We start from the raw sequence: 140,774 nt of genomic DNA on the forward strand, positions 1-140,774 counted from the left end.
TTGTTAAGATCCAACCATGCAAAATATGATTTTTTGCCATTTTTCAAGTGCTCTTAAACTTTTGATCCCGACTGTACATAGAAAAGTTCACACAAATTATCACTACTTCAAATTCAAGGTTTAAATGGAAGGGGCACTAGGTGATATTCATGTCTAAACATACTGATGTCTTGGTCTGAAAAAAAATTAAAAGTTATACATTATTTTTTACCACCATTTTTTACTGAAACAATAGCGACAACCAACCCTATGATGGGATTGGTTGTCACAAAATGTCAAAGCATCTTTAATTGTTGTTAGAATTAATTGCAAAAATGAAAAGTGTAGCCATTTTGAGCTGGCACCTTCAGTTCAATGGTTAGTGAAGGATTTTCACTAATGAACAATTCATGCAAGAGTAAAAGGTGTGGCCCTACACAGTGCCCTTGGTTTTGGTGCCTTGTAATGTTACACAATAATAGGATAATAATGTATATTGAATTGTTTCAAATACAACAGGGCAGCACGGTGGCACGGTGGTTAGCACTGTTGCCGCACAGCAAGAAGGTCCTGAGTTCAATTCCACCATCAGGCCGGGGTCTTTCTGTGTGGAGTTTGCATGTTCTCCCCGTGTTTGCGTGAGTTCCCTCCGGGTACTCCGGCTTCCTCCCACTGTCCAAAGACATGCAGCTTGTGGGGATAGGTTAATTGGATAATCCAAATTACCACTAGATGTGAGTGTGAATGGTTGTCTGTCTCTGTATGTTGGCCCTGCGACAGACTGGCGACCTGTCCAGGGTGTACCCCGCCTCTCGCCCTATGACAGCTGGGATAGCTCCAGCGCCCCCTGTGACCCTGACAAGGATAAGCGGAAGTGAATGGATGGATGAATGAATTGTTTCAAATACAACTTCAAACATAGCCCAAGATTATAACTGAAGTGACAAAGGAAAAAGTAGTTGAATTGAAGCATATTCCACAGAGCCACACAACAGCCTGCTCAGTCAGCTCATGTGATAGCGCTGATAGGACGTGAGTAAGCCAAACACACTCAAATTGAGTTTTGTTTGCTCTCCAGTAATGCCTGTGAGACACACTGACAAAAACACAAGGAAACAGAAAGAGATGTGGATAAGCAGGAGACGGGAGAGAGTCAGGAACAGACCGACTGACTGAGCGTTGTGCAGTTTTGGCAGGATGGATCGAATGCTTTAAACACATGTTTAGCTACACCGAACAGAAGCTCACACTTTGTGTCCACGTAAGGATTTTATTGCCCAGCCGTGCAGCCAGGTTTCTTCGTGGTGTGCATTAATCAGAGTACACAGTGGTAAGCCATTAAGCTACATTACACTGCCATGAGTTCACAGAGCTTAAATGAGGTGTCACACTAAGCTGGAAATTAAATATTATAATAAACAATAAAAAGTCACTTAAGACGTTTTGTTTGACAGGAAATTCACAGGTGCAGTGACAGACGGCTTCATCCAATGTCAGTGTGTCCTAAAGCTCCCTCACACAAATGCGGCCCAGATTAAAAACCTAAATCAAATCAATACCTGCTGTTCACCTGTGAGCAAGCACAGGCTCTCACACAAAAGGTGAGAATCACCATGGCAACTTACAGTAGAGAAAGCATACACTGTCTGTAATAAGGATGGTATCATCATCCAGAGACACATCATCTGTATCAGAATGAATGGAGCTGGGACTGATCAAACATCTGGAGGTTAGCATGTCAGGCACCTGAAACATTTTCCCATAACTGTAGCATACAGGTTTGATATACACATGTGGGCATTCCTCTTTACATGTATTTGAATATGACAATATATTAAAAGCACATAGACAACATGCAGTATGTGCACGAACCTTTTGGACGACATCACTGTAAGAGGGCGTTATTGCATATGTCAGCTGAAGTATTCTACACTTCATGACTATACTGTCTACTATATTTTATACTTCATATCCTAAACTTTTATATAGTCCTGTCTTTTTGAAAGAGACCAGGGATATCATGATATCTCTGTTCTAACATGTTGTGGCAGCATCATCAGTAACTCACATTATGACATCATCAGAATCTGTTGCAGAACATATAATACTCTAAAAAAGTGAGAACCAGGAGTGATTTATTTGTTACATTACAGGGTTGTATTATTATTCTTACTATTCACTTTTAATGATGTTCAGTTAATTATCTCTCTAGTTGTCTTTTTATCACAGTTAGCTATTCAACTTATTATTCAGCCTAGATTCACTTTAAAGTTAGTGTCACCAAGAGCACTCACGAATAATCGAAATAATAATCATAAAAAATAATCATAAGAATAAATAAATATAATAATAATTATGATAATTACTGCAATCCACTCCAATTTTATTTATAAAGCACTTTAAAATACCCAGCACAGGACCAAAGTGCTGTACAGAAAGTAAGTTAAAAACTATAGAATAAAAGAAAACAGCAAAAATAAATGAATAAAACACATAATACATAAAAAATTAAAACAGCCCTATAATAAAAAATGAGATAAAATAGCACAGAATCAACTAAAAACAACTAAAATAAAACTACAACTAAAACCAACATCTCACGTGGTGTCAAAGGCAGGGTAAAGAGCTGGGCTTTCAACAGTGATTTAAAAACCAGGCAGAGAAGAGGCCGGTCTAATCTCTAAAGGCAGATCGTTCCACAGTTTTGGAGCTGCTACAGCAAAACCACCATCTCCTTGAAGTTTACGCTCAGTCCTGGGTGCAATCAGGAGCAGCTGATCAGCTGACCTGAGAGAGCGGGTGGGTGTATAAGGCTGTAGCAGCTCAGAGAGATAAGATGGGGCTAGGCCATGGAGGGCTTTAAAAGCAAATACAAGAATTTGATAATGAATCCTAAAAGTACTGCAGTACCATTATATTTAAAGCATTACATTCAGTCCCAGCAGAAGACATTTCCTGCACTAGGTCACAGCTATTTCCTCTACTCCAAGCTGTAATTTGAGATGTCATCGGGCCTGAACTCTTCATTAAAATTCCTCCCATGCTTGGTGATTTCGATTTTCCTAAACCAAACTTCAGAAGTCACAGGAAGCTGACCTGATCATTTATGGACTCATCTCCAAATCAGAGCGCTGCTGCGTGGTCCGTTGTGCATTTGGCGGGTTCACCAACAGAGAGCTGTACCTACAGTTGCATGCTGTTTTGAGGTCAAACCAGTATGACCTGTGGAGTTTTTATTCTTTGCTCTTTTCACTGTGTGCCACTGGCAGAAGCAGCTGCCTATTATTTGCTGTCCTTCCCTTCTTGAGTAGAAATAAAGAGCCACTTTATGCCGTTTGACCTTTCCTGCTCTTGTTTTCTCGCTGTGCTTTGTCTGAGAAATTCTTTCCCTGCTAGAATCAGCGTGCCACGAGTGCCCCTGTCCTCCTCCTGCCGACGATCCTTTCCTCTCATGTCCCTTCATTTATCACACGCCAACAACCTGCTATTACCAGACTGAGGTATTAAAAACATCCTGTGTTTGTGAACAGGTTTGACCTCTGACCTCCGCTGCAGTACTGCACACTCATGCTGAGTCAGTTAAGGAGTGGGAGAAAAGAATGCTTCTACTTCCACTGTTGCTCCGGGCATTATTTGTATGTGTGCGTGTGTCTGTGTTTTTGCCAGGTATTAAGTATTTGGTTACATTTCATCCTTTAATCAAAGCAAATTAAACTCTGGTGTTGTAACTTTACACCCGTCCTGTTGTTGCAGCTCGTTCAGGGCACTTCTGTCCCTTAGCTACACCCACAGTCAGCATTAAATAGGTGAGTGTCATCAGCCAGATCGTTCAGGTTTGTTACAGAAGAAGAAATAAGGGTGAAGTGAGAGCATGTGAGGGAGGGTGTTTTCTCATGTCTGTCCTAAATCAGGTCCATCAACGATTGTGTTTGTGTGTATGTGGTGATAGGCTGTTCCTCTTGAGAACGATGCTCTGTCCAAAGACCACACCCATTTTAAAGTCCCCCCGCCACCCTCCTCCTTCTTCAGTCCACTTGTCCTTATTTGGTTGTGCTGCCAGCTCGGCTGATGATTGGTGGAGTGAAAACCATTTTGACTGAAACACACTCACGCTCGAACACACCTATGTTGTTCCCAGCATCTCCCACGTGCACACAGGTACAGACATGATGTGTTTTCTCTGTACTGATTGCAGCTAAAAATAAATTACACAATAGCAATAAAATTCAATAAGTAGTAAAGTTGTTTTTGAATTCATGAATGAATCTTTACTCCAAAAGTTTGCCCTTAAAAAGAGCAATGTTGGAATGAGATGGAATGATACATGAATGCATGTCAGACAGACGGCACGTCTTGTCCAAACACGCAGGACAGAAAAGCCTCAGTGTGCATACCTGATTCTGCAGGAACATCACTGTTTGAAACATCTGGAAGTTTCTTCTAATTATGCAGGAGGTCTATGAGGAGACACTGAAGAACAGCCAAAGATCCCAAAATAGGACATTTAAGGAAGCAGCTTATCAGTAAGTTGAGGAAGTTGTTTTGTTATCTCACACTGAATGCATCCCCCCCCCCCCACAGCCTGCACAGCTAATTGCCATGAACTGTAGACCATCCGTCCCTTGGACAGTAAATCTAGTGTTACAATTTATTATTATTATTATTTATTCATTTTGTAGAATCAGAAGAAGCATTTATACATTTCAGATGCTCTTCTTGTACTTTTATAATAGATTCATGCTGGCTCAAAACCTAATTTTCATAAAGGCAGAGCTGAAAACAATCAGGTAAAACAGCACCACCTAGTGACCAAACAAAAAACAAGGTGGGGTTCACATGTATTTATTTTACATCCACAGATAAGCAAAGCAAGTACAGACTCTATATGCATTTAGAAGATGTGAGTGTCACAGCGGGTCACTCGGTGTTGTCCCATTCAGTCAGACGGCTCTCCCACAGTCTCCAGCTCAGATAAAATAGCTCTGCAAGGGTCAGAGAGACGTGATACAGTGTTTAAGCATTAGCAGAATAAATGGGATTAGGAGCTATGATGTCATTGCTGGTGTCTGAAGAAATCATTCACCAAGTGGAAAACAATAGCTCAAAATTCATCCATCTATCCATCCAATACAACAAATGTTTTATGTCTTAAAAACACTTTTTGTAATAAATCTTTTGCAACTTTTAACTCATAATACTGCCCCCAGTGGTCAAAGTTTAACGGTGCCTGAATTTTCTAGCCCCGATTAACCACCTGCGTGTTTGGACAGATGAGATATTTAACCTCAAGAAAACTGTGCCAAGCATGGTGATGCATCACGCTCTGGGGCTGTTTTGTGGTCAGTGGAACTGGTACATCTGAGCAAAGGAAACAGACTTCCTTAGAAGTTTTGAGTATAGTCTCCAGCCACCTTGAACGCTGAACATAACTGAATGTTTCAGCAGCGCAGTGACCCCAACCACGGGTGGAGGGATGATGTAGAACATTTGGATTAGTCAAAACTCTGACCTCAGCCAGGATTATGCCAGGTTTACTGATATCAACCCATAAAATCTGGTAACAGTGTAACTTGATAAGGGCAGTTTAACCAAATATCCAATCTTGAGGTTTTTTTGTAGAAATAAAAAAAAAAAAATAAAATCTATATATCTATGCCGATATCGCTCTCTCTCATGTATCCTGTTTACCGTTGCTCTTCAGTCAGATCAAACTCAGCCAGTGCTCGCTTTGCCAGCCTCCATGTTGTTGGCAGGCAGAAGGCTGCAGACAGCTGCACCAGCTCCACTGCTTTCTGGGGGTCGCCGTCACTGTGGCACACTGACAGGAAGTTGTTCAGGAGCCCCTCGCTGTAGAGTAACACAGCAGGAAACAGAGTTACAGGAAACTCAGCCAACACAAGGGTTCGTCTGTGCAGGTTCTCACAGTAGCTTTGAGAGCTTGAAAAGAATAAACCGGATTTCTTTCAGTTTGTGAAGACATTTGTCTTCTTTTCAAACTCTCTACTAGCAGTTTTAAAATGTCCTCAATAAAGTTACACAGGTGAGGTTTTCTACATAAAAGCCAGCAATTGTTGTCCATGTGTGTCTGATGAAGCAGTGTGGGCTCTGTCATTGTCATCACTCATTATGAGTCTAGTCTGAAGTGAGACTTACGAAGGAACTCTGTTCCTGGCCTTGAAGAGCTGCAACATCTCCCTGCAGAGAAAAGGTGACATTAGATCGCAGTAAAGTCAGAATACAGTAACGTTCTCCTCCTGACACGTGCGGCTGTCGCTCTCACCAGGCCTGTCGGGTCTTGTTGGCTCGCAGCAGCAGTGTGGTGATGTGTGAGAGGGAGGCGGCGCTCCACTCTATACTGGGCCTCAAATCAAATACACTCTTTACATCCAGAGCACATGCTGCAAAGGACTCCTGAACCTGCAGGCAAAAGGCAGGCGAGCTCATAGAAACACACTCAGGTCGGCATTACTAGCTCGCTCGACATCACTCTCCTGATGGCGAAAACTGATAACACAAATGTCGTCAGACTGACCTCAGGACTGTGTTTCTCTCTGGCCATGAGGCCGAGCAGCTCCTCCACCAGATCGGGTTTGTTATCATGCCCGAGAGTCTTGATGTCTGAAAAAACAGCTCAATGTGACAGATCCTGACATGCAGAGGAAGGGGCTTTTTAAACAATCTATACATTGTCTACTCTTTATCAACATATGCACTGAACAATGTATCTTTGAACTCACCTTTCCATATAGAAGGCAGCAAGTCCAGGCGGCTGTCCGTGTCCAGGGCCTGCAGCAGGTCCCTCATTCCCTGAGGGTTGGGGTAGTAGAGCTACAAACACAGGATATAAGGAAAGGTAGTTAAAGCAAGGCTGAAGGTGAAATCTATTATTTTTTTATTTTTTGCTTTATAAGACAGAGACAGCCAAAGAATCTTCCCAAACAAATCAGTGTTTTTCCCTTTTTTCTCGACTTAGTGCACATGTGACCCGGATCAGCATTTATTAAATACTCTGATGGGAAACTGTTTCACCACCAGAGCTCTTACTGCAAAGATGACAGATTATAACTAACTGAGACATTACGTTCATATATTTAAATAGCATTTACATATATGCATATAATATAAGCATATGGAGCAGACAGAGAGAAGCAGACATGCACTGACCGAGGGAATGATCTGCTTGTACCATTTCAGCACCACATCAATGTGCTCCATCATGCACAGCAGGTTGAAGAAGCGACCACTGCAGAGGAGGGAGAATGGTTGTTTACCCCACATTTACTGCTTATAACGGGATCAAATACAGACTTCAGAGTGATTATACAGCATTACACGATCATATCGTTAGAAGCTAGCTGAGGGTTCCTACTTACTAGTAAATGCTCTGCTGGAAGGAGTCTCCCAGCAGCCTCCAGTTCTCCCCGACATCTACCAAACTCTGGATTTTATATCCCAGCTCCAGATCTTTACTGTCCAAACACTGCAAGGACAAAAAGCATGCACGCAGAAACAGGTCACGCTGTATAAGCATAGCCTCCTTTAATTATAATGTATGACTGATAATTGTGTCACCACTGATCTGGGAGAATCAAACACTGCCATGAGACTCAGTCGAGGCTCTAAAGCAGGACTCACTATTCTCATCGCGCTGGAGAAGAACAGAACTGGAGAGACAGAGAACACAGCATCAGTTTTACCATCCACATGTCCGCACGTTTGTTCTACCCAGACAAAAGGAAACATTTGCTAAATCTGTCGTGCACCGTGACATACCATCGTCGGGGTCCTGGCAGGTGAAGATGCGTCCCTCCAGCTCAGCTATCACCTCCTGAAGAATGTCAGTGTTGTTTTGTGCAGAGGAGGCTGGAGAGGAAACACATGGGGTGAATGCACATTTAAAGCATGCAGCCAACAAACAGTGCAGATGCCTGTGAGGGTCACGTGTAAGAGAGACTCCAGGGCTACCTGATTTGTAAAAGACTGCCAGGATGTGGTCGTAGGAGGCCAGGCTGGGAGCTGCACGCACACACAGTCAGAGGAAAAAATAAGACTTGCCTGTAAAACACCAGGTAATAAAACACACGAATGGCAGCGTTACCTATCCCCAGCGCCTTCATCTCATTCAGAGTGTGCAGAGCTTGTGTTTTGGCCAAGAAGCCGCAGCGTCTCAGAGATTTGAGGACGCTGTTGAAGGTCAGCAGGTTAGGACGAACTTTCTGCTGATTCATCTGGTTCAACAGCTCCTGCAGACAGACAAGGAGACGCCACTGTGAATATTAACTAGGAGACCATTCAGAAAGGGTCCGATGGAGAAGAGAGCAGGAAGACTGATGAACTATTAGCTTTGAAAGGTTGGAAACGACCAAACTACCAGTGCAAAGATGGCAGAGGATCCGTCGGTTATAATTCACACAGCAGACAATATGACAACATGACATCAACACGACACAGAGGGAAACATCGCCTTTTGCAAAGGAACACCAGCTTTAAAGCTCCCAAACACAGACTGTGTGTAACGATCTAATTTAATGTAAACATATTAAATGTTGTATGTAAATGTGAAACCTCTTTAACACAGTGTGTGTGTTTGTTTGTTTTAAATACAAAAGCGTTGTGCAGCAGCGATCATACATCAGTGTGAAAGGTCTTACAGCAATGAGGTCCCATCGCTCGTTAAATTTGTCTCGGACGTCTGGAGCTGCTGAGATCAGAGCACTGAAGATGTGGACATCAGCTGAAGGTAAAAGATTGGGTTATTAGTTAACAGATTACAAAAATATATAATGTATAATCTATACAAAAATACATAGTATATGGACAAAAGTACTTGGCCACCTCATTACACCCACAGAGCTGCTCAGCCATGGAGCTGCTGGTGTTGTGTTGAATTCAAAGATTAAGAGTTGTGGCCCAATACTTGTGTCCACAGTGTATACAGCGTGTCATCACAGGTCAAGAACAACACCCACAGTGAAACCGTGAGTCAGGCTATAAGAGTCCTTCAGTTTTTCCATCTTTGATGAAACAACATAGTTCCTTATCACCATTAGAAGAAACAAAATTCATTCAATTTAAGTTCAAGATTCATTTAAATGATGAGAAGAATAACTACACGAAAGGCCACATGATTACTAGAAACAATGACGTGACCTTTACACAGTATTTAACCAAAGCAGTGACATTAACCAAAGCAAAGCAGCTCACCTGTCAGCCTGTTGTTAAGCATATCTGTGTACATGCTGAAGGCCTTTGCATAGGCTCCATGCTGTGGAGACACACACACAAATGCATATTAGGTAGGATACAATAAAATGACCCTTTCACTGCTGTTACAATGCTGCAGGCCTGCTTTTAGCCCATGACTCTGATGCACGCCTACCTTGACCATGCCTCTGATGAGAGCAGAGTAACAGCGTGTATCCCGCTCTGGCAGCAGGTTAAAGATTCTCTCTGCATTGTTGTTTTCTTTCCAGGTGAACTTCAGGAAGTCTGAAGCTCGGCGGACCCGTGCTTTCCTTTTCTTCAGCTCCTCTCCGAATTCCTACGGAGCAAAAACGCAGAAGTATCCTGCAGTGTTAATGTGCATCCTTTTCATTGGAGCAGCTACTTTAATGTTACGTCAGGCGGGAACTCACTGCGTCGTCCGTCTGTGGCTCCCCGTCCTGGACGGGGTCCCTGTCGCTGTAGAGACAGATGAGGTCCAGCAGGCTATGGGTTGTTTCCATGGAGACAGTAGTGCCTGAAAGAAAATATGCAATAAAACATTTTTAAATGTGAAGCTTTGAGCTCCAAAGAACTTCTGCGGACAACACACCTATACTACTGATGCACACAATAGCAGAGTTAATAAGTATTTGGAGTACAGCTTTACGATATTCATGGTGTGTGTGTGTGTGTGTGTGTGTGTGTGTGTGTGTGTGTGTGTGTGTGTACGCGCGCTTACCAGCTTGCAGTAACTGATCATACATGTCAACAGCTGCTGTAACTTTTCTCAGGGTGATCCTTTCCTTCAGTGCCTCCTCACTCACCTCCTCAAGACGCAGTGATACAGTCTCTGGCATTAGACACTACGCGCGCGCACACACACACACACACACACACACACACACACACACAACTGCTGAATGAAAAGGAACCGCACAATATGAGAACAGCACTACACTACATATCCACACCTCCACACACTGTTGTGCATTTCTTACGGGTATATGAGGTTCTGCAAAGTCTTTGGTGAAGAGTTTGGGGTTGTTGTTGATGATGAATTTGGCTGCAGATCTGCCCGACTCCTGAGAGAGAGAGAACAGCTTCTGCAGAGACACAGAGAGATGCAGCAAAATGCACTTAGAGGTGTTTATAAAATAAAGCTGGTTTGTTAGGTCACTCACAGAGTAATGAGCAATACAGGCAAAAAACTCATCTGTCTGCATTACCTGATCTAAGACTCTTGAAATGAATGAAATAAAAGGAGAAACTCTCTGATGTAACTAACATTGTCCCCAAATATAGCTACAAGCATAAAGATACGTTTTAACATACAAACTCAGTAGAAGTCCTGGGAGAGAGGTAAGGATCATCCTGGAATTGGTAGGGATATGCTGTGGGATCCTGCAGGGGGAAAGAAAAGAAAAGGCAGTCAGCAAAGAATCCAAGCTAAAATCCAGCTTCATGAATACAGTGAAAAATGTGAAGGTGCTCTCACCCTGCTGACAGTTGAAGCCAGCGCCTCCAGCACTGCCTCTTTGCTCCTGTTTGATAAGGAAAAACATGATTTTAATGCCTCATTTAAACAACACTTTTAACAAAAGCTGTGTCATTTGCTGTGAGCATGACGTTTCCTTAAGGCTATAATACTCCACTTCACGGTCAGATCAGCTCATACCATGTTTTCTTCCTGGGGATGATAACGGACTCTGTCGATTCTGCACGAGACGTGAAGATTAAAAATGAAAAATCAAAGCTTTGATGTAATAAATACTGCTTTCAGTTCGATATTTTCCTGCTCAACTAAACTCATCAATGAAATCCTCCCAAACGCTTCCTGACTAATAAGCACTGAATTTATATCATTTACCTTTATTGGCTTCTGCAGCTTGCTGTCGTAGAGCTGAGGTCCAACCGAAGCCCCTAGAAGATAATTTGTCAGTTTATTTTTTCCCATCATTGTTACACTTCAATCTAAAAACACAGCCAGCGCTACACCTGCTTTAACTGGACGATGTATCCTCACAGGTCTGTCGGCTGAACTTAAGCTCTCCTCTATCGACCCCAAAATATGTTTCACTTAACAGCGGTCTACTTTATTTTCCACTAACATCAACACGACAAATCTCCCTAGAATTAAACTGTTAAGTGTTTGGGTTGCTTTGCTCAAGTCTTAATATTTATCTGTTGTGTCACGTCATTTTTGTGCTGGCTAAATGTTCAAAAAAAGATCAGTTATGTACAAAATAAACAACAATTACATAAATTGTAATTGGCTAATAGTTATTTGGTAAAGCTAGATCAGTATCGACCCAGAATATCAGTCGGTGTGTCCTTACTAGTTAGACATTTAACATAGAGCCACCATCTGCTGTATATATGGTAAATACTACAGTCTTGTAAATAGTTGTGTCAGAGCCAAATCTCTGGATAAAATATGTTTTTTCGGCATTCTTCTTCTGGCTGTTTCCTTTAGATCAGCGGTCCCCAACCTTTTTTGCGCCACGGACCGGTTTATGCCCGACAATATTTTCACGGACCGGCCTTTAAGGTGTCGTGGATAAATACAACAAAATAAAACTAGTACCGGTACCGAAAAAAAGAAGATTTATTCATAACACACGTGAAAAGACCCAGGAAAACCGAGTTAACGATAAAAACGATAACAAAATGACGCTGAAAACCGATAAAAACCCTGAAAACCATACATTTCACACCTGAGCCTCAACTCTCGCAGCCCGGTACCAAACGACTCACGGACCGGTACCGGTCCGAGGCCCGGGGGTTGGGGACCGCTGCTTTAGATGCAGATAATCCATCACAGCATCTCACTCCATCTCTAGTATCCTTTTCTGTCACACCAACCCTCTGCATTTCTCTGTGGACTCCATCTCTTCCTGCTCCCTGGCAGCTCTATCTTCGACATCCTTTGCCCAGTATATCCACTATCCCTCCTCTGCACATGTCCAAACCATCTCAACCTTGTCTCCCTATTTTGTCTCCAAACTGCTCTACCGCTCTAAAAAAGATGTCAGTTCTGCCTCCTGTCACCATCCATCGCAGCAGGTCTCACTATACCATCTTTGAACCTTCCCTTCCATTCTTCTGTCACAAATCACCCCGACACTTGTCTCCACCCGCTCCACCATGCCTGTACTCTCTTCTTAGCCTCTCGTCCTCTATCCATTATTCTGGGTGGTTGACCCCAGGTATTTAAATTTGCCCATCACTACCTCTACACCTTACATCTTCACTGTTACACCTGCCTTGCTCTCATTCCCACACTTCCTGTCTAACCTCAGCTGACTTTTGTGAAAAAGGAAACAAAAACGCTTTCACGGTGGTGTGTATCAGTCACATACTGTACATCTGGTATCGTCCAAGAGTATTGGCGAGACAGCACATCAGTAAGGCTCTGCCACGGTTTCATCTGTGACCTGCTTGTTTGCAGAAGGTCCTCCAAGCAAACTCGGACATTTCAGCTGTTACATTCATAAGTCATAGCTAACATCTCAGCAGTTTATTCAGCACTTCTAGCTCCTTGTGTCAGATATAGTCATATGTGCCGAGGATTACAAAAGGCAGTTTACTGGTTGAGGGAAATGCAGGTGTGACGTTTTAGTTACTATTTTCCTCACTAATGTAGACATTTAAGAATCCGTGCTGGTAGCTGGTTAGTTGGGGCTTCACACGTCTAGCAGCTCTCTGATGTAAACGACTTGATGACATGACCTCCTGTCAGACGGCGCTAGCTGCTGAAGCTGTCGCACTAATGTCGCAACCAATAAATAACACAACATAGGAGACGAATGAATAACACCCGTGTTTAAAATAACCATTTATCAACTCGTCCTACCTGTGGCCCAACAGCTGCTCGAGGTTATATAAAAGAAATCGTCCGTTTCTCTGCATAGAGTGCCCTATGTGCCTACCGGGCGCCGCCATATTGCTACAAACTGAAGGATTCTGGGAGGGACGAAACTATCTGTGCTAAGACGAGGGGGGTGTTAAATAACAAGTAGTGACATTTTGGAGGATATAGTGCACTTTTCCCTTTCACATAGAACGAAAACGAATATTTATCCTTAAGTGTGCTAATTTAAACTTTAAACATCCAGCAAGTGTTGTGGAAAGTTTAGTCATACCTATTCGTGTCTCCCCTGTCGTGGAAACTTACGTGTTACGGCCCCACGTGTGATACAGGAGGAATAGCTTCTCACTGAGCGCCATGAAGTAATCTCTGTAAACGGGCAAAAAGTGCTAATATTTCCCCGTCAAAGAAGATGTTGTTCGGAAAAGAAGTGCCATGGCGGCGTTTGGAAGGCATGTCGTTTGGCATTTACTCCGCCGAAGAGATAAGGTGAGAGAGATGGTCGTTAGGTTTTTAGCTACGCGCTAAGTGTTAGTTCAAAACAACACGCAAGCGACAGCATGATGATAAGTTCTGGCTTTTCACAAAGTGCATAATATAATCTTCTAGTTGTTGTTATTATTGTGTGTTCATCTGTGAAACGTGTAAATGACAGTCAGGACCTCCTGTTATAAGGCTATTACTGTGCTGTTCTACTTTACAGTCCAGCCTCACATTATGCTGTGATAAAGAACGTGTCATCGAGTAAACACAGATATGCATCTATTCGGAACAGACCCAAGAGCTGCTAGAAATTCAGTATAACTGTAATAAAGACATAATGCCAAAAATGTCCGATCTGAACTTTCTTTATGAACCATGACTCAAAAATAGCCAGTGAAACCTTGATGTGCCTGTTGTTGGAAAGCTGAGGTTTGGCTTACAAATTGGTGCATTTCTAGTAATCTATCTGTTTTGCGAATTTCCCTCATGCAGGAAGTTGAGTGTGAAGGCCATCACTAACTTCAGGTTCCTGGATGGTGTTGGGAATGTGGCCCCAAACGGCTTGTATGATCTGGCTCTGGGACCAGCAGACACCAAAGAGGTACATCTCTAAGATCTTCAGACATGACGACGCATTTGTCACAGATTAGTCTGTACCATTTTGTTTCCCATTTAGGTTTTATGCCTGTACAGCTAAAGTTTCAGGAAGGAATCCACCAAAAAGGGCCCATAGTGTCCTGGAATCCGTAGATTTTGGAATAAATAACGATCAGTTGAACGTGTTGTTTTCATGTTTTCATGGTGCTGTGTTGCTGCTTTTACCCAGGTGTGTTCAACCTGCTGTCAGGATTTCAACAACTGCCCAGGCCACCTTGGACACATAGAGTTACCTCTACCTGTGTACAATCCATTGTTCTTTGATGTAAGCAGTTCGCATGCTGAAACTTACAAAGAGTAGTAGTGTTAAGCATCTGCTTTTCCTTCCTCACCTTAATGTCTGCACTGACCTCTCTCCTCCTTCAGAAACTCTACCTGCTGATCCGTGGCTCGTGTCTGGCGTGTCACATGCTAACATGTCCTCGAGCTGCCATGCACCTGCTGCTGAACCAGCTCAAGTTATTGGACCACGGAGCCATGCAGGAGGTCTACCAGATCGAACAAGTTCTCGGCCAGGTGGGTTCTGCACTCACAATGGCATGATGTGCACCGACACAGGGCCAGGTGTAGTAAACAGAGCGAACTAGTGCTGATAAGTGAGGTTAGTTTTGCAAGGGATTTAAAAAGAAGTTGACTGAGTTTGCACTCCTACGATGGGGTCTTTCACTGTTTTGTTTTTTCACTTCTGCCTCTCTGTGCTTTGTAATTATCACAGGTTTCTCTCTTTATGTTTGATTCATTCATTTGACTCTGTGTGTGTGTTTGTGTTAGTACATGGAGGAGAATGTCAAAGCGACTGTCGATGAGGTCGTGCAGGTGCTGCAGGAGTTTACAGACGCCACAGTTGGAATGAACGGCGCGAGTTCAGAGGACACCAAACCTGTGAGTACGCACTAAGAGACGTATGAAGAAATGCATGGAGATGTTTGTGAATGAAATAAAACCGCACTTAAATCAGATTGCGATGTGCATTTGTGTCAGCTGTGCAGTTTTTCTGTTTATTTGGTATGTGTGTGTTTCAGATTAAGCACTTGGTTGAGAAGAAAGGCAGTATGATAAACGACTTCTGGAAGATCCATATGAAAACCAGGAAGTGTCCTCACTGCGGGTAACTCGATGCACACATCTATCAGCTGATATTCATCCTGTTTATGATTTCAGCAAATAAAGTGACTTTACTGGATGTCAGTGTTGAAAAGTGTTGGTCTAAAGTCGTGTTCAAGTCGAAGTTTAATTATCCCTCACTGTAATGTAATAGATGATAATGGGGAGGTTTATACTTACATATAGACAGTATATTGTCCCTTACTGTGACGTTCATGCTGTAATCATGCACCGTGTGTGTGTTTGTGTAGTTGTGGCAGGTCTACAGTGCGTCATGAACACAACAGTAAGCTGATTGTCACGATGCCATCAGGAGCTCAAACCAGTGACAAAACTGAAGGTGAGCAGTGTTTTCTGAAAATGCAGATAAACGGACCAAACACAGCACAGTCCCGACGCGTGCCGCAAAACCAAGCTGACTCTGTTAGCTCGACGGCTGCTGCGTAACTCGCCTTTTCTTTCATGCAGTGTAACTGCTGAACAAACGTCTGGTTAATTGTGCTTTGTGGTGGACTTGATATACATCTGTTTTAATGGTGGCTGCGTGCACCTCCTCTGACTCTGACCCGTAACGATGTCTCCCTGCAGACGATCTGCTGCGTGGAAAGAGAGTCTACATGACTGCCAGTACTGCTCGAGAGCACGTCAACAAAGTGTGGGAAAAGGAAGGTAGGCCAGAAATAAAGGCTCCAGGTTACATGTTTAAAGCTCTTCTAAGCCCCTCCCTCCAGACGAACACAGACATTTACCTACATGTCTCTTGTGGGCTTAAAAGTCAACCCTGACTTTCAGCTGCATGTGAGATTTAAAGTCTATTCTCCCAGATCAGCGTGTACTGTTTAACCTGTGATCTAGTAGGAAAACACCTGTGATTGGCCAAAGTCTCCCATTAAGACAAGAGAGAACTTCAGCTGCCTTTCAGCTCCGTCAAGCCTCATTGTGCTGAAAGGTTGTTGTGTATTGAAATATGATGCTTACTCCAGTTTCAGTGAGGAGATTACAGCATTGCTGAGTATTTAAAGCTAAATGTTTGGCTTTGGTGTGTGTTAGAGAGGCTACATGAAAGAAGGTGCTCGTTACATATGTGTAAAATACAATGTAACAAGCTTTTAAAAAATAGAGTATTAGAGATCCCTTTGGCTTTTGCTGTTGTCTATTTTTGCTCTGAACTTATTAAGAATGTGTTCATGCTCTCATACAAATACACATGCGATGTGTGGACGCCTCACAGCCATGAAACTTTAGTTTGTGCGTGCGTGCAGAATTCAAAGCATTACTAGTGTTATTTCTTCAGGTTTCTTCCTCAAGTGTCTGTTCTCTGGGCTGGAGGAGAGCATGTGGTCCAAAGAAGGGGGAAGCAGTTTCTACCCTGACCTCTTCTTCCTGGAGCTGCTTGTGGTCCCGCCATGCAGGTACAACATTATGCAGCTGGCAGAGTAGCACCTGTTTCTTTTACACTGAAACACCTACCACTCCGACCTGTAATCTGTTACTGCTGTACGAGCAGCTTTTTTCTATTCAAACACTACACTCCTCATCCCCTCCCTGTCAGGTATCGTCCAATCAATCGCCTGGGTGACCAGATGTTTACTAACGGTCAGACAGTGAACATGCAGGCTGTCATGAAGGACTGTGACATCATAAGAAAACTCCTGGCCCTCATAGCTGGCGAGAAAATTATCCCAGAGACAGAGGTGAGTCAGAGACGATGAAACATGAAGAGTGTAAGAAGCTGAGCAGTTTCTTCCATCCAGATTGTGATGGCAGAGTGGATGTGGTTCTTTTCAGGCTCTCGAGCAGACGGACCAGTCGTTTCTGTCCGGGATCCAGGGAGCGACTCTAACAGATAAACTGTACAACGTGTGGGTCCGCCTCCAGAGCCACGTCAACATCGTCTTTGACAGCGACATGGACAAACTGATGACGGAGAAATACCCTGGGATCAGACAGGTACCTCGCTGCACACCAGCACGAGCACAGCTGACCAGGGTTTAGGCAGGTAAACCTTACAGTTTCTCACATTACGTTACAGATCCTTGAGAAGAAAGACGGATTATTTCGGAAACACATGATGGGCAAACGAGTGGACTACGCCGCAAGATCTGTCATCTGCCCAGACATGTACATAGGCACCAACGAGATAGGAATACCTATGGTACGTCCCTAACTTTGTCAAAGAAGAGGAGATCAAAATGGTATCAGGACTGGAGCTCAAAGTTTTCTGGCTGTTTTGTGTATCCGTGCAGGTTTTCGCCACCAAGCTGACCTACCCTCAGCCAGTCACTCCCTGGAATGTGAAGGAGCTCCGGCAGGCCGTTCTCAACGGGCCCAACGTTCACCCCGGTGCCTCCATGGTGATAAACGAGGACGGCAGGAAAACCATCCTCTCCCCCACCTGCCTCGCACAGAGGGAGGCTGTGGCCAAGGAGCTGCTGACGCCCTCTCCGGGTCCACACAAGATGCCCATGAAGATCGTAAGTCAGCTGCGTGGATTGAAATGGCAGTCAGTCACAGATTTAACCCTCTGCGTGAGCGCTCACTAGCTGCGTTTCGTCTGCTCAGGTGAATCGACACATAAAGAACGGAGATGTTTTGTTGCTCAACAGACAGCCGACTCTGCACAGACCCTCCATCCAAGCCCACTGTGCACGCATCTTACCAGGAGAGAAGGTAGCTCCGAGCTCCTCAGCCGCCGTGCTTTGTGGATTACTTTGATCTGTACTTGATCTCAACTCGATCTTCCAGGTGCTGAGGCTCCATTACGCCAACTGTAAAGCTTACAATGCTGACTTTGATGGGGATGAAATGAACGCTCACTTCCCTCAAAGTGAGCTGGGCCGAGCCGAGGCCTACACATTAGTCAGCACTGACCAGCAGTACCTCGTCCCCAAGGTATGTGTGTGTATGCAGAACATTCACAGGATTCACAGTTAACACTGCAGCCCGACACTCTCGGGGATTATAGCTGCAAAATGTTAGAAACAGACTGGACATGTAAGATGACCATGAATAAAAACCCTTTAAACTTCTATTATTTCTAATGGCCAGCAGGGGGAGACTGCTGTTTATGGACATACAGCCTCTGGCTCTAATGAGCTTAGCAACAACCTTCACTTTTACTAGAAGACGGACTGATTTAATATTAGTTGCACAACCCTGAATGACTATTGGATCTAAGCACATCAGGTGACCTGTTATGTGGAGTGAGGGAAGTTGTGGCCGTAAGAGATCAAAAGTCTTTATTTATGTGTGCATGAATTATTAGGCAGCTTCTTTGGGGCCAAAACAATAAATTTAATGGATGTGTGTTGATGTTAAAAAGACACAAATTAACCAGTGAGGTGCAGGTGGGGTTCTGGTCTGAGCTGCTGTTATTAAAGATGTGCTGGTTGGACCTTTTGGGGTTAAAGATGGACTAAAACTCAACTCCCAAACCTGCTTTGATTTTTATGCAAGTCAACGCTGCATCGCGTGCATCGAAGTACTCCACTGTGAAGCTGGAGTAAGGACCTCCTTCCTCTCTTGAACTGCAGGTTTTACCTTCTCATTCTTCCCTCCTCAGGATGGTAAACCTTTAGCAGGCCTGATCCAGGACCACATGGTATCAGGAACAAAGATGACAATACGAGGCTGCTTCTTCACCAAAGACCAGTACACAGAGCTGGTGTACAGAGGGCTGACAGACAAGCCGGGCAGGGTGAAGTTACTTCCTCCAGCCATAATCAAACCGCAGCCGCTATGGACGGGAAAACAGGTGAGCGAACCTACATTTGATTTTTGGTTTTAATAGAAGCTTTTCAGCTTTCAGCGTGACGCTGGAAGCTGAATGAAAGCGATACTGAGTTTAGTCAAAGGTCAGCGTGTTAATTATCCATCGTCTTGAACTCTAATACTAAAAATAAGGAATTCATGGCTTCTACATCTCTTGTGTGATGATTTCGGTGCTCCTCATAGGTGGTGTCGACCCTCCTGCTGAATGTGATCCCAGAGAAAGCTGTGCCTCTCAACCTGGCTGGCAAATCAAAAATTCCTAGTAAGGCGTGGATCCAGGTCCCGCCACGAGCCACTCCAGGGTACCAACCCGAGAGCATGTGTGACTCTCAGGTATGTACACTCTTCGACCCAAAAATACTCGAATTACTCAGTTACTAAAGGAGGCCGAGGATCGTGTATTTGCTTTGGTTCGGGGCGTTGACGCTTGCTCCTCCTCTTCTTTCTTTGTGTTCAGGTGGTGATTCGTCAGGGGGAGCTGTTAGTTGGGGTTCTGGACAAAGCTCATTATGGCTCCTCGGCTTACGGTTTGGTGCACTGCTGCTATGAGCTCTATGGAGGGGAAACCAGCGGCAAACTGCTCAGCTGTCTGGCTCGACTCTTCACTGCATACCTGCAGCTCTACAGAGGCTTCACGCTGGGTAAGAACCTGGATACTGACCCAAAGTTACTCGTCCCTCCCCTGAACCCTGTTAGTATTACTGCAATCACACAAACGTGTCAGGTACACCGAGGGCAGGGGTGTCCAAACTTTTTTCACTGAGGGCCACATGCCTAAAAATATAGGAGGGGCGGGGCCACTTACTAGAAATTAGGTATATAACCTTAACTGTAGTGTATTAAAGTTAGAAGAATCACTTAAAAGTGGTCAAATGTCTTATATTGTTGAATATAGCTAAAGACAAAACTGCCTTCATCACAGCTTTCCATAAATGGATCTTTATTGACTTATTCAGAGAAAGCTTTGGTAGCTCATTCTCAGAACAGCAGCAGATTTCTTCTTGGACAGAAGATTTACAGCACAGAGAAAAAACAATAAAGGGGAAATTTCAAGCTTGTTATTTAAGTTCTTAGGCTTAGAAACACACCTAACGTTCGTTTGAAACGGTTATCAACATTAACAGACTGAACTGGACTTAATAACAGGAGTGCATATAGTTTTAGTGAATTATTCTGGTGAGTATCAGCTGCGCTGGGTATGTAAATCGGGCCATCCAGCCGCGGTGCTCATCGTACGCCACTCGTGCCAAAAATCCAGACAAATGTCACCTGACCAAGGAGCAGATCTGCATCAGATGAGATCAGCTGACTTTGTGTGTGCGTGCGCTGTGCACAGCGGTGTGTACTCTGTGTGTTAACAAGAAAAACGCATATAAGAAAGTGGTGCGCAAAAAGCAGGGTAGTGACAGAATTGATGCGCATTATTGATATTTGAAGCGTGTGTACCTGCACATGCATGCTTATTAACACACGGGTACTGTGGAATATATTTTTACTCACCTAAAGTACTCGTGCTCTCGTCCACTCCCCGCAAAACAATTAGCAGCTGTGCGGCGTCTGTGGCATCCAAGCTTTATAATCCTCAGCTCTCATGTTGTCTTTCTAGGAAGTGTTAAAGGGGCATGTGAGTGTGTGTGGTGTTTGCTTTCCACTGTCCCATCAGCTCAAACAGCTGGGATTTAAGAGGGTAATTTAAAGTGTGCAGAACAACACTGAAGGCCAGATAAACCATGTGAATCCTGTTCTCTATTTCATAACTGCCACAGTTTCAGTGCAGATCAAACAGACACACGTCCCCTTGAATTCTTTGAAGAAATATTCACTCTCCCACCGTGTCTGAAGTTTTCTGCACTCACTTTCTACCTTTCGCTTCTTTGGTTCTGCCATGTTTGGTAACTTGGGGGTAAATTTCTTCTGTGATTGTCCTTTTTGGTGGAGCAGCTGCCTTGATCAACAGTAGCTCCCCCTGGTGTTAAAACTAAGAAGTGCAATACACTCCAGCAAAAGTTGAAGTGCGGGGCCATACTCTATTCTGCCCCTGACCGAGGGCAACCGGGAGAAAGATTCTGCACACTCGAGCTGTCCTTTGGTCAGATGAGGCTAAACTAAGAAGCGCTGCTGATGTTTGGAGAGAGCAGGTGGTGGGAGTATTATTTATGCTGTGGGGACGCTTCAGTGTGTCTGGAACTGGGAATCTCATCAAGGTAGAAGGAACCATGAAGGATGTGTGAAGAACACTTTAACCCTCTGGGGTCGACTGACACGCGTCAAAATCACATGACCAATTTAAGACGACACAGCAACGAGATGCAGCGACACAGAGTCTCCATTTCAACTTAGGTCGAAAGTGTGGACTTCAAACTATATACCAGTTTTTAAATTGCGTTGATAGGCCACGTAAAACCAGAGTTATGATAGCAATGTTTTTTTCTGAATAAACCGACGTTGTTTATAGCGGGAAGAAACGGTACAAGCGGCGTTTTCTACGGACAGCGCCAGCAAACACTCTCCGCTTGTGAGTGGAAAAAAGAAAAAACAGCCCTTCCCTGTTGGTGGAAAAATGTACCATGTCGTCCAATCAAAAAATGATATGGCAACATGTGGCATTTGGTGTAGGAGTGACGGCGGCGAGAGAAAGAAAGAGAGAGAGCGAGTTTTGATACGTGAGAGATTTGTGACGGGTAGCGTGTTTGGAGGCTATAGTTAGTGTGTAGTTAGTGTGTAGTGTAGTCGTTGTTTTGTTTGTGTGTCAGTTGTACTGCTGAACGTCACAGTTGCTCCAAAAAGCCACCAAAGGCAGATTCCAGTGTAAACGCTGTCTCCAGGTGGAAAACTGGGCTGATCCACCTCCTGCTGTCAGACCTGCAGGTTTATCCCTGTGCTGCTCTCCTCTGTCTTAGAGCAGACACAAACGATTCTTTGGAGTTGCATAAATCATTTGTTTGCCTTCTTATTTGATGCAGAACACCTGATTGTTCTGGAAATAGTTTTAAATGGTTATATAAAAAACGCCTTGGCTGCATTTTTACATAAATAGTACCATATAACTTTGTTGTTTGCAAAACTTGTGCACAATTTTTAGAAATGTACAATTTCTATTTGCATTTCAAGTTATGAAAATGATTCGTTAAACATGTTTGTGGTTTTCACAGTAAAAAATATCCCTTTTTTCTGTTTGGATTTTCAATTTTTTGTCTGAATTTAGATCAGTTGTGCTACTTCAGTATGTCAAAATGAAAAAATAACTCCAATTTAAGATATTTGAGGTTGTGCTGAAAAGAATGATACCACACAATGCAAGATGAACAGTTTTTAAAGGTGAAATATAGAGGTCAAACCAAAAGTAGTCAAAAATGGCCAATTATACCCTGGACCCCAGAGTGCGTCGTCCCACATGACAGCGACCCAAACACACGTCCTGGTGAAGACCAAAGTGAGCGTTGCTGCACAACGTCCTGACTTTAAAATCTGTCGGGCGAGGCAAAGACCAGGGTCCTGCTAGAAGACGATCAAATCTGGAGGATCTGCAGAGGTTGAAGGAGAGGCTGGGGTTGCTCAGGAGACGTGTGTGAAACAACTGCAGGCAGCAAAAAGGACGCACAACTGCGTAATCATTTTCACCCTGGTAGTTTTTAGTTTTATGGGGAAAAATAATGTAACCATCGAGCATAAAGTACAACGAACAGAAACAGTAATTTTTTCCTTTTACCTGTTTCCCAGGTGTGGAGGACATCCTGGTAAAACCAGGCGCCAACAAGCGGAGGAAGAAAATTATTAAGGAGTCGCTGAAGATTGGAACCAAAGTGAGTAAAGCTAATGTGGCCTTCACTGAACAGCCTGCGAGCATGAACACACCATTTGACACCACAGAAAGACTAAACTGCAGCTTTGTCAAATTCAGTGCTTCCTCCTTCCTGGACGCCACTGGCCAAAATAGCTGCCACAGTAAAGGTGTAGTTCATGGGCCCCATGGTGCTGGGACATAGCCTGTGGGGATAAATATGTACTGCACACAGTGATTATACTACGCTTACCTGTACACAGTCATTAAGCGTGTGTGTGTAAGGCTGTTTCCAGTTCTGCTGTGTCCACACTAACGCTTCATCAATGCTGACGTTTCAGCATTCTTAGGTGCACCGGGACACTTGGGCGGTGCATTTATCGCAGCATATGTGTTTTCTGGATACACTGTGCTTTTTCAGCGTTCAGAGGTCGATGGCTCCGTGTCCGAGCACTGGCTGTGAATTTCAGACGGATCAGGCCTTAACGTAACAAACACAGCTACATCCACTTCTGTGGGGCCTAGGCTGCTCACTAGGGCTGGGTATCATCACTGACTTCGATAATCCATTCGATTCCGATTCACAAGCTACCGATTCAATTCAGTTTTGACTCAGACAGTCAGAAATATTATAATTCTGATCATTTATCAGCACTGATACATGTGAGACATCATCAGAGGTGTGAGCATCACAGCAGAGGCCTTTGTGTGAAAGTAACTGAGGATAAAACAGAAAAACATGAAGGAGATTTTATAGCAGATAACTTTAAATAATATTCTGCAGTAGAACAAAAAGTGAAGAAAACCATGAATCATCATCTGAACTTTACCTGATGCTGCTGAAGTGAAGCAATGTTACAGAGGTTTGATTACAGACACAGCTGAGGGTTTTGCAATTTGGCATCATTTTAAAAAATCACATTTCTTCGCTATTAAACAGCAGAAATGAGGCTTTACTGTCGGATATCATTTTTGGAGAGAAAAAAACAGCGTCTGACAGCGATGTACACGACTCGTGCGTAATAAGCGAACGAATAATGCAGAAAACAGAGATTTGGGTTTGAACACTGTTCTTGAAGTACACTGAGCTTAGAGCAGCCCGACGGCGTGTCCGTGTCGGGTGAGAAAGCCGACATCTCGCTGATTCGGTGAAGACCGTGATATGGGCATAACGTGTGTGTTGATGAGACTTTCTTTTTTGTACTCGAATGGCTGGTTGCACCGGTGTGACCTAGGATTTTTTTAGTCGCACCATAAATTAGGTCGCCTATGTGACCAGATTGGTGGTACTCTAGAGCCGTGAATACACCGGGAAACACGTGTTATAAGACACATTTGTACTGAGGACGTGTGAATGCAAACATCAGTGAAACATAGTGATAGTAGGCTGCAGGTGGGAATGACAAGAATGAGGTGAAGCTGTGGTGGTAGCTGTGGTGAGATGTGAGAGCCACACAAAGATCAGATGAGGCGTGTAATGCTGTGTAGTGTGCAGTGTGACACTGTCAGCTATAGCAGATGTGTCTAATTAATGGAAAAAAGGAAGCTGTGGTTAGCTGTTAACCACCATAAAACATCCTCTTGATAGATCAATCAGTGTTATCTGCTTCACTCACATTATGGTGATAATAATCTGCAACTAGTTGTTGCATTAGGTGATTTCCACTAGGGGGCAGCAAAGTCTACATATTTTCAGATTGTCCACATAGTGGCTTAAAGATTCAAGTCAACTTTATTTATATAGCACATTTAAAGGACATTGAGTGTCAGCCAAAGTGCTGAACAGAGGGATAATAAAATCAAATAAAAAATAATAAAATAGATAAGATGAAAAACATTATGTCTTAAAATGTTTTAATATATAAATGTTTGTAAGAATATATGTGTACATGCAAATGTGCACATACATATACACACATGCAAACATCATCCAATGAGATAATAGACCAGAATAAAAGAGATCCAAAAGCCTTGGAAAATAGGTAGGTCTTCAGATTTGATTTGAAGACTTCCAAGGAGGAAGAGGATTTTATAAAAGAGGGAAGACTGTCTCAGGGCGGCGATGGAGAAAGCCCCATCACCTCTAGATTGGAACTGGGAGCGTGGAACTAATGAAAGCATCTGACTGGAGGAGTCCAGCGTTCGAGAGGGTAGGTGCAGGCTAAGGACATCAGAGATGTAACCTGGGGCCAAACCAGCTTTAAAAACAAATAATAAAACCTTGAAATCAATTCTGGCAGCCAGTGTAAAGATGCGAGTATCGGAGTGATACTCTGTCTTTCTGGTAGGCGGGACAGGCTTGAGTGACAGATGCCTAAGTAGAGAGAGTTAAAGTAATCGAGACGTGATGATATGAAGGCATGGATAACAGTGTCCAGGTCTTTAGATGACAGGATATCTTTGAGTTTAGAAATGCTCCTGAAAAAACTGCCACGAACAACTGACTTTATTTGTCCAGCTTGAGGGTAGAATCGAAAATGAAACCAAGATTTTTTACATGGGGGTGTACATTAGCTGATAGTGGGGCCAAGTTGTTTCTTATGAGACTGACAGAGTCTTGCTTACAGAAAATTATAATGTCGGTTTTGACATGATTTAATTTGAGAAAGTTCAGAGACATCCAGCAATGTGTGTGGCTAAGACGCTCTGAGACTTTCTGCAGCGTACTGTCAACACCTGGTCTTAGAGAAAGGTAAAACTGTGCATCGTCCACGTAGGGGTGACAGGAAATTTGATGTTTGTGAAAAATAGCCTTTTTTTTTGTTTTTCCTTTGTTCTTTTTGTCACTCAGGCGCTCCAGGCTGCTTTTAATCTGCCCTCCAACGTGGACCAAGCCGAGGCTCAGAGTCGCTGGCAGGATGCTCACCTGAACCCAGACCAGAGAGACTTCATCACGGCCGACCACAAGTTCAAAGAAGTGGCAAACCAAGTGAACAATGATATCAACAAGGTAACCTGTCACTGCTGTTTAAGAGCCACATTGTTCCTCTTTTGTTTGCTTTAAGAATAGTTGGTTTAATGCTCCAAACAGAAAACGTCTAATCTCATCCTGTAGATCAGCTTTATCGTCGGGCTGTAGCATTGTCATGTTTGTTTATTGAGACTATTTTAACAACATTATGGATTTATCTATTTTAATTGCATCTTCTATAGTATCTGATCATTCCTTTCTATAACTCAGACACCCTCAGCAGACAGTTTTCACTCCGTGTTGTGGTTTAATGCTGTGTGCACATTGTTTTGTATGCTGTTAGGTATGTATGCCAGTCGGACTGCACACCTCTTTCCCAGACAACAACCTCCAGCTGATGGTCCAATCAGGAGCCAAGGGGTCTACAGTGAACACCATGCAGGTACGCCCCTCCCCTCCCTCTCACATTCACCTTGGCTTTCCTCATGATTTGATATCCAGGTGTGTGAAGCTACAAATGTCCTGCCCTGTGTGTTTGTGTGTGTTTCAGATTTCCTGTCTGCTTGGTCAGATTGAGTTGGAGGGCCGTAGGCCTCCACTGATGCCCTCTGGGAAATTCTTGCCGTGCTTCCAGCCCTATGACCCCGCGCCCGGTGCTGGGGGCTTTGTTTCTGGAAGATTCCTCACAGGCATCAAACCACAGGTAACATTTAAAAGTCACTTTTACAGGATAGCTCCTGTTGGGCGGCCAGGTTAAGCTGGTTTTTAATAACGTTACTTAAGGAGGTAGGAGACGTTGATATTTTGAACATTGAGTTGTCTTGTAGGTTTTAGATACATCCCCAATCAAAAGTTTAAGACCACTTGAAAAATGGCAAAAAATCATATTTTGCATGGTTGGATCTTAAAAAGATTCCAAGTCGAGCTTCAACATGCAAAAAGAAGAAATGGGAGTGAGACAAAACATCTTTTTGAGCATGCCGTTTATTGAAAACAACTCTTAAACTGAAACAGGCTGTTTTACAGCTGATCCAAAGTTTAGGACCACACCTCCAAAAAACCCCGTAAACCCCCCAAAACAGAAATCAAAGGTCCTGAACTCAGTGATGAGCAGCTCCACCCTTATTGTTGATCACTTCAAAAATTCGTTGCGGCATGCTTGATGTAAGCGTTTCCATGAGGTGAGTGGAAACGTTTCTCCAAGTGGTGAAGACGGCCGCACGAAGGGCGTCCACTGTTTCTGTAAACTTCCCTTGCCATCCATCCCCAAAGGTTCTCAGTTGGATTTAGATCAGGGGAACATGCAGGATGGCACCAGTAACGGCCTTAATTTGGGTCGAGGATCGTCCAGTGTCTTGATGGACAGCTGATTGGATCCTCCGGCTCAGCACTGGTGACATTTTTTTGGGTCTTCCACGTGACTTTTTTGTTCCATAACCCTCAGGATCATTTAAGAAATTCCAAATGACTGTTTTACTGCGTCCCACCTCAGCAGTGATGGTGCTGTGAGAGACCCTGCTTATGCAGTTCAACAACCCGACCACGATCAAAAAGGGAACGTTTCCTTTGCCATCAGAACATCCTGACAGTGTGACTACCTGACAGAAAATGACAATGAATCCACATTTTTCCACAGATTTGGCCTTTTAAAGCCATGTGGTCCTAAACTTTTGATCAGCTGTAAATGAATAAAGTTGTCTTTTCAACATTCATCTGTATTCAATAAACCACAAGAACATAATAAATACACAGTTTTACATAGTTTTAACGTAGGTTTTGATGCACACACTCACCTTGAGCTGTCTGAGCTTAACTATTGCCCAAGAGTCAGGTTAGCTGTGCTGTTAAACAGTTTGTCTGTAATGACTTCTCTGCATGTCACAGCTAATTGCTAGCCTGCACAGACGTTGCACATCTATAGTCACCCCAAAATACAAACCATACATACCTGCAGGACACAAAAATGCTGTTTGCTCTGCATTGAGGGCAGCTCACACTCACACCATAAAAGAACCACTGTTTATTTGATAACCCACTGAGACCACTTCCTCCAAAGGATCCCAGTGCGGTCGTTTTGTGCGATTACTTTGTTCTCACCTGCACAAACAAACCACACAAAGGAGGAGAATTAACCAATTAACCACCGCAGTCTGTGATCAGGAGAAGTCTCTGTTTTAAAAATGGTTTTCTGCCCTCAAAGAGATCTAAACCTCGCTGCTAAGGATCAGCTCCTTACAGTTCAGCTTTGGTGCTGATGGGGGTTTTTTAAACTCTGCTTCTGTTGGGCACAGTTGAAAGATAATAAAGGCAAATATGAGGCGCCTGATCAGAGTCTGCAGTGGCACAGCGCAGGATTTGAATACTTCCTTCCTTCATGATGCATTTCTTTCGTCTCCCTTTGTGTAATTCTTGTCCTCAGGAGTTTTTCTTCCACTGCATGGCTGGCAGAGAAGGACTGGTCGACACGGCCGTGAAAACATCCAGATCAGGATATCTGCAGAGGTAACAAACGTTTTACTAAAACAAGCCCCAAAAAACACAGAAATGCTCACTGTGTCTGTCTGTGGTAAGAAATGCAAATATTATACAAATTTTACTGACTGTCATTTTTGCCAGCAATGAGTGCTGTGCAAATGAAACATTATTCAAATCTGAGTTGACAGGATTTCTGAACAGCATTCATATGTGCACTGCTGTGAGCTTTGTTATTGTCTTTGCATGCCAGCACGATAATAAAGCATGAGTCTTGGTTTTGGAATGAACACAAACAGAGATGAGGATTTGTAACCAAAGACCGAAGGAAGTTGATTTGATTTCAGAGGGAAATGTTGCTTCCATGTGGCAATGTGTGCAAGTGAGCAGCAGAGAATATCAAATGTAGGCGTTTCAAACACAGTGTAAGGTCATTAATATGGCACATCTGCCCCTCTGCCTTCTTCAAACTATTTCCTCTGCAGATGTGTCATAAAGCATCTGGAGGGTTTGGTAGTGCAGTATGACCTGACGGTAAGAGACAGCGATGGCTCTGTGGTCCAGTTCCTGTACGGCGAGGACGGACTAGATATCCCCAAAACTCAGTTCCTGCAACCAAGACAGTTCCCCTTCATAGAAGACAACTATGAGGTACGAGCACAGCGATGATGTGAATGGTATTCTGAGACGGTCCACATATCAAGGTAGTGCTGCAAAGCTAAACTTGAGCCTTTACCACCCATGGCTGGCTCAGTGTTTTATCTACTGCATACTGTCTGTGTACAGCTTGACAAGTTGTAAAAAGGTTTGGATGGTAAACAACTTGTTAACCGGAACCTTAACTTTGGACACAAACCGTTTGTTGATTCACAGCCACATTACAGATCCCTGTGATAGTGCTGTGGAAGATCGCAGCCTCGTCAAATTCAGTGCTTCCCCCTCAGTGGTTGGTACTGGCCAAACTGGCTGCCACAGTGAAGGTGTAGTTCATGGGCCTCGGTGTGTTTCCACACAGCCACTGGGGATAAATATGTACTGCATACAAGCACATTAGTGCTCAGCAACTCAGATAATACTCTGCAGTTTCCATGACGATTTGTTGTATTAGCCCAGCTGTTAACAAAACTCTAAATATGTGTTAACTGTTAGCTTAGTTTAGCATGAACCTACAAAAAGAAAGCTAAGCTACATTAATCTGAATGCACCCAGACTATGGCGTTATTTTTGTGCCTCTATTCTGAGCGCACATAAAAATATTTGCAAGTGCAAATGTTGCATCTTGAGGAGAAAATTGTTTTGAGCGAAGAAAAGTTTAATTTTAGTGAATAAAATTTATTGCTGTGTGCAAGAAGTCTATTTCAGTGTTTGCTATTATCCATATACACACACAGTAACAGCCCCTCTCACTCAGATCTCTGCTCTGTGTGCTGACAGACATCTGCAGACCTGCTCTCAGTGTGTCGCTCACGCTCTCAACATCTCTGCTCCGTGCTGCTCAACTCTTTCTGTACACCGTTATAACTGTGCCACAAAACCAACCAATCACAGACTTGGATGCAAAAATTCTGATTGGTTGTTACAGTCTCCAATCAGCTCGCTAGCTACTGCATTCCAGAAACACGGTCCAGAATGTAGCTAAATCCATTTTTGGTTAGTGTGTTTGATTATTTTATTTTAAACATATATATATATTTTGAGACCGTTATTGGTTTGTAATCTAGTTTAAACCAAACCACTCCACTGGATTTAGCTGGATTTAGGAGACCAAAACAGCCAATCAGAATTTTTACATCCAAGTCTGTGATCAGAATAGAGGCACAAAAATAACGCCATAGCAGACAGGAACTGATTTTTTTTTTTGCACCGTTCTTTCAAGTTGATGCTTGGCAGACTCCGGTTGCCTAGGTAACCCTCTAGTATATTTTCTAACAATAAGTGACAGTGACGTGCAGAGGGAATGACTTACTGTGCACAATGCCAGTTTGAATGACGCAGACGTGTGTTTCCCTTCCTGCCAGGTCATCAGGAGGTCTCAGGGCCTGGATGAGGTTTTAGCACGTTTAGACCCTCAGAGTGCCACTAAGCACTTTGCTGCCATCCAGCGCTGGAAAGCAAAGAGAGAGTTAGCATGTCCACGGAGTGGTATGTAAAATGTTTGTCTTTGCAGGGAAATCATTTCCCACATATTTGCTGAATGATACTTTCAGTCGAGATACGCTGAGTGAAAAATCTTCGACCAGGGCTGATGTTTGACATGTCTGTCCAACTCTTTCCAATCACACAGTTTGATTGTAAAACATGATTTTGTTTTTCTTTTTGTTTTAAAAAAGTGAAAAATTGTCTAAAATACCACTTTGAGCTGTTGTAGGTCGTAGCAGCAGCTTCATCAGGAGAGTCCAGTAAATAGTTGCATGAAATATTTGTGCATTGCCTCCGTAACTAATGTTTGTGTTTCCGTGTTTTCGTCTCTGCCAGGAGCGTTTTTGCTTTTTTCCCAGAAGAAGCTGGCAAAATTAAAACAGACTGATGAAGCAGAGTCCGACTCTGGCAGAAATCCTGCTGTGCAGCAGGTACGTTTGCTCTTCCTCAGCACATATCGTATAACGTGAACTCCTGACCTGCGATGTAGTCGAAACAAACAGCGGACTGAATTCTGTTCACTTCTCAGCTTGTACAACAATGGCACACTCTGGATGAAGCTAGCAGATCCAAATACTGCAGGAAGTCCTCCCGCTGCCCGGAGCCGTCGCTGGGCCTGTTTAGGCCTGATGTCTGCTTTGGATCAGTGTCTGAAAACTTTCATGGCATCACAGAGAAGTACCTGCAGAGCAGAGACACTGTGAGCCAAGACAGACTGGACACACACAGGTATTCAGTGTCTGAGTGTTCAAATGGGGACAAATGCCTATTACAGTTCTAGAGAATCTAAAATACAAATAAAAAAATAGATATATATGTATGTGTGTATATATATATATGTGTGTGTGTGTGTGTGTGTATGTATGTATGTATGTATAATATATATATATATATATATATATAGATATATATATATATATATATATATATATATAGATATATATATATATATATATATATATATAGATATATATATATATATAGATATATATATAGATATAGATATATATATATATATAGATATAGATATAGATATATATATAGATATATATAGATATATATATATATATAATATATATAGATATATATATATATATATATAGATATATATATACAAAGAAAGAAAGAAACAGTAAAAGGCTTGTTTGGCTTCCAGGAAAACCCCTCTTCTACAAAAGAACCACAGCAGTGGTTAGCAAAGCTGCATCTGCACAAATGCCACACAGCATATCAGGACAAGCATCAGACAAAGTGGTGGAGCGGTGATCATTTCCAGTTCCAGCCACAGGACCTGGGCACCTTGCAGTGATCGAGCTGACCACAAACTGTCTATACAAAGTGTTCTTAGAGGGTTAGGCTGACAGTTTGGCCAAAATAGGGTTATGCAACATGGCAGCAATCAGAGCACAGCAGCAAATCTAAAAGAGAGCAGCTGAAAAAAAGATAAAGTGCTGGTAAGCGCTCAAAGTCCAAACCTGAGTCTGCCTGAAATTTACGAGAGCTGTGTGTAAACAAATGCCAGCAAAGTAAAGTTGCCAAGAGGAGTGGTCCAAATATTTCTACACAGTAATGTGAAAGCCTGATAAAACTGTTCCTGTTAAAGGGGGACGCACAGAGTCCTGATCGAAAAGAAAGCTCACAGAAGTGCATTTCTAATAAAATGAAGGACCAGAACCACCAAATAAAGTAATGACAGCACGTTCGTGTGAATGAAAACTGAAAGCTTTCTTTGTGTAATTTGAGGCTAAACATAGACAAAGAGGTTTTTACGCTCATGTACCTAGAACAGCTGGAAACGGCTGGGACAGATGATGCTTGTGCAGGCTATAACTTTCTGGTTTTGTCCTCAGCCTTCGCCAGCTGCTGCATTATAAGTGGCAGCGCTCGCTGTGTGACCCAGGTGAAGCTGTGGGTCTGCTGGCAGCTCAGTCCATAGGCGAGCCCTCCACCCAGATGACTCTCAACACCTTCCACTTTGCTGGCAGAGGAGAGATGAACGTCACTTTGGGAATACCTCGGTAATGACTCATTCTCAGTGCAAATGTGGGGGCACAACAGTGTGATAGTGCCGTTAAAAGAGTCTTTGCAGACTTTAATAAGCTGTTGCACTTGGTTGATTCAAAAGAAGTGTGGGCCGAAGGAAGCATGAGCTGCTGGTTGAACCAGTCGAAAAGCAATAAGGCAACTTCAAAAAAGAAAATTCTGAACAAAATTGCACACTCCTTAATGAAATTGAAAGGTGGGCCAACACGTTGTTTCCAGTTAGCTGTGTCTTAAGTACAAATGGAAAGGCTGTAAAGGGTCTGGATCTCAATCAGACCCTTAAAATGGATTTTAATGGCAAACTGTATTTTTAGTTCATACTCACATTAAGGTTGGGTGACACTACGTGTGCAGCAGGTTGCTGGCGGCATCCCTGTGTCAGAGGCTTTTGTTTTGTCTGTCAAAGCCTTCTTCTATACCTTCCTTCAGTTTCTCATTTTGTGTGTCCTCCTCAAAGTCTGAGAGAGATCCTGATGGTGGCCAGCGCCAACATTAAAACCCCCATGATGAGCGTTCCAGTGCTCAACAACAAGAGAGCTTTGAAGAGGGTGAAGGTGCTTCGTAAGAAATTGGCCCGGGTGTGCCTAGCTGAGGTAGGAATCGGTTCTGTGGCAAGTTTTCTTTGTTTGTTTATTCACCTTCCCAATTTTCACTCCCTCTAATCTTTATTGCCTGGCACATGTTCCCTGATCCTGCCTGTCATTAACTGTGACTGCATGTGAGGAATGACCGGGAGGAACTCACTGCAGCTGTGTGTGTGTGTGTGTGTGTGTGTGTGTGTGTGTGTGTGTGTGTGTGTGTGTGTGTGTGTGTGTGTGTGTGTGTGTGTGAGCAGGTGCTGCAGAAGGTGGATGTGATTGAGACGCTGCGAATTGAAAATCACAACAAGCTGCGGGTGTTCAAAATCACCTTCCATTTCCTGCCTCCAGAGCGCTACTCTGATGATAGGCTGTTGTCACCCCAGCAGATCCTCCACTACATGGAAACAAGGTGTGTGTCTGTTCCACTGTGCCATAAAGGAAGCACTGTCATTGTTCCTCACACTTTGTTTCGCCCTTCCAGGTTCTTCCGTCTCCTCCTCGAAGCCATAAAGAAGCGCTCTGCCAAGCTGGCCTCCATCGCTGTGGAGACCAGGAGGGCCACCGCCAGAGACCGGGACGATGACGGCGATGGAGCAGCTGCCTCAGGAGGGGTCTGTTTTTTAATTCAGTGTTCTTTTGAAGCATTTAAAGCACATGTGGTGTTTAAACATTTTCTTTCCCTCTGCGAAAAACAATGAAACCTTTGTCACATCGTCATTCTGCAGTTAGATGATGGAGAGGAAGAGCAGGAGCGAGAGATCGTTGACGACCAGGAGAATGAAGGAGATACTGATGCTTCGGATGCGAAGAGGAAAGGCAAACAGGAAGAGGAGGTATGAAGATAAGAAATGTGGTGTGTGCTTGAAGCCCGCTCACTTTCCTGCCTGTCGCAGCTGCCAGTGGGCAATCGTGGAGAGGCTGACAGAAACAGGAAACTAGAGACCGTGCGCGAGATCTTTAAATATGAAGCGGGGGAGTCCTCCGCTGGGATGACGTTGGAGTCTTTTTTTGAACAGTTTGGTACTGATCCACTCCACGTACTCATTTTAACAGTAGAAGCCTACAGACTTGCCAAGTGCTTCTGTTTAGCCAGTATGATGTTTGCTTTCTTAGCTTAGCTTGTAGTCCACCTTCCTCTCAGAGTTTAAAAACATGCATGTTGGGCCGTTCAATGATTCTACACAAGACACTAATGTGAGATGGATAAAGCTTAGAGTGTGTAGAACAAGAATCACTCAGAGGGTACAAACCTCCACCAAGGCTGCTCACTCTGTGCAGTCTTTACTCTGAAGGGAACACCATTGTGTTGTATATGAAAATATGTAGTAGTGGGTTTTGGATAACAGATATTGATTTAAAAATAGAATCAATAACTTGAGTTTATTATATAAAATGATGCTATAGTATATTTCTAACTGAGTAGGCAGCTCATTCTCTTCTTCTTCACATTACTTTAAAACAGTGTTTCCCAACCTTTTGGAGCCGCAGCACATATTTCACATTAAAAAAAAATCACACCGCCAAACAAAAATGGCATAAAAAACTTATTGATCATTTTTCCCTGCGCGCCAGGTATAGTGGAGTTAGCTCGGTTTGTCCCCAGTACACTTTTTTTGCTTTCTTCTGACCACTACTCATGCTAGGGCCTTCACCTGGGTCTGTTTTCTCCAGGATTCGGGTCAGACTGACTGCTTTTTCTTTTCAAATATTTATCTATTGCTATTACGCGCTGAGTCGTCTCACAGCATGACTATTATGTAATTTCTTCTTCATCTTCTTCTGTTTTACTGGCAGTTGGCAGCTCATTGATTAAAGCAGGTAGTTGTACTGCCCTCTAGTGGAAGAGAATTCGCGCTGATCGCTTAGAGTACTAATCAGGCAGAACTAGATAATCTTCCACAGCACACCTGATCATTTCTCACGACACACCTACGTGCCACGGCAAAGTGGTTGGGAAAAACTGCTTTAAAGACGCAACACATGAAAGATAATTCTTTATTGTCATTGTCCAAAAGTTGAATCTGTTCATCTGGACGTAGCGTTTTGTGGGAGAAACGTTTCGTCACTCATCCAAGTGACGTCTTCAGTCTCAGCTGACTGCAGGTTTCCCCAAACCTTATAAACAGTACATTTGCATAATGACTGAAACCAGCCCACTGAAGGAACAATGGGCTGGGAGGTCAGTTCCTTAATCATAATTATGCAAATTCCCATGACCATTGATCAACAATCACTGACCAAAACCCACTGATCAAAGAACACTGATCAATGGCCATGAGTACCATTCACAGAGAGTTGGGGAATGGCTGCAATCACAGCATTGTAAGATGGCGAAAGATGTGCCCTTAGGCCCCCTCCTCAATTCAGAGATGGTCTTTTGCATAATTATGATTAAGGAACTGACCTCACAGCCCATTGTTCCTTCAGTGGGCTGGTTTCAGCCATTATGCAAATGTACTGTTTATAAGGTTTGGGGAAACCTGCAGTCAGCTGAGACTGAAGAAGTCACTTGGATGAGTGACGAAACGTTTCTCCCACAAAACGCTACGTCCAGATGAACAGATTCAACTTTTGGAGATTTACTTTCCTGGATGATTGAGAATGCATCAAGACGTTTATTGTCATTGCACTGTCATATCCAGGCCAATAGTACAAGGAAACTGGAAACGGTCCCACATCTAAAAACAATACACAACAGACGTGAAACGTAGACATGAGGTCGGAGGTCACATGTGAATCCTCATATATCAGTATTATTTCCTAAATTTTGCCAATAAGTAGTTTTTATTTATTTTACCTTGAAGAAAAGGTCAGACGTCCAAAGTAATGTCCTCGTTTGAACATGTGCTTCCCTGTGTGTCTGTGTGTTGTCAGTACAAACAATAGCAGTAAGAAATATCGTTTTCAGGCTGTATAACATTATTGTCATTCTAGCCTTCAGATCAGTCTGTTGACTTTGAAGGCGGGGTCAGAGGTGAAATGTCACATGACATTTTTAATCTTCATTCAGGACTTTTTATATGTTTACAATACGCGCCACACTTGTAAGACTCATACACTCTTACAAAGGATGTGTTTAAAGAATGACACAAAAAATGTGTTGGACACACTGAAAGTGAATTTGGACACAATGTGGTTTTTTGGGTTTGTTTGTTTTTTAAACACAACATGTCAAAATTCACACATGTGTTGTATCTGAGCCGATGCAGCACATGTGTTAAACGCTAACACATTTAACAAATTTAACATATGTGCTTTAACACAACGAACCCTCGGTGTCAGACTGCCTCTGGTTTGTCAGATGATCAACATAATATGCAAAGACAAAGGAGTGCAGACAGTGAAGTATGGTGGAAAGTTTCGGTCTGCGAGGCCGTGCACCTCGAGGTTTCTGTGGTCCACGATTAACTATCATTCTCAAATATGTTCAGTTTGATTTAAGGGTTGCCTCTTTTAAAAGTTAAAATGGGTGTTCCTTTGTTTGATGTTTGATATCAGTTTATTTCACAAAGAAACGTGCTTCCTGTTCAGTATGCTACCAAAAGGCCAGAGAGATCAGCGGGCTCGTTTTTTTGCAGGTGGACTATGAAAGCGAGGAGGAAGACGATGGCGATGACCCCGAGGATAAAGAGGACCAGGGCGTGGAAGAGGCGGAGGAGACTGCCGAGACAAAGGCTGTGGAGGAGCCTCAAGCTAACGGGAGGAGAACCGAGAAGCGGAAGAAGGGAGAAAAACGAGTGGAAGGAGCAGAGTCGCAGATGAGAGTGAACTCTGTGCTGGAGTCAAACCCAGCCATAGAGAGATACAGCTATGACCACAAGCATGAACTCTGGTGTGAGGTGAGTGTGTGCGTGTCAGAGTGGTGGATTCCGAAAAAAGAACACTGGCTTCCTCTTAGAGATGGCTCACTTTGTTGCTTCGTTGCAGCTGAAAGTTTAAAGTAGCTGGTATTTCCTCTAGTGCTTTTTTTTATTGTCTGTGTCAGGGTAGAGGACACACACACACACACACACACACACACACACACACACACACACACACACACACGGGCAAAGATGTTTGGCTCTCTTTGTGCAGATATCTGTTGACATTAATGTGTTGAAAAGCAACTGTTTCCTCTACTTTTGGTCATGCTAGTTTCACTCAGTTTGCATAGAAGAGCAGGAAGGATAGAAGAGCAGGAAGGAAATCATGAATGGAAGAATTAAGCACATTTCCCACCAAGTTTCCTTCTTAAGTGTAATTACTGTAAGATACATCATTGGCTCACATTATCAAGTGCCTTTTCAAAAAGAGGAAAGTTACAAAGTCTCTTACTGTGGCTGCTGTGAATGTGTGAACTGGTAGATTTGTGGTTTGCAGCGTTCATCTCTAAACTGCATGAGTAACTGATGAAGTTTGCCACAATAAAAACTAAAAAAAGAAAGAAAAAAACAATAAATAGAGTTTGCACATGTCCATCTACTCAAGGATACTCAGGAGTGTTGCTGGAGGTGACTGGATTAGAAATCTGTGCGTGAGAGGAACCAGCTTAGGTTGAAGTGTTTGGTGAGGATGTGATGGTTTGGACATGTGCAGAGGAGGACAGTGAATGTACTGGATACAGGATGCTGAAGACCACAGTGAAGAGTGATAATGGTAGTCCAGAGGGTTGGTGTGAAAGACGATCTGCCTCCAGAAGACAACCTGTGCATCGATCCTTGCGAGAGTTTTTAGCCTGTAATTTTGTATAACTGAGGACTTTTGGAAATTACGACGTTGTGCGATTGCACTGACACGCATGACGCTAAGGTATGCGGCTACAGGAAGTAGATTAACTCTCATCTGCCCCCTTCATAGGTTGACCTGGCATTACCTGTGAGCAAGGTGCACTTTGATCTGACCTCGGTGCTGACGTCGCTGGCCCAGAACGCCGTCATCATGGAGACCAAGGGCCTGACGCGCTGCCTGCTCAGCGAAACGACAACAAAGACCGGAGAAAAGGAAACGGTTCTCAACACTGAGGGAATCAACATGCATGAAATCTTCAAGTACAGTGATGTAGGTGGTGGAATTGAAATGATGCCGTGCTTATAAGCGAGGCTTTTTGGTTTTTTGTACATCTGCAAGCCTTTCTAAATTAAGTGGAGGTTAATAGCTGGTCAGAATTACAGTTGCTGGTTTACAGATAAGATTCCTCTAGCTACATTTTGATTGGTCCAATCAGAAATACAGAGCATGCTTACAGCTATACCACCCTGAGCACTCCCGATCTCATCTGATCTCGGAAGCTAAGCAGGGTTGGGCTTGGTTAGTACTTGGATGGGAGAAATACAGAGAATAACTGTGACGATATCTCCTCTGCAGTTTCTTATTGTATTCGTGTTGCTCAGTCTTACCAGACTGCATGTGTTCAGTTGTCCCAACACTGCAGCTCCATTTATTTTCCTCCAGATATTGGACATCAACAGACTGTACTCCAATGAGGTGCACGCCATGGCGAAGACATATGGGATTGAGGTGGCTCTGAAGGTCATAGAGAAAGAGATCAAAAATGTCTTTGCTGTCTATGGTAAACATGCGCTTACTTAGACTCACACTCAGAACCCCCCACACCAACAGTGCTCTCAGAACCACTCAGATTTCCTCCATCTCTCTCCAGGTATTGAAGTTGACCCCAGACATCTATCAGTGGTAGCAGACTACATGTGCTATGAAGGTGTATATAAGCCACTGAACCGGCATGCAATCCGGTCCAACTCCTCTCCTCTGCAGCAAATGACCTTCGAGACCAGCTACAAATTCCTCAAGCAGGCTACCATGCTAGGTAAGGATGACAACATTGATAATGCATAGAAAACTGAAGAGAAATCCCACTTTACGAGGGTCGCTACCCGTCTACCAGGGTTAGACTCTGTGTTTTTTCTATGTACTAAGTCGGGTTTGATCATAAGTAAAACTGTAGAAAGACATTTTCAGTGTTGTTGTCACAAGTAAAGTATTCTTCTTCTTTCTCTCCCCCCCCCCCCCCCCCTCTCAGGATCACATGATCAGCTGGTGTCACCCTCAGCCTGCCTGGTGGTGGGGAAAGTAGTCAGAGGTGGAACAGGACTCTTTGAACTGAAGCAGCCTCTGCAGTAGAGACAGACATGCTCACAGTGGTTAGACATGATGTGATAAGATCACAGCTGATCTGGTCTACATCCTCTACAGAATGCATCAGTAAATATGTTAATTTCCTTTTAGCACAAGCCTTCCAGGCTGCAACGTTTCATTAAAAGAACATAAAAACTGATGGAATAAGTCACTTTTTTCTTTTCATTTCATAATAAAAGGAAATATTGAATTTTGTATTTTAGTTATGAATTCATTTTTTGACAGTATTGGGACTGTTTGAATTATAAACAACATGAATTTATGTTTGTGGGAACACAACAATAGTTGGGACAGGCCTTGAGCAGGTCCAGTGTGTCTTTATTAAATTAGTTTGGTAAAGGAAAGAAGTTATGAATCTGATTAATTACTCTAGCTCAAGCTCAGTCAGTCAGTTTTCAGTGAATTGAGGTCATGTGGTCTAGATTTACAAGATTTACAAACATTTGTGCAAAAACAGGTCATTCTAAAGCTCTGACTGTGTTCAAGGGCCGTACTCTATCAGGATGCTACTGTCAGTCTGTAAAATATGTGTTGTTGCACTTCTTAATCATTATCTCTTTGCAATAAGTCATCCAAGATGATTAAAGCTTGCATAATCACCAAGTGCTGAGGCAGAAATCGCCACCACTGCTGACTCCAAACTTCCCGGAGCTTCGTGATACGGGTGTCGATGAGTAAGCAGCTCCTGCAAGTGTAATGTGTAGGCAGCTGAGTAATTGGTGTGCACTCTTAAAGCATAAGCGCTCTCAGAAAAACTAAAGGAAGTGTGTTGAAAATATTCTGTGGTCACAGTCCACCGGTCCAGTGCGTGGTGAGTTCATTGATCCAGTCCTGCACCCAGACAAAATGTATCTTCTGTTTGTCTCCTGCTGTGTCCCTGAAATCAAAGATCACTTTTACATCTGGGGCTTATTTATCCTTAACCTTGTTGTGTAACCTGTAAAGTTGGTTCTGTGTATTTATCCCGAGATATAAATCTGCATTAGTATTGTCATAAGAGTAAATCTAATGGGTTTACTGTGCATTTCAGTTTACAGTATGTTTTGCGGACAAATTTCGCATAATTGAAGTATGAATGGACACAATGTATGTATTTAATTTTGATTATAGAATAGCAAAGTGATGTAAACCAAGTGTCACCCGGGCACAGCTGCTTGTAGCGCTGCAGCACTAACGGGACACTGAAATGTTGGGAGGCTTTTATTACGAAAGAACGGAAATGATGGGAAGTTTTACGCAATTTGATTGGTTGGTTGGTCTCCTACGGCAGGACCGACGAGTGAAGGTTGTATGATAAAACTGCAGAATTTCGAGATGCGATAATATACTCTCGTGTGAAGGATGCGCAATGAGCGCTCGTGGCTATCTATGGAAGGGTGAGTACATAACGAAATGAGGCGAAACAGTAGAAGCTGGGTTGAACTGGTAAAAGGCGTCAGCAGCTGGGGGTAAAATGCAGTTTGGTTCGATATGGTCACAATGGTCAGCCTGTAAGCTGACTTGAACCTTCGTTGCTGGTCAGTGTTTTGCTACATTTTGAAGCTGCCGTTATTAACAGTCGACCGCTGATGCTGTATCTTTTTTTTCTTGTACTATTACAAAAGCTTCGCTGTATTTAAAAAAAAAAAAAATTTGCGTTACTTGTAAATAAACAGTTGATTACTCATGTGATATTTTCACGCAGTTTAGCGGAATTTAATTAAATAGCGTTTGTAAAAACGATATGGCGCATTTGTCCAGAATCCCCAGCAGCACTGCGCAGGACCGTCCCGAAAGACCTACGTGGGCGAAACGTTAGCAAATAAGGAGAAAGCCGAAGCTACGAAAGAAAAGCAAAAATGTTTACCTTTATTTTATTTTTACTTTTTCTGAAGGGCTGGTGGGCCGTTTGTTAAGAGACTCGGAGCAATAAAATCATTTATCTTCACAGGCCGCATTTACTGTCAGACACCCGCCGCCCCGGCTCTTTCTCCGAGCACTTATAAAGAGCTTATTAATCTGTCCCTGGAGTTCTTACCACTTAACGGCAGCAGGGATGCAGTAGACACTCATACTGATTTAATACGAGCGAGCAATGTGGCTGCATTAAGAAAAAAAATATAATATTAATAATTTTGAGAATGAGGTCGAAATTTCGATGTTAGAGTCTAAATAGTATTTTGAGAAAAAGCTTCTAGCACATAAGGACGGAGTGATGATAAGTATAAGAAAGCTGCGTCTGTCAGAAGGAAGGAGAAACTTGGGGGAACTGTCCGTGTTTGTGCAAAATGAAATCGCTGACCAGTGGAGACATGCACAAGGATACCGCAGGTTGTGTGAATAAAGAGGATGTATGTTGTATCACAAGACTTGGTAAGAGAGTTGATCATGTTTGTCACTAACTCAGTCACACTAAGCATGTTGTAGATGGCAGATGTTTGGCAGGAAACGACAACTGTAATCTGCACATTTGTACTTTTGTTTCTCAGCATAGTATTCCGAGTTTGATGTCCACTTTTCTGGACTTTTCGTGCAGTCAGAGATGGATGCACCAAAAGAAAAAAAGTAAGGTGAGGTTTGGGTGGAATAAATTCAGGAAGTTGTTGAATAATAATTAAGGAACAGCGACAGGTCTGCATGATATGTTGTATTAGGCTACATTATTGAATGCACACAGCCTCGTGATTCCTGGTTGTAGATACCGAGGATGCAGTGAAACAGCTCAAACTGATGACTTTAATTTTATATTTGATTTTGGGGTCTTGTCTTAAGGGCTCATAGGTGTTGTTGTCACTGAGGGGGAGTGTAGTCATTATGGTGTGATAATCAGCTGAGTTTAGAACAATAGTGCACCTTACCCTTGTCAGTTGGTAATGTGGTGATGTTTTGGTCTTTGCAGGGAAATGACAGTCTTTTTTTTGTATTTTACGGTTAGATGGAGGAAGTATTCATTTATTAATCTGTATCGCTGTTTCCATGCCTGTGATTCGGTCCACTATGGGCAGAAGTCCTTTGGTTATCACCTTCTTTTTCAGGTTCAGGGAGGTTCCTCTCTAATAAGTTCTTCACCCACTTTTCCTTGCAGTCTTCCGTTGTGGTGTCTTCTTATTCTTATGTTTATGTCTAGGCATTGACTCAGAATTATAAGGTTTTGTTTGCAATGTATGAATGATGAATTTCCAAAGTTGCCTTTCTTTTCATTTAATGTGTTAGAAACTTCTTCTAAAATAGGGGAGGGTAGGAGTGTTTTGAGTTAATGCAGAGTCTGGTTGATCTTATTTTTGAGTGCAGCTGTAGTGAAATGGATCTGTCTTATCCTTTCACTTAGAAATAAGCTCCAATCTGTGGCCCCTGATTGTGGCTCCAAAGTGCAAACTCTTGGAAACAAGTCTTTCTTTGTCTGCAAATTACAATTACAACAGCATGGCTGTTAGGAGAGGAATATCCTGTTATTGTGTGATACAGGAGTCTAGCTGCTCGGCAGTCGTGGGTCATCTTTGTTGTAGTTTTGGTGTCACGATGCTCCGGTGTTTTCAGTTGGATAAAGGTCTGGGCTGCAGTCGCGCCAGTTCAGTACTCAGACTGTTATGATGAAGCCATGCCGTTGAAATAGACGCAACATGGGTTTAAGGATTGTCTTACTGAAAGATGGAAGACCTTCCCCCTAAAAGAATACAAACGTTGTCTCTGTCAAGTTGTGCAAGCTGCCAAATAAGGTTGGGCGATATGTAAATTTTTTCCAACCAACATTCATCAGTCCAGTAAATGACAATAGGGGAAATATTCATGCAGGTGACTTTTTGATGCATGTATGTAATCATGCACGAACTGATTTGCACGTTTAGAACACGGAAGAAGTCCAAACATGGAGGAACTGAGGCCAAAAAAATAAAAAGCCGCCAATTCGGGATTTCTTTGGCTTTAAACCGGATAAAAGAGGTAAACCTGAGGATGTAACCAAAGGGGTGTGCCTCTTGTTCAGATGTATATTTAAATAAAATGCTTTTGTTTTTTTCTGAACATAGGCTACTGCCTTTCTTTCCTTGTGTTAAGAGTTTGAGTAAATGAATCGCTGCACTCTGAGGAGGCTGCCGTTAACAGCCCTATTATTTTTTTCCCGTTGACTGCTTCTCATAGCTTCAACCACCATTATTAGCAAACTTACTCATGGTCAAATAAATAAATCGCTCTTTTAAAAATGACCGTTGCAAATTCTGATTGGAAGGTTGGTGGTTCCCCTGTCGATCCCCACCTGCTCCAGTCTGCATGCAAAATATCCTTGGGCAAGATCCTAACCCCAAACTGCTCTCTGGTGCATGCATCTGTGTGTGAATGTTAGATAGAAAGCACTCTCACTGAAAAAGTGCCTTTATGAGTGGGTGAATGAGGCAAATTGTGTAAAGGGTAGAAAAGCACTGTATAAGAACCAGTCCATTTACCTTCTGTCTTCAGCTTTAATAAAAACAGGATATCTTTTTACTACTTACTTTGATTTGATAAGGATTTAGCCAAATACAAGACAGTGGATTGAGAAAAGATAAGATAAGATAACCTTTATTAGTCCCACATGTGGGAAATTTGTTTTGTCACAGCAGGAAGTGGACAGTGCAAAAGTTATGAAGCAAAAATTAGAATAAAATAAAATAAGAATAAATACAGTACACAACTGTACAGAATAGAATAAAATAAAATACTATTTTATTATTTTATAAAAAAGTAAATATTTCAGAAAAGTTCATAAATGTTTGGAATTTTATCATTTCCACCTCAGTTGGCAGGACTTAGCTACACTTCTGTTCAGTGTTAACAAACACACGTGTGCAATTGTGTGGATATATTCAAGATTGAGATTCAAGAACTTTATTGTCAGTATAACAACATACACAGTATACAGCGTACCGAAATGCCGTTTCACCCCAAGCCCCCCATGGTGCATTTCTAAGAATATAAAAAAATAGATCTCCAAGAGATATAAAACTAGGAATTACAAATAAATAATAACTTGATAAATTTGGGTAAAATTAGGAGATAAAAAGGTGCTATTACTAGCTATACAATACTATAATAATAACTATACACTACTAACTGTACAATAAACAAACACAGGACAGAGACAATACAAAGATTAATAAATATATTTATTGTTTGGACATTTTTCTTTAAGTTTAGGTGATATTTTTGTAGTATTATTTAAGGGACAGTTTAAGTTAACGTTGAATCAGTTAATAACTGTTAATAACAATTGTATCGTAAGCCTAGGTTCTGTGGAGCACAGTGCACTAAAGAGTTAGACAGAGTTAGAGCACTTAGACAATGTGACAGGTTACACTGGTAGTGTGGTTTTAGCTGCTTCTGATTTGTGAGTCATGCTTCCTTGCTTTTAACCAACAAATTAGCTGACAGTAATTACACTGTCTTCTTAAAAGTCTCCATAAAAACAATGTCATTCTTTATGAGTCTTTGCTGATAAGATGGTTCAGTGTGTGTGTGTGTGTTTTTAAAGAGTTATTTTTTGGTCCAAATACGTGCTGCTGACACAGAGTGTGACTGTCAGAGGGCTTTCAGCAACATTAGCACTCATAGTTGAAGGGTGTTGCTCCTCTTTCCTTTCTTAAATTTTAATTATATGTGCCCCAATAAATGCAGACACCAAAACATCTGGAAATAACCAATATTGGCAAATAGCAATATTAGGCTCTAGTGACTAAACTTTCAAAATAAGAGCTGTGTCTGTCCACTAATGAATTACTCTCACATGGCGACCTTCATACTGGAATGAACTGAGGAAGCTGCTCAGTAAAGTCTGTGTGCAGGAAACCTGAGTGTTTTTCAGTGACCAAAAACTGGAGTCATGCATAGAACGTCCACTGTTTTCAGTGTTTGATAATGGCCATGCCTGTGTGTGCAGGTCAGGACTCCTGACAATCAGAGAGCTTCAGTCTACAGCAGAGACCAGAAGACGTCCCAGAACACAGAGACCAGCATGAGGCTTCCTATGCGCTGGGCAGCACACAGGTGATACTCAGAACACAGAAGACTCCCAGTGATTTTGGTGGTTATATAAGGAAGACCAGGAAAGTCACGCACATCGAAATAAAGCATTTCGTAATTTCATCATGAGTTGTGAAATAAAATATGCAGAAAAACAGAAATGGAATTGAAAAGGAGGGGTGGAAAAGAAAAAATGAAGGTATTCCTAATTTGATTTTTGAAACTGTTTTTTTGTTTGACTTTTTAAATTGTATTTTTAAAAATCAGTCTTTTAATGCAGAATTCAAAAATATATTTTTTTAATTCAGTTTTGTTTTTTGTAAATCCCTTTTAAATTTTAAGAAATGACAAATTTATTAGACAATGAATTATTCAACATCACAACATGCTTTGCCCATAGTCAGACATGAATCTGACCGGGAATAGCAGAGCTTTACTCATTCATTTTAATCATTGACTGGTTTTGTTTTCAGTGGCTGTGGCTTTTGAGGAAATTAAGAAGAGCAATAAGCAAGCAATAAAAGAAATAAAACGAAAGTCCAAAAAGATCATGTCACACCATGGAGACGAACTATGCTGTGTCATACTTAAGAGGAATTCCAGCTCCCACTCATTCTGATATTAATCACATGTCATTCCAAACTGCTTACACGTATGTAGACAGAGTGCCAGTTGTAACTTGCAGAAAACAGGCACAGCTTGTTCTAAATTCTTCTCAGTCTGCATGCAACGTTTCAACCTTTGCTATCTGAAGCGCTAATCTCAGTTCTTCATTACTATTACCGAGTACGTCATTCATTACTATTCTTTCTTCATTACTTTGCCATGTTTGCATGTAAATCACATGAAGAGTGTAGTCAGAAGCCTGATCTGCTGCTTGAAAGGACACAGTACTTTCCAGTAAAAGAGAATCCGTCACAGGATGGAAGGAGACACCTTGGTTTTTGTAAGTGGAGGCAGGATGTGGAAGTATTGCATTGTCTTTAGCAATTATGTGATTGTGGTGCATACTATCCAACTTCAGAGCCACTTCTAGTATAAAAGGTAATTATCAAATGACCCATGGTTGTGATAGTGATAGAGACGCACAGCACCTGGTGGGTGAGCAATGCTAGTCAGGTCCTCTCGGGTTTGCCAGTTCTTCCTTTCCGCAGCCGTCTTGTGAAGCTGGATTTATAGCCCTGGCTCTAGAGTTCCTGCTGCATATTCCTTATACTTGTGTCCTCATGTCCTGAAGTTTCTGCCATCAAAAGTGAAACTGAGCTAACCGACTGACAGACCTGTTATCTTAGTTAGCCATGCATCAACAGTCACCAGGTGGATCTGCCCTCAACATTTAATGTACCAATGGACTTTAAGAGCCCTGCTCCTTTATAGAGAATTTCACTATTTCTGCCATTACTGGATAGAAAATGTGGAATGCGGTTTACAGAAAAACTGTTCCTTAATATTTTAATTTGAACTAACGTCAGCCTTCACTGATAGATGCTAGCTCTCTTACAGAGTCAGAGTTCAGTATCAGTAAATGTTCCTGAACAGTTACTGTTGCTGACATATTTCCAAGTCTGTAAAGACAAACATAAGAAATATATTTTAGAGATAGATAGAGCTTACACTCTAGATAGAGAAATGAGCTGGAGTCGAACTTGAACTGGCTCTGATCCAGTTTCTGAGCCTTTTCCATTTCATATCCATCCTTTCTTGCAAGTGTACTCTGACCTGGACGTGGTGTGCTAAACCTTTTATACCTTCAGGTGGATCCACTTCAAGGTCGTACCACTGAGCCATTCAGCGTGTTGTTTGATATCATTCAATGATTGACTCTCAGTCAGATCACAGACTGTCTGCAGCCTGTGAAGGATAACTGTGAAAGACAATTTTCTATCGTGCAACCGATTCCAACACGACAGATGATTGGTCGATGAGTTCTCTGTCTGAAGCTTTCTACAGATACAGTCAGATTGAAACAGTGATTGCTACAGTAACATGCAGGAAATCTTTCTGGCATCTTTATGGCACGGTAATTTGTGGAATATGCTGTGAACTTAGCTAACATTACTGCGCAGTAGCTTTATATGATTTACTTCCCTCAAGTGAAAGCTTTAAACCCGATACACAACTAGCCAACTTAATGGTTTCTGGTTTAAGGCTAAAAGTGAAGTTGTCACCAAGTAAATAGAATACTGTTTATATTTTTGTGTATCTCTGCAGATTTTTCAACTATTAACTTGGTGCCTTTGGCAACAGCAATATGACTGATCCATATGGGCACAAAGAATAGACACTTTGTGTTCTACCAAAGTTCCCTGACTTTCATTCAAAATCGGTTTATCGTGAGCACCTACACATTAAAAAACGTAAACATTATAATGGCTTCAAGCTGACAGTGAGGCCTGTGGGCACTCATGTATGTGTTTTTGTTTATGAATGTTTCAAACTTTAAGGCTGCCTGTTTATTTAAGGGAGATGAATAATACATTATAACTGTACATAATGATATCACGGATGATAGACTAAATAAATAGTTTTTAGATAGATGCTTGTGCATTCTTAAAGTCTTACATGCTGAATTGAACTGAGTGTATCATCTGTTCAAAGCCTCTCCCAGTCAGAGCTGTTGTCCATGCCTGTCTCACCGTACATGATGTTATTAGCACAAACACTTTAAAGGTGATCATTTAATAATACAGACAGCAGTGTCGTCAAACATCTTACAGTTAGTTTTATTGGGAATAAACTTTAAAAGAACTAAGAAACATCTGTCTCCTATTTTGTGTGTTACATAGGAAAGAAGCATCAGTATCTGATGAGAAGACTTATTAATTTGGCCTTGCTGTTTGTTATTTTGGTGCAGTTTTCTTGTTTTGGGGCTTATTTATTTTCAAGAGGAGATGGATATCTAACAAGTTGATTTGTTCACATTTTCAGGTCTTAATTTTTAAGTGAAATGTGTGTTTTCAGTTTATAAACTATATGCATATAAGGCAACCTTTTCCTTTTGCAGTATTTTTGTGTGGTGTGTTTTTCTCTGTTTTAACAAAAAGGAACAAAAGACATTTACGTCAACCGAAGAGGATTTGTTTTAGTCTTACTGAGGTGATGCGATCATGCATTCTTGTTTTTGTTAATGTGCTGGAAAAGCTTGAACGTGGACCTTGAAAGTGCTTAAAAGGGCTTGAATTTGACCCTGAAAAAGGCCTATGAATCCTGTGCTCAACTTCATCATTCAGGAAATGAATAAACTGACCATCTTTTGGTGTAACAAACTCAGACTATTAGCTTCACCTGCTTCTTCAGCCTGTTGAATACTGAACAACAGTTTGTGGATTGGAGTTATCTGCTCAGATCTGTCCAGTCCCGGTGGCTGCTAGTCTGCCAAATGTTTGCCTTACTGTTGTTCTCAGATAGTGTGCTGTGTCTCTTAAACCACACAGTTTAACCAGAATAGCTGATGTAGGAAATGAAACAGTATGTCAGATGAGTGAACATGGCTGAACTTTCGATTCAGAAAAAACTGAATAAGACTGTAGTCGATTATTTCAAACCAAGAAACAGATCCTTACATTTTTATTTTTCCCCAAAAGACAGTATCACATTAAAGTTTCACAGTGATCAGAACCCCTGTGTGGATGTTTTTAACCACTCCCATCCACAGCTGATTCATTTTACACAACAGCACAAAATCAGCTGATAAAGGACAGAGGACAGACAGCTTTAATTACTCTGACTTTTTATTCACTCAGAAGAAAAATTCAGCATCAGATATCATTCTTTGTGATTTTCTGTGTGCTACTGGTGTTTATATTTTAAGGAATAAATTATTACGGTGGACACACAAAGACACCTGAAAAGCATACACATTTTTGTGCTTTCCTTCTTCAGTTTCATATTGATTTTTCTGACTGGTGTTGATCAGCGTTATGATTGCTTCGAATGATAATTTCTGGATGGATAATGTTGCTTTCCTTCAGTTACAAAGTAGCCAATCATAGCTTGCGGTCTGCTATCATGTAACTGAATGCTGCTTGACTAATTTAAATATCCTGGTGTTAACCAGGGATCAGCTGATCCTAAATTGGTCCCTCCTGCCTGAAGATGAGCCACCAGCGGTTATCCCAGTCCAAAGCCAAGGATCCCCTTTACCTAAATCAGACTTGGGATGCATGTAACGAAGACGTGTTTCGTTCAGATTAATATGTATTTTGGCTTTAGGTATTAGCAGATGCTTTTCTGGCCACTCTGCACTATAAACATTTGACATTAGGAAATATACTTGCACATTTTTCGATTACTCGTTGAACAATTTAGTGATTTGTGTGAATCTGTCTTAAGAGAAGATAAGATAAGATAACCTTTATTAGTCCCACACGTGGGAAATTTGTTTTGTCACAGCAGGAAGTGGACAGTGCAAAAGTTATGAAGCAAAAATTAGAATAAAATAAAATAAGAATAAATACAGTACACAACTGTACAGAATAGAATAAAATAAAATACTATATACAATAAGATAAAAATAGAATACAGATGCTATATACAACTGAGTAAAAATACAACGATGCCAGAAAAGATTATTGCACATTAGTATTATTGCACATTTGTGGATGTGTGTGTTTGATCAGTTAAAGTCTTTGTTGTGGAGTCTGACAGTAGTGGGGAGGAAAGACTTGCGAAATCTCTCCGTCCCACACCGTGGGTGCCGCAGTCTCCCACTGAAGGAGCTGCTCAGTGCTGTCACAGTCTCATGCATGGGGTGGGAGATGTTGTCCATCAGGGATGACAGCTTAGCCACCATTCTCCTGTCACTCACCACCTCCACTGGGTCCAGAGGGCATCCTAGAACAGAGCTGGCCCTTCGGATCAGCCTGTTCAGTCTCTTCCTGTCCCCAGCAGAGATGCTGCCGCCCCAGCAGACCACACCATAAAAGATGGCTGAGGCCACCACAGAGTCATAGAAGGTCTTCAGGAGTGGGCCCTCCACTCCAAACGACCTGAGTCTCCGCAGCAGGTACAGCCTGCTCTGCCCTTTCCTGTAGAGGGCGTCTGAGTTATGAGTCCAGTCCAGTTTGTTGTTCAGATGAACACTAAGGTACCTGTAGCTGTCCACAGCCTCGATGTCCATACCTTGGATGTTCAGTGGTTGCAGTGGAGGATGTTTGTGCCTGCGGAAGTCTACCACCAGCTCCTTGGTTTTACTGGCATTGATCTGGAGGTAGTTCAGCTGGCACCAGTCCACAAAGTCCTGAGTCAGTCCTCTGTACTCCTTGTCGTCCCCATCAGTGATGAGGCCGACTATTGATGAGTCATCAGAGAACTTCTGCAGGAAGCACTGGGTGGAGTTGTGGGAGAAGTCTGCAGTGTAGATGGTGAAGAGGAACGGAGCCAGGACCGTTCCCTGTGGGGCCCCCGTACTGCAGACGACCCTGTCCAACACACAGCCCTGAGTCCTCACATACTGTGGTCGGTCGGTGAGGTAGTCCAGAATCCAGGTAGTGAGGTGATGGTCCACTCCAGAGTTCTCCAGCTTGTCCTTCAGAACTGAGGGAAGAATAGTGTTGAAGGCACTGGAGAAATCAAAGAACATGATTCTCACAGTGCTCCCAGCGGTCTCCAGGTGAGCGAGGGAGCGATGTAGGAGGTGAATTACGGCATCATCCGCTCCAATGCCAGGCTGGTAGGCAAACTGAAGTGGGTCCAGTGATGAGCTCACAAGGCGCCGAAGCTGAGCCAGGACCAACCGCTCCAGGGTCTTCATCAGGTGGGATGTCAGAGCCACCGGCCTGTAGCTGTTGAGGTCCTTGGGGCGTGAAGTCTTTGGCACTGGAACAACACAGGAGGTTTTCCAGAGCTGTGGGACTCGTCCCAGCCTCAGGCTTAGGTTGAAGAGGTGCTCCATCACCCCACACAGTTGGTCTGCACAGGACCTGACGACCCTCGAGCTGATGCCATCTGGGCCCGCTGCCTTCTTGCCATTAATCCTCCTCAGTTTCCTCCTAACCTGGGTGGTTGAGAGAGACAGGCTGGAGCCTTGTGTTGAGTGTGTATTGGATGCTGTTGTTGGGGGTGGGAAGGGGTGAGCAGGGTGAATAGAGGAGGTGTGAAGTGTCTGAGGTGTCAGAGGTGGAACAGCAGCAGTGGGGGTGGGTGAGTCTGCAGCCGATGTTGGAGACTGCCTCATGGATGAATCAAATCTGTTGAAGAAATGATTCAGTTCATTTGCCCACCTCACATCCCTCCCAGGCAGAGAGTTCTGATGTTTGTGGCCTGAGATGGTTCTGAGGCCTCTCCAGACTTCACCAACGTTATTTTGCTGAAGCTGGTTCTCCATCTTTTGCCTGTAGCTGTCCTTCCCATTCCTTATCAGTCCCCTCAGCTCTCTCTGCACCCTTTTCAACTCCTCTTTGTCTTTGGATTTGAAGGCCCTCCTCTTCTGCTTGAGGACGGCTTTAATTTCTGGGGTAATCCAAGGTTTGTTGTTGGAGAAACACCGTACAGTCCTGGTAGGTACGGTGTTATCCACACAGAAATTAATATAGTCAGTAATGCATGTAGTAAGGCTGTCGATGTCCTCTCCGTGGTCGTCACAGATCACCTCCCACACAGTCGACTCAAAACAATCCTTAAGAGCCTCCTCGCTCTCCTCCGACCATCTCTGCACTGTGCGGGTGGCTGGTGGCTCCCTGCGCACTAAGGGCTCATACACAGGGACAAGGTGCACCAGGTTATGATCAGATCTGCCCAGGGGAGGGAGAGGTGATGAACTGTATGCCTCTTCTGCATTGGCATACAGTAAGTCCAGTGTTTTATTGTCTCTGGTTGGGCAGGTCACATACTGGGTGAAGGTGGGCAGTGTGGAGTCCAGTGAGGCATGATTGAAGTCCCCTGATATTATGAGAAGGGCTCTCGGAGATTGTGTTTGCAGTCTGCTGACCACAGAGTGGAGAGAGTCACAGGCTGCATCCGCCTTGGCCGAGGGGGGGGGACATACGCTGTTATCGCGATAACATGCGAGAATTCCCGGGGCAGGTAGTACGGACGCATGCTAACGGCTAACAGCTCAATGTCTCTGCTGCAGAGTTGTTCTTTCACAGTGATGTGCCCGGGGTTACACCATCTGTCATTCACAAACACTGCCAGTCCCCCTCCTTTCCTCTTACCGCTGTCTCTCGTCCTGTCCGCTCGCAGCAGCTGGAATCCCGGTAGTGTCACGCTCGTGTCCGGAGTTAGCGGTGTTAGCCACGACTCCGTTAGCATCATGATGCTACATTGCCGGTACTCCCTCTGTGACCAGGTTAGCGACGTGAGCTCATCCATCTTATTGGGCAAAGATCTTACATTTCCAATAATTACAGAAGGAAGAGATGGTCGATAACGTCTCCTTCTTGGGCGACGGCGCTCCTTCCCAGCACGACACCCCCGTCTTTTCCTCCTCAGCTCGCTGGGAATGTCGGGTCTGTCCGCCGGCAGTACAGCTGCGGGACGCAGCGCTAACAGCTGATCCTTACCGTAAACAAAGGATCCCTGCTCTGGGTCCCCAGACACGGGTGAAAAAAGTAGAAAAAAACGACCAGAACTAACACAAAACGGTAGAACATGGTTGCAGAGTCTAATTACTAATACGTTAGTTATAAAAAATTACGAGAAGAAAAAGATAAGAAAGAAAGAAACTCAGAATGAGCAGAGCTGCTGTAACAGGCTGCCGCACACGGGGGCGCCGGAAGTGCACTTGAGCAGCTGCTCAGTGTGTGTTGTGCACAGGGTGGAAATAAAACAATAAAATCAGTCACAAATGTAATTGACTATGATGTTTGGGTAACAGCGATTGTTTGTGTGATCATTGTGAATATGTGTTTTGATTTTAATGAGCTTGTGACGTGACCATTGCTCAGCTGTAGCCGTGCTACAGTGCATTTCTGTCGTATGTGTAGACAGTTATGATATGCGACTTTGCTGTTATCTTGTGGAAAGAATGAATAGATAGTTCACAGTGTGGTTTGAATTTAACTCATCAGCTAGGCTGGTGCAGTTTTATAACAGTGCACTTGTTTCTAATCCTGAGTGGTTTCTCTCCTCTTACATCCTGTTAAGCCTGCATATTGCATGCAGTTGAGCTCTCTGTTTATTTTGATGCACCTCTGTCAAGACGTTGTTTGAAGTAGCACCATTTATGTTCTCTCTCTCTTTTTATCTGCCTTGAAACCGTCTCATTTTGAATCTTCACAGTTATTCCCTTGAACTTGAAGCAGTTAGCTTTATAAACTCGATAATCTCTTAAGCCAGCTGAGCTTCCAACATATTTCTCTTGTAGCACTATAAATAGACCAGAGTTATATTAGTGATATTTTCCATTGTGGTTAAGAGAGTAATGACTTCACCCTTTACATACTTCGTGTCATGACAGGTATGTCGTACCAGCACCCAGCTACTCTCGCAGCAGTTGGAGAGCGCGGCCCGTTGAAATCTTTTTTATTAAGAGTCAAGCGATTTCTTTTGATAGATGTAGCTGTGGAACTGTAAAGGCTTTGAGCAAATAATCCATCCAAGCTGTAACATTTTGACAAGCACATGAATTATTAACAGGAACGTGGTAGGTAGTGATGAAATTGTCCTACTGATTTTAAGACTCTCAGATTTACAGAAAGATTAAGATTAAAATCTGCACCTCCCACATCATGACAGTAGCACATGCAAAGACAGAATAGGATTCCAAAGACAGCAAGTGTAGTGGTACAGGCCAGCTACAGAGAGACGGGGAGCTTAAATACAGGCGTGTCGGGATAAAGTGAAGAAATGCGCAAAAATGTAAAATGAGTAATGATACTGGAGACTGCAAAGCTGAGTGCAGAATGCAGGAGCTGGCTACTTTCCATCGAGGAGGACAAAAAGGTTTCAAACTGTTTCAGGGCTTAAACCTCATGTGTGTTCTCCCTACCAGCAGTAAATCAATAAGAAATAAGGAGTTTATGAAGAAACACTGAATAAAAAATTGTTTCCTTAAAAAAGAGTAAAGTCACAGTTCAGTATTGAATATTACATTAAATAAAGTATATACAAAGTGTCTTTAAACAGCAGAGATGCAGAAATGTATGTACCACAGAGCTGTGGCTCGGTGTCTGAGTGTCGAGTCTCACAGGCCTGAGTGTGCGCTTGAAGCAGTTTATAATTAATAACTTGTTTGAACTGCTGCTCAGCAGAAACAGGCACAAGCAGGCACATATTACACAAAGTAATTAAGAAATAAACAATTAAATGACAGAAGCATTTCTGTTTTTCACTTTCTACTGCAGAACAGTCTGTTTCTGGGGTTTTTGTGCGACTACAGTTTAAACAAAAACCAAAATCTGGGCAATGAGCTACCAGAATGCTTTGCTGCTGTGTAATTTTACACATTTATTTTCGACAGTTTCAGTCCATGAAAATTACTTACTTCCTCATGTAGCTTCCTTTTTTTTTCATGATACCATTTTTTATGTCTTTAAGTCTATTTTTAGCATGAATAAATTATAAAAAAAAAATAAATATATTTATAATTTATTCATAAATTATAAATAAATTATGTATGTATTCATTTTACAAGCCCTGTCGTATTCACCTGTTTTATATCGCTTTTAATGTTTTTAATCTCGAGTTTGTTGTTACGTTGTCTGTTTTCTGCGAAGCGCTCATTGAATTGCAGCAAACTCAGTGAAAGGGGTTGTAATAAGATAAACTGCATTCCTGGTCACTAAAAATATTTTGCCCTGTGTGCTTTCTCTCTGTGTGTGTGTGTGTGTGTGTGTGTGTGTGTGTGTGTGTCCAGACGTGTGTTGGCGGCAGCTGTCGTGGTTTTCCTTGGCCTGGTCTTGGTCTCTATGCCAATGCTGAGCACAGGACCAATCAAACCTGTAGAGTGGGTCGTCAACCCTGCGCATAGAAAGGTGAGAGCACAGCAGAGCAGAGTGTTCGTGGTGTGGGTTTGGTGACTTATCTGTATTCAGAAGAGAAGAATCATGGTGAGATTAAGGAGCTGCAGGAGTTCAACACGTACATCTGTCTCAAACCAATAGTGTCTACAGTGGAGTAGAAATCACATATTTAGCATGACTGATGTTTATTTTATATACATATATATGAATGAAGAAATACCCAGAATATTACAGAGATTAAATATATATGATTGATATTTGACTCCTATGTTGTTAAACGTGTTATTTTCACTATAGAGCATGGAAAGGGTGTAACTGTGCATTCAATGGAGAATTTGTACAGGAAGATGATTTCCTGTGTTATTCAGTGGTAATATGGGTAATCTCTGTGCGTGCTCCTGTGACTGGCTAGCACATCACGGAGTGGGTGGGAGGTGTTGTCCAGCATTCTCTGTATCTTGAAAAACATCCGCCTCTCCGACACCATCACCCTCACTGATACATCAAACCACCGCAGAGTCACGCACGGCTCTGTAGCGTGTCGATGTGTTTAGACGTCGGTGCTTCACCCACTGTAAGGCTGAACACTAAATTATTATTAATATTATTACAGGTCTGCATGATCATAACCTCTGTTTGCAGCAATGCAAAAACACTAATATCAAAAAGCTTTCCAAGAAGACAGAGGAGCTTTTAGAATAGAATAGAATAGAATAGAATAATCCTTTAATTGTCCCACAAGGGGAAATTTGGTTGTAACAGCAGCCAAAAAGAGAAAAAAGGACTCGTCAGGTCGGAGCTGCTGATACTGGCTGCCAGCTCGGAGCGGCGCCGGAAACCTTAGTTTAGATTTGTTTAGGTTTAGATAGATCTTATTTGACGTTGACCTTGAGATGTGTTACATATTTTTGCATTTAAGAAAATGCTGTTTTTTTTTAATGACATTTTATGGCGTGCGCATACACACAGAGGGTTTAGTTGTGACAGATGCAGTTAAACTCTAAATTTCAAAAATGGAGTCCAATGACAATTCATGCTGAAAGACCTGTGTTTTTTTCTGTTTACAATGTTATTATTATTATTTCTCACTAATAAGACAAAATTATTTCTTAACCAATTGCTCGATTAATCAATGGAATAATTAATTGATTACTCGATTATGAAAATAATCGATAGCTGCAGCCCTAACGTGAGCTAATGGTGCCGGTTGTTTTGACACATTAAACCTGATCTATTTCAGATGTTCTTTGTTTCGTTCACTGGCCCTGAAACTGAGCTGACACTTCCCTGTGTCTGCGCTGCTGTTCTGACATAGATGCAAAAACCACAAGAGAGTCTCTGTCTCTGTAACAGAAGACGTGGCGTTTGAAGCCACTTCGTCTTTTTTATAAACCCGAGCCAGATCATGAAATTAGATAAATGCCCCGGATGTGTAGTGCTGCGTTACACTTTTTACTTAGTGTGCAGACAGCTTGTTGTGTTGTATTCAGCTTTTTACATAATCCTATCTATCAGATCCATATATCATTCAACCGATTAAACTTTCATTCCCTTTTTGACTTTAGATGAAAATGGTCTGCTTTCCTCAGTGTTGGGGAGTAACAGAATACATGTACCAGTGTTATGTATTTAAAATACAAAATATGAGTAACTGTATTCCATTACAGTTACCGTTTAAAAGGGTGGTATTCAGAATACAGTTACTTTGTTGAAATAAATGGATTACACGGCGGTCTTTTCCTGTTTCACATGTTAGGCTGTCCTAGAGCTGGGCGATATAAGATTTTTTCATATCACGATATGTTTTTTTCATTTCAGGCGATAACGATATATATCACGATATAAGCCAAATAACTATATTTGTAAGATTTAAATGTGCCGTTGCTCACAAGTAAAATGTGAAATAATTAGCAGCTTGTTTTAATTAAAATATTTATTTCCCATAATAAGTTCAACAGGGTCGATGTACTTAGGGAACATGAGACTTCAGTTTCAGATAAATAAAGGCAAATATTGCAAACTACACAAAAGGCAGCCGCTAAAGTGTTTAAGTTTCAAAACCGAACAAACAAAACAGACTAAATTGTCAATTCCACTTAGAAACAAAATATTAATTCTAAAAATAAATCTTAGTTTGTTTTACAGAAGAACAGACAAAATTGACTAACTTTTGTCAATATCAAATAAACTGAGAACTAAAAGGAAATTCTCAATCTCTCCTTGTTGTATAGCTTAGCTTTTAAACAGTTTTAACAGTTACTTTAGTCTGACAAAAGCCGAATGACAAATCAGCGCTTTCAGTCAGAGATTGAACATGCACCGCTTTATTGTATTTCCAGACTTGCTTTCGGCACAATTTACAGTGCGCGCTACTCTGTTTTTTGTCAGACTTGAAATAGCCGAAATACCTTCACACTACGGAACTTCTGTGGCCCTTCCGTTCGACAAGCTCTCCGGCATTGGAACCATCATCTGTTTTTTCTTCGGTAACCTTCGCTCACGCTCTCGGTTGATTTTTCTCTAGTCGGCGCACTCATTTCCTTCATTACCCGGGCTGCACGGCTGCAAAAACAAATACACACGTGCGCCTTGGCGCTTGTGCTGTACGTAACAAGTCACGTGACGTGACGCTGCGGCTGTGATTGGTTCGGCTCTGCGCTACTTAATTTGGATTGGCTGTTCTTTTTTTTTTTTTTTAAGAGGACAAGAGCGATGAGGCCTATCTCAATAGTTAAATTTTTCTATCGAGAAAAAGTTATTTCGCAATACATATCGTTATCGTTCTATCTCCCAGCTCTAGGCTGTCCCCTCTCTATTTTTGGTAATTCCACGCTGGTGGAAACCCAAACAAAACACGCATTAAGAGGCTCTAATGTCTGTGTGTCAATCTCGCGGCCCATGTCACCCCTACTTGCAGCCCGCATAATGACGCGAAGAAACATTTTTAAAAATTATTATTCACAAAAATGATTTAATAAGAAGGCAACAGGCAGAGTGTTACAGGCATCGCCCTAAAGACTGTAGCCTCATGGGCAGTGTAGTCCGTGCTGCAGGGAGAATGGACTGTCATACCCGTGATGTGTCTGTGAGCGAGGGAGGGAGAGAAAGGAAAAGTCCGAGCTGTCACGGAGCAAAAACGGGAGCTGGAAGCATGTAAATATAATAATAACCACTGCAGCCAAGAAGAGTGCCTGACGAGCCCAGCTGTAAGTAAGCTATTAAGACTCGACTGTACGCTGTGTTCGTGTTTTCCTCCAAAACAATAAGCTCCGTTGGAGCAGCCTTTCAACACCTCTCTCCGTCTCTTGCTAGCAAAGTTGACCCAGACAACAAAGTAAAGCTAGTTTTCAGCTACGAGCCCGACACGAACCCGACGTATTAGCCAGAGGTCCCTTTACTACTGTTCGGAGCCACCGACCTGTTTTATATACGCGCGGAATAGTTTTCTATACGAGATCGCTGCAAAAAGTGCAGCCTTACCTAATGTCCACCTACTGTTACTCATTTATATTAAGATTTAAACATCTAGTTGGTATTGGTATGGAGAGTAACCTTCAGTAATAGTAATAAATCACACAGCAATAGGACATTCATGTAGTTGTAAAAAGCTTGATAATATATTAAGTAATCCAAAGTATTCAGAATACGTTACTCTCACTGAGTAACGTAACGGAATACGTTACGAAATACATTTTGGGGCATGTAATCTGTAATCTGTAGTGGAATACATTTGAACAGTAACCTTCCCAACACTGCTTTCCTTTCTTCTTCCTGCAGCTGGTGCATGAATATGTGCAGAGAGTCTTGGAGAGTCAATGTCGCCCTGGCAGCACCAGACAGAGCTTGTTAGCTCAACTCCCTGCTTCCAGTCACAATGTCCAGCCTTTCCTGTGGAAAGACGAACCGCTGACCGCTGACCTTTTCTTGTATCCCCCGCCGTTTGGGTTCAGAGGTCTTCAGAGCAAAGTAGCGGAGCTGCAAAAACTGGTGAATGCAGTTTTTTGGGTTTTTGGGGTTTTTAAGATCCTTCAGTCTCTGAGTGATTTACTCTGCTCAAAAAATAATAAAGAAACACTTCTCAGTGGGGTGGGGGATGGAAATGAAAATGATCAATGTACAGAGGGCTGAAGACACACCCAAAAATGAAAGTGAAAAAAAAAAAGATGCAGCAGCTAAGCGACTCAAACGGTCCTCGCTAGTTTGCATGGCCCCAACGTGCTTGCATACAATGAGACAATGGTTGGTGTCCTGAAACGGATCCTAGCCAAATGCAAAACTAGTGAGAAGAGACGAGGAGGGAAAACATGTGAGTGCCTCCACCCTCGAACCACTCTTGCTTCTGCGGTTGTCTCATTGTTCCCCGTCTGGTGCACCTGTTGTTAATTTCATTAAGAGCAAAGCAGCTGAAAGTAATCAACAACCCCCTCTGCTACTTCACTGATCACATCAATGTCCCACAAGTTTACATGACTTGACTTGACATGACTTTCTGTACTCTTGTTAGAAAGTGTTCCTCTTATTTTTTATGTAATTCAACAAAACATGCATATACAAGGTGCTGTTTACACTATGTAGAAAAAATACCGCTGCTGCTGAATGCACGTATATAACACAAGTCAGCGGTAAGCCACTGATTTGTGCACCTGTGCACAAGTCTTTTTCAGAGCACAGATGTAATGAGTGTGAATTTCTCTCTGCAGCTACCAGCCTCTGACTCACCGCAGCCTGAGAAGGCTGCAAGTAAATGTCAGCGCTGTGTGGTCGTGGGAAATGGAGGCATTCTCAAAGGCCTGGAGCTTGGCCCGCTGATTGACCGCTTTGACACCATTATCAGGTCAGAATTGTTGCTTGATGAGTAAACCTGAACAAAATAAACAGCCTACTTGATTAAACGGTGACCATATTGAATGCATGTTTGACAAGAACACCATATTTTATAGAGTTGGGGTAAAAAAATCGATACAGCATAGTATCGCAATGTTTTACGTGGCGATATGGTGACTCCAAATATCGATATGTTATTAAATACACTATTGTTGTATTCAGGTAATATTCCTATAGAACAGGAAGGTTACCGAGTGCAAATGTAATAGTTAAATATGAATTTCTGTCCATGTAGACAGCAACAAATATGTGATCTTTGAGAATTTATCACAAATCAGATCAAATCAAATCAAAATTTATTTATATAGCACATTTAAAAACAACAGTTATGATCAAAGTGCTTCACAAATTAAAAGATAAAATAAGACAGATAAAAATAAGATAAGAAAGATACAACGCAGGAGGAGACAACCATAAAAACCAACCAAATGATAATCAAACTATCTTACATCAGAGCCAGAGTAAACAGATGGGTCTTTAAACGAGATTTAAAAGACTGAACAGTCTCAGAAGAGCGAATGGCAATAGGGAGGTTGTTCCACAGTCTAGGAGCTACAAACGACCAGTCAGGGAACACCAGCCCATCTACATCAACGGTGTCAAGGTCGAAAGGGTCAGCAGCTTCAAGTTCCTTGGAGTCAACATCACTGAGGACTTCTCCTGGACCCTTCACACAGACACTGCTATCAGGAAAGCTCGCCAGCGGCTTTACTTCCTGAGGAGGCTGAGGAAGTTTGGCATGAACGCCAGCATCATCTCAAATTTCTACAGGTGTGCAATTGAGAGTTTGCTGACGAGCTGCATCACAGTTTGGTACAGAAGCTGCTCTGCCAGCAGCCGTAAATCACTACAGAGGGTGGTGAAGGCAGCAGAGCACATCACTGGCACGAGGCTTCCTGCCATTCAGGACATTTATCTCCAGCGATGCCTCCGTAAAGCACACAGCATCATCAAGGACCACAGCCACCCAGCACATCAGCTGTTCTCCTTGTTACCATCTGCAGACGTTACAGGAGTCTGTCTGCTCGGACTACAAGACTTAAAAACAGTTTCTACCATCAAGCCATACGACACCTCAACCACAACACTTAAACACACACAACACAGGACTCAGAAGCTACCCTGCAGCTTCACAAGTACTCTGTTTAATCTGCACTGGTCACTTCACTTTATTGTTATTGTAATTTATATTTAAAAAGTGCAATACTGTAATTTTCTGCTGCTCATTCCTGTGCAATATCCCATCTGCCCCCCCCGTCATATTTCTTTTCAAGATTTTCTTATTTAATCACTAGTGTACATATATTTATATTTATAGAGACATATATATTTAGTCATCTTTTCTCTTTTACCATGTCTCTCTAATATTTTGCTCTTTACTATTTTTCTATTTTTTATTTTATTTTATTATTATATTATATTTTATTATATTTTCTCCTACTGTATCATGCTGCTGAGTGACCGCTGCTCGTCAAACACATTTCATTGCAATGTTGACCCTGTGCTAACTTGCATATGACAAATAAAACTGAAAACTGAATGGCAAAGGCACAGTCACCTCTGGTTTTCAACCTAGACTTAGGCTGCATTAAGAGCATCTGGTTTGAAGATCTTAGTGCTTTTATGGGATTATACAAATGGAGAAGTTCAGTTAAATAGCTAGGGGCCATGTTATTTAAGATTTTATAAGTGAGTAAAAGAATTTTAAAATCAATGCGAAATTTCACAGGGAGCCAGTGTAGCTTGGCTAAAACTGGAGTCATATGATCATGCATTCTGGCACCCGATAAAAGGCGTGCAGCAGCGTTCTGTACTAATTGCAACCGGTGAAGAGAGGAGTGAGGGAGGCCTAAATAGAGGGAGTTACAATAGTCCAGTCTAGACGTAATGAATGCATGAATAAGCTTTTCAAGGTCCTTGTGAGAGAGGAAAGGCTTAGCTTTAGCAATCTGACGTAGCTGATAGAAGCTAGATTTAACCACAGTAGATACTTGTTTCTCTCCCCAAGGTCTCTTACAACGTGGGAGAGGTAGCTAGCAAGTGGGCCAAGGGTAACCGTTAACTGGTTCAATGGAATATGGCTGTCAAAGACAATAACTTCTGTTTTACTGTCATTCAAGGTTAGAGAGTTTTGCGATAGCCAGGTTCTCACATCATGAAGACAGTTAAACAATGTATGCAATGGATCTGTGACATTCAAACTCAAAGGGAAATAAATTTGAATGTCATCGGCATAACAATGGAAAGAAATATTTTATCTTTGGAAAATAGATCCCAAGGGCAACATGTACAGAGAGAATAGCATAGGGCCCAAAACAGACCCCTGGGGCACACCACAGAGAAAAGGAGCAGAGGAGGAGGAGTATTGCCCCATAGTGATAGAGAATGACCTCTCTGAAAGATAAGATTTAAACCATGATAAGGCTGTGCCCTTAAGGCCAACTACATGCTCTAACCTTGATAATAAAATGTTATGATCTACTGTGTCAAACGCAGAAGTCAGATCCAGTAAGACTAGAACCACAGAGCAACCTGAGTCAGTGGTTAAAAGGAGATCATTAAAAACTCTTAGCAAAGCTGTCTCAGTACTTTGTCGAGGCTTGAAGCCCGACTGGAATATTTCAGGGATATCATTGGAATCTAAGAAGGTCTGAAGTTGTTTACAGACCACCTTTTCCAGGATCTTTGACATAAAGGGAAGCTTAGAAATTGGTCTATAATTTGAAAGAACACTGGGGTCAAGATTAGTCTTCTTAATAACGGGTTGAACAACAGCATGCTTGAAGGCAGACGGTACGCAGCCCGAAGACGATGCATTCAAAATTAATAAAATACAAGGCCCAATAGTATTCAACGCTTCTTTAAAAATACGGGCAGGGAGAATATCATGTGGGGAATTGGAGATCGTTAAGTGGTCAATTATTACCTTTACATCAGAAAGAGTCACAGGCTCAAACTGCTGAAAGACAGCAGAGCATTTAGAAACTGGAACTTGATGTGAAACTACAGATAAAAACGGGGCTCTTAAAGTAGTGATTTTTTCAATAAAATACCTTAAAAAACTTTCACAAAGAGCCGGAGAAGCCTCCATGTGTGCGGTAGCACGAGGATTAATCACAGAGTTAAAAATCTTAAAAAGAGCGTGGGGCTTGTGACAATTGGTCAAAATAAGACCTGATAAGTAGGCAGATTTAGCAGCTTTGACAGTCTTCTGATATTTTGACAGACAATTGTGGAGGATTTGCGCTGACACTACAAGCTTATCCTTTTTTCGCTTCCTCTCAGCACGACGGCATTCGCGGCTGAGAGCACGGGTAGTTTCATTCAGCCAGGGTTGGCATGACGACTTAGTACGCTTAATCACAGTTAGTAGCTGTATTATCAGAGACATATTGCATGTAATTACCAACAGATTCACAGGCTGATAGCATATATTTTATATTGTAAATTGTTAAAAAATGCAATAATATCGTAACGTGAGTGAAATATTGGATTAATATCATATGATTTCATACTAATATTACTACAGAAAGTCATTCTGCTGTTGGCTCTTTGTCCCTCAGGTTAAACCGAGGTCCACTGGGAAAGTTCAGCACTGACGTTGGGAATCGAACCACCATCAGGATGAGTTACCCAGAGGGCACGCCTCTTAGCTGGGCTGACACAGACCCAGACACTCTGTTTGTGACGGTGGTGTATAAAAGCGGAGACATCACCTGGACCTCTGCTATGATCAACCAGCTCTCTGTGGTGAGTAGCACTGGTGAATTAATCTGATCAAACTAAGCATAAGTGAAACTAACCAGCAACCCACTTTCACACAAATAAATCAGCTCATGTTCTTGGGTTAAAGCTGTGTTATTTAAGAATATGCCATCTTGCCACATACAAAACTGGAGAAACAGATAAATATGGAAAATTTGACCACTTATAAAGATAATGAATGGCTGCACCTAGTCAAAAAACTGTGATAATGTTTAAAATGCAGTTAGATGTTAGAATGATGACATTAAACTGAATGGAAATAGTAGCAGCGCTGTAATAGCACACAGTACAGATTTGGGATTGTCTGTAAGGTGAAGATTAGAAATCAGTTCTCATATTTTTATATAAGAGCAAGCTTTGAAGAAAATAAATTAGAAAAAATTAGATAAAAATCAAAATCATGTAAAGTACAAACAGCCTGTTATCAGACATTATACACTACAAGATGCTCACATCTGGCTGAAGTGTGCTTCCAGGAATTCCTCCCCTACTTGTGGTTTAATCACACAGATCTCTTGGATTATGTAACTCCGTCTCCGTTGCTAGCTCCATAAGTCATTGTGAATTTGTGAATTCCTTAGTATCAGCTTCTACGTGAAAGTGTGACACAGTCTCAGATCTCACTGCCATTTTCTTGTGAGTCGGTGTTATGAGCTGGGGTCCGTTCTTCGTACCTCGCTAAGTAAGTTAGCCGGATTTGATTGTTGACGATTTCGCGTGATCTTGGATCGTTCGGTTCTCCGAAGCTCATCTGGGACTTGCTGTCATAGCAACAGATCCGTAAGCGTAAACCTGCTCGGGAGCAGGTTTACTTTATGTAAACAGGATTAGATCGCGGCCTCTCAGGTATGTCCGCTGCATTTATACGAAAGCAACAGCGATATTTCGCCACTGTTTTACCATAAATAAATATTATCAATGTAACTAAAGATAATGCAGCATTTGATCCTTTTATTGATTTCATACAGATACATACAGGTCATGTCCTAAAAAAAGGGAAATGTACTAGTAATCATTCTATTACATGTATTTGATTATTTCAGATGTAATTCATATTTTAGAGTAGTAATAGTAAAACACTTCGTGTAATCAAGATGAGAGACCACGACTATAAAAGCGAAGGTGGATTTGGGAAGTCTGTCGCAGCCATGTCCTGTCCGTTTGTACGCGAGCAAGGAAGGTGCAAGATTGATAAGGAGAGTTTCCAGAATTTAGCGGATATTGCGGGATAGACAGGATCCTTTAGCTCAGCGCGACGGTGTGCTCATAGAGAGATATCGATTATTTACTTAATACTCTCTCTCTCTCTCTCTCTCTCTCTCTCTCTCTCTCTCTACATATAGATATATATATATATATATCTATATATATATCTATATCTATATATATATTTCCCAACTTACTGTGCATGCTTCAGTCACCCCTTGCATGGGAACAGGTAAAAGTGATGGAGTGTTATGTAAAACTACACACAAAAAAACCCACAATGTCAATAAATGTCACAGTACAAAAAGGGGTGTGACGAGGGGGTGCAGGACCACCACCTGTCTTTATTTGCTCTGCCCTTTTCTTGGTTGCTGTTATAAACAAACAAACAGATTATTTCAGGGTCTCTTGTCATAGACTAAAAGCAATATAAGTGATAAATATTACCATTCTGTGGAATATTCTTATATTTCACTTTTACTTGTTCCCATGTTCTAGTGGGTCCTGTTGTGGCTCTAATGTGAAAGAGGATATGATGTAATATAATATAATAAATTACTTACGAGTTTAATTTGTCAGCAACTTTCTGCCAGCCCTCTCTCCTTGCTTTTGCAGCCTTTGCAGTGTTCCCCTGCGTTTTAATTAAACTCTGAAACTCCTGATATCCCTCAATCAAGAGTTCTTTCTCTGCTGCCAAAAAATACTGAGCGCGCTCCTTCGACATCTTCGCCGACCAATCAAAGGGTTGCCGATCAATGTTTCTACTATCGATGCGTAGCCCCTTTTAAGCCACCCAGTGATCTCACATTACTTCATCCAGCTATACTAATCGTCAACAACAGGTGTGTTCGGAGAACCGGATTAGCGAGCTCAAAGTTAGCGCGATGATTTGATCTTGAATGTGTCATTTGATCTTGGATGTAGTAAGCGAGGTACGAAGAACGGGCCCCTGGTCTGAAAGAAACAGTTTGTGCTTTGTGTTGCAGCCTCTGTGGGACTGGTTATTTTTCTGGCAGAAGGTTCCAGATAGAATCCCTCTTAAAGCCAGCAAGTTCAGACTTCTAAACCCACACGTGATCAGAGAGACTGCACTGGACCTCCTGAAATATCCTCTTCCCAGGCCACGCCTGTGGGGCTGGGACCAGGTAACTGATGATTCACATGCCACACATTAACTGAATGTGTGTCTATTCATAAGTCTATGGTATAAAGCAGGGGTGGGGGAACTCCAGGCCTCAAGGCCCAATGTCCTACAGGTGTTAGATCTCACCCTGGGTCAACACACCTGAATCAAATGATTAGTTCATTACCAGGCCTCCGGAGGACTTCAAGAGGGCATTTAGCCATTTAATTGAGCTGTGTTGGACACATCTAACACCTGCAGGATACCGGGCCTTGAGGCCTGGAGTTCCCCCACCCCTGGCTAAAGTGAAAGTGAAAAGTGTGTTTAAAAATCTGTAAGTTTTAGTAAGTACATTTTATAAATACTTTTTAAACTTCTGATTCATTGAAGACGTTTTTGAAATGCCTCTGTATTCTGTACTTTTAGCCATGCAGAAAGACGGGCCAGCCCAGCTTAGGATTTAAACTTTTTAATAGAGAACAAGTTATATCTGTTTGCACAGTAAAACATCCCTTTGTCCATCTGCCACTGTGCCAAATGTCAGTTTCAACCGTCATGTGTGCTGTAGCCTCCAGTCTGTTGTGTTGGAGTGACTCTCCCTTGTGGTCACTTTGACTATTGCAGTACTATCTAACAGCAGCAAACGTGACCATTTCTAGATCTCACTCGAATCCCAGACTCTGTATTCATATTGTGAAGGTGTTTAAAGTAAAGGTCCAGAGTCGGTGGAACCACCAGATTTACTACTGGTACAGCTGGTTTGAGCTCATTTAGGTTGTAATGATCAGATTAGTGAAATTAGAAAATAAAAGCTTAGAAGTGGCTCTGTGTGTCAAGTTATGTTAACCTCTGTCTCCTTCTCTGTTGGAGTAATAAATTCATTCTCGTGCTGAGGTTTCTAATGGAGCTCATTGCACTACTGTTCTCATGAACTGCTTGCAGACATGGGAAAGACGTTAACAAAAGGCTAACATCGTGATACTATCGGTTTACCTGTAGGTGCATATTACAGTAAGCTAAGTCATTCATAGTTTATTTATTCATAGCCTATGTTACATTGCCTTTCCCGGTGTCTCACTCTTATCCATTTGTGTGCCCTGACTTTCTTGACTTCATCTTCAACCATAGTCAGTTTACTTAGAAAATAACATAATGTTAACAATGTGCAACATGAAGACAGAAACAAATGGGAAAGCAGTGAAGTTTTTTTCTCTTTCAGAAAGTCTGACTCCTTTTTTACGTATATTTGCAGAACATTCCCACTCTAGGTGTGTCTGCGCTGACTCTAGCTAGCCTGCTGTGCGACGAGGTCAGCCTGGCAGGCTTTGGCTACAACCTCTCCCAGCACGGGGCGCCACTGCACTACTATGACCACCTGCCTATGAGCGCCATGCTGGAGCAGAGCATGCACAACGTGAACAGAGAGACTGAGCTCCTGCAAAGACTGGTGAGAGAGGGGACCATCACTGACCTGACAGGAGGGATCCACTGCTCCTACTGCCACAGCTGACCCACCACAGCCTTCTAGTGCAGAGCACTTCCTTTTTGTGGTGTGAACATTTTCATATCCTCTCTGCGGCACTGAAAAGAAGTCAAACAAGAGTTACCTGATATTTTTAACAAAACGCTTTATGAAGAACTGATTTGTGTTTAATGAGAAAGGGCCTTGAACTGCAGTCTTGTGTCTTTGCTCACACACACGTGTGGCAAAGCTTCCAGTTTGTAATAACTGTGATTCTCATCAGGATTGCATCAGGAGTTTCTGAGTATTTCCAATCCAATTTTTTTTTATAAAGCACATTAAAATACCCAGCACAGGACCAAAGTGCTGTACAGAAAATAAATTAAAAACAATAGAATAACAGAAAACAGCAAAAATAAATAAATAAAACACATAATTCGTAAAAATTAAAACAGCCCTATCTTAAAAAGAGTAAAAGTAAAATAAAAATAAAAATAGTATTTGAGTTATTTTTAGTTGTGGAACATGACCAGTAACTAGTAAACAGTGTTATTTGGTATCGTGGTTATCATGATTGTTCTGATGTAAGTTAAAATTATGTTTGTACAGCAGTAAATTATCAGTGGAACAAAATGAATCTGTATTCAGTTGCACAGATTGGACCAAGGTGTCTTCAGCTTAAGCTGTTTTTAACAGATTCACTTAGTTGTGATATTGAAACGGCCGCTTCGCTGCTCTTCCCAAGTGGCTGTTCTTTGATATCTGGGTTGAAAATAAAATGTGACTTATAATTTTTATTTTTTAATATTTCTACATCGTTGTAGTTTTATTCGACTCATTTTTATGTGTCACATTGTGCAACCATGCTCACATCCTGTGTCAGTCTGCATTAATAAAGTCCAAGAAAGAAGAAGGTCTTCTGTTTTTAGTTTTTCATTATTTTTGATGTATTATGTTTGTTCCTGGGTTTGTTTTTTGTGCTTTTATTGTTCAGTTGTTTGCCTGCAGCCGTGCCCCGTGCACACAAAGTGTGGAGGTCGGTGGACACTGCAGGTTAAATCTTGACAATTAGTTGCTTCTCATTAACTCTGAATGAGTGACACAAAAAGGAGAGCAGTTTACAGTCTGCACTTTGTGCCAGTGATTAGCCAGCTGATTGGGCTGACAAGCCTTGTGAGACCCTGATAGTGAAATTACCTTCCACACTACATCTTGTCATAAAGTGACCCGTGAGAAAAACACGCCTTTTAAAGACGGTGACTGAAAGCAAAGCTGAATCATGGGTCTAGTATTTTACGCATTGAACCTTTTGCTACTAACTTATTGTGAAACACGTGTCCGGAAGTTTGAAACTTATGTAATGTCACGATTGGCTGGTCAGGTGTGCGCGAGGTGAGGAGCGAGAAACCGTGGGAACAGGTGCGAAGTAAGCGACTGCAGCTCAACGTAGTCAATTAATTACGACTGAACGAAACAGTAGTGCGTTTGTTAGCTTTGATACAGTATGCTACAAAAGTGTGCTAATACAGGGAGAACTGCACATCCCAGCTGGCATTAAGAAGAAGATCAAAGCGAGCTCCGTTTAGAAATCTGGTAAGTTCATTATATTCAAGCGAAAACGCGCGTACAGGTGGCGCGTGACAGAAAACAACGCTAACCTTGTTAATATGATAAATTTTTATGACGTGATAAATGCTGTGCACGCTTTAATAGTCCTATTGTGGTGTGTGTGTGTGTGTGTGTGTGTGTGTGGAGCTGTTTCCATTGCGACTTTAACCTCCTAAGACCCGAACTCTTCCACAGCATGCATTTTTAATTTCACTTTGATATTTAGGCATATTGGGGCCCAATGAATGTAAAAACAAAGAATTACCAGATTTTTTATTTTTTTTATTTTTATTTTTTTTACCTTATTTTTGTTTTTAAGAAAAATAAGAGCCACATATGAGGATATTCGTTTAAAATTTTGATAGAACAGTAGCAGTATAATGTCCTCCTAAGTGGATATCGGGCCCATGTAGAGCAAAATTGAGTATTTTGGTCTAAATAACCCAAAATGTGATGTCCACATAAGTGGACGGCAGGTCCTAGGAGGTTAAGTCCACTCGGCGCTGTCACACAGATGTGTCTCCGGGCACCGCTGCTAAAGGGAGGCGGGGCATGAACAAGCTGCTGGAGGTTGTGTTTTAAAAGCTGGCAAAGTGCAGCAACACTACACTTTAATCGTTATTGTGTTAGTGTATTTGTGTGTGTGTGTTGTAGAAACGTGTTTTAAATCTTCGGCAGGTGGACGGAGAGCGGACCGTGGCTTCACCGGAGCCGCTGCAAGTTTTCAGGGGAAAGGTGACTTGGTTCCGATTGGCTGATATTCACGTGCCCTCCCTGCTTTGATTGGTTCCTTTGTATTAATCCCTCCTTATAGTAAAGACTGATACAGGTCCCATCACCACCTCCACCGTCTGACAGGCCGGATTTGCATAGGTAGATGCTCAGATGTGACAGGTGATGGAGGACTGGGAGCTAGAAAAAAGGCGGACAGAATAGAGTAAAAGAAAAGAGTAGGATGTCTAAGATAAGAAAAGATAAGATAACCTTAATTAGTCCCACATGTGGGAAATTTGTTTTGTTACAGCAGAAAGTGGACAGTGCAAAGTTAGATAGCAAAAATTAGAAAAACACTGGAATAGGATAAGAAATAGATACTGTACACAATAGAATAGAATAAAATAAAATAAAATACTATATACAATAGAACAATATAAACCTTCTAATTGAAACGTTCTACCAGTCAGAAGGTCAGTGGATTGATCCGTGGCAACCAGTGTCGGTCAAGTTAGTTGAAAAAGGTAATTAGTTACTAATTACTGATTACTTCTCAAAAAATGTAATCCTGTTACTTTAGTGATTACTTATTTGCAAAAGTAATTAGTTATTTAGTTACCTAGTTACTTTTCAAAAACATGATACACAACCTGAATAAGTAATAAAGCGATAGATCTTTCAGCCCAATTCTATTTTTCTCCATAATCCATCATCTAAAACTGAATCAAATGAAAATAGTATGCAGCAGTCTTTGACTGGAAGAAATTGTTTAACATTTAAACCTATTGTCTGCATATTACAGCATATAAAATAAAATAATGTTAATGTTCACTCTTTCAAATAGATGCAAGTAAAACACAGCAGAAAATAAATAAAATCACGGACTCAGCTGCACTGAGTCCTGTCGCTCTTAAATCTATTGTCAGCTGTTTAGCAGGAGTGGGGCGGGTGGAGGTTTGCCCACAGCGGTCATGTCAGTGGGGGGATCCGGAGGTTTCTCTGTGAACGTCACATTCCCGTGGCAGTAATTACTTTATTTGCAATAGTAATCCCTTACATTACTCGTTACTTAAAAAAAGTAATCGGATTACAGTAATGAGCAGAAAATGTAATCCTGTAATGAGCAGTAGTGATGTGTGTGTACTTGGTGACCGTCCACTGTTGTGTAGTTGACAGGATTTAAAGAAGGAAGTTGGTTTGGTCATGCTGACACAGAAAGCATGGAGCACAGAGGGAATATTGACCAAAGCCTAAAGGCTGCTGAGAACAATGTTCACATGATAAACACAACTGAGTAAACATTTAACAACCACAAGACAGAAAATATCTTCATGTATGGTCACACACACTTTTGCCCCAGAACATTGTGTCAGATAGTTTTTCCTTTGCTCAGCTGACCACATGTGGGTCATAGGTCACTGTGGCAACGGTGAAGGCAATCAGGGGTTGCTGAAACCTGTTGTCCTTTGCAGGAAGGCTGTAACTGTGTGAGAATGAGACAAATGAAAGAGACGCGCCATCAGACAAAGAGTCCATATTGATGTTGTTTATTGATTTTGAAGATACTCTGCATTTAACTGCAATTAGAACAAGTTTAACTTTGCAACGTTTGGTTCCCCAGCCTCCACTATCAGATTAAATTACAGAAACATTCATTGATTGTTTGACTTTGAGTGCGTTAGACTGATCGTTTTCCAGGAGCCAGCCAATTAGAGCGCTCTCGTGTCCCCGCCTGACCTCTTAAAAGAGTGTGTGTTGCTGTTGTGTGTCAGCGGTGCATTGTGAAGGCAGAGCAGCAGTAAAAACTGCAGGATCCCTGCCACTGGATGCTCAGTGTCTCACCTGGCTGCTCTCTGTTACAGGTTAGTGGGTGAGAAACTTGTTAAAACATGGAGAAACACACACGGGGATATGGAAATATTGTGTGTAGTGTGTCGTTCTTGTATTATCCTGTCATTATTAACTGTTGTTGTACAGTTAGCATTCATAGCAAAGCCTCTTCTTTTACAGGTTATTCCAGTTTAAGAGACTGGCTCATGTTATTGTCATGCATGTGTTGTGCTGGGAAATGAAACACTGAGTAGCATTAATGTAGGTGAAACAAGCGCTCTGCATTCAAAGGATGAGAAAGTAGACTAAAGGTTTCCTTGTAATGTGGAAGCGTCTTCACCTTACACTATAAAGCACCTTAGAGTGACTGTTGCTGTGATTTGATGCTATGTAAACTGAATTGAACTGAACTGGTGGATGGTCTGCCAAAATAATAAAAAAGATTATTTAAAAATCCTTTTCTTTGATAATATTCTTACTTGCAATTTAAGTTTTGAAGTTGATTGAACTCTTTCTGCACATGTGCAGTGGAGGAAAGAAGGATTCGACCCCTTGTTGTTGTTAATTTCAACCGCTTGGAAAGACGAGAGCACTCTATAATTTCAATGTTTTTTTTCCTTGTCTTAAAAGAGAAACAATAGCATTAACATTTAACGGTGATATTTTGTTATGCAGTTTATGCAGAGTAACAGAATGTGATTATATCTGAGCCAGTGACCCTGAACCTGAACTCTTTAGGTACATTTCAACTCACGCTGTGCTTTAAGTACGATCGTTTTCTCACACTTCAGTTCAGTCTTACAGATGCTGTTTTCTTTTTTCCTGCTAATGAGAATGCAGCAACTTTCATTTTTAGACCTAAGAGAGAGAAGAAGTCCAAATCGTGAGCCTGACTTGGTGTTGTTGTGATCAGCGCTGTCTGTGTTTTCTAGAGTCTAGACCAAAGGTCATCGTCTTCATCCGTTCTCACATGAAAATGTCACACTTTGTAATCTGTTTATTTTTCAACAGCTTTGCTGTCACAGTCACAGACAAAGCGAAGCGCCTTTTATTAGAGCTGATGTAAAAATTACACAACAAAGGGCAAGGCAAACAATACGAAACTAAACAATAACCTAAACTGGGCAAACTAGAATTAAACATGAAAACCCTGGACACGAGTACCTGGAACCTGAAACATGGAAAGCAGACGATTTGACCCTGAATTACAGAAAACTCACACAGTAAATACACAGAGGTGACGAGGGGAGTGGAAACACATGGAGAACACAGCTGACACGGATGAGCGTGATGCCACAAAGGAAGAAAAACTAAACACACTGAACAGGAAACGCAAGACTGTCAAAATAAAACAGGAAATGTAGAGAGACGTAGGCTGGGACACGCGAGCCTGACACGAGGGTCGAGGGAGGGCAGACGAGAGAGAGAGAGAGAGAGAGTGAGGGACATAACTGAGACACACACAGGATGAAGGAGGCTTAACTGTGTTTTTGTTGTAATGCTGAGAACTTCTCCAACTGTTAAACACCAACACTGGCACAGAATGGGACGATTACATCTGACGCCTGTGAGAGTCTGTTAAATATATGATATACGATCCAATTATAGTGTAACGTGAGTCACGGCTGTTATTACTGTACTGAAAAGCAGCAGTCTTTCATTTGGTCTCTGCTATAACAGTCAAGACAGGCTGATGTTGCAGGCTTCTGATTTTCTTTGATTAACTGAATAACCTTAGCGTCACTTGTTTCTTATTAAGCCATCAGTTTTGTAATGAAGTAATAAAAAATAGAAATCAGTGCAAGATCTCAGAACCAGATGTGTAACCAAGCTTAATATCAGATTAATGAAAAAGAGAGAAAATGAGTCCTTCAGGCTCGTCCACACTAGCCAGGATAGATTTGAAAATGGCGTTTTCGTCTGAAAACGCTCCGCGTCCACACTATTGTTTTCAGTAGTTTTCACAGAGTTGTGCGTCCACATTGAAACGGCTGAAAACGCTTATGTTGCTGAACTGCGCATGCGTGAAACGCAAGACGATTCGACCTGCCTCATTTCTGTCTACCGTTTATTTAATTTTTGGCTCTTTGAAATGTCGCAGCAAAATGTTGACGAGAAGCACCGAGTTTTTGAAATGGACTAACAATGAGGTGGAGTTTTACAAAGTTGCAAAAGCGAGTGAGAATTAAAGAATTTGAGTAAAGCTATCTGGAGCATGTACACACTGATATTAATCTTTAATAGGCCTGTCAACATTCAGAGCAAACAAAAAAACCTGCCGTATAATGCCCTTCGCTATCTTTGTTTAATTGGTCACGTGACTGCATCATATGACTAACATGCGTCATCATTTTCCAAAGTCTCCGTTTTCGCTGTCCACACTGCGACGCATAAGCACCGTTTTCAAATGTATGCGTTTTTGAGAGCTTTTTGAAAACGCTGCGTTTTCCTTCAGCAAAAACACCTACACACCCAAAACGGAGAGAAAACGATTAGTGTGGACGTAGCCTTAGTTACAGTATCAGTGTGACTTTCTTTGGCTAGCAATTTAATCTAGACTGCAATAATAAAACAGCCATTAAGTAGGTTACTTTGAAATCATGGCCAACTCGTTCCACATCCTTATCCTCATCAGGTTCAGCTATCTAACTAGGATGCCCTCTGGGTGTGGTTCTCCAGACATCTCCTACTGAGATGAGGCTCCAGAGTAGACCCAGATGACGCTCCTAGCCTACCCCAGCTGACGTTCTTTTCAATTTACCCAGCATGTGTCAGGCCCCACGCATAGGACACACACTGGACCTTGTTTTTACTTTGGGTTTAAATATTGATTTTATTTGTTCTGAGGACATTTTTATCTCTGATCATTGCTGTATTCTTTCTAACTTGTCTTTTCATGAGCCTCTGTCTCCTGTTCGCCGGACGGTTATTTCTTAACTTCCACCACAGCGGACAATTTCTCGGATGCTTTAATTTAAATCTATCCCCTCAAAACGATGTTGATTTCTTAACAGATCTATTTAATAACCATTGTCTTTCCATTTTGGATGAAATCTGACCGGTTAAAATGAGACTAGCTTCTAGCTTAAATGACAGTATTCGTTGCTTGAAACGTGATTGTCGTAAAGCAGAGTGCTTGTGGAGGAAAACTCACTTAAATGTTCTCCTTTACTTAAAGGATCTTTTAGCTTCTTTTAACAATGCAATGCTGCCTATTTTTCTCACCCGTTTGCAAAGAGCAGAGGTAATCCTGAGCTGTTATTTAACACCATTGCTGGTATTATTACTCCTGCTCCACATGCTGCCCCTCTTTCTTCAAATGAAGACTGTAAAAATGTTCTTTTTTTCTGGAAAAAATTAGTAATATAGGAAAAAAATTTCCCCATCAGCATCTGCATTGGTCAGTTCCTCCTCCAGCCCGGCCTGTTATTTTAGAACGCTTTTTACCCGTTTCATTACCTGAGCTGGGAAAAGTAGTTAACTCAATGAAAGCCTCCTCCTGTTCACTCAAAATTTTACCTGCATCGTTATTCAAAAATGTCTTCCAGTCTATTGGTCCCTGTGAGCTCACCATAATTAACACCTCACTGACGTCTGGTAAAGTCCAGGTTGTGGCTAAGCAGCTCACAGCAGTTTTGGACAAACACAATATTCTTGACAAATTTCAGTCTGGCTTTCGTAGAGCTTGTTTTACTGAAACAGCCCTTCTCAGAGTCTCCAGTGACATTTTGATGCAAAACGTTGCAGGAAAATGTTCTGTTCTGCTGACCATCGAATTCTGCTTGAAAGGCTGAAACACTGGGTCAGTGTATCTGGATCTGCCTTGGAGTGGTTCTCATATTTGTATGAATGATATTTTTCTGTGGCAGTTTCTAAGTACAGGTCATTATCCACTTCCCTCACCTATGGTGTGCCACAAGGTTCTGTATTGGGGCCTTTATATTTTCTAATATATCTACTTCCTGTCCAGCATATTTTTAGCCCCTTTGAGGACATTTGCTACCACTGCTACGCAGATGACATCCGGTTATACATTTCTTTTAAGCCCCAAGATGTTTCTAAGCTGCAGATTCTAAATGTGTGCTTAGAATCCATTAAAGGTTGGATGGCCGACAACTTCCTCCAACTTAATGAAGGAAAGACTGAAGTCATTGTATGTGCTCCTGACACACATGTACCTAAGATAATGAATGCTCTTGGTCCTCTCTCAACATTTGTGAAATCGTCTATCAGGAACCTAGGGGTAACCTTTGACCTCACTTGGATGTTCACGTCAAATCTCTGATTGGGTCCTGCTTCTGTTATTTAAGAAACCTTTCTAAATTAATGTTTGGACTACTGTAATTCACTGTTTACATCGCTAAGCAAAAACTCCCTGGAGCGTCTGCAGATTGTCCAAAAAGCTGCAGAAAGGCTTCTGACCAAAACATCTAAGTACTCTCATGTGACACCGTCACTAATACAGCTGCATTGGCTCCCCATCGAATTCAGAGTCCATTTTAAGATTCTGGTTCTGACCTTTAGAGCTCTTCATGGTCAAGCACCTGCCTACATCATTGAACTTTTACAGCCCTATGTCCCTAGCAGGTCCCTGAGGTCATGTGATCAGGGCCCACTTGTCATTCAGCACACAAGGCTGAGAACTAAGGGAGATAGAGCTTTGCCACTGTGGCCCCCAGACTGTGGAACTCTTTCCCACTGAACTTAAGATCTGTGGAGTCAGGGGTCTCTTTTAAAAAAATAACTTAAAACATCTTTTTAGAATTGCATTTCGTTAACTTTTGTCTGTTTTTGTGTTATACCTTTGTTTTATCTTTTATTTAGAAAGGTGCTATATAAATAACATTTTGCTTACTTACTTTACTAAACTGTGGATAAAAAAGATTCAAAGAAGAGCAACAATAATGTGTCTTCTTTTGCTCTTTCTAGGTGAACTCCTGGCCTAAAACTCCCTCATATTACTTGCAACCACACCTCGGGGCATTCAGTCTAACTGCACCTGGACGAACAGAGCAGAGCAATAGTGTTGTTGAAGGCACCTCATCGCAAAATATCATGGAGGAGTTTATTCAGAAGCTGCCTGATCTGGATGTCAGCCGCTACATCAGAAACATGTCCACCTCTGTGTTAATCAGCATGGGGGCCGTCGCTGCAGCGACAACCTATTACCTGGCAACACGACCCAGGCCCCTCCCACTGGTCTGTGACCTCCAGATGCAGTCAGTTGAGGTTCAGGTAAGTTTGGCCCCTGTCAGAGTCACAGGATAGTTATGCTGATTGATGATGTGACCCACAAATTACTTGCTGTCATTAATTCTCTAACAAGATTTTTCACACAGAAACGTTCCAGCTGCTGTAGTTATTGTTGCATTCATGATCTGCTTCATTGTCATTGTGAGGGTGGAGATTTGGCACGCAGATCAGTTCTACTGACCACTGACAGTCCCTTGACACATATCTATGATGATGCCACTACGTTGTATGAATTCTTCCTCAGAGGCGCCAGAGTGTCCAGTAAGTCAGCAGTAATACAGTTTAACCCCAAAGTGGTACTTTTATTGTATAAATCAAGCCCGCATTCAGATTCATCCTTAACTGCACTGGTGCAGTAGTGATGATGTGTTTAACATCTCATAGTAACTTTGACTTTGTTGAATACATACACTGTATATAAAAGATGGATATTTTAGCCTTAATACAATTTTATGACACATGTTATGTAAAAATTAACCTCCCATACGATCATTAAGGCAAACTTAGCTGTAGAGACCGCAACTGTTTTTTTTACAGTTTTCATATTAAACATCTATGCTGCTGCTTTAAAGGTGAGCATTTAAAAATGGCACCCTTTGGGAAGTGACATGCTTTTGGAGCCAACCAGGTTTCCATTTTTGCAGAGGAACAGTCTGAAAAAGAAAGTGACTGACATGGATTACCACTGATGTGGTTTTTCCACATTAGAGGAACAGCTTTGTCACATGTATGTGTCAACCATAAAAGCCACTGTGCAAAGCCAAGGTGAAAGGCACAGTAATTGCACTTAGGTGTGGACCAAAACAAACCGGTGTTTTTATGTGAATGTGATCTGACACAACTGTAATGTGTGTTCTGCAAGTTTGAGCTAAATTCTGGGATGCAGCAGGGTATCATAGATGTACAGATTACCGTATTTTTCGGACCATAAGGCGCACCACATGATAAGGCGCATTAAGCGAAACAAAACAGTCCGATAAGTCAAACTTTACTCAACTCATTCTTCGTGCTTCCTCCACTTCCGTGCCATTGATTCATTAATGTTGAATTCTCTGGCAGCTGCTCTATTCCCATGTTGTTGCTGTATATTAGGTAGTATATTTGGTCCATTTACAGCATCCCACCATGTGATTGCATTTGTCCCTAACCATCAGGAACCCTCACGTTAACTTTTATCGTGTGGAAAAAAGTTAGCGTTCATCCTCCAGCTTCACTGTGTTTATGTTATGCTAACATAGCTGTGTCGCTAGCGATCACGTAGCACATCATTATATACCAGCTAGCCCAACTTCAGTAACCCTACAAACGTCACTGCTGTTTAGTTTTCTGTCTTCATTTATGTTGGAAGTGATAGCAGAGCTGTACGTTTGAACTGTTTCAGAAATCTCTCAGTCAGAACATGCTATATCATGTTTAGATGGAAGCTAGCGAGCTAACTTCCTGCTAACTTCTAACACCATTAAATTTAATAAATCCTGTTTTCATGGATGCCTGGATGTTAAACTTAATTGTTACACCTGGTAAAGCAGCAGCGCTGATCATTTTATTAAAGATGAAAGAATTTAGACAGTTTTTAACTCTCAGTGATGCCACAGTGTTCGTTTGACTTTGGGACCCGAAGAAGATGGAGTTTAGGACCCAGATTACTCCGCGAGGCTCCTGACTACGGTAGCCATAATGCTCCAACAATCCATCAAGCGGTGCGGCTTCATAGCTTAGCAAAGTCGTACTAAAACATTTTTGACAGATTTGAGCGCATAAAGTCGGTTCGTGGTCAGTAAACACAACCAGAATTCATACATAAGGCGTACCGGATTATAAGGTGTACTGTCGATTTTTGAGGAAATTTAAGGATTTTAAGTGTGCCTTATAGTGAGGAAAATACTGTAAACAAATGGTCAGTAACTACAGCAACTAGCCGTAAAATTTATGTAAATTTTTCACGTTATCCACTAGGCCAGAACAAAGCACCTTTTTCCTGTATTTACCTTTTTACTCCCGCACATGAGGGGACTAAACATTCTCACATAGTTTGCACTGATGCGTGCTGTTTCAACTGCTCTTCTCTTGGAGTTTGTTTTTTTTTTAAGTGTGAACAGAAACAAAATAACAGGAAAAAGCTACAAGTTTGCAAAGTCCTCAACTGATTCACACCAGAGTATAGGTGTGAAAACGCCCTCAGTGTGTAAACATGCTGTTAGCCTAGCTCAGGTTCCCAAAGTGTGGGGCCCACCCCCTAGGGGGGGCACAGAGCCATTGCAGGGGGGGCGCAGTATGAAAAGAAAAAAAAGAAAAAAGAAAGCTTGGACACTGCTAGCATTATGGACAGGTTTTTGACGGGGCTCCCACACAAACGCAAAACAGGAGATGAAGCATCGCCAAATATGTTTCCAAACCAACTTCCTTCCAAGCCAAAGACTAGAAAATATGGTGAAGCATATCTTCCCTTTGGCTTCACCTGCACAAGTGCCAAGGTAGGTCTCCCCTGCAAATATGTTTTCCCTGTCGGGAGCAGCGCTGGGCTCTTCAAATCACGGACAAACAGTATCCCACAGCTGTTTTTGTTTTTGAACCCATTTTGCACAGAGAGGCATTTTTTGAAAAATGTATTGACAGCAATGTTGAATATTATTACACAGGAAAAAAACAACTACACGTAAAATAATTACACCGTGACGCCTCTGCCTTTCTAAATGGAGCAACCACAATGGAGCAAAATATGGGTGTGTGTGTTTGGAGGATGTGCTTGTGCGAGGGGTTAGGTGGTGGGGGGGCGCGAACATTTTTCTTGTAAAACAAAGGGGGGCCTGGCAAAAAAAGTTTGGGAACCACTGGCACAGCTGAATTTTCACATTTTACATAGAAGTCTATAAGAATCGATGGGGACTGACTCCTTTTTGAAGCCAAAGTCAAGTGTCCATTGCAGGGACTGCAGTCTTTGTGCTTCTGTGTCGGCTTAATTTTTCCACCCTGGAGGTTGCTGCTTTTGTCAACAATACCTCTGTACTCTTTCTTAATGCCCAAAGCCTGACACAATAGTCAACACTCCAGTTTACTGCTGTGCCAGCAGCCGAGCATGCAGGGTAGGAAGTGTAAACATCTGTATGTGTAATAGGGATATGTATGAAGACATCCTGGGAACACTTTTGAGTTTGTGACATTAGGTTGCTCTAACTTTCCACTGTAGTAACTCTTCTCTTTCACCGTCCAGATAACGGTCCCTGTGTTGGCTCCAGGAAGCCAAAACAGTCTTATGAATGGATTTCCTACAGAGAGGTAAGAGATACCAAGATTAGCTCACCTTGTATAAACATTGTGGCCTCCAGGGTAAAAGCTACAGTTTGCAGTCAGTATAAACAGTTGTTTACAAAGTAGTGGTCAAAAAGGTGACCTCGTCTTTTTTGGTCATGTTGTTTTGTGGTTGTACGTGGAGCCGATGACATTCACTCTGCAAGCGCATCATTTTATTCTGTACGCAAATCTGAAATTGTCACCTTGTAACTTTGGAGCTAAATGTGACCAAATGTAAATGAGAAGGTAAAAAAGGCAAAATGAGCATAAATCAAACTTTGATTTCTGAGGCTGAACAAGGTTCAGTTTGTCTGTTCAGCATTGACAGGTGCTCTGTGTGTGTGTGTGTGTGTGTGTGTGTGTGTGTGTGTGTGTGTGTGTGTGTTAGGTAATTGAGCAAGCAGAGAATCTGGGTTCTGCATTTCTTCACAAAGGAAACAGCAAGACCGCCGACTCTCACATCGGCATTTTCTCTCAGAACAGACCAGAGGTACATAATCGCACGCTTTCAAGGTTTTAGTCTTTACTTTAACAAGCATCAGCTCTGTGATCTCACAGTCTAATGACTTCAACACGAACCTGGTTGAATGTGCAGGCTTTTGATGACGGAGTCATTGATGAACTTAATCTTGTAATGTTTGTGTGTGTAGTGGACCATCAGTGAGCTGGCGTGTTACACCTATTCTCTGGTGTCAGTCCCTCTATATGACACGCTGGGAGCGGAGGCCATCGGCTATATTATAGACAAAGGTAAACAACAGTGACTTGGATACATGGCAGAGGTTTCTCTGAAGACGTTCAGCTGATGACTTGCTATTTGTTTTTGCAGCTTCTATCTCAACTATAGTGTGCGATGTGATGGATAAAGTCAATCTAGTGCTGGACTGCATTAACAACACGAAACACAGTGTGAGAACCATTGTTCTAATGGAGAGCGCGAACACCAGCCTGATCGAGCGGGGACAGCAGGCTGGAATCCACATCCTCAGCCTGCGGGAGATGATGGTCAGTAGGCTTTTTCTTTTTTATTAATTATCATTATTATTTTATTGTCATTTCTTTGTCTTTTGTGTATGTTTTTGTTTCATTCTTCTGCTTTTACCTTTAAATAAACTTTATTCTTTCCCCTCAACAGCTTCTGCTTTGTTTTCTCCTTCCTTATTCCTATTTATGTACAGTGCTGTAAAAGTACTCGCTTCCTTCCTGATTTTTGTATTTTTTGTATATTTCTCACAATTCCAAATCTTTCAGATCATTAAACAAATTTGAATATTAGACAAAGGCAAGAGTAAATACAAAATGCAGTTTTTAAATAATGACTTCATTTATTAAGGGGAAAAAAACCCCTTTCCAACCTCGCAGAGGTCTGCTGTTAATTAAAGGGGACGCTCCCCACCTTTCAATCCATGTCAAGCGAGTGGTTCGCTTGGACAGATGTGAGCACAGTCATCGCACTCGGGTGCAGACCAGAACTACCACAATGGGACTCTTTGGAGGAGGTGGTCTTGGTGCGAGTCCAAATGAACTCCAGAGTGATTCACTTAAATGTGATCTGACCCAAATACCATGTGTATACTGAGCTAAACGCCTCTGTGTCCCGGTGTGACAGTGGGAGGTGTAAATACACAATGCAGTCTTTTAAAATATAACTTCATTTATTCAAAGAAAAAAAGCTACCCAGACCAATGTGAAGTTATTGATCGCCCCTTAGATGCCATTAACCAAATTTTCTGGAAAGTTGAGTTTAATTTTACTTGATTACTGCCAAACCTTCTGACTGAAATCACTGAAATGCTAAACCTGTCTAACAAAGTGAAGTAGGTTAAAAGAAAGAAAGTTTAAAAGACAAAAAGCTCTGTCCTTGACATCTAACAGTCTCAGAGTTGTTACAAATGCAGTTCTAAGGCTTCGAGCCACAAATGGATCAAACTTGAAGCAGAAGTGAACCGTCCCAGGATTGGGCAGATAATCAGATTTACTCCAAGAGTGCATCAATGACACATCGAGGAGGTAACGGAAAAATAAAACAACATCTAAAGAACTGCAGGCCTCACTTGTCTCAGTAAGGTCAAAGTTCATGATTCAACAATAAGAAAAGAGATGGCATCATGGGAGAGTTACAAGGAGAAAATCACTGCTGACCAGAAAGAACAGACTCGTCTCAGATTCGCCAAAAAAACATCTTGAGATGTTTTTTTCCCAAGAGTCTTGATCATCCCCAAGACTTTTGGGAAAATACTCTGTGGACTAACGCAAAGAAGAGTGGGCTAAAATTCCTCCACATCACTACGTAAGATGCACTGTCAGTTATCACAAATACTTGGTTCTTGGTGCTCAGGGTGGCACCACCAGTTAACAGCTTTGAGGGAGTTACTTTCACACACAGAGCCAAGCTGGCTGTGATAGCTTTTCATCTTTACTAAATGAAATGTCATCTTTAAAGTTGCATTTTTTTATTTACTTTGATTATCTTTGTCTAAAATTCAAATTTGTCTAGTAATCTGAAACAATTCAGTGTGGCAGATGTGCAAAAAGCTAATAAACCAGGAAGCAGGCAAATACTACAAGTTTTGCTGTCCTCGCGTCTTAGTGTTTATTTGGCCTGTTTTCACTTTCGTTTGTTTCTTAGATGGTTACTTCTTCTTCCTACTTTTCCTGTTGTGTTGTCTCAGTTGTCATCATTTCCTTTTATCTCTGTATTCTCTGATCTGTTGGTTAACCTGCTTTTCTTGTTGCACAGGCCATAGGGAAGGCCAACCACCAGGAACCACTGGTATGTAAACACAGGCCTGTTAGACTGCCTCTAAATATCGAGGATGCTGTCTGATCCTTTTTTACCTCCATCTCTTCAGCCCCCTCAGCCTAAGGACATGGCAGTCATCTGCTTTACCAGTGGAACAACAGGTGACACATCCACACACTCACAGTGACCTGCAGCCACTCTGATTTGCATTAGCTAAAAGATTTGTCATGTCTTCTGTATGCACTTTCAGGAAAACCAAAGGGAGCTATGTTGACACATGGGAATATCGTCTCCAACTGCTCAGCTGTCGTCAAAGTTACAGGGGTGAGGTGCTGATGTAATCACAGACCATCTCTGATTCTGTGATGGGAAAGCTATCAAAGCTATTTGCTCGTCGCGCATCTCTTTGAAGTTCGGCGTTTGAGAACTCCTGGTGACCCTCTGACGTAGTCAGACTCATTGTGAGCCACATACAGCCCACTTTGATCTTGAGTGGGCTGGACCTGTGAAATGCTCCTTTCAGTTAATATAAAGTAGTAACTCCACACTTAATCCCTGAGATACGTTAATGTTAAATGTAAAAAGCACACCTCAGATTTACTGCGTAACAAGAAAAGGTTTTTTCTAGTAAATGAAAGTAATCTGTTGCATGACTCTTAGGGCTTAAATTGTAAATAAATAAATGTGCAAAATTACAGAAAACATTCCATAATTACTACAGACTAAAGTTTCTATAGTAGTTAAAGAAAACATTTGTTTGTCTGTTACTTTGGTGTTATATGAATTGTCAGTAGAAAAAACTGTAAAACTTATGAAAATATAATTAAAAGTGTAAAATGTATGTCCAAAGATTGCAGTCTTTGTTGGACCAATTTGGCCCCCGGGCCTTATGTTTGACTCCCCAGCTCTAACCTATCATATGTCAGTCTCTTTGGTAGTTTCCTCAGGCTACGTCCACACTAGCCTGGATAAATTTGAAAACGGCGTATACGTCTGAAAACACTCCGCGCCCACACTATCGTTTTCAGTCGTTTTCACAGAGTTGTGCGTCCACATTGAAACGGCCGAAAACGTTTAGGTTCTAGTCCTGCGCATGCGTGAAACACAAGACGATTCGACCTGCTTCATTTGTCTGCCGTTTATTTATTTACTTTCCGGCTCGTTGAAACGTCGCAGCAAAATGTCGAGGAAAAGCACCGAGTTTTTGAAATGGACTAACAATGAGGTGGAGTTGTTGCTGCGAGTGACACAAAAGTACAAAGTTGCAAAAGCGAGTGAGAATTAAAGAATTTGAGTAAAGCTATCTGGAGCATGTACAGACTGATATTAATCTTTAACAGGGCTGTCAAAGTTCAGAGCAAACAAAACAACTGCTGTGTAATGCCCTTTGTAATCATGTTTAATTGGTCACATGACTGCATCACATGACTAAAATCTGTCATCGTTTTCGAAAAGGCTCCGGGTTCGCTGTCCTTACTGCGACACGAAAACGGCGTTTTTAAATGTATCCGCTTTGGAGAGCGTTTTCAAAACGCTCCGTTTGACCGAATGCTCCGTCTCAGTGTGGACGGGAGGCCAAAACGGGGAAAAAGATGCGTTTTCAAACGAAAACGTATTAGTGTGGACATCGCCGCAGTTGCTTGCCTGGAAGTTGAGACTTTATTGTGGGTACTGACCACTTTTCATCACCAGGCGTTTGTTCACCCGTAGACACTCAAAGTCGCCAAATAGCCTTCATTTTTAGGCTGTCCTGTCCCCATATCACCGCACATTGCTTCCAGTGTCTATGCAGCTACAGGAATTGAGAAGGAAAGGAAAAATGCTGAAGGGAAGACAAAGAAAACGCAGCTCACTGGGGCCTTTAATGGTCTCGTCCCTCTTCTCTCCACTCGTACGTTCAGTGCTTCAGAAGAAGCGTGCTGTCTTTTCTGCATCTGTCCTGCATGCTGGGGAGGGCGGTTGGATTACGCATGTTAATGCTTTCCCTCTCTGTCTATGTGCATGTGTGTTTGTCTTTGTGTTGATTGCTTGCTGTGTGTGTTTGTTTTAGACCACCTGTCCAGTGCTTCCCAGTGATATCCATTTCTCCTATCTGCCCCTGGCCCACATGTTTGAGAGGGTCGTGCAGGTATGTTCCACCTGTCAGTAAAAATCAATGAAGATTCCCCCCGGCCTGCTGTGTCAGGCTCTTTTTAATTTCCTTTCCCTGTTTGGTAGGGAGTCATGTTGATGCATGGAGCCAGGATTGGTTATTTCCAGGGAGATATTCGTCGACTGTCAGATGACATGAAGGCACTGAAGCCTACTGTGTTCCCCGTGGTTCCACGACTCTTAAACAGAATGTATGATAAGGTGTGAAGAAGTGTAAGCTTTCTGCTCATTTGTGTGCTATGATATCTTATAAATATCTATGATATTTATAAGATACAGTTTTGCATAAATGCAGTGCTGATCGTAAGCTTTACTGTTGTTGTTCTGTTTACTTCTGGTAATTCTTCTTGTGTAGGTCTTCGGTCTGGCCAACTCACCCTGGAAGCGCTGGCTGCTGGAATTTGCCTTCAAGAGGAAGCATTCAGAGATCATGAAAGGCATCATTAGGAAAGACAGTATATGGGATAAGCTCATCTTCAACAGGGTCCAGGTATTCAGAGCCAGCACTGCTTTTATTTTATTACAATTTTGTCAGCTGCTCTAATGGCACTTGGTAGTTAAGTGCTAATTGTCCATGAATATATACAGTTTATTATTTTAAATAACAGTGGACAAATAAAAAAAAAACTGAAATACCAACCTACTCTTCACATGGTCATCCACATTATTGATCCCTTTTTTTCAAACACACATTATTTGTTCTTAAATATGATTCTCTGGAGGTTTTGACATAATTTGGTCTTTTAACCTTTCTACACTGCTAAACACATTAAAACTGGAGTTCCACATGTTCCGTATGTTGAGGCAAATTACAGATAACTTTGTAAACCTGAATATTTATCACATTTAAAATGCTGTCACACTAATTTATACTGATTTCTCAAGTTACGGGGGAAGGATCCAGGCATTATGTAGTATCAGAGCACTAACTTTGGGATCAGAGCACTTCTTTGGGATGCAGTTGAGCCATCTGTGAAGTAAATAAGGTGATGTGCTGCCCTCTGCAGGCCAGTCTTGGTGGCTGCGTGCGTCTCATGACAACAGGAGCTGCTCCCATATCTCCAGTTGTTCTCACCTTCCTCAGAGCTGCACTAGGCTGTCAGGTAACACACACACACACAAACGCTGAATTTAACCCTTGTTCTACTGTTGTCCTGTCTTGTTTTACTACATCTTTCATTGTATGTGACATCACGGTAATGTAATCTGGAATCTCCAAAAGTTGATTCTGTTCATCTGGACGTAGCGTTTTCAGTGGGAGAAACGTTTCGTCACTCATCCAAGTGACGTCTTCAGTCTCAGCTGACTGCAGGTTTCCCCAATCTTATAAACAGGACATTTGCATAATGACTGAAACCAGCCCACTGAAGGAACAATGGGCTGTGAGGTCAGTGCCTTGATCGTAAATATGCAAATTCTCATGACCATTGATCAACAACCACTGACCAAAGGCCATGAGTACCATTCACAGAGAGTTGGGGAATGGCTCACGTCCAGATGAACAGAATCAACTTTTGGGGATTTACTTACCTGGATAATTGAGCATCCATCAAGACGTAACCTGGAATGATCCACTAAACCCTCCTTTTGTCATTTTCCATGTTGGATAATTCTGTTGTTGTTATCACTAGAGATTGTTGTAATAATAATAATTGTGGTTTATGCTCCGTCTCAGCTCTATGAAGGCTATGGACAAACCGAGTGCACTGCAGGTTGCACAGTGACCATGCCTGGAGATTGGACTGCAGGTAGCAGCACATAATGAACCTGCAGAACTCAACCAACCCTACTTAACTGAGTATATTTTTTGCAGTTTATAACAAACAGACATGTAAAAGTGATAAAATGATTACTGATCTGAAGATGATTGACTTCATCTCAAAAGGTCACGTTGGAGCTCCTCTGCCCTGTAACACAGTTAAACTGGTGGATGTACCCGAGATGAACTACCTGGCTGAAAATGGAGAGGGAGAGGTAAAACTGAAAAACTGACATCAGCACATATGGCTTACCTAATATTCATAGTTGTGTCAGTCAGTCACACTAGTCACATGTGGTTATGTGTTCCAGGTGTGTGTGAAGGGTGCCAACGTATTCCAAGGCTATCTAAATGACCCAGAGAGAACAGCAGAGACCATCGATGCAGATGGGTGGGTCCACACGGGAGACATTGGGAAGTGGCTTCCGGTGGGTTCTTCATCTGTTCATTACACTAAGCTCATTACATATGTGGTCTGTGGCCACACCTGGATTCAGTGTGTGCACGTGTTTGTTTACAGAATGGCACCCTGAAGATCGTGGACAGAAAGAAGCACATCTTTAAGCTGGCACAGGGCGAGTACATTGCTCCTGAGAAGATAGAGAACATCTACATGAGGAGTGATGCGGTGGCGCAGGTCTTTGTGCATGGAGACAGTCTGCAGGTATGTTCTCTCTTCAAAACTGTATGTTTCTCTAGAACAAAGTCCACTTTGACTGAGATAAATTTACATGTTGTTTACCTCCAGGCATGTCTGGTAGCAGTGGTGGTTCCTGACCCTGACTTCCTGTCTGACTGGACCAAGAGGACGCTGGGATTGCAGGGCAGCTACCTGGAACTGTGTGGCAGAGCGGTAATGGATTCAGAAAGCTTACATGTTGCACAAAAGTCTTGAGCCACCCCTCATTTTTTATATCATTGCTGCAGGTGAATAGGTATTGAAATATGTGCAAATATAAACTGATAAAGAGTTTATAAGGCAAAAGTTTTATGGCTAATTATTATGTGTACACACAACACTGGTTCATCTGTTGTTTTAGGTTTCTTTTTATGGTTGAATGACTCATAGGTCAGTGTTCAGCAGCTTAACGATTAAGTAATAAATTGAGTATTTTTTCATTTTCCTGTATTTAGGAAGTTAAAGCAGCCATCTTGGAAGACATGCTGAGGCTGGGCAAGGCAGGAGGCCTCAAGTCCTTTGAGCAGGTACAGCACTCAGTCGTAGTTGAAGTTTTTCTGTATACTTTGAATTGTTTTTCCATCAAACATTAGAAGTAATATTATTATTGTCACTAACACCACCTGGCCACATGTCTATTCTTTAGGTAAAAGCCATCTGCATTCACACCGAGCTGTTCTCCATCGAGAACGACCTGCTCACTCCAACAATGAAGGCCAAGAGGAACGAACTGCGCCAGTACTTCAGATCCCAGATCGACGAGTTATATGCCGGGATCAAAATGTAGAAGGACAAGTGGAGAGCAGGAGGGAAGAATAGGCGGCAGCTCCTCTAATGGTTCTTTAAGATTCAATTAAAAGGGGAAAAATTAAGAGAGGTACAAGCTGAAGCACACAACGGAAAGCAAATGAATGAGACCCTCTGAGGCCATCATCACAGGCCTGTACTACAAAGCAGGTTATCTTTTTATTACCTGGCTTAATTAAAAGTAACAACCGCTATCGCGCACACAATGGTGCTTATCAAATCAGTAATGTGACTTTATGGACATAGACAAATAAAAAGGACACTACAGTACAAACCCCGAGGACTCGCTTTAGTTCTCATGGCCAAACAACATGAATGTCGTGCTCAACAGACACAAAAATAATTTGACTACAGGATCTGTGGTATGCAATACAAAAAGTCTATTTTAACTGTTGATGGAACTGAATGGTCTTTGATACATATTAATGATGCTGATGCTGATAAGGTGTTGAGTCTGAAGAAGCTTTTTTTGTTTGTTCTTCACCTTTTATCACAAATCTCAGGACTGCAAAAAGCAAACACACAATGTGCAGTTTTGTTCTCCATCAGCCTCACACAGAATGTTTCACTGGCATTGATGAGACAGTTTGATGTCATAATTTTGTTTTAGTGTTGAATTTTTAACAGCAATATTGTTTCACTTGGTTCCTTCATTGTCTCCGTGAATTCATTTAGTTGCAGTCAAGACTTGACTAGTGGGATCAGCAGATGAAACAATCCAATGTTGGCTTACTGTACACAGGAAATGAAGTTGCTAAGGAACATACAGGGCAGACACAGAGGGAAAGCTCTGTTAATGTTTAATTAATTTATTGCGGGTTCAGGAAGGGAAGAGATTTGGTGAATGAATCGGTATTTGTAATTATACATTATTTAGATAACAAGGAAAAATAACATTAATTTGTATTATAATTGTTTTTAATGTCACATTTTGTAAAATATTTGATTAAAAATAAAAAAAAAATCAGGTAATGTTTGTACGTTGCTTCACTAATGCACAAAACTTTAAATATTGTCATTTCTTCCTGTTATTTTTAATCAGTCACATTTGGTTTTGTATTGACATCAGTCACTGATTTATGTTCTAGATTTCGTTGCTTTCGAAGGTTCGAAAAAAGTTCTTTGTGGTCTTTTTCGCATTCCGTAGAAATAAGGAAAGTTCAAATCCGCTGTGGGGTTGGCTTATTTTTTTTTTTTTTAATGTAAACATTCTTTCAAATATACTGAATTCAAAGCAATTTAAGGCAAAGGTAAAGTTAAGCCTTGAATGCAGTTATTTTATCTATATAACCCCCCACTTACACATTTTTGTTGTATTATTTTCCACCCCTGTGTGACTGGAATGGTACAGTCCGGAACTTGAACTATTTTGCGGGAGCAGCGGGAAGCTGTTTGAGCTCCTCCGACGAACTGTTTATAAAACGTACTAAACCTACAGTTGTTCGTAATGAGGTGAGAACTTTCCGTTTTGACTTGTAACATTTAAACATTGAAAGAAATATTTATTTATGCTTACCGGAACACCTTTTTTGCTAAAAGAAACTTTTTCGTTGACCTGCTGCTGTTAGCATGATGTCAGTGAGGGAAGTTATACTGTCGATATAAATAACGAGAAGAGAAACATACACTTGTATTATAGAGTGTGACAACTACTGGTACGTATCTGTCCCGTGATGGCGGTCACAGCTTCAAAAGTGCTTAGTTTGGAGCCATTCACAGAGCCAGAGCCTGCTTTATGTGTACAGCCTGTTCCTAGGTACTCATTTGTATGGCCGCCCTCTTCTTTCTGATGTTGATCACCATCTCTCTGGGCTTGCTCACATTCAATAAAAAATAAACATTAAATGTAGCAGATAAACTCTTACTTTTTAACTCTACATTCGGCACAAAAGCCAGCCTCTTCATAAGAAGCACATTTTGCCACTGGCACAATGTTTTTATTTCACATGTGGGTGTAACGTAGCCCGTGGAAGGTTTAAAACATATCAGCTGATTGTGGCATGAAATAGGAAAACCTGATGAGCATTTACATGATGTGAGCCACTTGTCGAGTGATGGTTGGGTATCGTGTGACAGCCTTATCTGCTCTCCTAACATAAGTGACAGTCCTCTGCTAAAGGAGATAATCATGGAAGGACTTTCCTTTTAGTATTTAGAGAATATAACCAGCTCTCGTTATCGATACAGCCTCGCTTGGGTCTCTTCACTCACTTAGATAGAAAATAAGAATTCCACCACAGCCTTGCGTTCTTTAAGCAGGCTGGTAGGAGGATGGTGAACAAACCCAGGAGCCAGTTAATAACATGAGGCGTCCCCTTGTCCTTTTGTTTATGCAGTGCCAAAAAGCGACGGGGAACCAGAGTGCCGACAGCGCCTCCAGTGGAGAGCGAAGTAAGTTCATCCTTGACTGGCTCAGTGTGATCAGATCGATTGGTCCTTCTTTTGTTTGCTGCATTGATTTTGTTGAGGAAAAACACGTAAAAATTGTTGATGTGGGGCAACTTTTAAAGCACCTAATTATACTTTATTCCTCTTTGTTTTGCTCAAATTCAGAAAGTATCATCTTTTGATCAAATGGATTCCGCCAACCTGTCCTCTATAGACAAAGCTAGCTTCCTGGCAGGGTTACAGCTAAATTATGGTAAGACTATTGAATTAAATTCCCTATGTCGGGTGTTGTTATACATTTTCTGCTCCTTAACTTTTGCTGACCACATGATGCTTGTGTTGCCCAGGCAACCCTCTGCACAGTACCGCCATGGAAGAAGATTTAAATGTGCCTGAAGAAGAACAGAACAGACCAGAAAACACAGGAAAGGTCACCGGCGGACAGCGTGGAGCTGCTGTAAAGAGGAAGGCGGCAGAGGGAGGTCGAGAGAATGGAAAGGAAGAAAAAAAGGTAGAGAGGGGCAGGAGAAGTGCTGGTGAGAAGGGCCAAACCAGGTAAGGTATAGTTAATGTGCACTTATTAGTTTATTGTGATGTGAGTGCAGACTTTTTTTCTTTCTTTCTGTTTTTTAAACCTCCTGTATGCACTTGTTAGGCCTGAGAAAGAAGCCACTGCAGATGAACGAGCAGAGCCACATGTGGAGGTACATAAAACTGTCCCAGAGAAGGACAGTCAGCCTGCTCCTAAAGCCATACAGAAGCGTTTAATTGGGAAGAAGCCTGCCAAGAGGGGATGTGCAAGGTGAGGCCCTGTACAGAGAGATGTGATGACACACACAAAACCCCTCAAAGTTCTAGAAGCTCCTTTCTACATATCCAACTATCCATTTTATGACTGTGAGTACAGAAGCTGCCCCCCTTGGAGGAACTCAAGCAAACAACTTGAACTTGCCTGTCTTGAGTAATGATGCTGAAATGACTGACTTTTATGTTACATCCCTATTGGTTTATTTATCTGTGTGAGTGTGTCTGTCTGTGTCGCACTAGGCCTGTGAATAATCAGCAAAGGACTGAGGACAAGAAGAGAAAACGTGAGTCTGCTGGTGGAAGATCGAGTGACAGTCAGTCACAGGTGAGAGGCTCTTGTGTGGTTATAAGTAAACAACCCTTATAAAAATAATTGAGTTTAAGACTTCAGATGTGCTGAAAATAATGATTTTTTCCAGAGCTCTGGCCCCGCCCCACAGAAGAGCAGGAGAGTGCTTTCATCTGATGAGGAGGATGTGGATGAAGACACCAGCTGGGTGTGAACTTGCATTAGCACAGAGCTTTGAGCAGCAGCCCAGCAGCGGCAGATATATGGTCTATTTTCTAACTTTGCATCTTTTTCTTCATGTCATTTCCTCAGAATCCAAGTCCAAAGAAGGCTGTAAGGGGAAGCTTGGGAAGAATGAAAAAGTCTTTGTTTGAGAAGTCCAAAGTTAGGAAGTCTTCATCAGGTAAGAGCGAAAATAACTGGTTACTGTCTGTTATCACCTTTATAATGCATAACATCTGATGAGACTTCATTTCTGCTGCTACATTTGGATGCAAGCATCAGAATTTGGTATACACAGCGTGGTGGTGCTGGTGTAATAGTGTGGATATTTTCTTGGCTCACCTTGGGTTCCCGTAGTGTCAACATTGTTTAAATGCAACAACCTACCTGAGTATTGGTGCTGACTATGTGAATCCATTTTTGACCACAGTGCACCCATTTCTGATAGCTGCCTCCAGCAGGATAACGCGTCATGTCATAAAGCTCAAATCATGGCAAACTGGTTTCTTGAACATGTCGTCATATCAGTATGGAGCAAATCTCTGTGGAATGTTTCCATCACCTTGCTGATTGTAGAAATTACAGCCTTTTTGAAAGCAACAGACCGTCCAACCCAACACTATGGAGGTGTACCTAATGAAATCTCCTGTGAGTGTTGGAAACGGTTTGTTAAAAATCAACCACTAGGTGGCAGTTTTTCACACAACATGCAGGTGCATGAAGGTGGGAGGCTGTTGTAGTCAACACTGTCGTCTTACTGCAAAGGTTCTCATCACAGATTTTTTTTTTTTTTTTTTTAACTAACACAACAAACATTTGTATCAGCTGTTGATGTGAGGGACCAAGCAGCCAATTACACAATTCTATCCCCCCAAAAAGTTGAAAAAGATCAAGTTAAAAAATAAAATTAGTGGGCCCATAAAAGAGCTCAACTAAACATAACTACTCAAAAAGTGACAGAAACTTAACTAAGTAAACACAACTTGACTCACAAACTGAGCACAAAGACACAGGAGGGTAACCTTTACAGTGGTTTGGCCAAACCATTTACACACAATGGAGGGAAACAAAAACAAACACCAATACTACCTAAGCACAAAATAACGTAACTGCACCTGGCCACACCTTTTGCCCAGACAGGAAGCAGCCAACTCCCCAAACCAGGTAACTCAAAGGAAGAGGAACATAATTAGCATAACCACACAATGCTACTATGTGCGCACTTCTTAATATCATTGTTAGGTTAAAGTAGAGACATTAATGAATTATATTGCAAAAATAACTCAAATCCAAACTAAGAAGGTGAATGTATGGACTGATTTTACTCATGTGTGGCTGATGCAGTCACAGTTGGTCTTCATCAGAAAGAACCAAAACAGACTCTACATCACTGGGAAAAGTATTTCAGTGAGACTGACCCTGTGCTATCTTTTGAATGTTACTGTATTTTAATTGTAACTGACATTTTTCATAAAAATTATTGCTCAGAGTGATTAAATAATGGAGCTGATTCCTCTTGAAGGCAGTGCATCTGGAGAACCAAGACAGGCCAGCACAGGCGAGCAGAGGAGGAGGAAACAAGGCCAACACAGAGGAACAGAGTTGGAGGTGGTGCTGGATTCCTTCCTTGACTTCTGTGAGCAGTACAGGTAAATTTCCAAAATTTAACAATCATTAACCGTGACCCTCTCTGTAGCCTGTAATCTAGGCTTTAAGTACACATTACAGTCATTTTAATTAACGCCTTTACATTGACAGCAGTTGTGTTTCACACAGATATCTATATTTATCACAGATAAAATATTGAAGCATGATGTTTTCTTTAGGATCTGCATGAATGAAAACTGCAAGCATGCTGGTAGAGGTGATCATTCTGGTTCCCAGTAGCATTACTTTGTTCTGTGTGCTTGCTTTCAGGGAGTCTGTGGAGTCTAAAGCTGTCAGACACACCATTGATTGTTTCTCCAGCAATGTCAAAGACCAGCTCACAGAAAAGGTCAGACTTTCCTGATTGTGGTGATGATGTCAGACAGAGGCTGTCAAGGACAACACAGCTTTACTCTGTGTAGTTTTGAAGGATGCTACAAGCTGGCATTTAGAGGATTAAACAAACAGTGTATTACCAGTAACTCATACATTGTGTAGCCATATTAGAGTGTAAAGCACTATCAATGACATTTCTAATGCTAAGCATTTCGTTGGTTACTGGCATTAAACATCATGAAATGCAGGAAGAAAGGCCCTGAGTCACCAAAGGTGCCAGCAAGGCCTTTTTCATCTAACAACATAATAAGTAGTCGATCCTACTTCAAACTCTAGATGTCATGAATGGACTTATTATTATATAACTTGTTTGGGGGTTTTTTTCTCAATGAATTGAGTCTAATAGACAGCAGCATGTTGTTGATCAGCCATCATTAAATCAAACACTGTATTTGTCTCTTTCAGATCACTTCACTTAAAAAGCTCAAGGTTTTAAAGAGAGAAAACAAAAAGGTAATTATGGCATCTGGTCAGCCTTACTAATGTAAGCATGGTAAAATACTAAACTGTGACCCTAGTAGCATGTTAGTACGCCACCTTTGATCAGTGATCCCAAACACACATCGGGCCTGGTTGGAATGGATCAATCAGGCTACCAAACACATCCAGTCAAGCTGCAGTTTGCTAAGGCACTTTGAATTTATTATTACTGTGTGTTAGGGCTGTGCGATATGACCAAAATCTCATATCCCGATAGAAGAATTCTATCGTCCCGATAACGATATAAATCACAAAAATGTAACATTTTATGTAAATTCTGTGAATCTCGGGCAGCTCGACTTGCGGGAAGTGTTTCCAGCTGCGCGTCATGTAGCTAGAGTCAAGTGTTTTAACCGATGCATGAAACGATACATTTTTAGACATAAGTTGTAACGGCCGCCGTTTTTTTGTGAGTGTTTATTACGAGGCGTGCTGCAGGGAAAAGTCTGTTCTAACGTTTGAGTCCAAGGTTTATTTTTTAGCACCTGGCGGCTCTTTTTTTACTTCTCGTCCGTAAATAATCTGCTCTTTCACGTGATTCAGTTTATTTTGAAAAGTCTCAACAGGATCTTGAGTTTTATTGTGAAAGGTTTATGTGGAACATAAACAACCGGACACGCAATGGTGTTACCGTTGTTGTTGCTAACGACAACGCATGAAAACAGGCGCTTGTCGGTCCGTAGTGTGGTTATATTTAATATAAGAGAAAGAGAGAACTTTAAGAAATTAATATAGACACTACAGTGACCATCAGAACGATAAAAAATATTGCCGTAAACAGTTTATTTTGCGACACCACGAAACAAACGATAGCGTAAAATGAAACGATAGACGTTTTTCTATCGTCATCCGATATATATCGTTATATCGAACAGCCCTACTGTGTGTATATATTTGTGTTCTTTTGACCCTGTGTGGATTAGAGGAAATCCTAAATAGATTCAAACTTATGCAACTAAGTCTTGTTTTTGGATTTGTTTGGTTTTTAAGTCATTAGAGATTTGTGCTGCAGAATCATTCAAGTTCAAAGAACTCATTAAAATCCTAAACTTCCCATCCAAGCCCATGATGAGTTTACATAAGCATCTAACCACACCACCTCTGTGCTAGTTAATGATTCTCAACTGTGACTCATTCAAAACGGCTCTGGTCAAAATCAGATCAGTAGGTTCATTGTGAAGTTTCTGTGTGTCCTTGAACTCCTAGTCTGTATGACAATAATCCACTTAATACTCTTGGAAGATAAAACGGGAACTTTAGTCATGTAATCGTTCCATATCGCCTCCTTACCTTCTGTATGAGCTGGCAGAATGTGTTAGACATTAGCATACTGTTACTGTTACTGTCATTTTATGTTGGCGTACTGATGCCTATGTTTAGCTCAAAGCCAGGGTCCATACTTTGCACTGAAAGTTCACAGAGCAGCTTGTAGTCTGTAGGCTGGGTAAAGTGCTTGTTTCCATTGTTCTGTGTTAGGTGGGCTCTTTGATCCGTAAAAACACACAGAGACTGTTTGATGCCAAGCATGAGATGATGAGGTGAGCAGCAACTCAGACGCATGATTCACAAACAGCCTGTTGTAAATTTTATGTCTTTATAGAGTCATTCATGTGAAAGAAGTAGTTCTTGGAGAATGTAAAAGTTTACATTATTTTCCTTTCACTCACTGCTCACCTCGTGTGATTGTTGTAACAGGGCAGAAAGGCGGGCATGGTTGCTGGAGAAGGAGAAAGCTGAACTTCAGCAGCGGTTAGCCGACCTGAGACGAAGCCAGGCCTTCCTCCATGACATCAGAGAGCTCAACCAACAGTACCTGGACTACAGACAAAAACACCCCAAGGAGAAAGAGACGGTAGAGATGCACAACAACATTAAATACCCAAATGCTGTATTGTCTTTCAATGATGAGCTGAATTCTGCTTCCTTTTTCCAGTACGGGGCCTCCAGCTTACCAGCTCTGCTCTTGGAGACGAAGCACATTAAAACAGCAGAGAGAAAAGAGACTTAAAATGAGTCTGGGAAATGACACAAATGCAGAACGTTTAAAGCTCCCAGAGACTGCACAATATGAGATGTGAGGCTGGAAGCAGCGTGATGGTTTGGATTATAATGTATGGTGTAGATAAGGCTTTGTATATAACACTGTTCTGTTCATTTAGATCATAAATGTAAACTGTGGATGATTACTATAAGAATGTGACATTATGTTTTATACATTAATAATATGAATACATTCATATTATATTTAATAAATTCAAATAATGGGACCACATTTTGTGTGCGTGTGTAGTTCAGTTACTTTTTTTATTTAACAAAGGGAAATAAATTCCAGAAGCAGTCTGAACTGCTACTGGAATTTCCGTGCAGCTTCTTATAATTATTTGTCACAGCATTTCACCTACCTGTGCAGATAAGAGAAGGGACTGCTGGTAACTAAACAATAGTTGTCTAAACCAATCAGCGTTTGCCTTTTTGTGGCGTCATCCACAGGTTTCTCCCGCCCACACTGAATCGGCGTTCCAATTGGCTGAAAGTTTCAGGTTTAAACTTAACTGAGAGATTTCCTGGTTGGCATTATTTATGTAACATACTTCATAAAAGCGCATTCTGCTGGTTTCTCCTGTCTCATTTAAAGGTACGTTTATTTTGGTGTTTTCTAGTCCGTTCGTATTTACTCTTGTGTTACTCGCTGCGTGAGTTTGCCGTGTTCCCGCTGATATTTACGCGTTTTCCCAACTATTTGCTTTACTAATGCGTTTTCTGACGTAGCCGTAAACTAAACTGAAATTGTTTTAAAAAGACAGCGTTGGGATATTATTTTTAGGTCATTGTTCACTCGCCTTTATTACTGTGTAACATTAGCTGTAGTAGCACTTTAATGTACAGTTGTCGTATGTTAGGTTTTTGTAGTTTTTGCTACCAGTGCAGTTGGACTCACTTTTACGGCATTTATATAATTTATATGGAATATCCCCACAGATCCCTCCATCATGTACGGGGTAATTATTAAGCTAACATCCAGGTATTGTGCTTGGAAGCATTTCAATTTGCTTAACGTAAAAACAAGAACCTGCTGATTGAAGGGTTGTAAATAATTTGTTTTGTTATCTGTGGAGTTTCGTTATTAGCTCTAGCTTGGTGTAGTTAAACAGTAATTGGTTGCTCCTTAGTGTGAGTCTACATTCAAACACCTGGGTGTGTGGAAACAGCAGTCTGTGGTTCTAACCCTAAAAGTAAACCCAACTAAAAATAGTCAAATGAACAACTTACACGAGGAAGCATTGTGGGTTTTGTGGTTTTTTCACTTTGGATAGATCACATGACCAGTATTTATGACAGGCTGAGATCCTCTAAACCTGAGTTGTTGAACGTGGGTCTGGGTCCAGAGGTAACATAGCTCACTAAATGGGAGACTTAAAATATAAAAGAATTTCATTGAGGGCATTTGTGAGTTTTTGGTATTCCTCCTGATCCCAGTGTTGTGCTAGAAACGGATTTTTGATGTTTCAGTGGGCTTATATTGGTAAATAGACTGACCATAGATTTATGGAGGGGTTATATCTAAAATAAAGACAGGACCTGTTTCTCTGTATTTCCTATGTCTGTACAGCCTTACTGTACCTACATTATAGTCAGTTCCATCAGCCCTTTTTGGCCATTTAAATGTCTTAATAAAACTGTGATGTTATGTTTGTTTGCAGCTCTATGGGACAAATCTCTGTTGAGACATTTTTGGTGCCAATCAGTTTTTACCTGGGTAAATGTCTGTACGTCACTTTGCCAAAAACTCATCTCAACATCTATTTTGTGACAGAAAATGGCTTTCATGACAGATGTGTTTTTGGCAGATTATCGAGTCATTTACGTCAGTTTACTGTTCAGCACACCACCCGCATTACTGGAAAATAAAATATATTTTTGGAGATGGAAAAAAGACATAAAATACTATTGCTGTTTTTGAAACTAACTGCTGTGCCTTTACACCATTATGTACAAGTGTAATACCTCTCCATTTAAAAGAGGAAAACTGTCTCCCAAAGGCTCTTATCTGCATCGGAAAATATGACATCATCACGTAGCATTGCTGACACCAAGCGATGGGCTTAAATGACCAGTTGCTTGGTGGCATTATATGTACCAGTGCCATGTACTAGTACACATAATGTAGTAAAAATAAGCATCGTAATATACAGCTGGCTTATGTTAGTAGTCTTCATTTTGACAGACCTTTATATTTTACAGCACGTACATTATGTACTGCAGTGTTCTCATAAAACTATTCTATATTTATCAAACTAACATCTGCATATTTCAGAATTTAATTTTAAAAAATCAAACAAAAATACTGACTCACCGTTTTCATGTTGGTCATTTTCTCTTTCACATTGTGAGGTAACTTTTCTGTTGTGTCAGTGGTTTCACTATGAGCTACAGTTTAGTGTGGTGTAACAGGAGTGGCTCTTCCTGAGTATGCTTTTTAACTGCTCCAAGTTATATATGGACATATTAGTTAATCCATAAAGTTGATTCTATGTTGGTACACACAAGGTTGAGTGTATGGAGGCACCTGGTGTCTTTTTTTCTGAATTTTTACTGCTCTTAACTTGTACTTTATGCCGTGACCAAAAAACATGTCCCGCATTTGGGACTAATAAAGGTTTATCTTATCTCTCTTACCGAACAGCTTCCAGGGTAACTATTGTCCTTGTTGTGGGGTTTTTCTTTCCACTTTGAGATTGTGTAATCTGGCATACTCTGTCAAACTACATGACCTGACAGGTTGGGACTGCAAGAAAAGAAGAATCCCATTCCAGTTTGTTGGTGTGTGTGCTTCACTGAGTGAACGGGTTAAATGCAGAGAGGAATTTCCCCAGGGGGATCAATAAAGTATACATTATTATTATTATCATTATTATTAAAGAATTGCACATCAATCAACTTCAGACGTTTTAGTCATGCATTTCAAAGTTTTGCAACTTGCACAACCCAACCAGACTCCAAAAATACACTTCTCCAGAAAGTGTAGCTCTTTCTTGAAAACACTGAGAATGGCATGTACTTCCTTTTAAAGTAATTGTTCTTTTTCTATCGAAGAAATGCTATAGCACGATCTACATCACTGATCTTAAATCTTAAAAATGAGGAAGCTAATCAGCCTAAACAAAAATGCATGTTTTTAAACCAACTGTAAGCGTTAGTAGGGGTGTGGTCCACCTTTGGAGAGGAGCCACGGGGTGTTTGGTTTCTTTATCTTCCTGTGGTGATTTCTATGTGACCTTTTTGTCTGTTCTGTGTGCAGGAACATGGCTGATGGTGACATGCAGAGAGGTGGGGACACTGTAGATGCTGCAGTTTTTGGAAAAAGGTAACTATTGTGCGTTGTTGCTTACTGTCTGAGTGCCCCACGTGTTGAGAAAGCTTAACCTGCTGTAGCAGCTCTGTTTGCTGAAAATGTGGAGACTTGTGCAGCTCCTGGCTGATTTGACTTTGGCTCAATTTGTTTTCTTTCATATTTTAACATAACTGGCTTATATTACCATCGTCTTCACTTTGACGGCCAGCAGTTTATTCTTCAGTTTGCCACAGTGTGGTTTTTAAACCAGCAGGATTAGTTAGTAAAGAAGCTGAGCGTAAAAGAGCTGCTCAGAAATGGTACATGTGAAAATGCTTAGTTGCAGCAATGCTGTGAAGTTCTATCTGGTACAATGACATTTCGAAACCAATCTGTGTGATTTTTCGCAGGTAAACAGACAGGTTTAGCTACAGTAGCTACAGTCTTCTTAACAACTGTGACAGTGTTAAACGAGTTCTTCATGTTTTAAGTACAGGGCAGTCATGAGTCAGTGTGTGTGTGTGTGTGTGTGTGTGTGTGTGTGTGTGTACCATCAGGGCAAATGCAGAAGCTGCAGGAAGTTGCAAGACTACTGAGGAAATGGACTGGAACAGCAGCAAATCAGAAGCCTCTGACCCTTACCGCTACAAGATGGACTACCCCTGCATTGGCACCTGTGTGGTTATCAACAACAAGAACTTCCACCAAAAAACAGGTAACAGTGGGTCCATCCAGTCATTCAGATGGACTGAATGACTGGATGCATTTCATGATCATTGTCTGAGTCTAAAACTGCCTCGTCACAGTGCTCGTTCAGTCTCTGACTTTCCAAACTTCACTAATTTTCCAAATTTCATCAGCTGCGCTACATCGTGCCTCACACTTCACTTCACACTGTGGCATGAAAATGACCTGATACAGTCTTTTTCATTTTTAACCTATCACAGTAGGAAGAGCAAACAAGCACATAACATGGATATGATCTTGAATAAAACGTAAATACAGTGAAGACCCACAGAGGACTCAAGTGCAGGGTCTTGATGGTCCCCTGCCAGATGTGAAGGCTGTTAGTTCCACAGGCACTAATGCACCACCATACTTTTGGATAGAGCGCTGATAACAAACTGGGTCATCCTTCCACTCTTTGGTTTGGAGGATCCATGTTTTCCAAACTGAATTTCAAATTCTGTCACAGAACAGTTTTCCACCTTCTCACTCCATCTTAAATCGGCTTTGGCCGAGAGAAGACCGCAGCCTCGCTGGATCATGTTCACACATGGCTTCTTCTTTGCATGGTTCAGCTCTGACCTGCATTAGTGGACGCTTCGATAAACTGTATCCACAGACGATGATGTCTGGGAGTGTTTCTGAGCAATGATAAAATCGTGCCTGTTGGTAACGTACTGCCACCCCGAGGGACCAAAGATTCTGGGTATCTAAATGTGATATGATACCCAACCATGTGGCCAGTTAACCTGAGGTAACCCTACAGTGATGTGAAAAAGTATTTGCCTCTTCCTCGAGTTCTTATTTTTTTAAATAGTTGTCACATTTACATGTTTCAAATTTAACAAACTTTAATATTAAAGACAGATGATCTGGGTTAGAATGAGCTGTATATTTATCATGAAATAGTTAAATGTATTAGCTTGATTTGATGTTTTCTTTTGTTGTGAATAAAATATCAGTTTATGAAATTTTAAATCATTGCATTCTGTGTTGATTTTATTTCCAGACGGTGCTGACTTTATAGCGTGCTGCCTTTCTGCTTGTGTATCTCTGTAGGGATGGGCACTCGTAATGGGACAGATGTTGATGCTGCCAGTGTTGCAAACACCTTCAAGAAGCTGGGTTACAAGGTGAAAATATTAAATGACCAGACTGTGGCTCAGATGAAAAAGCTGTTGTTAGACGGTAAGGAGACGTTAAAGCTTACCTCTGTATTCACAAAAACCTCTCCATCCTGTTACAGTCTATGTGTGAGCTGATTGTAGTGAAATGCTGTGTTTGTTGGATTTATGGAGATTTCATTCCTGCATGAGGTTGTGGTAACCACCAGACGGCTGCATCTAAGTGTGATTAGTCTCTAACCACCAAATACATCCAGTTCTTCTAATGTTGCTACAGCTTTTTGTTAGCAGTTGGCGGATGTTATAGAGCTACACCAGTTATTTACATAACAGGCACTGTCTGGTTTTGGTTATGTTATCTAACCAATCATGCTAGTCGTTTTAGGAGGGCAGCCTTAGCCCAAAGAAGAGTGAAAAGAGGATGTGAAGGAACATAAAATGTCCAAAAAAGTTTGTTTTTGTTCATTCTATCAGAGTAGCTCCGCCAAAATAAAAGCACTGACTTGTGAGTTGGAATAAGGGGGTTGTTTAAAAACAGCTGCACTAATAACACATATTGTTTCCCATCTGTTCTGCTGTGTTTCCAGCATCTAAGGAGGACCACAAGAAAAATGCATCATTTGTGTGTGTGATGCTTAGTCATGGAGATGAGGGCGTGATATACGGCACTGACGGCTGTGAAAAGTTTGATACGCTGGTACAGTGCTTCAAAGGAAACCACTGCAAGGGTCTGGTGGGGAAACCAAAGCTCTTTTTCATACAGGTGAGTTCATTATGGCAGTGTGGCACACTTCTGCGATGTGTCTTCACATTCCTGTGTTTCAGTCTTTATATAGTAACGTCTTCATTTGGAGTTTATTAAGCTCAAACTGTTGCTTTAATTGTCATTTGTTTTGTAACTTTTAAAACCAAAACTCTGCTTTCACTTTAAATGTACATGAAAAAAAATTTAACCATTAAATTTCTTTATATTTAACTGATGAGTCAGAACTAACACAGTCACTTTTTAGCCACTTTGATTTCCTCCAGGAGCTTTGAGGACAACTTGCTCAACACAGATGTTTTGGATATAAAGTCCAGATGTTTCTTCACATTGTTCGATAGCTTTAGTTAATGTTGGAAGGTTTTAAACTACTTTTAAAGATTGGAATTTACAAAATATACCTTTAACCCTTTTTTTAATATCCAGTTTGACTGATAACTTTAGTTTATATGTCCTGGTACTGCTGAAATGCTGCTGAAATGCAAGTTTATTTAGATAATGCTTTGAATAACTGCCTGCCCAAGTTCCCTAAGGTGTTTCAAGGTGTGTGCCAAATATGAGATCAATTTTGAGTTTGATAATATCTGTCTCTCCTTCCTTTTTAGGCATGCCGTGGTTCAGCCCTGGATGGCGGAGCCATTGAGGTCGACAGTGTAGGAGACGAGCAGACATCTGAAAAGATTCCTGTGGAGGCGGACTTCTTATACGCCTATTCCACCGCTCCAGGTACAAACAGTTTCTGTTCTCTTCATAAACGGGGACATTTTAGGGTGACATCCCAACCTCAGGACCCACCTTCTGGGTCATTCTGATAAACCGATGGGTTGGGGTATGGAGAACAAGCATCGACACATTGTTCATTTTCTTTCTATGCTTCCCTTTTTCTGTTTCCTTATTTTGTTTTTTCTTTTTTGGTCTAAAGTGCAGCTGATGTGTGACATGTGGTGTCCAAACCTGTTTTCTAACACTAACACTGTCACCCTCCTGCAGGCTACTACTCATGGAGAAACACGAGCAACGGCTCCTGGTTCATACAGACGTTGTGTGAGATGTTGGAGCGCTACAGTGGGAAGCTGGATCTGATGCAGATCATGACGCGAGTCAGCTACGGTGTTTCACGCCACTTTGAGTCATCCTGCAACCTGCCTGGGTTTAGCAACAAGAAGCAGATCCCCTGTATCGTCTCTATGCTGACCAAAGACTTTTACTTCCCCATCTAGATTTACATGGTTGAACCTAATATCTACCCTCTGTCCACCTTGAATGCATACCATCTGTTGTGGTGTGCTGAGCGGGATAACAATGATTTTATTGTCACTATACCCAAATGCACACTTGGCACTGAGGTAAAAAGACATCAGCTCACTCTGAGTTGTTTTAGTGTTGGATGATTTCAGTGTTCGGTCTTGTTTGGGAAACACAAAACACTATTAGCTCCATAGTTAAATATGTATTACAATAAAAAAACCTTTATACTGATGCGACAGCTTCCATCTTTTGTCATGTGATCATGCTGTAGGTTTGACACTTCATTCTCTAAAAAAGAAAAGAATCATTGTGTTGCAATGTGTCTGTGAAGGTTCTCAGTCATCCAGGTCATCGTAGTCAAAGGAGTTTGCAAAGAAAAGCGTCTGGACTTCTTTAAGTTGCTTGAAGACGTTTCACCTCTCATCCGAGAAGCTTCTTCAGTTCTAAGGTCAAATGGCCGAGAGTCCCAGATTTAAACCCAGTGGGAGTATCCCCCCCAATGAGGGACAAAGGACCCCCTGGTGATCCTCTAATCACATGCGCCAAGGTGTGAAAGCGGGTGTGGGACCTAATCAGCCAGGGTTTCAGGTGAGCCCATTGTGAAACCTGGCCCCACCTTGTCATGTGAATTCCTGAGGGCTCACCTGAAACCCTGGCTGATTAGGTCCCACACCCGCTTTCACACCTTGGCGCATGTGATTAGAGGATCACCAGGGGGTCCTTTGTCCCTCATTGGGGGGGATACTCCCACTGGGTTTAAATCTGGGACTCTCGGCCATTTGACCTTAGAACTGAAGAAGCTTCTCGGATGAGAGGTGAAACGTCTTCAAGCAACTTAAAGAAGTCCAGACGCTTTTCTTTGCAAACTCCTTTGATTGTGTTGCAATGGCCCAAAGTCCAGACCTCAACCTGACTCAACTGTTTACATGCCGTATCTCTCACAGAGGAATCTTTAATATCACCCTATGATGGATAGATGGACACTTGCCTGCAATTAGGGATGGGTATTGATAAGATTTTCACGATTCCGATTCCATTTTCGATTCTGTTTAACGATTCGATTCTTTATCGATTCTTTTTAAAAAAGGAGAACACTAAGGTCGATTAGCTTAGAACTTTGTTTTATATCTTCTCTTTCAACAAGATAGAAATTTAGGAGTAACATGGCCTTACAAACCCAACAGTGAGATCTTAAGAGATCCACAGCCTACGGCTCTTCAATGGGGTGTCACAGGGTCCCCAGGGAAAAAGATTGTAAATGTAAAATAATAAAATAAATATTCTTCTGTAGCAATAACAAAGTATAACATAAATTATTCTGTAGCAATTACACAAGAATATCCAGTAATGTCCCTGCCTACAATTAAACACATTCACTTACTGAAAATCGGGGGCATCTGCTGTGGCAAATGGGTGCAAGCCTTTGACCACAAACTATCCTGGCCTGAAAGGAGACGCTACCGGTAGACTGCAGCGAGAACTGCCAGCCAGACTCTGTCTGTCTCATCATGGTCACCTAAATGCACAGTAATGGCAGGTTTTGTATTAAGGCAGATCGCGCTAACATAATATGCACTGTTAGTTGATTATTTACCTGCCGCATTAACGGGAGAGGACGTGCAAACGTTACCGCTGCTGCTGGGTTGAGATTCACGAGTCCGGAGCGGAATTAAAAACACGACATTCATTTAAGGCAGGGGTCCCCAATCCCAGTCCACGAGGGCCGGTGTCCCTGCAGGTTTTAGAGCTCACCCTGGGTCAACACACCTGAATCACATTAGTTCATTACCAGGCCCCTGGAGAACTTCAAGACATGTTGAAAAGGTAATTTATCCATTTAAATCAGCTGTGATGGATCAAGGACACATCTAAAACCTGCAGGGACACCGGCCCTCGTGGACTGGGATTGGGGACCCCTGATTTAAGGTCATCACGTGTTTTGTGATCAAATGCTTTTGCATATTCGTAGTGTTTCCTCCTTTAAATGAAATATCTACTTTGCAAGTATTGCAAGTTGCCCTGTTGTCATCCGTTCTCGTAAAGTATAACCAAACTGAGCGTTTGAGCCGCTTAGGCGCCCTGCCAGGTAAATGACGCTCCGCAACGTGGTGACGTCATTGGGGGCGACTGGAATTGATAAGGGAATCGTTTGCAAAAATGGCAAACGATTCCAAGGAATTGAAACAGTGGGAACCGGTTCTCAACAAGAACCGGGTTTCGATACCCATCCCTACCTGCAATACTAGAAACACATTCCTTAAACTTTTCATTGATAGAGTAATCTGGGTTTTTACCCAATAACACAATAATATAAGATTTGTTTTGGATCTGTTGGATTACTCATACCTAATTCCAGAGAATGACTATATTTTGTTTTTACTTTTTTAAGGCCTTTGACACAGTTGAACATCAGTTTTTACACCATTAACTTAAAAGCTTGGCTTTGGAGACTTTGCAACACTGTCAGAACGCTGTAACGTTAAACATGGGTCATCAGCCAGATTTAATATCCACACCCACCCACACAAGTAGGGCCTTGGGGTGCGGGTGTGTCACCAGGGTGCAGGGGAGGCATTCCCCCCCCTCTGTCCCCTTCTGGCCACCTGTGCCTCAATTTTATTCCACAACTTAGACATCCACATTACTCACACTCTCATAACACATACATAGAGGGCCTTGAGGGTGGGCACATTAACGGCGTCCAGAGGACTGTCTCTGTATTCAACCCTACCTCTGGCGCCGGTGCCCACCTCTCAATTTTAAATCCATGTAGACATTGAGGGTTCTCGGGAGGGGCCGTGCTGACACCTGCTGCTCTCTGGCAGCAGCACCATGCTCTCCCGTGTTTTAAATGCACTTTAGAACAACACACAGCAACACTACACATGAGTGAGAGGAGGGAGGTTTGGGGTCTTCACACACCCCCGTTCTCTGCTGGCCATCGGGGCGGGGGGGCTGGGAGGAGGTGTTGGCCGTCCGATTGGGATCTGGGATGCGGGGCCTCCCTGCTGCTGCGGAGCCTGGGGCGGTCTGCTTGCCTCCACCCCGGGGGAAAGGGTAACATCTCCTGGGTCTAGGTGCCGTTTCCCCCTCTGGGGGCGAGGGTACCTGGACCCGGGGCATAGAGTATGTTTGGGGAGTGTGATTGTGTGTACATGTCCATTTATGTCTATCCTTACGTTGGGTGAGTGCTGAGTATTTGTATATGTGTGCATGAGGGTGGGAAAGCATGTTTGTGTCTGTGTGTGCCTGTTTGTCTGTGTCTATATGTCAGGTCGGGTCTTAGACTCCACCTCTCTGGGAACTCCCAGGCCCTCCAAAGTGTGGAGGCCTATCTCCCCTCACCACACTTCCTGCCGGTGACTGATGCCCTCAGGGGTCGGTGCGTTGATGGTTCCTGGTGTCCAGGGCTGGGTGCTCAGGTATGTACCAGCTCACACCCGGTGGCTACTTGGCGGGGCCTGGCGCCTGTTGCTCGGTCAGGCCTCTTCCGGAGCAAAGGAGGCCCTCGGGCCTCGGGGCCTGCAGCTCGGTTCACACTGGCACAGCTGGCTGCTGGCAGAGCCGGCGGGCACGCCAGTGCAGCCCCCTCTGGCTTCTGCTCTGTGGCTACTGGGTGACCCCTCGTCTGGGGATCTCCTCAGCTCTTCCCAGGAGGGTGGCACGGATGCCCCTCCGGTGGTACTCCTTGGGCTCTCGCACTCTGGGGCCTCTGGATGTCTGGAGCCTGGATCTCCTCCATGCCTGCTTCATGCCCTGGGGGACGGGGCTATGGCTCTCTACACCCTCTAGCAGACCGTTACATGGGGAAACCTTTTGAATACAAGCGCGCTGATCCACACAGGTGTGCACACGGGTGTTCACTGTCCATAGACATAAACTACACCTTTATTGGCTGCTACTTCAAAGCACATTGTGTGCTGTCGGTCCTGCGTGCTGCACAACAACATTCAATATTTAGTATTTACTGCTGTTCACACTTAGCTAGATTAATGCGATGGTGTTGTGTTTAGTATGTTGCTTTGTTTTTTTGCTTGTTTTCTCTTCTTTTTCTCTCAACAGGTGATCCAGGAGATTTTTTTTTCTTTCTCTTTTTAAGTGTCCTTTCTCACTGTCCCTCTTCCCTTCTGTTTTTCTTTTCCTTCATCTTTCTTTCCCTCAGTCATGTCTGTCCCATCTGTAACAACTGAAAATAAAATAAAATAAATAATAACAACAAAGGTCGATCAAATGGACCAATACGGCAAGGCTGTGATGATCCATTTGGCAAAGTAAATCCATTGGGTATCCTTGTTGGTCTTCAGACAACAATTCTGACACATAAAGAACCAAATGGGACAGACAAAAAAAAAAAAAAAAGAACATCAGTTTTTACACCATTAACTTAAAAGCTTGGCTTTGGAGACTTTGATTGATTGATTGATTGATTGATCATACTTTATTCATCCCGAGGGAAATTGGGTTAAGGCTGCCAGCCGTGCCAGCGCCATCTTACCCTCCGACCATACATACATGACACAAACATCACACGGGGAAGACAGGTCAGAGGGGTATAACATGGAAAAGCACAACATGAGGAAAGATAAGGAGAAAAAAATAACTCCCCCCAGACTGAGCTCCAACAGGGAGATCAGTTTGAGAAAAGAAAAAAACACCTCTGCACATAGCACATGAAAAAAAGGGTGAGAGACAGCCGATTTAGACAGTACATCCGGGCCTGCAGCCTATGCGCTGGTCTCCGTGATCCACCGTCTGCATCGGAGGGGAATAAGCGTCGAAGGCGTTTGGAGGGGGAGGAGGGATATGTGTCTGTGTGTGTGTGTCCAGAGTTCAGCTGAGACAGTGTCCTTCGCCCTGCCAGGCTAAGTAAACAGTCTTCCAGCCAACCCAGGTGGGCTTGCATAGAATGGGAAGAACAGTCTAAACACAGTCGTTATCAGGGTGTTGTTGTTCAGCTCCAGCCTTGAGACCGCAGCAGGCGCCAAAGGGGTCTCCGAATGAAGTCATGGTGGTTTTTACTTTAGTGCGAACAACTCATATGAATTTCAAAGCTGTTCTAACAGTAACACTATCAGAACACTGTAACGTTAAACATGGGTCATCAGCCAGATCTAATGTGCAACGAGACGTCAGACAAGGCCGTCCAATGTGACAGTATCTTTTGCTTCTTGGTGCTCAGCTGCTTTGCTCCCATATAAAATTATGCAAACTTACAGCACATTTCTATCACTGACAGGACAACTATTAGTGAACCTGCTGATGACACAACATTGTTTTTAAAAGGTAGCTCACAGATTTCTTATGCAAGTCTTCTGTAAAGCTTCAGTCTTTGCCTTAATCTTAAAAAGTGCGAATTATTAACAGTTAAGGAGTGTAATACTGATTTGGTCTCAAATATCCCTGTGAAAAACTCAGTTATCCAGGCATTAATATTGAATGTAATGAATCACAGCAATGTTTCAACATTTTCAATCCCATAAAAAAGATTAAACTTATGGCTCCAACGAGATTTGTCATTAAAAGGGAGAATTCTGCTTTCAAAGGCTGAAGGAATCTCAAGACTCGCATCATGGTGCAATCTCTGGATGCTGACCTGCATGTAAAACTATAGAGCTCTGTTAGATTTTACATGGAATAATGTGAGGTAGTGTAGAGCGAGTGGTAAGGAAAGTGATAAGTAGAGAGCATCAGCAGGCTGGTGTTCTTCATTTCTTGGCATCTCCATTCTACCATCTTAAAACAACCTCAGTTGTCAAAATCTCACTTGTTTTATTCTGAATTTTACACACAGGAATAAGATTATTCATCCAACTGACAAAATCATTTACACAGCTGGTTTGAAACGTTTGAAGAAAATTCAAATCACCTGATGGTTCAGCAGTATTTGCTTTAAAGGCATATGAGTGGATGTAAACTGTAACATAATGCTACCATAACAAACCCGGGATCGTAGAGCAAAGTTACACCAGCAAAGTCTAAACTAAAGCATTATGGAAAATAACATGGGATAATTTATCAATATGTTCAAGGGACAAGTAAATAAGTTCAAGCCTCAAAAAGAACTGAACTCATTTTCTGAAAAAAGCAGTCTTGATAAACGATTACTGAATTTTCTTGAATTTGTCACAATAAAAGACACTTTCACATTTGATTGAATGAAGAATTTCTTAAAGATCCCAAACTCCTTATGGAATTTTATTCCACATCGCTTTTTTTTCACTGGCCCTGATTTTCTTTTGCTCTGCAAAAAATTTAAAAATTAACAAAATTCCCCTAAAATGATCATATTTTCCAAAAGAGATGGCTCGGGCCTTTATCTATGCACAGAACTTTAGTAACGTTGTTACGTCGCGCCTCTGAACAGGAAACAGAACCCATTCTGCGTCCTCGGGTATCTGGAACTGAAATTTGCAAGTCTTGTTTTCTTCCAACCTCTAAAAAGAAGAACGGGACAAAGGAACCTGTTTCTTCCAGATTGCACATTTCTACCCTCTTTTCGACCAAACTGGTCCGGCTCTGTGGAAAATATCTGCTGGCACAAAGTCTAGTTTTTACCACAAGAATTCTTTGTGCCCAGCAAAGTAAAGGAAGTTATTTTAGCCTCGTTTCTCCTCATGTTGGAAGAGTTTGGTTACACTGATACTGACAGTAAACTCAGTTCTCACCTTTATGTTACGAACCTTATACTGTCCAAATTCTACCTTCATAAATCCAGGTTCTCCTGTAGTAAGCCAAATTTCATTGAATTACTTTTGTATATAAAGCATTATATTTTCTCAATAATGGGCAGCAGAATAAGAACGTGTGGCCTTTTTAAACATTTGAACTTCTATAATGTTGCGCTGGAACGAGTAGAAACCGCGGGCGCTTTGTGTCTATGGTACACTAACTTGTATCTTCTGTACTCCTTCCTGTGTTCTTGTTTAGTCTCGTTGTCCTCAATAAAGTTAGATTTTTAAAAAAGTGACGTTCCGGTCAGCTTTCTCCCGCCCACACTGGGACGGCGTTCCCACTGGCTGCCAAGTTTTAAGTGAGAGGTTTTCTGTTTGACGTTATTTATGTCACAGATGTCATAAAAGCGCATTCTACTGTTTTCTACTGTCTCATTACGGGGTTCGTTTATTTGGGTATGTTCTACTTTATTCGTTTTTACTCCTGTGAGCCGTTTTGTTTCACTTATATCTTTTCTGACGGAGCTGTAACTAAAATGATAATGTTTTAAAAAAAACAGCGTGGGGATATTATTTTTAGGACTTTGTTGACTCGTCGTTATTACTGTGTAACATTAGCTGTAGTAGCAATTTAATGTACAGCTGTCGTATGTTAGGTTTGTAGTTTTTGTCTGCAGTTACGTTACATTTACGCACCTCATCCCAGTGTCGGGGTAATTTATCAAACTCATACCCAGATATTGTCCGGGAACAGCATGAGAGTTTAACATGTGACTTTAGATTCTGTTTGTAATTAAACAGAGAGATTCATTTTGTCCTTTGTACTGATAAAAATGGGTGTATATGGTTTTTGTTTCATCAGTGGAGTTTCGCTATGAGCTACATCTTAAGTGTGGTTTAGCTTCCGCTTTTTTTGGATATATCAGAATCTGCTTTATGTCCGTTGGGTGCCTCCATACACCCAACAATATAAACTGCATTGAACCAAACTATTAATATTCATATGAGCAACTTCCTAGTTTGACCTTGCACAGTTTGGCATGCTCTGTTAGACTGTTAGGAGTCACAGGGTGTTTTCCTCTTTCTGTCGTGACTTTTTTCTCTGTTCTGTGTGCAGGAACATGGCTGATGGTGACACGCAGAGAGAGGGGGATGTGGTGGATGCCAGCCTCTTCAAATTGTGGTAAGCATTGTGCATTACTGCTCACTGTCTGACTCCCCGTGCAGTCATATGAAACAGAAAGTTTCTGCAGGATGCTGTACAGTCTGTGAAAAACATGTACACCCAATGATTCAGCAGCTGGCAGAACCACGTTTAGCCACACAAGCTTGAATTAATTGTTTCCTGAATGACTTTGTCAGTGTGGCACATCACTGTAGAGGAATATTGGCTCGCTCTTCTTTACTACATTGCCTCAGTTCATTGAGACTTTGCAGGTATTTAGTTATGCTCAGCTCTCTTCAGGTCTCGTTACAGGACTTCGGGTGATTGCAGCACGTTGATTCTTTGCTTTTTCAGCCTTTCTGTTGTAGATTTGCTGGTGTCATCAGGATCATATGAGCCTTAGCTTTAGCTATTAGGCAGATGGCCTCAGTTCACTTTAGAATAATTTGCTGTGGAGAGGAGTTCATGATTGACTCAGTGCCTGTCTGCTTGGTGCCCAGGTCCTGTAGCTGCAGATCAAGCCCAAATCATCCCCCCTCAGTCAGCATGACGTGCTCTTTCTGGTTTTCTCCAGATATGTGAAGCCCTGCTACCATGTTCTTTTTAGAGAGAAGAGGCTTCCTCCTTTCAAACAAGCTGCACTTTTTCTAATTTTCCTGTCATTAACCTTATCATTTAACTTACTAAGTGTTGTTTTTCTAATTTCTCTGAGCATTGCCTGACTCCTGGAAACAGTTTTGGCATTGTAGTAACACCTGACCTAAACAAAGACGTTTATCTACAAAATGTATCTGCACAGTTGTTAAAATGTTCTTTTAAGTATGATGCCCGCTAAACAAGTGTTCTTCAGGTTTTCAGTGAAGGGTGATCACGTTGTGTACACTTTCAGGAAACAAGCAAATGCAGGAAAGGGTAAGACCAAGGAAACGAACAGCAGCAGACCAGAAGCCTCTGTCTCTTACCGCTACAAGATGGACTACCCATGCATCGGCACCTGTTTGGTTATCAACAACAAGAACTTCCAGCCAACAACAGGTAACAGTGGGTCCATCCTGCCCCTCAGGCCACACTGACTCTTATTGCACACACAAATAGGTTTGGCCTCTGCCATAGTCACCACTGCGATTTGACTACTGCTGTTTTTCATGGAGTTACAGCACAGAGGAATCGTGCTGTGACAGTTAACAGAAACACTTGATTAAAAAGACCATAAGAAACTGGAGTTTGTGTCATTGCTACAAAGATCAGGCTCTAGTATCATCAGTGCTAGGTGTCACAGTCAGGGTGAAGTCAGGATACACGTCCTCTTTGAAACTATACTGAAGATGCTGATGTTTACAGTGCGCTGCCTTTTCGCTGGTGTCTCTCTGCAGGGATGAGCACTCGTGATGGCACAGATGTTGATGCTAAAAATGTTGAGAACACCTTCGGTAAGCTGGGCTACAAGGTCAAAGTGCACCATGACCAGACTGTGGCGCAGATGAAGAAACTAATGCTAGATGGTAAGAAGAGTTTTGGTCATTCATGTTTACGTCTGTGTGGAGAACAATCCTGCCCGTGCTGTTACACTGAAGTCAGTTTGTCAGCTGATACTGTCTGCAGCTGGATCACGCTGGTGATTCAGTTTAATGCTCTTTTACTCTTTTTGCACTGTGAAAGAGACACTCCAAATGCAACAGCAGGTATATGTGCAGTCATTATTTATATAGATAGATAGATGTGGAAAAACGTAATTTTTCCAACCTGGTCTCAGTGAGCAACTATACAAACAGCACTCTCAGCCCCCAAAGACTGCGTTTTTTTTAAAACTATGCAGTTTAGATTATTCAGGACTTGTAGCTGTTTAATTTCTTTCCTAAATGGTTTCTTGTGATTGTTCAGTCAAAGCTTCATTATCATCATACGACCCCTAAACCTGAATGTAGGGAATAAACTATGCAGAATTTATGGGAAACTGCAGGAACTGTCCAAATCCTGACGATGAATGAATAAATAAACACTTTAAAAGTATTACGTAGATGTCTTAACAGTAGTTTTAATAATAATGTGTGGATTGCATCATTTTAAAATGCTGTAAATTGCCCGCTGCGTTAACCGCCTGTGCTCTGCACATCTCTGACAAATCGCTGCAGTAATTTTAAGGCCAGCGTTTACAGACAGGTCAGAGAGGCAGAGCATCAAATCAATCACACATTAGCTGATCGTTCAAACAGAAAGCCAACGACTTCCAAATATCCGCTCTATGCCGGCTGTGATTCGAACACATGTAAATGCTCTTCCAGGAATCAGAGACAGAAACTCTTTACAGAACTCTGTTACAAAAACAATCATTTTCTTTTTCCCCCAAACTTTATGACAAAGTTCAAATGAGGGATTTTTGCTTTTCTCCTTTTAGCGCTCATAATTCAGCGGCCGCGCTTCGTTTGCATATCGTCGCCTCTGAATGATCGAAGAGATAAGCAGCAAACCCCATCTCTGCCTGTCTGTGAAACCTTCTTAGTGCCATCGATGTGTTTTGTCCTTTAATAAAATTAATCACAAAAGATTTTTCGATTTTTATTTTACTGATAAAATCAATTTTTAAAAGTACGCAGTCCAGAGTACGTTACTAAAACTGTAACGTAACATTACATCTGCAAACTCTGAGACATCATGTTGAATTTATCACAGAGTGTAACTTAAAAATAAGAAGTAGTTTATATTTGGTGCAACGATCTGACAGAACACACCTGTTTACTTTATTTCTGTCACTCAGACAGAGAAACAGCACAGAGCTGCGTTCATGAAAACTCTGACATCAGAGTATCAGTGTTTTTAATCTGTGAGAGCATGAACTCTCCTCCTTGAAATAAATAGTTGGTAAAAACTGAATTTCAAGCAGGAAAATCTTAAATGTGTGGAATTCACATAGCAGGATAGACTGCTTCTTTTCTGTGGTCCTCTAATGTCCCGTTTTTGGGAAAACACCATGAGGTTGCTTCTGTTTGCTCAGTCCTGCCTCAAAAAGTCTGAATGGTCAAACTATACATTTCAAAACTTAACTTTAAGTTTTTATATTTTAATATTTTAATGGGCGAAGAGGTTTACAACCAAAACTTTCAAAAGAATGTGAAATTCAACTCTGTTTTATTTATATAGTGCCAAATCTAAGCAGTGCTTTATATTATAAGGTAAAGACCGTACAATAATACTGAGAAAGTCATCTATAGCTAACTATCCAAGTCAAAGTTTTTTGGAAGAAAGCGCCATCTCCTGGTGACACTCTGGAATTGAGTGAAAAGTGTTAGAGTGTAAAAATAGATCCACTCCGAGGCTGACCCCTGGATGACCCCTGGATGACCTCTGGCTGAAAGTGGCAGCTTGGATTGGCCGTATCTGTAATTAAAAAACAAAACAAGAACCCCAAACACCTGGTCTTTAACATCTTTTACGATTATTTAGATACAATCCCACATATGACACTGCATCATTAGTATCACTTTGAGTCTGATTTCAGATCACTTGTCTGACTCACCTTGTCATCATTTTGTATTTAGAAACACCTAATTTTGTACTTTCGGTGAAACTACACATCTGCTTCTGCAACCTTCCATCTGTGTCACTGAGACTACAGTTTCCAACGAGTCTCAGACTAACTAGGTTTTATTTGTGCAAGAACACAAACTGAAGCTAATCCTCAGGAACAGAGAGATGTACTTTCAGCTGCTCTTTATTTCTAAGGGGATCAGTCCAGAGGATGGATCCACATGATGGCTGAGCACAGCTTTATGCTGGATGGCCTTCCTGACACGACCCTCACATATACTGGGACCAGCACAGGGAGTACACAACCCTGTGTGTGTGTCTCCTCTTGAATCAGGGATGTTTTATGTGTACAAGGAAAGTGTTAACCACAACACCATGATGCAAGATCTCAGAACCAATTATGAGTTAATCAGAGGCCGTTTGTGTGCTGCCACTGCCCAAGCAACACACCTGAGTTCATTACACTCAGCTGCCCCTCGGCTCAGTCAGCTGCTACACCACCCAGAGACATGTGGCCCATCCTCAGGAATAAATCAATCCCAAGTCTGTGCTGCTCAACCAGCTTCCTGTTAAACGCCATAACTGACTTTAACCTGCTGTGTTTAGTTTTCCTCCCATTCCATGATGTTTTTGTTTTTGTTTGCAAGAACAGTTTTAACAGATCAGATTTCCAGCCTGGATCTTATCACCCTGTCCAAGTTTCTTATCTTATCTTAAATCATTTTAACTTGATATGTAAAATGTTAGAAATGACACATGGCTGTAAAGTGAGCACTTTTAATTAACAAATAAAGTAGTCGGCATAACATGTGCTACTAAGCCACCGACAGCTCTCCCAAAGCTTCGTGTTAGCTGCTAGCATTTGTTAGAGGGCTATGCTAGCTAACAAAGCAGACTGGACTGTTTGGGAGTGTGAGCTTTAATAGGCAGGAGCTCAAACAGCGTACATGTACTGCAAAAATATGAAGTACCTAAAAACCTAAACCTATTTTAGTAGCACTCTTTAAAACAACTGGACTAATAACTCATATTGTTTCCCATCTATTCTGCTGTGTTTGCAGCATCCAAGGAGGACCACAAGAACAATGCATCATTCGTGTGTGTGCTGCTTAGTCATGGAGATGAGGGCGTGATATACGGCACCGATGGCCCTGAAAGGTTCGATACCCTGGCGAAGTACTTCAGAGGAGACTGCTGTGCGGGTCTGGTGGGGAAGCCAAAGCTCTTCTTCATTCAGGTTAGTTAATAATGCCAATTTGATACACTTCTGTGAATACAGTCATGTTTTCATTTGTATTTGATCAAATTGTAAAATATTTCCTTTGATCGTAATTTGCTTTGGAACTTTGATAAGAAGTCTAAACTCACTTTCAATGAGAAAAAGTTAATTACTACATGTTCCCAGACTATGTTCCCTTTCTACAGTTAATGCCACCTTAAAACGGGTGTAGCTAATACCAAATATTAGAGAGCAGTTATCCCCATTTCCTCAGGAGGCGTTGCCTTTTCGAGGCTTCCTTTCTGAATTACAAATTCCTCTTAACAATGTTACACTGTGTCACTGCACCATCTTATGGTACGCATTGGTATTACACCCAGCTCTACTTCAACATACCCTCCTGAGACCCAGCCGATTCATTATGTCCTCTGTAGTGGACAAAATGAGTTCAACTGAAAGATGCTAGTTTTCCTCAGTATTCAGGAGGATGACAGACACAAGTTTTTTCCTGAAATTCTGTTTTTGGTTTAGTCCATTCCGGAAAGTTATAACAGCTTTTAAACACAAGGATGTACACACCTGCTTGACTGTGACAACATGAATGCTTTTGGTGCTAAGATTAAAAATACATGCAAAAAACTGGATGTCTAGCTGTACATTACATCCTCCATCCACCAGAAACATTAGGGTAGTCACGCTTAGCTTATTCCCAGCCACCTCACCTGGAGCAGGCGGCTGGGTGGGGGAGGTCTGGCTATCTCTACTTGGATTAGTGTACCTGCGAAGCAGAGATGGATAAGTGACCAAAAATGAATGAATGGATGGAGCTTATGAAAAAGTACATACAAGCAGTTTTTAGCAGATTTGACTGGTGACTTTATACAGATGTTTATACAGATGTTTATACAGATGTTTATACAGATGTTTCAAGATTTCTGCCAACTGGAGCTTGAAGAAGGACTTTGATAATATCTGCTTCTCCTTCCTTTTCAGGCATGCCGTGGTACAAACCTGGATGATGGAGTCATTGAGACCGACAGTGGAGGAGACGAGCAGACGTCTGAGAAGATTCCTGTGGAGGCCGACTTCTTATACGCCTATTCCACCGCTCCAGGTACAGACAGTGTTTTCTGTTATCTTAATAGACTACATCACATTTTGGCTAAACGGTGGACTCACATGGAGGCCAGTGGGAAAAGCTGAGCTTTATTTGAACTGATGGCAAAGTCCATAAAAAAGACCAAAAAAAGTGCAAATAATACTTAATCTCCAAAAAATTAAAAGACAAGAAATGGCAGGTAAAAAATAGACACTTTGATAAAGAACACAGGAGAGACAGGGATTTACACGCTTACTGCGATAAGATCAATGCTTTAAGCTCAGTATGGTGCCCACATACAGAAATGGGACATTAAAATATATGCCTCAAACATGTCGGAGAAAAAAAAGGGGGAAACTATTAGGATAATGACGCAGGAGATGTCAAACTAAATGCAAAACACAGGAGACAATGACTACCAAAATAAAACAGGAAATGAAAGATAGCCACGGAAACAGGGAGACACTTAGATACAAGAACTTTACGGGATGAATAACAATAAAAGAACAAACTCTAACTGAGAAGAAAAGAGGAACAGGATACTAATGGAAAAAAACCCAATGAAACCAGACTTACAGAAACAATACCAAGAACCAGACGGCCTGAAGGAAGAATGGAAATAAAAACCAAAAAATTAAACACAACTCTGAAAACCGTGAGTTCAGAAACCGACCTACGTGCCAAATATAGAGACTTTTAACTTGAAAAGGCAACTGATGTAGGAAAGCAGAGTGTTGTGATCTATGGCATAAATCATCATCACTTCAAAAATTCTGGACACACTTTAATGACCACTAAACCTCTGTGATTTTTTACAATAACTAGTTTATCTTTTCATGGATTTTGACTCTGGAATATCTGTTTTTAATTTGTTGTATGAATAAAATACAACACTTCATTATATTCAGACGTCTTTCATGGTTCATTTTTGAGGTATATTTTTTTCTGCTCCAGTACAACCATTTATCTAACTGATTTTAAGTGGGCTGGATGTATAATTAAATGTCTTAATACGGCCTTTAGGTGATCAGTCTGCTAAAGTAACAGCTGAGATGACTGTGGCAAGGACCACATACACACACACACACAGCGTTGTCAGTTTGCTCAGTTTATTGTCTATGGCAGTAGATTCTGTTGTTTTGGTGCTCTGCACGCTGGAAACAGTCACTCCACGTTTTTCTGCTCTGCTGTCACTGAAAAAGCCAAGAAGATGTCATCTAACCTGACCCAGCACACCTGTGTTTCAACCACGCCTCCCTGTGAGCTCACTGTGTCGCCCCTCCTCTGCAGCAGGCCAGAGGCCACACCTCCACCACAATGACTCTAAACAATGCATTGCTTTCTCACTCACTGCAACCTACATGGCTCTGCTTGATGCTGCTGAGTCACATGACCACAGGAGATCGGAATGCAGCAGAGCAGGGAGGAGGGGGCGGAGCAAAGCGTGCCTGCATGAGAGGAGCATTGCTTCCACACACGTCTCCTTTCTGATGAATGAGAGCAACTTACAGGGGACAGACAAACTAAAGCATTGAGCGTATCGGGCTAGTATCGATCCAATACCAGCCCCAGTATCAGTTCTATTGATATTTTACTGCATAAAATGATATTAAATTAAATAGAGTACCATCGTAGTAATAATAAACACACAACTGAACTAAACAGATGCCCTCCCATAGATCATTGTTTTGTCACAGTCACCAGTCCAGCTACTTTATTAGTGTCAGGATTGTGTATTATAGTGAACGATCGCCTCCTCGTTGTTGTTTTCTAAGAGCACTAACACTGTCACCCTCCTGCAGGATACTACTCATGGAGAAACACAACCTACGGCTCCTGGTTCATACTGACGTTGTGTGAGATGTTGGAGTGCTACAGTGGGAAGCTGGATCTGATGCAGATCATGACGCGAGTCAACTACGGTGTTTCACGCTACTTCGAGTCCTCCAGCAACCTGCCTGGATTTGCTCGCAATAAGCAGATCCCCTGTATCGTCTGTATGTTGACCAAAGACTTTTACTTCCCCGTCTAGATTTACATGGTTGAACCTCAGTGATCTTTGTTCTCCTTGACCAAATGCAAAGTCTGATGCTGTGCTGCAGCTGATGCAAAGCAGGATGACAGTGATTTAAATGTGACTAAACCCATTTGCACAATCTGCACTTAGATTAGTGATACTTTTATTGATTTTAGTGTTGGATCAGTTTACCTTTTATATTTTGTGTGTTTATGTATGTTTGTATTAAAGTGAAAAAAACCATTAACAGTGTTGCGACAGTTTTGGGCGCTCCACATGTTTTCGCCATCTGTCGTATTTTTATGTTTTGTTGGCCTAACAAGGGCATGTTTTTGGACCTCATATTGAGAGTTCTAGTGAACATCTACCAAACTCAGGTTCAACACTTTGAATCATCAGTTCTTTCTGAGCTTTTGAAAATGGGAGGTTATGTGTAAAACATTTAATTCAATACATGTGTTAAAATCCTTGAATTGAAGCTGAAGGTCCGCACTTCAGTCACATCTTCTTTGTTTGATTTAAAGTCCGCTCTGGTGGAGTGCAGAAGCAGGAGTCCACACACTCACGGAGCTGACCATGTGACAGGCCAGATGTTTTGTATTTTGAACCAACTGTGTGAACATGCAGCCACTAGAGGAGGCCAGAGAAACAACTAATGTGATTCTCAGAGGCCTTTAATGACTCAGCAGTTTTGCAGAGGTTCCAGGAACTGAAACTGTGGCCCGGTTTAACCCTTGATGCATCGACCATGTGGAAGTGCTAATTTGAAAACGAGAAAAGAAATAAGACTTTCTGTTTAGACAGTTGTCAGCTTCTTCTTCTTCTTTTTCTAATTCTTCCGTTTTTCTTTTTAACCATCTGTATTCTGTGTATAAGGCAGCTTCTGTCTGGGGCCCACTGCTGTGAAATACAAACTCCTTGGATAGGTTTGTCAGACCCCTCCCGGGCTCAGCTGTGTGTGTCACAGAGATAACCCTGACCCTGTGGAGAGCTGGCACACACTTTCCATTTGTTGAGGATCAATTGTGGAGGTTGGAGCTTCTCAGACATCGCGTTTTCCATTCCCAGATTTTGACAAAGCTGTTTTCTCTTTGCTGTAAACAGAAACAGTGTGCTGAGTGAGTCACCGGCAGCACAAATGACACCAAATGTAACAATCATTAATGAATGGGGAATTTCAGTACGTGTGAGTGTGCCAGTGGAAGCCTTATCTTCAGAGTTTCCATTAAAAACAGACACATGTCATGCATACATGCATGCTGCTGTGTTGGGAATCTGTCGATCTGCTGCTAGCTTGCAGACATTTTCATGTGAAACTGCACAGCTCAGTTTCGATTCTCCTTTTTAAAGAATGAACGGAATCACTGCGTGCACTACTCTAAACTGCAGCTTGACTCTGGGACCCCACCGCCACAGCTACACACTTAGAGGAGAGACATTACAAAGGTGTCCTTTCCACACAACGGCAGGTGTGCTGCTGCCAACCCCTTAAACACACACACGGTTGTGAGAAGTTTCTAGTTTCGTTTCCAGTTGCAGCGGCGGAGAAAAAAGAGGAGATGTGGGGGCGACGGGGGGGAGAGAGACACAGAGGAAGTGAAAATGAAATTCAGCTCAAAGATCGTCTATGTCCTAAGAATAAACGTTCCGGGGGGGCGGTCATTTCCGCCGTGTGTCAACCTGCTTATACATTTAAACACGTATTTGCTACAGTTGGCTAGGACATTGATGTATTCAGGTACTAGTCACTGAGCTATGTATATATATCCCAGACGTGCAGACGTTTAATGTTGGTGTTTTGCAATGGCGTGGCAAGGTGAATGGTAAATACTAGAATTTAGACCAATTTTATTTTTAGGTGATTCTATCCTACGCTGTTCTGTATCAGAGCACGTGACTCCTGTGCAATCTGACGGATAATTATCCCAGAAAGTAAAGCTAAGCTACGAGCATTAGGCTAATCTTAAATGTCATGGTTGCCGCCAAAAAAACAAACAGATAACCCGCCCCCCCAAAAAGATAATAATAATAATAAAAAAAAAACACAACGGAGTGAGCCATCTTCGCTTCGACGTGTGCGAGCGCACGCGAGACTTCACGACGCTCGAGACCGACCCAAAGCGAGAGCACGAGAGCAGGAGGGGGATTTCCAGCTCTGGCCCCCACTTCCCGAAGCGGCCGTTGTTTTGCTTTCGGTCTGAATGCAGAAACAGAAATAAACGACGACCACACTTTCCCTTTTCCACTTAAAACCTCGAACACGTTAACCTGTCCGGCTTTGGCTGCTCTTCTTATTCCGACAGCGGGACTGTGGAGCCCGAGGCCGTCCAAACCTAACAGGTAACATCTTATTTCCGCATATTAACGTCGCTGCCTTGCGCTCCCCTGGCCACACTGACTTCCTACAGGGCGACATGACGGATCCCTAGCTCAAGTGAAAGTAGTTCTGCAGTTTGTCTCCGCGTTTCATGACTCGGTATGGGATTTATTTTCACTTTTGACTTCGTTGTTTTGGGTCAGCTCGGTGGCAGGCGGTAGACACACAGAGCGCGATAAACTTCTGACTTGCCCCCGCTGCTAAAGCAGACTCGACTCCAGAACAAACATGTTACTAACATTGGAAAGTCAGCGGTGATGTGGCTGTTTACCTGGAATTAGTTAATATTTGCTAGCATCCTCCCGCTATAACGTAGACTCTTTGAAGTGTACAGTGTTTATCTGTTTGTAACTGTGTGTATTTACCGTGTTATAATCTGAGTAGCAGCGGGACTGAGCCGTGAACAGTATTCAGGTCTTAGTGCGTGTCATTTACACTGAAAACACTACAAGTGTTATATTGTCTGAACTCCGTGACGGGTAACTTACCATGTTTAGCAGTATAAAAATAAATGTGCTATACACTGAAGAAATAATAATAGTAATACTATTAATAATTTAAAAAGTACTACTGATGTTATAATATTGAATGTTATATTCTTAAATGTACAGTTGGACTATATTTGAGTGTAGACACCGTTATGTACACAGTGTAAATACATATTTAAATTCTTCTTGATCCAATTTTTCCGCCATATCAGCAGCAAATGTTCCTCATTGTGCAATTAGTAAAAAGAACAGAAGAAAGCACACATATTGCCACGCACTGTGATGACATGTTGGTCAGAAATCAGTATAGTTTGCGTCAACGGTTTAACCGCATTCATTTAACCCTAAAGTCCCGCTGTGATGATTCCCTCTTCCACCAATTAAACATCTGCTTGTTGAAATGTATTCACACCATGTGCTGTTCTCTCAGAGGACTTAGATGTAGTCTGTCTCACTGAAAAACTGAGCGGAAACATTAAATAGTGCTGAGTTAAGTGAACTTGGCGAATGTGTTAAAATAGATCTGGGTCTTTTTTTTTTCTTCAATTGTCTTTCTGTTAGAAAATGTCTTCTGTCAGTGTCAGATACTCTGACATAAAACTGTAAGTTTTTACAGGTATATTTGTAGTTAAACTGCATGTCTGTGAATGACCAAAATATTAATATCCACAGATGTAATTTAAGAACAAAGAGATGCTCATATTTGTGAATGTGAGCGTGCTGCTTTTAACGTGTGAGGCAAGCTGCGGTCAGAACTTGGGTGATAAATGAGGATGAAGAGATGCCTGTGTCGTTTTTACTATTTATGAAATAATGAGCAGTCTTATCTGTGAATAAATAAATCATTTTCCTGTCTTGAGTCACTCGTGTGACTGTAAGTAACCTGTGTGAATGATTTCTAACTGATGCCGTGTGTCATGTAGTCTGTTGGGAACACCTGAGACTGTCGTCTCTCTTTGCAAGATCACCAAAAGTCTGCTTTTGAAGCGCACAGCACAGTTTGTTTGCACAGTGATCAGTGCAGCGCCCCCTGTTGCAACTGAGTTAAACAGCAGTGGCACATTTCATCATATGTAAACTTAATGTGCTTCATATATGAGATAAAAAACATTAAAAAAAAACTGTAGGATTACAGTGCCTTGAAGTAAACAAGTGTAAGCTTGCACGAACAAAAAGGTTTTGAGTCTGTTTTTGAATGCTTGCATAGGTGTAACTGATCTCAGGTCAGCAGTACCTGAAAGCACCCGCAGCATACTTGGATCTGCTTGTAGGAGCGTTTGCCCTGCACCTGATGGCAGTCTGACTGGGTTGTAAACAGTGAGCAAGTCAAAGATGCTTCAGGTGTGCAAACCACCGAGAGCTTTGTGCTGATCGGACTTTAAAGGTGAAATATCAGTTTGTGTTTGCTGAAGTCATTTGTGTTGAGATTTGGTGACACAAAGCTGCCTCTTATTGATATTTGCGGGGGTTGTTTAGTTTTCCTTTTCGAGCACCAGGGGCTGGGTTGAAGTGGGACGTGGGCCCTGTGTTTTGGCCATGTGTGCCATTTGTACTGCACTCCTTGTGTCTTTTTCAGCTTGTGTTTTCTGTAGTGATATTGTGAGCTTTCACTGAACAGACGCAGCTGAAAGGCTCAGCCTTGTTTGATATTTTGGATTTGATGCTGCGCTGTTTCACCTTGTTTAACCTGTTGGGGAAGCACTGCGCTGGCAGGGAGTGTCAGCCTGACTGGACTTTGATCACGTTTGTGTGCAGAGATCATCACCCTGCCCTTAAATCAAATGTAGCGGCATGGGTGGGCTAAAGTTTTCTGGGACGGTTATGAGCTCTGTTTGTTTTTTCCTGTTGTCCTCTTGTTCCATTGTTGTTTTATTTAAGGTGTCGTTCTCTGGAACAAACAGCGCGAGGCTGAGTGTAGAGCTACAAACATGAGCTGACATTTTTATTTATGAACCGTGTTTTATGGCTGCTGTTCTTTGCGCACACATTAAAGAGCCTGGCCAAGAGTCTTATCTTTACAAGCACACACAGATCTGATTCAACTGTGTTCCACACCTTACTCTGAAATGATGACTATGAATGGGGAAAAAACATCAGTGGGGGGCCTGCTATGCTCATTTCCAGCTCTACTTGAGTAGCTCTGGATGATTCATGGTTCAGAATCGTTCTTGTTTGTCGTTGGCTTGGTGCAGCCGCTCAGTTCATCCTGTGTGAAACAAGATGTTTTGGCTCTTGTTGGCACAGTGAGCACCACAGCAGATCACGTATTACAGCATTTCTATTTTTTTTTAAAGTTGCTACAATTTGCTATAATGTTTACAAAAAAACAAACAAAACCATCTTTGAATCCCAGTATCCGTACCAGTGCTCACACATTCATAATAACTGTACGTATCTGTGTGTGTGACTTCACAGACCGCAATGCCAGTAGAACGAATGAGGATGAGACCCTGGTTACAGGAACAAATCGAATCCTGTCAGATTCCAGGACTGAAATGGCTTAACAAAGTGAGTGTTGTTACACACACACACACACACACACACACACACACACTGTAACTTTAAGATGATGTAAACAATGTAAATTGTTTGCAGGAGAAGAGGATCTTCCAGATTCCTTGGATGCACGCTGCCCGTCATGGCTGGGACCTGGAGAAAGATGCTCCGCTCTTCATGAGATGGGCCATACACACGGGTATTGCACAGATTTAACTGCAGCCTCCGCTGCTGCTTCTCCTTTTTAGCGGTTCTCATTTTCATGCCTGCTACACACTGAAACACTTCTGTGATTAAGTTCAGAGAGTTTTGATTTATAAAATGCCTCCTTTTCATATCACTGGGAGTAGTGTTCCTCTTCGTTACTAACCTGAGTCAGTAACATTAAAAAAGGATCCAAGTTGAGCTTCACTTAAACAGAGAACAGTAGCATCAGGAAATTCTTGTTTGTTTACCGTCCCTAAAGTAATGAAGTCCTTTTGCATTTGTTTGACTCCATATTTTTTACCTGATGCAAACACCATGTGTGCTGGCTCTGTGCTGAACAGGTTGAGTATCTGCTCTCAGGTAACTTTGTTAGGAAGCACATAGTGTCTGTGTAAGGGTAATTCCCACTGCTTTGCTACAGCAGTAAATGAGAAAATATAATCTGTGCAATCTTTGCTAGAAGGATGTTCACACGTTCAGTCTGAGGGTGTGATTCATTTTCTCCTTGAAGACTGTAAGATGATGTCTCCCAGTCCCTTTTTACATTTCAGTTTGGTTGGTTTGTGAGAACATATGATGTAAAATGTCCAGCTTTTGCCCCTCGGTGGTAAACGACCCCTTTAAAATTCCCAGATCCAGATCAAGCATTAATCACTGCTAAGCTGCGTAAACCCTCACCTCGGAGTAATCCTGCTAACAAACAAAGCAAACCAGTCACATGACCTCCTTGGTGGATAATATTGGGGAAATTGTTACATTGTTTAAATATATCAGGCAAACTTTTCCATAGAGAGAAATGCTACTTTATTACAGATTGAGCTAAAAGCAGCTGCAGTCTTGTTGGTGGTGCCTGTACTTGATTGCAATACTTAATTTGACCAATAAATGGTCTAATTGTATCATATTAAATAAGTTTATGTAACAATACAAAGAAATATATGTTCCTTTTTTTTAACTTTCATTTGATTTGAAGTGAACATGTCAGATAATACAAGCTGCTGTAAAATTAAACAGCAAAAACTAACCAAGTAACTAACCAATAATGTAGAGTCAACAAGAATCTGTATGCATACTGGTAACACTGGTTAGCTCATAAATAATTGCCTCCATAGTGATGAAGCGCTTCTCTGAAATCCACCACAAAAAGACAAATTAGTGATTTTTTTCCTTCTTCTTGCATCTGAATCAGGTAAATACCAGCCAGGTGTAGACCGTCCTGATCCAAAGACATGGAAGGCTAATTTTCGCTGTGCCATGAACAGCCTGCCAGATATCGAGGAGGTAAAGGATAAAAGCATCAAAAAGGGAACGAATGCCTTCAGAGTTTATAAGATGCTCTCCTCCTCAGAGAGAAATGCCAAGAAAGGTGAGCGCTGCTGCTGTCGTCATAAATTCTTTCAGTTTTATCATTCTGTCGAAACTCAAATGTTTCCTCATTTTTGTTTGAGGTTACTGGAAACTCAGTTGAATGGTTTTTTTGTTTTGTTTTTTTTTCCAGGAAAGAAGAAGGCAGACAAGGAGAGGAAGTCCAAAGGAAATAAAGAGGTAGATAAACGTACAGGATGGCGATCACACCACTGCTAGAGTAGCATGTAGACGAATGAAAGAGCAAAGATAGAGATCCTGAAGCGGTGGTGGCGACCAGCAGCGTGTTGGAACAAACGTCATGTTTCTTTGAAATAACTAAGTGAATCCTAAACTTTAACCTGCAGCTGATAAGCAGCTTTTCCTCCTGGCTGGTTTGGTAACACATTTGGCATGACCGAAATGGTTTACTAAGAAGTGTTGTGAGCACTTTTTCCTGCCAAGGCAAAGAAAAACACTTCTGGAAATGACATGCAGCCTTTGAGCTGGCGACCTGCCATTTTATCTTACTTTGAACAATCAACTGTTGCTCAGTTCCACACATGACAGAGAAATTTACCAGGAAAAAAAGGTGTGGTTACCACACGCTCCACCGGAATTCTGTTCTGCCTGTCAGAAGTTGGACCGGTAACTGCTGCTTGTATCACACTGATGAACCGGCGGATCTTGAAGCTTTACTTGCAGAAAAACATTTTTAAAACTACGTTCAGGCATTTTTATCCTCACTTTCTGCAAGAACGAGCTTAGAAATAGGAGTCGAAAAAAATCAGAAATAGCAGAACATCACAGAGTTAAGCTGTTTACTTTGGAAAACAGGAAATTTGAATAGGAATAAAAAGGAAGCCGTGTACGTGTTTAATGTGCTGGTGTTGGTTAGCTTAGTATATTTTGGCAAAATGTGTGCTTCTATGGCAGAAATGATGCAGATCAGGCTGTATCAGAGTATGCTCTCTGTCAGCAAAGCTAGTTTCTAACAAAGCTGTTTATGAATCCCTTCATTTTTTTAAAAGTACACATCACTTTGCTGGTCCTGGCAGTTACAGTTTAATAAAGTTATCATATTTCAGGTACAACCTTTGGGATTTCTTATGCGTATGAACAGATCGCCTGTGATGTAGATGCCTCCTTTATGGAGTCAAACTCTGCAGACTAACTGCACTCAGCGTTGTGTTGCTTGTCTTTTTTCCCACCACAAATTATGTGCGTATAGGGTGTGAACTAGCATAAACAACCCTCTCCTGCACCCCATACTGGACTATCAGCATAATGACAACAAAGCCAACTTGTGCATGACAGAGCAGCCAGTACCACATACTCAGTGTGATGCAAGTTTGTATTTTGGATCAAGTTAGCTGATCAGATAAGCTTCTCCATTCAGTGTAATTTTGCCAGTGGCAATGCTGGGAAACCAAATGCTGCAACATGATGACATGATATGATTTTCCTGACTAGTTTCAGTAGATACAACTGGCTTTCTTTGGGATAACATTAGCATAACCACTAATGTGGACAAATTGTTTGCTAACTGTTGTGTGGAGCTTGTATTGACGTCTGTGGTCCTGTGTGAGGAGCTTGTCTGTTTAACTTGACTCCATTTCTAATCTCACTGTTAATGCTGGGAGCAGAGGCAAGGCACTCTGGGACTGTAGTGGAAAACCCATCAAGCATCTTTCAAACAGCAGTCGCTGTGAGATAGCTGAAAGTCAGGGAAGGACTTATTTTTCTGTTTAGACACGAGCAAAAAAAGCATTTAATGCTTAAAAATGTGCCTAGCATTAACTTTATATATAGTTTTTTTTAATCAGTTGTATTTCTTGGCGTGTTGTTTTTTCTTCTCTCCTGCATGGTGAGGTGTTTGGCATGTTGTCTTACCACTTATTTTGATATCTTTACTTTCGTCAGCTCTTTGTTATGGAAATAAAGTGCCTTTCTTTTTTTTCTTCCTCGCCTGTCCCGTTTGGTTCTTTTGCCATCAGAATTATTGTCTAAAGGCAAAGAAAGATGCCCAACGGATTTACTTTACCAAATGGACCATCCCAGCCTTGCCGTAATGGTCTATTTGATTCACCTTTACTTTTATTGTTTATGTTTATGGTTTAGGGGGGAAAAAAAAAAAAAGGAAATAAAGTGCCTTTTGACTTTGATCGTCCATCATTTAAAAATCGTTTCTTTTCCTTCTTGAAACAGAAGGTCACCTCTCCATCTCCAGACAACAGTCTTCTTGAAGCTGATGCCGGACCTATTGACTACACCAAACATGAAACAATCAAGAAGGAGTCAGTGGAGCTGACAGTGACAGACAGTGTCTCAGGTATCACACCACCATTTTTCTTTTTTCCATTACCTTTATCCCAGTTGTGTGTGTATGTGCTACCTGTTTGCTTTTGGCCTGTGCTTACAGCAGATGAGTCAGGGTGATTTTGTTTGCATGGCAGGTTTGTAACACAGTGGCAGTCCTGAGGGTGTTGCATCAGAAGAAGAAATACAAGAAGCGCGAACAGGCACATTATGCAATAACGAAACCCTCCCTTTCTCCACTCAGTATCATTTAACTTTTGAAAGTTTGACTGTCACACCAACCACAACTTTTCACTAACACAGGTGCTTGGAGAGGAGACATAGGTGTACTTTACTCACATATAAGGTCATTACAGATACAAATGATCATGAACCCACACGTCCTGACTCTTTTCTGTCCATCCTCAGTGATCCACAGTCAAGCTGAAGATCATGTGATCACCAGTGAGCAGCTGCCGTTTGTCTGTCAAACAATTGAGGTGACCACTGAGAATGAGGAGCAGACTGTTAGCTCCTCCCACCCGTACCCGCTGCAGATCTCACCTGTGTCTATGTGCGGCGGTAAGACAACACAATTGCACCTCGCCACATTTTTGTTACGAGGAGAACCATAAATAGGTTAGTTAGAGAGGAGCAGGCTCGTAGGAGTGCCCGCTGTGTAGTTATTCAAAGGAGCTTTGACCACATAGTAACCTTTTTTTAGAGCAGCGCTGACGAACGCAGACACAGAGCATGCTCCGTAGAGTGAAGAGTGGTGGGATTATCTTGCTGTCAAGATCAGATCAGTTGTTTGTTGTTGTTGTTTTTGCTCTCTTTAAATGACACTACAGCCATCAACTTGTGAAATATCGAAACTGTGACCTGATGAACTGCTGATACCAGTCGGCGCATTGTCTTAGGTTTAAACATCCACCAGCATCTTTTCTACGCCCTACCTGTAGAGAACTAACAACTCAGCCAGCTTTAGAGAGGAGGAAAACCTGCTCCTGTTAAACAGATCTCTAACTGTGATTATTATTTGTGAGGCTGTGAGGTTATTGGTACTTGAGCCTCACTGATTTGCCATTACTCATTTCATCACCACCCTGACATCTGAATCTTTTCTGCGTATGTGTAGCTATCGGTTTTTCTTCCCCCAGTCAGTCGTTCAGTCAGAGCTGCCTCTTTCAGTTTGTAGTGCACTAGCAGAGTCTTCATCTTCCTTTTTCTGCTTCTTATTTCTTTTCTCGTGTTTCTTAAATTGCACCATTGCTTTATGAGTCAGGTTGCAAATGGACGTCATTCATGTATCCCTTGTTTTCTTTAGAACAGTACTGGCGGATGTAGTCAGTTTGGTTTTCTGCTGTAAATCATGGTTTTAACTGAACGTAATTTTTCTGCATGTTTTTCCCCCCTTTGTGTGTGACCTAAGAAGGAGTAATAGTTCTGTGCATGTGTCTCTTTTTGAACAGGCAGCGACACAGAAAGCGATACAGAAAACATCAAAGAGGTTAGTATCTGATTATACGCACAGGGGAGAGAGTAATAACTGAATCATTAACCGGTCTGATTTTCAGATAAACAGGTTTTTACCTGTTTCAACCGTACGGCTTGAACAAGGCGTGTGATTGTGTGTGTGCACGTGTGGCTACTTCTCTGAGCACCGCTTTGAGTTTAAAGCTCCAGGTGAAGTTTGCCTACCAGACCACAAGAGTCCTGTTATGTGTGTGTGTGTGTGTGTGTGTGTGTGTGTGTAATGTTCCTGTAATGTTAAGTGAGAGTGAGAAAAGGGAGGGTCTTGTCAGGAACTGCTGCTTTCAAATATTAACAGTTTGATATGAAGCTGTCCTTTGTAGTCTAATCCACACACACACACACACACACTGCAAACCACACAAATACCTACATGTGTGTTTTGGCTCACAGTATTTGGAACCTTTTTTATATAAAGTCAGACAGTTAAAGAATAAAACAGAACAAAAAGCAATAAAGAATGATAAAAAAACAACAGTAAAAGATTAATAACATAAACAAAACCAGCAGATTTCTGTCACAAGACTTTAGATTTATTTTCTAATCTTGGGAAACAAATTTATGCTCCTGTGAGAACCAAACACATCATTCATAACAGCCATTTATCATAAACTCACCTGTCTGCAGGCATGTACGTGACAGCCACACAGTCTATATGTCTTACTTGTCATGTGCATGCGTAATCATACACACACACTCCCAGACAGGTCACATTTTCAGTGGTTCCATGTTTAACCTTTGTAGCAATAAATACAGCAGGAAGTGTCGGTGGTTAGCACTGTCACCTCACAACAATGAGTCTCGTGGTTCAAATCCCAACTCGGGCCTTTCTGTGGGGTTCCAGCAGGTATTCCGGCTTGTTCCCACAGCCCAAAAACATGCATGTCAGGTTAACTGCTGATTGTAATTTATGGGAGGCACAGCAAATGCATTCAATAGAGTGCTGTATGATAAATGGTACTCTACTTGAGCCCGCTTTCTATGTCTAAGTGCTTTCTGTCAAACATTCACACTCATAAGAACGCATCAGAGAGCAACTTGGGTCCAGTATCTCACCCAAGGATACTCTGGCATGCAGGCTGGAGGGACCAAACCACCAACCTCCCAGCTGTTAGATCACCTGCTCTACCTCCTGAGCTACAGCAGCCCCAATATTATATGAATGTGTGGCTTGTAAAGCAGGCTAAGGAGCTTGGAAGGAAAAGCGTCTGGACTTCTTTAAGTGGGTCCAATGTTGTAGAGTCCCAGATTTAAGCCCTATGGGAGTGTCCCCCCAAGAGGGACATGGACCCCCTATTGATCCTCTACCTAATCACATGAGCCAAGGTGTGAAAACGGGTGTAGGTCACAATCAGCCAGGGTTTCAGGTGAACCCGCTGTGAAACCTAGCCACACCCTATCATGTGATTTCCTTTTTGGCTTGTGTGATTAGGGTAGAGGATCATTAAGGGGTCCATGTCCCTCTTGGGGGGACACTCCCACAGGACTTAAATCTGGGACTCTCCACCATTTGACCTTTCAACTGAAGAAGCTTCTTGGATGAGAGGTGAAAAGTCTTCAAGCAACTTAAAGAAGTCCAGACGCTTTTCTTTCCAAGCTCCTTCGACTACGATGACCTGGGTGACTGAGAACCTTCACAGATAAACTTGTAATATGGAGCGTTGTAGGTGTTTGCCTTTTACATTATTTCTTAAATCTCCAAACTGCGATTAGTGGCCTTCTGGAAACAACAAAACTGTAAAAAGAAACCCACTTCTCAGTGATCACTTTGTGCTCATTTTTGCATAATATCGTTGTATTGCTATGTCACCTTCTTCTTTTGTCTTCCAGGGTATCGGTGCTGCCTGGAGGCGGGACTACAGCACATCAGTTCTCAGGATTCCCCCGTGTTCTCTTCCTGGCATGGCCACGTTCGTCAGTACAACCAAACCCAACTTCAAGGTGACGAGCACACGAGACCCTTCCCCGCTCATCAGCTACCACACCGATGGCTGGACGCCGACCTACAACCAGAACTCTCTCGTGTCCACGCCAGGCACTCACACACATGAAGTGCGCGCAAGTGTCATTATGAAAACCTCTGACATCACTTCCTCTTGACCGAACACGTGGGAGTAGCATCACTGCCTCCAGTCCATATGAAAGACAGAAAATGTTTGTTTTCTCCATCAGAGCCAGGTGGGGCCTAAAAAGGGACAAACCTCCAAAAATTAGATTTTTCCTAATATCTGTCTGGGCCAACATTTTCTCTGTTTTCCTTTCCTTTCATTTGAGGAAATCATTGACTTGTGCACAAAGTGATGAGCACTTAAGGTCACTTTCTACTTCCTGCACGTCTTCCTGATGTAAAAGGTTAACTTCCATGTGTGGAGGACTTGCAGACCTATGTGCAGTATCAAATTTAGGAGCAAGTGCACCGTAGCATACCACTGCAAAACACCATGTGCTCAGCCATGGACACTATGTGTCGCTGGTTGATCGTTTTCCCTGCTGCTTTGTGGTAACACTTGAGTAAACGCCAGTGAAGGAATTTCACTACTTTTACCTTTGAAAGCAAAATTAGCTTCTACTTCTCAGAAGTTCTTCAAGATTTTATTGTGTATATGAATAGGTTTGTTCTTTGTTTAAAGTCCGTTAACTCCAAGAGAGTGGAGCTCCTGTTTGAGGGCAGGATGCCTGCCAAGCACCAAGCAAAAAGCAAAAAAAGTAAATAAATAAATAAAAATTAAAAAAGCTAAAATATGTAGCCAAATGGGCGCCATGCCCAAGTAAAGTCTTTATGTTTGCATCATCTTACTCATGCACTGTGTTGTGATTTTAAGATGTGCACAGCTTCCAGTCAGCAGTCATTTCCTTATCTTACACAGTGTGAGCTCAAGTGTTGCCATGAAAAGCTCTGCCGGGGACACATGGTTAAACCACTTGTGTTCATAAGCAGTGACTCGAAAATTCTTCTGTTTTTGGTGAAGCAGGCGTCAAAGGAATCACAGGCCTGTTTTATCTGTGTAGAGGACGACAATCATGGTGAGGCCCTACAGGCGTGTGTCTGTCTGTCTGTCTGTCTGTCTATCTGTCGACCTCAGGACAAAGTACTCACCAACACACACACACACACACACACACACACACACAGACCTTTCCCTACTGGTATTAATAATGTAAATAGCTGATTCTTGTGTATGCCTGCACGTTGCTTCAGCACCTTACAGACAGCACTGGTGTGTATGTGTGTGTTGGGGTGTGGGTGTGAGTGTGTGTGTGTGTGTGTGTGTGTGTGAGGGTGTGGGGGTGGGATAGCTGTTATTGATTGCGTGTGCCTTTTGATAGCGTAGCTGGATTCAAACTATGTGTGCTTTAGCCTGCTGCTGACACATGCAGGGAGGCAGGTAGCACTGCCGTAGGAAGCATGGAGGGATGAGGAAGTGGTCGGCACTGCAAAGGTTTAAATTCCTTGTGTTGGAGGAGTTTCTTAAAGCAGACCTGTTAAGTACAAATCATAGGAAGATTGCCCTGATGTGGTCATCTTAGAGCACCCACCCACCAACGATCCAGGCTTTTGCTTACATGCAGCCAATCAGAAGAAAGAGCATAAACTGAGGGGCTGCACCAAGAGAAAAGAGTATTTTAATCTATGAATTAAACTATGAAACATGCCAAGTTACTCATAGAGTCCAAGAATAAAAACATGGAGCTGAACATGAGCCTAATAAGCCGAGTGAATTACCTCCTCAGCATTCCAGTGCACAGCGCCGTCCTGTTTTCCTGTGATGCCCAACACTAGCCTGAGTGCGTTAACAGTAGTCTGCGCATCCTACTCCCCACATCTGTAACACAATGACTCCAAGCTGCTGGAATGCAAAAAGCTGACAGAAGGATGAACTGCAATCCCAGCTGTTTATATCAAGTCCCGTGGAGAATCACCAGCCCCTGACTCACAGGCTGCAGGGAGTTTGTTTTCAGTGTGCAAGATGTGTTGGCAGCTAGCAGGCTAAAGCACAGCTCAGCAGAGCTCAAGTAGGAAAACAGTAGGGAAAGTAGGATTCTTGTAATGCTTTTTTTATTTTCTAAACCAAACTCCTGGAGAATTTTAACACTGGACGCACGTTAACGATCGTGGTGAATTTATTTATGGTTCTCGCTGAATCGCAGAGCTCTGGGCTTCCTCGATAGCAAATCTTTGATGTGCCTTTATTGCCGGAGCGCCACAAACTCACAGTGACAGATTGCTTCAGATTTCTGTTGTTATACTTCCTGATAGTTCTCTGTGTAACAGTCTTCAGTTCAAGGGTGACATTTAAAGCCTTTTATTACTACTTATCACACACTTTTTTTTCCTACAGCCATAACAAACACGTCTTTTTGTTTTGAACCTTGTGGGTTTTTTAAATTTTAATTTTCAGCCATTTGGTTACACCCTTCAAAGGCGGAATAAAGATGCATAGCAGTCACGATGAATTGTTTGAGACATGTGAATGTGCCATATTAACTGGACTGCTGTTTTTATAGTGATCTTTCCATTCTCTAGCTCCAGTTTGTCTTCTGGTCTGACATCACTTCCCTTTTCTGTATTGCCTTAACAAAAAAACAAAACAAAAACAACAACCTGACCAGGTTTAAGTACCCAAAGTGCACTTTTCTGTCACGTTTATTTCTGCTCTCGCAATGTCATTACAACCAAAATGTCAGCTGTGAGTGTTGGCATGGTATTGTGCGTTTTACTCATCTTTTCGTTTGTTTATTTTTATGCTTTCATGTGATTCAGAGCCACTGATAACTCGGAGCAGAGGTGTGTCTTATTCTTTTGCACTTAGCTTATTACCATAAAGGGCAACAGTCAGTTCAAACGAGACAAAGAAAGGAAAAAAAAAAAAAAAAACAACCCCAGATCATTGTTCTGCTTCTTGCAATGCAGCCAAGAGGCTTTTACCACAACCTGTCACCACTGTTTCTTCTCTGTACATTACGACTTCATGTGAATCACCATGTAAATCTGAATAAAGACTTTTTTTGTATTTATATAGGCTGTTTGGCCTCATTCATGACTTGTGAAAGAAATTTAAACTGGTGAAAGTTTATCACAGAGCTCAGAGTCCAGTTTTTACAGCTTCCCAGACACAGGCCCTGTAAATATTTAATGCTGTTAAGATAAGAGCGTCCAGTAAAAACAAAGTCCTCTGAAAGTGAGGACTTTCCTCAGTGACTGAAAAAAAGGCAGAGCCAAAGTTGGCTCCGAGCGCAGCTTCTGAGATAAGAAAGCTTTGCTGCTGACTTGTGCAAGTAAGGACATGCAATGACTGCATGCGAGTAACAGGCAGAGTGTGTGTTCTGAGTGGAAAATACTCTGTGTGTTTGTGGTTTAGACTTTTTTGTCAGAGCAGCAGATGTTTGCTTTGTTTTACACACACAGCTCATTCAGTTGAACCAGAGCACTAACTGCCCTTTCAGTTTCAGTTGCAGTTCTCAGTTCTCTTTTTACTTCCTGTTTGTTTCCGAGACCTCGCTTCATGGCCGGCCAGTCACCCTGACAACTGCTAACCGCATTCCTTTATAGTAAACAGGCCTTTAGTGTTGTGTGTCCACAGGCCTTCTTTCACCAGCTGCTCCTATCTGCACAGCTCCTCTGACGCTCTTGCTTTTCTTCAGAAGCAGCAACAGAAGGAATTCACTTCAGCTGTGCAGTAGTTCACTCTTCACACGTATCCTTTGCTCTCAGCAAAACCAGATTAGATTCCCTTTAAGGAAGAGAAGCAAAATATTAACCGAAAGCAAATAAAATCAAAAGTCATGAAAACTGTAAACTAAATGTTTGTGCCGCGCCATGATAGGAAGGAAAACACAGCACTGTGGTTACACACTGATGCCATCTGCTGTTCAAAGGCAGAACTGCAGCCTTATTTCTCTTCCACAAAGGCTTTAACCAACATGTTTTTACACAGGGACCACAGCATTCAGTAAAAACCTCTACAGTACTGTGCAAAAATCTTGAACCTACCTCAACATTTGCAAAGTTTTTCTGAAAAGCGACATTTAAATAGGCTTATGGGCCTTTATCTGCTGAAATACTTTCACATGAACTGGATCAAACCAGGCTCAAAATTCTCTCATTTCCTTTTGTTTCTTTATTGGGACATTAGATCAAAGGTTTCTACTGATGGGCTTTTTTAAATCACACAGCCACAGATTTACATAAATACTGTGAACAGTCTGAAAAGTCAGTTTTCTTCCATCCTGTAGATAACATATAAACACACCCTCAGTAAAACCCTCTACAATATAGACAGGAAACAAACTGGGGCCTTTATTCACACAGCTCTCACAGAGAGCTCGTGGAACAGCCTAAAAATATTAGCATGGAGTTTTAGGAAAACTCTCCCAGCAGCTCAAAGCAAGAAAAACTATAACTGTTAACTCAGTGCAGAGGTGTAGTGGACTCTGCTGCTATATGACACATTCTTTAAAAATGTGAGTGGTTGGTGTTCAAGTTTTGATTTGTCTGTACCAGGATTTAGCTGAAACATTCAGGAGACATTCTCAGAAACCGCGAAAATTCATGGAATTTTCTCAGTACTGGGAAGTTTTGTGAATACAGGCCAAAACAAAAAATGTCTTCTGTTTCTAAGAACTAGTGAGGTGGAGACGCTAACAGGAGTATGATGGGGAAAAACGCCTTAAGAAAACGGCCTTTAAAGATACAGAAAGAATGAGAATTTAGAACAAATGTAAAAGTAAAAAATCTGCAAACATGACATTTACAGTAAGAATAGTAAGAGGAGCTGTTTCACAATCGCAACAAAATTCATCAAAATTATGAAATGCTTTTTGTCGTAATATAGTTGTATACATTATATTTAACGTATGCTAATTAATGATAAGAGCATGTTTTTGATGTTGCAGCTGGTAAACTGGTTCACTTTAAGTACGAGGCATCATAATATGTTAAGATTAGCTGTTAAGAACTTGATGTTTGTTATGTTAATCAATCAGAAGCTACAGAAGCAGACTAAAGGATGGAAAGGACAGACCTGATTAAATATTCAAATATAGACTTTGAACAGGCTCCAGCTTAGAGAAGCAGCAGCCACAGCAGCCGTTTGGACTTTTTTTCCCCTTTTTTAAAAGTTTGAATGTACTTTACTGTGGAAAACACGGGCTGTTTCTACTGTTGCTCTGAATCTAACAACACTGAAAACCGAGACCTGTTTGGGATGCTGTGACAAAATTTAGAGGCTAATTTTTCTCCCTGATGACACCTTCCAGTGAGTTTCTCGTTGGCTGTTACCTGCTCTTTCAGCCTCCTCTCACAGTCCGCTAAGCTCTTCCTGAGTTGCTTCCTTGCTCTCTCACAGCTTTCGAGCTCAGATGTGAGTACTTCCACCCTGACTTCGGAGGACTGCGACCCCAGTTCTCGTTCCTGAAGTTTGGCCCAAAGATCAGAAACAGGGAGGTCCTGCTTGTCGGCTTTCAGTCGTGGATGATTTTTCACTTTGCAATGCTTCCACCACAGCTGCCCTGGCTGCTGTTTCCATTTCCAAGGCCTCCTCCAGTGCAGAGTTTGACGATTTCGCCTTCTTGAACGCTTCCTGGAGTAAAGCCGTCTCTCGTCTTCTTCTCCATCAAACATTCCAGGTGTGGAGGTGAGAATAGAGATGGGCTTTGCACTTTCTCTCTGCAGATATTAAATAAATCAAGTTCATGTAAATATCAACAACATTTTATGTTTCAAATGTAAATAGCTGGTGAAAAATATGACAAACATTTGTAACATGATTGGAAATCCTAACATCCATTTCCATGTCTGCAGGAAAATTCTTTAAAAAAAAAATCTCTTACATTCTCCTCTGCTTACATTTGGGATTTTCCTCTCCTCTAATATGACAGAATCCAGTCAGTGAGATGATGTAAGAGAAAAAAGGTCTCCAAAAACAGTGGTCTCTTTTCCTCTGCGTCTCAGTTTCTTTGTTTTTGTTTTTCACACTTTACACATCGACCTATTACCAAGTTCTATGTGGCGGGTGTGGTTTGTGGCTCAGCAGCAGGGCAGAGGTGGTGTCCTGTTTGAAGCCAGGACCTGACAGCAGAGACGGGTGTACTGAACTGCAGAGAGGAAGCTGTAAAGCCGCCTAACCAGAGTCGCTAAAAACAGTATAAACAAACATTCAAGTGTGTGCAAAGCCGTGTGCCGTTGGTCCTTTACGTCACATTCTGAATTGGCCAATAACTTAAAAAAACCAAAACGGTCATAAAACTGCCGCAAAACTGTTTTTTATTAATCTGAATCTTTTTAACCTTTGAACATATTTCAAATCATTCAGACATCAGGTTTAGATCAGCTCGACCTTCCCATCTCATTTCTTTCTGCACTAGCTGACGTACCAGCATTGTTGCTATAGTGACAGTCCTAAATCGCTCAGCTGCTGTTGGACAGATTATAACATCACCCTTTTGAACTTATAAAGTGTCCTATTAGGTTATTTAACAAAGCTCGTTTTCCTTTCATCACAGTGAACCCACATACGTCCCAGAACTCTTTTTCTCCAATTGATCTTTCTGAGTTAACTTCAATAATTACTTCCTCCAAACCATCAACGTGTCTTTTAGACCCCATTCCTACAAAACTGCTCAAAGAAGTCCTGCCATTAATTAATGCTTCAATCTTAAATATGATCAACCTATCTCTAATAATCGGCTATGTACCACAGGCCTTCAAGCTGGCTGTAGTTAAACCTTTACTTAAAAAGCCATCTCTAGACCCAGCTGTCTTAGCTAATTATAGGCCAATCTCCAACCTTCCTTTCATATCAAACATCCTTGAAAGAGTAGTTGTCAAACAGCTAACAGATCATCTGCAGAGGAATGGCTTATTTGAAGAGTTTCAGTCAGGTTTCAGAGCTCATCACAGTACAGAAACAGCTTTAGTGAAGGTTACAAATGATCTTCTTATGGCCTCTGACAGTGGACTCATCTCTGTGCTTGTCCTGCTAGACCTCAGTGCAGCGTTTGATACTGTTGATCATAATATCCTATTAGAGCGATTAGAACATGCTGTAGGTATTACAGGTACTGCACTGCAGTGGTTTGTATCATATCTATCTAATAGACTCCAATTTGTACATGTAAATGGAGAGTCCTCTTCACACACTAAGGTCAATTATGGTGTTCCACAGGGTTCAGTGCTAGGACCAATTCTGTTTACATTATACATGCTTCCCTTAGGCAGCATCATTAGAAGACATAGCATAAATTTTCACTGCTATGCAGATGACACGCAGCTCTATCTATCCATGAAGCCAGGTATCACAGACCAATTAGTTAAACTGCAGGAATGTCTTAAAGACATAAAGACCTGGATGGCCGCTAACTTTCTGCTTCTTAACTCAGATCAAACTGAGGTTATTGTACTCGGCCCTGAAAATCTTAGAAATATGGCATCTAAGCAGATTCTTACTCTGGATGGCATTACCTTGGCCTCCAGTAACACTGTGAGGAACCTTGGAGTCATTTTTGACCAGGACATGTCCTTCAACGCACATATTAAACAAATATGTAAGACTGCTTTCTTCCATTTGCGCAACATCTCTAAAATTAGAAATATCCTGTCTCAGAGTGATGCTGAAAAACTAGTTCATGCATTTATTACTTCCAGGCTGGACTACTGTAATTCCTTATTATCAGGATGTCCTAAAAACTCACTGAAAAGCCTTCAGCTAATCCAAAATGCTGCAGCAAGAGTCCTGACAGGGACTAGAAAGAGAGAGCAGATTTCTCCTGTTTTGGCTTCCCTTCATTGGCTTCCTGTTAAATCCAGAATTGAATTCAAAATCCTGCTCCTCACATACAAGGTCTTAAATAATCAGGCCCCATCTTATCTTAATGACCTTGTAGTACCATATCACCCTATTAGAGCACTTCGCTCTCACACTGCAGGCCTACTTGTTGTTCCTAGAGTATTTAAAAGTAGAATGGGAGGCAGAGCCTTCAGTTTTCAGGCCCCTCTTCTGTGGAACCAACTTCCAGTTTGGATTCGGGAGACAGACACTATCTCTACTTTCAAGATTAGGCTTCAAACTTTCCTTTTTGCTAAAGCATATAGTTAGGGCTGGACCAGGTGACCCTGAATCCTCCCTTAGTTATGCTGCAATAGACGTAGGCTGCCGGGGATTCCCATGATGCATTGAGTTTTTCCCTTCCAGTCACCTTTCTCACTCACTATGTGCTAATAGACCTCTCTGCATCGAATCATATCTGTTATTAATCTCTGTCTCTCTTCCACAGCATGTCTTTATCCTGTTTTCCTTCTTTCACCCCAACCGGTCGCAGCAGATGGCCGCCCCTCCCTGAGCCTGGTTCTGCCGGAGGTTTCTTCCTGTTAAAAGGGAGTTTTTCCTTCCCACTGTCTCCAAAAAGCTTGCTCATAGGGGGTCATTTGATTGTTGGGTTTTTCTCTGTATTTATTATTGTGCGATCTATTGTACAATATAAAGCGCCTTGAGGCGACTTTTGTTGTGATTTGGCGCTATATAAATAAAATTGAATTGAAAATATATATGTATATTGTATAGCTTTTTTTGTTATATGTAAAATTGTACTGTATTTATTTAAATTTTACTTTTTAATTATTTTACTTGCATTTTTAATCAC

General features: G+C 41.8%; 8 protein-coding genes, 1 long non-coding RNA gene and 2 other non-coding genes across 18 annotated transcripts; 9 read left to right on the forward strand and 2 right to left on the reverse strand.

Moving 5' to 3' along the window:
* Positions 1–4,805: 4,805 nt before the first annotated feature.
* Positions 4,806–13,170, reverse strand: ptcd3 (pentatricopeptide repeat domain 3). Of its 2 annotated transcripts, none has more exons than XM_025898495.1 (23): positions 13,037–13,170; positions 11,062–11,103; positions 10,859–10,900; positions 10,679–10,724; positions 10,516–10,584; positions 10,182–10,286; positions 9,923–10,046; positions 9,615–9,718; positions 9,359–9,520; positions 9,184–9,244; positions 8,631–8,713; positions 8,078–8,222; positions 7,945–7,995; positions 7,753–7,842; positions 7,615–7,643; positions 7,353–7,459; positions 7,144–7,222; positions 6,717–6,807; positions 6,512–6,597; positions 6,260–6,396; positions 6,133–6,174; positions 5,668–5,826; positions 4,806–4,961 (listed from the first exon to the last, which is right to left on the reverse strand). In XM_025898495.1, the coding sequence occupies exons 1-23, from the start codon at positions 13,123–13,125 to the stop codon at positions 4,916–4,918; spliced, it is 1,989 nt and encodes a 662-aa protein (XP_025754280.1). In that variant the 5' UTR covers positions 13,126–13,170; the 3' UTR covers positions 4,806–4,915. The 2 variants fall into 2 exon arrangements, with proteins under 2 accessions (XP_025754280.1, XP_005456425.1); XM_005456368.3 differs by having other exon boundaries at positions 10,859–10,898; positions 11,051–11,103.
* Positions 13,171–13,399: 229 nt separating this feature from the next.
* On the forward strand, positions 13,400–39,323 carry polr1a (RNA polymerase I subunit A). The gene is made up of 37 exons (XM_005456367.4): positions 13,400–13,540; positions 14,027–14,135; positions 14,361–14,456; positions 14,558–14,707; positions 14,963–15,073; positions 15,214–15,299; positions 15,547–15,635; positions 15,884–15,964; positions 16,590–16,707; positions 16,848–16,989; positions 17,084–17,245; positions 17,328–17,450; positions 17,542–17,769; positions 17,858–17,965; positions 18,041–18,187; positions 18,858–19,049; positions 19,250–19,399; positions 19,524–19,707; positions 22,787–22,869; positions 25,639–25,797; positions 26,102–26,200; positions 26,309–26,461; positions 28,178–28,260; positions 28,716–28,881; positions 30,249–30,372; positions 30,706–30,800; positions 30,899–31,098; positions 32,220–32,387; positions 32,870–33,005; positions 33,248–33,402; positions 33,475–33,604; positions 33,719–33,826; positions 36,572–36,832; positions 37,833–38,033; positions 38,427–38,544; positions 38,635–38,799; positions 39,013–39,323. Exons 1-37 carry the CDS (start codon positions 13,464–13,466, stop codon positions 39,111–39,113), a joined length of 5,058 nt encoding a protein of 1,685 aa, XP_005456424.1. The 5' UTR covers positions 13,400–13,463; the 3' UTR covers positions 39,114–39,323.
* On the forward strand, positions 22,948–23,084 carry LOC112842508 (small nucleolar RNA SNORA5). The gene has a single exon (XR_003214309.1). It is a non-coding gene; the product is annotated as a small nucleolar RNA SNORA5 (small nucleolar RNA).
* LOC112842509 (small nucleolar RNA SNORA5) lies at positions 29,141–29,277 on the forward strand. The gene has a single exon (XR_003214310.1). It is a non-coding gene; the product is annotated as a small nucleolar RNA SNORA5 (small nucleolar RNA).
* A 1,022-nt stretch (positions 39,324–40,345) lies between the features above and the next one.
* st3gal5 (ST3 beta-galactoside alpha-2,3-sialyltransferase 5) lies at positions 40,346–68,353 on the forward strand. 2 transcript variants are annotated; one of them, XM_013275417.3, is made up of 8 exons: positions 40,346–40,504; positions 45,016–45,122; positions 54,895–55,012; positions 58,778–58,987; positions 59,701–59,834; positions 63,448–63,634; positions 65,842–66,000; positions 67,231–68,353. In XM_013275417.3, exons 2-8 carry the CDS (start codon positions 45,091–45,093, stop codon positions 67,486–67,488), a joined length of 1,098 nt encoding a protein of 365 aa, XP_013130871.1. In that variant the 5' UTR covers positions 40,346–40,504; positions 45,016–45,090; the 3' UTR covers positions 67,489–68,353. The 2 variants fall into 2 exon arrangements, with proteins under 2 accessions (XP_013130871.1, XP_025754291.1); XM_025898506.1 differs by lacking the exon at positions 58,778–58,987.
* A 454-nt stretch (positions 68,354–68,807) lies between these two features.
* On the forward strand, positions 68,808–89,072 carry LOC100709624 (long-chain-fatty-acid--CoA ligase 1). Of its 3 annotated transcripts, XM_013275414.3 has the most exons (22): positions 68,967–69,033; positions 69,727–69,783; positions 76,522–76,827; positions 76,992–77,106; positions 80,057–80,121; positions 80,525–80,626; positions 80,787–80,886; positions 80,966–81,141; positions 82,877–82,909; positions 82,989–83,040; positions 83,130–83,203; positions 84,930–85,007; positions 85,097–85,231; positions 85,386–85,520; positions 86,038–86,133; positions 86,706–86,778; positions 86,916–87,004; positions 87,101–87,217; positions 87,310–87,453; positions 87,538–87,642; positions 87,924–87,995; positions 88,115–89,072. In XM_013275414.3, the coding sequence occupies exons 3-22, from the start codon at positions 76,648–76,650 to the stop codon at positions 88,253–88,255; spliced, it is 2,082 nt and encodes a 693-aa protein (XP_013130868.1). In that variant the 5' UTR covers positions 68,967–69,033; positions 69,727–69,783; positions 76,522–76,647; the 3' UTR covers positions 88,256–89,072. The 3 variants fall into 3 exon arrangements, with proteins under 3 accessions (XP_005456427.1, XP_013130868.1, XP_003451868.1); XM_005456370.4 differs by lacking the exon at positions 69,727–69,783 and having other exon boundaries at positions 68,808–69,033; XM_003451820.5 differs by lacking the exons at positions 68,967–69,033; positions 69,727–69,783 and adding an exon at positions 71,347–71,624.
* A 403-nt stretch (positions 89,073–89,475) lies between these two features.
* On the forward strand, positions 89,476–96,776 carry cenpu (centromere protein U). Of its 2 annotated transcripts, none has more exons than XM_005456369.3 (14): positions 89,476–89,727; positions 90,612–90,666; positions 90,829–90,916; positions 91,011–91,218; positions 91,319–91,465; positions 91,711–91,795; positions 91,890–91,967; positions 92,072–92,162; positions 93,504–93,630; positions 93,899–93,977; positions 94,430–94,477; positions 95,981–96,042; positions 96,200–96,356; positions 96,438–96,776. In XM_005456369.3, exons 1-14 carry the CDS (start codon positions 89,723–89,725, stop codon positions 96,510–96,512), a joined length of 1,305 nt encoding a protein of 434 aa, XP_005456426.1. In that variant the 5' UTR covers positions 89,476–89,722; the 3' UTR covers positions 96,513–96,776. The 2 variants fall into 2 exon arrangements, with proteins under 2 accessions (XP_005456426.1, XP_013130869.1); XM_013275415.3 differs by lacking the exon at positions 89,476–89,727 and adding an exon at positions 89,772–89,930.
* A 224-nt stretch (positions 96,777–97,000) lies between these two features.
* LOC100695417 (caspase-3) lies at positions 97,001–103,929 on the forward strand. Its single transcript, XM_003451767.5, has 7 exons — positions 97,001–97,139; positions 99,804–99,869; positions 100,394–100,551; positions 101,622–101,750; positions 102,274–102,449; positions 103,055–103,175; positions 103,440–103,929. The coding sequence occupies exons 2-7, from the start codon at positions 99,808–99,810 to the stop codon at positions 103,667–103,669; spliced, it is 876 nt and encodes a 291-aa protein (XP_003451815.1). The 5' UTR covers positions 97,001–97,139; positions 99,804–99,807; the 3' UTR covers positions 103,670–103,929.
* Positions 103,930–110,656: 6,727 nt separating this feature from the next.
* LOC100695678 (caspase-3) lies at positions 110,657–119,637 on the forward strand. 2 transcript variants are annotated; one of them, XM_005456373.4, is made up of 7 exons: positions 110,657–110,727; positions 111,486–111,551; positions 112,423–112,568; positions 112,907–113,035; positions 116,120–116,295; positions 117,271–117,391; positions 119,179–119,637. In XM_005456373.4, exons 2-7 carry the CDS (start codon positions 111,490–111,492, stop codon positions 119,406–119,408), a joined length of 864 nt encoding a protein of 287 aa, XP_005456430.1. In that variant the 5' UTR covers positions 110,657–110,727; positions 111,486–111,489; the 3' UTR covers positions 119,409–119,637. The 2 variants fall into 2 exon arrangements, with proteins under 2 accessions (XP_005456430.1, XP_003451816.1); XM_003451768.5 differs by having other exon boundaries at positions 110,673–110,824.
* A 1,891-nt stretch (positions 119,638–121,528) lies between these two features.
* Positions 121,529–135,012, forward strand: irf2b (interferon regulatory factor 2b). 2 transcript variants are annotated; one of them, XM_003451769.5, is made up of 9 exons: positions 121,529–121,733; positions 124,674–124,766; positions 124,854–124,953; positions 126,151–126,327; positions 126,460–126,506; positions 128,514–128,637; positions 129,033–129,185; positions 130,076–130,113; positions 131,967–135,012. In XM_003451769.5, exons 2-9 carry the CDS (start codon positions 124,680–124,682, stop codon positions 132,234–132,236), a joined length of 996 nt encoding a protein of 331 aa, XP_003451817.1. In that variant the 5' UTR covers positions 121,529–121,733; positions 124,674–124,679; the 3' UTR covers positions 132,237–135,012. The 2 variants fall into 2 exon arrangements, with proteins under 2 accessions (XP_003451817.1, XP_005456431.1); XM_005456374.4 differs by lacking the exon at positions 121,529–121,733 and adding an exon at positions 121,758–121,869.
* On the reverse strand, positions 134,612–138,398 carry LOC102076256 (uncharacterized). Its single transcript, XR_266725.4, has 3 exons — positions 137,967–138,398; positions 137,416–137,802; positions 134,612–135,868 (listed from the first exon to the last, which is right to left on the reverse strand). It is a non-coding gene; the product is annotated as an uncharacterized LOC102076256 (long non-coding RNA).
* Positions 138,399–140,774: the final 2,376 nt, after the last annotated feature.

The sequence above is a fragment of the Oreochromis niloticus genome, linkage group LG2 (assembly GCF_001858045.2).
Source record: "Oreochromis niloticus isolate F11D_XX linkage group LG2, O_niloticus_UMD_NMBU, whole genome shotgun sequence".
NCBI classification, from domain to species: Eukaryota; Metazoa; Chordata; class Actinopteri; order Cichliformes; family Cichlidae; genus Oreochromis; species Oreochromis niloticus.

Excerpts from the sequence above, each read along its gene's own strand:
- st3gal5 (XM_013275417.3), top strand. The coding sequence starts at position 45,091 with ATGAGGCTTCCTATGCGCTGGGCAGCACACAG. Across the intron at positions 55,013-58,777 it reads TCAACCCTGCGCATAGAAAG|CTGGTGCATGAATATGTGCA; the intron begins GTGAGAGCACAG and ends TTCTTCCTGCAG. Across the intron at positions 59,835-63,447 it reads CGCTTTGACACCATTATCAG|GTTAAACCGAGGTCCACTGG; the intron begins GTCAGAATTGTT and ends TTTGTCCCTCAG.
- polr1a (XM_005456367.4), top strand. The coding sequence starts at position 13,464 with ATGTTGTTCGGAAAAGAAGTGCCATGGCGGCGTTTGGAAGGCATGTCG. Across the intron at positions 13,541-14,026 it reads TACTCCGCCGAAGAGATAAG|GAAGTTGAGTGTGAAGGCCA; the intron begins GTGAGAGAGATG and ends TCCCTCATGCAG. Across the intron at positions 17,246-17,327 it reads AATACCCTGGGATCAGACAG|ATCCTTGAGAAGAAAGACGG; the intron begins GTACCTCGCTGC and ends ATTACGTTACAG.
- cenpu (XM_005456369.3), top strand. Across the intron at positions 90,917-91,010 it reads AGGGTTACAGCTAAATTATG|GCAACCCTCTGCACAGTACC; the intron begins GTAAGACTATTG and ends TGTGTTGCCCAG. Across the intron at positions 93,978-94,429 it reads AAGACCAGCTCACAGAAAAG|ATCACTTCACTTAAAAAGCT; the intron begins GTCAGACTTTCC and ends TGTCTCTTTCAG.
- ptcd3 (XM_005456368.3), bottom strand. The coding sequence starts at position 13,125 with ATGGCGGCGCCCGGTAGGCACATAGGGCACTCTATGCAGAGAAACGGA. Across the intron at positions 10,287-10,515 it reads CCAGGACTTCTACTGAGTTT|AAGCTGTTCTCTCTCTCTCA; the intron begins GTATGTTAAAAC and ends GTGTCTCTGCAG. Across the intron at positions 6,175-6,259 it reads AACAAGACCCGACAGGCCTG|GGAGATGTTGCAGCTCTTCA; the intron begins GTGAGAGCGACA and ends TTTTCTCTGCAG.
- LOC100695417 (XM_003451767.5), top strand. The coding sequence starts at position 99,808 with ATGGCTGATGGTGACATGCAGAGAGGTGGGGACACTGTAGATGCTGCA. Across the intron at positions 99,870-100,393 it reads GCTGCAGTTTTTGGAAAAAG|GGCAAATGCAGAAGCTGCAG; the intron begins GTAACTATTGTG and ends GTGTACCATCAG. Across the intron at positions 103,176-103,439 it reads CGCCTATTCCACCGCTCCAG|GCTACTACTCATGGAGAAAC; the intron begins GTACAAACAGTT and ends ACCCTCCTGCAG.
- LOC100709624 (XM_003451820.5), top strand. The coding sequence starts at position 71,589 with ATGCTCAGTGTCTCACCTGGCTGCTCTCTGTTACAG. Across the intron at positions 80,122-80,524 it reads AATGGATTTCCTACAGAGAG|GTAATTGAGCAAGCAGAGAA; the intron begins GTAAGAGATACC and ends TGTGTGTGTTAG. Across the intron at positions 82,910-82,988 it reads CCAACCACCAGGAACCACTG|CCCCCTCAGCCTAAGGACAT; the intron begins GTATGTAAACAC and ends CCATCTCTTCAG.
- LOC100695678 (XM_005456373.4), top strand. The coding sequence starts at position 111,490 with ATGGCTGATGGTGACACGCAGAGAGAGGGGGATGTGGTGGATGCCAGC. Across the intron at positions 113,036-116,119 it reads GAAGAAACTAATGCTAGATG|CATCCAAGGAGGACCACAAG; the intron begins GTAAGAAGAGTT and ends CTGTGTTTGCAG. Across the intron at positions 116,296-117,270 it reads CAAAGCTCTTCTTCATTCAG|GCATGCCGTGGTACAAACCT; the intron begins GTTAGTTAATAA and ends CTTCCTTTTCAG.
- irf2b (XM_003451769.5), top strand. The coding sequence starts at position 124,680 with ATGCCAGTAGAACGAATGAGGATGAGACCCTGGTTACAGGAACAAATC. Across the intron at positions 126,328-126,459 it reads AGAGAGAAATGCCAAGAAAG|GAAAGAAGAAGGCAGACAAG; the intron begins GTGAGCGCTGCT and ends TTTTTTTTCCAG. Across the intron at positions 128,638-129,032 it reads AGTGACAGACAGTGTCTCAG|TGATCCACAGTCAAGCTGAA; the intron begins GTATCACACCAC and ends GTCCATCCTCAG.